Source organism: Schistocerca nitens, chromosome 5 (assembly GCF_023898315.1).
Source record: "Schistocerca nitens isolate TAMUIC-IGC-003100 chromosome 5, iqSchNite1.1, whole genome shotgun sequence".
NCBI classification, from domain to species: Eukaryota; Metazoa; Arthropoda; class Insecta; order Orthoptera; family Acrididae; genus Schistocerca; species Schistocerca nitens.
Window position 1 is genome coordinate 450,051,462 of NC_064618.1, and position 144,179 is coordinate 450,195,640.

The 144,179-nt window shown below is 39.2% G+C and overlaps 1 protein-coding gene across 1 annotated transcript; it reads left to right on the top strand.

The window, feature by feature from the left end:
• Positions 1–4,154: 4,154 nt before the first annotated feature.
• Positions 4,155–115,449, top strand: LOC126260171 (alpha-L-fucosidase-like). Its single transcript, XM_049957435.1, has 9 exons — positions 4,155–4,405; positions 42,208–42,349; positions 54,925–55,031; positions 62,816–62,976; positions 88,960–89,161; positions 93,591–93,731; positions 103,922–104,084; positions 114,900–115,047; positions 115,134–115,449. Exons 1-9 carry the CDS (start codon positions 4,186–4,188, stop codon positions 115,233–115,235), a joined length of 1,386 nt encoding a protein of 461 aa, XP_049813392.1. The 5' UTR covers positions 4,155–4,185; the 3' UTR covers positions 115,236–115,449.
• Positions 115,450–144,179: the final 28,730 nt, after the last annotated feature.

Genomic DNA, 144,179 nt, shown 5'->3' on the forward strand with positions numbered 1-144,179 from the left:
CAGGCTGGCCGGCATACCGGCCCTCGTACGGTCCGAAGCCGGCACGCCTAGCCGAGTCTAGGAAGCAGCGCATTAGCGCTCTCGGCTACCCTAGCGGGTCCTCAAGGGCGCACTACTGCCAAGATTATGTGCCCATTATTGCTGATCAGGTCGAAACCATGGTACAATGTTTGTTCCGCAGTGGTAATGCTGTGTTCCAAGACGATAGTGTCCATGTTCACACAGCTTGCATCGTCCAGGAGTGACTTTGTGGGCACAGAGAATAATTGTCGCATTTCCTCTGTCCACAACAGCCTCCAGATTGCAATGTTGTTCAGCCTTTGTGGGCTGCTTTGGAAAGAAGGCTGCGTGATTTCTATCCACCTCTAACATCGTTACCTGAACTTGCTACTGTTTTGCAAGAAGAATTACATCAGACTCTCTTGAAAACCGTACAGGACCTGTGCTTATCCATTCCGAGACGTCTGAAAGCTGTTTTGAATGCTTACACCGTGTGAGGTAAGGTGATGTATTGTGTTTGGTGGTGTCACATTTTTGTCCAACCCCTGTATTTTCTGTAACTGTGGACTTGGGTGAAATTTTAACCCAGTTATATGTCTCTTGAGTGAAAAATTTACGTCTCCAATACATTTATACCAACTAGGGCACTACTTCATACACTACTGGCCATTAAAATTGCTACACCACGAAGATGACGTGCTACAGACGCGAAATTTAATCGACAGGAAGAAGATGTTGTGATATGCAAATGATTGGCTTTTCAGAGCATTCACACAAGGTTGGCGCCGGTGGCGATACCTACAATTTGCTTACATGAGGAAAGTTTCCAACCGATTTCTCATACACAAACAGCAGTTGACCGGCGTTGCCTGGTGAAACGTTGTTGTGATGCCTCGTGTAAGGAGGGGAAATGCGTACCATCACGTTTCCGACTTTTATAAAGGTCGGATTGTAGTCTATCGCGATTGCGGTTGATCGTATCGAGACATTGCTGCTCGCGTTGGTCGATATCCAATGACTGTTAGCAGAATATGGAATCGGTGGGTTCAGGAGGGTAATACGGAACGCCGTGCTGGATCCCAACGGCCTCGTATCACTAGCAGTCGAGATGACAGGCATCTTATCCGCATGGCTGTAACGGTTACTCTTGACGCTGTATCACAGACAAGAGCGCCTGCGATGGTGTACTCAACGACAAACCTGGGTGCACGAATGGCAAAACGTCATTTTTTCGGATGAATCCGGTTTTTGTCTACAGTATCATGATTGTCGCATCCGTGTTTGGCGACATCGCGGTGAATGCACATTGGAAGCGTGTATTCGTCATCGCCATACTGGCGTATCACCCGGCGTGATCGTATGGGGTGCCATTGGTTACACGTCTTGGTCACTTCTTGTTCGCATTGACGGCATTTTGAACATTGGACGTTACATTTTAGATGTGTTACGACACGTGGCTCTACCCTTCATTCGATCCCTGCGAAATCTTACATTTCAGCAGGATAATGCACGACCGCATGTTGCAGGTCCTGTCGGGCCTTTCTGGATACAGAAAATGTTCGACTGCTGCACTGGCCAGCACATTTTCCAGATCTCCCACCAATTGAAAACGGCTAGTCAATGGTGGCCGAGCAACTGGCTCGTCACAATATGCCAGTCACCACTCTTGATGAACTGTGGTATCGTGTTGAAGCTGCATGGGCAGCTGTACCTGTACACGCCATCCAAGCTCTGTTTGACTCAATGCCCAGGTGTATCAAGGCCGTTATTACGGCCAGAGGTGGTTGTTCTGGGTATTGATTTCTCATGATCTATGCACCCAAATTGCGTGAAAATGTAATCACATATCAGTTCTAGTATAATATATTTGTCCAATGAATACCCGTTTATCATCTGCATTTCTTCTTGGTGTAGCAATTTTAGTGGCCAGTAGTGTACTTCTGTCAGTGGCGGATCGAAACTATACAATGGCCAACCCATATTTAATGGAATAGTTTTGCTGCAATTATCGTATCAGTTTTCGATACTTATTATGATACACTCTGTATACAAAATGCTGCACTTCGGCGCCTGGCGCCTCTCTCAGCTTGGCGCCCCAAGCGGCCGCTTCGGCCTTAAACCGGCCCTGTGTATTATAAACGATGTATTATCTTTGTAATCAACATAATATTGCTGTTTATAGAAATTTGGGGAAGGGGCTGTTTGTTGGATAGAAAAGCGAACATGTCGCTATTCTTAATTACTGAATAATGATTTTAGTACGCTGCCAAAATGGTATTTCATTGCACCTTTTGCTCTCAATTTCTATTAGTATTCGTAACAACTCTAATGCTACTGCTTGTTAAACACGTAACCCGCACTGACATATGCTGTGCAGTCACACATTTCCGTCTAGGACCAACTGGCGTTGGACGTTATCTCTGAAAACTCGGCTCGACCGATGCATTTACTTTGTTCCCCGACATATCTGTTCAGTGAAATAATCGCCTCTAATCACTCAGTGGTTTGATTATCTTTTACTGTTTGCCACTGACGAGCTGTGAAAGTGATTTTTAAACTTTCAGCCATCTCACCTTCAACGCTTTTGTGTACAAACGCAGACTAATCACCAGGGTTGGATTTACGCATAGATTTAGACGCCAAGAGCGAAGGAGGCACCGAGAGACCTGGAGTAGCGTTCGTTATTTTCGGAAGAAGTGGCCACAAGAAAAAAAAAACAAAAAAGAATTGCATGTCTTTTTAAAACGTGTAAGACAAGCTAGAAAAATTGTCGCTAGCGTAACGTTTGGTCATTGTTGAGTACAGTTTGTAGCTATGTTTCTCACATTTAATGTTTATATTCATGATTTCTCGTTAAATAATACATTGACTTATAATCTTTTCTTTCTGTGAACCACATCGGTCTGATTTACTTCGTTCTTGCTCTATGGTAAAAATTACTATTGCGTTGACCTCCCTCCCATCCAAAACGCCATACCACGCAAGATGAGTTTTCTCCTTCCCTTTCTCCGATGTAGCTTTCCTTTTCACAGCAGAAAGATATATGTCAACTGTGGAGACCACGATATATTTCTTTTAACTAATTCGATGATTGATTACTTTTTTTTTGTAATGTGGAACCTTAATTTTGCAAGGCAACAGAAAAAGTGCGAAAACTAAAAACTTCGAAAAAACAAACGAGTGCACGAGTTGGAGAGGGTCGAAAAGTCAAAAACCTGTAGAGAGGGGGATGGGTGCTCTCTGCAAATCAAACTCTGAACATCACTGACTGTTTGTTGTTAGAGTAGCATACAGACGCATCGTGTAATACCTACCTCTGTCTTCTAAAGTGCTACGTGAGTCATTTTTCTACGTGTTTCTACTAGCTGTTAGAAACACGATGTGGGAATGAATGGAATAGGTTGCTTTGGACCCGGCAGACTTCAATGCATTGTAAAATTAGAGTTCTGCTGTTAATTTATTTTGAACATTCTGCTCAAACAGTCCATTTCGTAATCGGCAAACACTACAATATCGATTCATTCTCGATGAAGATATTATGACTTTGACGTTAATAACACAGGAAACAAACGATGGAGTATTTTCTGCTTCCATCAGTCTTTTTTTTTTCGAACATCTGGTTTAAATTAAGTGTGGTTTGATATATATTGTTCGCAGTGAGGCCGCTACTTGGATGTGCACCATTTCTTGGAAATGACCTCAAGTTAAACCAGGTTATCACACTGCGACGGCCGTAGTATGTTCAGCGAAGTGATCCCACAGCGAAATAGTATTTTTATCTACAAAACTTCTGCCGCCTGCAAAAATACTGCTATATTCTTTAGAACTGCTTCGTGAGATGGGAATGGAAAAAAATACCTAATTGACAACAGACAAAATGAATATCATGTATGCAAGAAAATCTTTCCTCGTAATTCGTACTAAATTCCTACAAGATGCAGCATGTTAACATTGTCAAAGACGTCGTATCTAAAATGAATTTTTAATCTCAGAACTTATGACTGCAAAGTGGTTATTACAGATGAAAATCTGGCGTTCTTCACGCCGACGACTGTGATTCGATATCTTGTACAGTATTGTGTTTCAGCGATAGTGAACAGCAGATTTTATCAGCGAGGAGATGGAAAGCCGTATAGAGGTATATAAGGAGCTTCGGTAACACGCTGGATAAGAGAGGATACCAAGATGCAGTGGACACTTTATATCATCCTCGCAGCTTCGGCCTGTGGGTTTGTGAGTGGAGCACCGTATCAAGACAATGTAACATACGAACCAACGTGGGACAGCCTCGACTCTCGACCCTTGCCACAGTGGTACGACGATGCGAAACTCGGTATATTCATTCACTGGGGAGTATACGCCGTTCCTAGTTTCGGATCTGAATGGTTCTGGAGCAACTGGAAAGGTATGTCCGTTTTCAGTACCCAGTTACTAAGCATTTGCATACGAGAAATCATTAATGAAATGAAACGAGAGAGTTGTTGCTAATATTAGAAATTATGACAGACGCTTTACCAAAAAATAAAAAATAAATGATGTTCCGTTTTAACAAGACTTGTTGCTAACATTGAATGACAAATCTGCACCTCAATAGCTGCGCGTTTCATTACTACCTTTTTGTAAATGCAATAAGAGATTCTCTTTATCGGTAACTAAAGGTACCAGCATAGTTCAAGCTGAGTGATACGTCATTAAAGTGTGATTACGTCAGTATTCTGTAGATCATTACGAAGTGTATGAGAAAGGGAAATTTATATTTCTTCACATTTGTTCTAGAATTGTCAGCGAAATGAAAATGGGAAGAACAGCTGATCATAGGCGCTTGTGCGAAATATCGTCAAATATTTATATTTTGGTATCGCACTTCCGGGCACTGTAGCACAACAAACCGAGAAGGAAAGGGCTTCTCTTATATAGATCCTTAATGCGCTCTAGCGCTGAAACTGGATATTTGCGTTACGCAGTCAGAGCACAGGACACGAGATCTAGTTAGCCAACTGCAGTGAGCATAACAAACGTGATCTATTTAGTCAACGATAACGTCAATATCTCGTCTCACGCACACACCAATTAAATTACATACAATTCAGAAAGAAGCAGAGCTATGACTTCATATATAATTTTAGTTCTGCTTTTTTTGTCGGAGATGTAGGACGACTTTTTAAATTGATGCGAATGAAATTGTGACACCGCTACTCTTGTTGAGAGAAATACATGGCCCATTTATTCCGAATATGTCGTGGTTTCCATATCGCGATTTCCGAGGGTATGGTATGGTACAGCTTAGACCTAATAACAGAACTGACAGGAAGTACCAGTCCTAGAACGTTAAAGGGGGAGGGGTACATTTGACATTGTTACTAAACCATCGTAAATTTTACTATATTTTATTCAAAGAAAGTTATAACTTATAGTTTATGCACTAGTTAATTACAGTTATAAGGTTTCTAGTGGTGTGTCACATACAAAATGGGTACAAAATGCCATGTTTTCCAACAACTGACAACTGTACCGTTCAAAATGTTGGCAGGAACCATGAATTGGTACCAAATGCAGTCGTAAACTGTAGGAGGTTCAGTTATCTAGGGTTAAATTGCTTGGAGTGAAGCAGTAACTTATATTTTTTGTTGTTACAAATACTTGGCTTTTATTCTGCGAATGGGTCGCGATTTTCAGGGGTGTGGTTAAGCTGTTTTTGGCTGTATTTTCTGAATATCTCGCGATTTCCTATGGCGTTGTTAGGCTGGGACACAGGATCACCGCTTAAATTGGCAGAAAAAATCTGGTTGTGGTGACAGACTGATCGGTAGCATAGCCAGAGTGTCTTGTTAGTTCGGAATGCAACAGTTTGGTCATAAGCCGGCCAAGACGACGGATGTGAAAACAAAAAACCTATACGTGGTGACAAATTGGAAGTCAATGAATGTGAGAGCAAAAAACCTGATTGCGGTGGCAGACTGCTCTGTAGCGTAGCCAGAGGTCTACATTAGGTTGGAAGGCAACAGTTTGGTTGTGAGTTGGCAAAACCAACGAATGTGAGAACAGAAAACCTGGTTGTGGTGACAGACTGATCTGTAGCGTAGCCAGAGGTCTAGGTTAGGTCGAAATATGCCAGTTTAGTCGTGAGTTGCCGAAGCGAAATTTGGGAAAAGGAAACACAACAAAGGCCGTGAAATCGTAGTAAATTGGGCGTTCGTTGGAATTCAGCGAAGGTTGAAAAAATGCTTCCTCGAACCCATTGAATTTTGGTCCAAGGAAGTGTAGTTCAGAATAAAAGAAAAGATCCTCCCTGGGGAGGGGGGTGATCGTTAGTGACTGCTTCCGTTCATACAACACTCATAGTACTGAAGGTTTTCAGCTCCTTAAAGTGAACCATAGGCTGAACTTAGCAGATACGAAATATCATTCCGTTCACACACTGACCGTGGACATAATGTTGCGAGACTTCAGAGGTTCCATTCCACGATATGACAGAAAGACCAAACATTTCACGGGACACCAGCTGAGCATATGTTCCTTCGAGTACAACACTTTATTGAATCGGGTAAACTTCACGCGCCTAGCGAAATTGTAATGCAATAATTATTTCGAAGAGTGTTGCAATCACGACTATTGACTGCAATTCCATGCCTTTCGGGGTGTTAATGACCTTGCAGACAATATTAATAGTAATGAGGCTTTTTGCAGATGATGCATTCATCTATAACGAAGTTCTACCTGAAAGAAGCGACGTAAATATTCAGTCAGGTATTGATAACATTTCAGAGTGGTTCAAAGATAGGCAACTAGCTCTCAATGTTCATAAGTGAAAAACTGTGCACTTCACAAGACGAAAAAATGTATTGAAAAGAAAAAATATAATCGTATTCACTGTTGGAATCAGCATAATCATACTAATAACTGGGTGTAACAAATGGTTCAAATGGCTCTGAGCACTATGGGACTCAAATGCTGAGGTCATTAGTCCCCTAGAACTTAGAACTAGTTAAACCTAACTAACCTAAGGACATCACAAACATCCATGCCCGAGGCAGGATTCGAACCTGCGACCGTAGCGGTCTTGCGGTTCCAGACTGCAGCGCCTTTAACCGCACGGCCACTTCGGCCGGCTTGGGTGTAACACTTTGTAGGGATACGAAAAGGAATTATTACATACGCTCAGTCGTGGGTAAGGCAGGTGGTAGACTTCCGTTTATTGGTAGAATACTGGGGAAGTGTAGTCAGTCTACGAAGGAGACTGCTTACAAATTACTTGGGCGAACCATCCTAGAATACTGCTCAAATGTGTGGGATCCGTACCAAATAGGACTAATAGGGGATATTGAACGTATACAGAGAAGGGCTGCACGAATGGTCACAGGTTTGTTTAATCCGTTGGAGAATGTCACATGGATACTGAACTGGCAGACTCTTGAAGACGGTCAGTCCGGAGCCGCTCGACTGCTACGGTCGCAGGTTCGAATCCTGCCTCGGGCATGGATGTGTGTGATGTCCTTAGGTTAGTTACGTTTAAGTAGTTCTAAGTTCTAGGGGACTGATGACCATAGATGTTAAGTCCCATAGTGCTCAGAGCCATTGGAACCTCTTGAAGACGGACATAAACTATCCCGAGAAAGTCTATTAACAAAGTTTCAAGAACCGGCTTTAAATGCTGACTCTAGGAATATACTACAAACCCCTATGTATCATGATCGCGAGGATATGACATTCTTCCCGCACTCCATACGCGAACGGAATGGGAAGAAACCTTAATAACCTGTACAATGGGACGTACTCTCTGCCAAGCACCCCGCGGTGGTTTGCAGAGTATAGATGCAGACGTAGACGTAGAAACCCGCGCCTTCAATTTTCTCAGCATTACAGGTATCGCTTTGCTTGGTACTGTACATTTTGTACATTACATTAAAATATCTACTTTATAGTGTTTCTTTCTTAAAATTTTTGTTGCGCGTTGGAAATGTGTTAATACGATTGTCTGATTTAGGGTGTCCATTTCATTTTCATTGAAAAAGGGGACGTTCAAAATAAATTAGAGAAAAACCTGGGACAATGAAGAAAAAAAAGGGACATAAATATTTTATTGACTAAATTTGATACACATACTAGTTGACCTTTACAACGTGCACTCAGATGATCCCTTTTTACCATTATTCTGCCACACTATCACCGTACTTTTCACTTTTATGTACTTTATCAAGAAGTGTATTTTCGTTTGACATTGTATCATAAAAGTCAGTACACGATATACCATTAAAGTGTGTTTTGACCATGAGCAAGGCCCTCACTGTTTCAACTTTCATTCTGTATTTTTTTTTTTCATTTGACCGCAAAGAGTTCACTAACGAAAACACACATTCCACAGCAGCATTTGACCCAGGAATTGCCAGACGAAACTCCACCAAATGAATCATGTTTTTCATGTTAATGTTTTTACTTTTGAAATATGCAAATATTTTACACCACGTTGCCCTAACACTTTCTTTGTCTCCTTCTTCACTTTTTATGAAGTTCTGTGCACATGAAAATTCATCGCAACAGGAAAATTTGATACAATACTTTTAACAAAAACACAACAGTCCTGAATATCCTTCCACTGTAGCTGCTCCTTTTCAGTATTAACCCAGTCAAATGCTTTAAAAGGTGTGAGAAATGGTAAACACCATTCTTTAATATACTCAATGCAAGAGTCATAGAAGATGTCAGCATAAATATGAAATTGTTCTACAGTAATTTCACCCTCTTCTTCCAACTTTCTTAGAGTCTCATGTACAAAGTACGTGAGAAATCTTTCAGATTTCCTACATTGTAAATTGCTCAATAATTTGTTTACTTCTTGATAAACTTCCACTATTGTGATTTCTTGTTTCTCAATACATTTAATTGTTGTGGAGAAAGGTTTCAGATGGCTAACAAGAAAATGTAGAAGAACAATAGACACAGGGTTATCAAAGAATTGTTTAAGGACAACAGGACACTTATCAAGGGAAATGAAATATGAAGCAGGAAATATCTCTACAATTCCTTCCAATGCTATTAGCAGAGATAGCCACCTTGTCTTGCTGTGCCCAACTACAGTTTTGTATTCAGTTTCAGTAAACTTACAGAATGACTTCAGAGATTGAACCCTTCCTGTATATATGTGGAAATGCTGGTAGATTTTGTTTGGGTAGGCAATCTGAGACAGTTTGTAAGGAATTGTGCACCACATGTGCTGGACAGACAATACCTACTATATTATTCACTGTGTTCTGTTGCAGTTTATAGAACAAATTGTTTTTTTCCTTTCCTCTGATTACCACCAAAATTGGTCTTAGTGTTGCTGCAGAAACTGCAATCACCTTTCCCTCAAGATCATATTTCTTTAAAACCTCCAGCACATAATTCTGAAGTAAATCTGAAGTTTCTCCAGCTAAATTAACCAATTCGAGCACTTTCACCATGATGCAATTTTCAGGGTGAAAATACCTGATAAGGAGAGAAACCAACTTCAAATCCAGTTGATTCGATGTATCAATCATTACAGAAATGGATCGAGCACTTTTCAGTTCATATAAAACCTGCTGAGCTGCATACGGTGCAATAACATTTGAAATGATTGCATTACATTTTGTGTGTCCACATGTGAATTTAGAATTGAAAAGTTTTTGAACAACTGCTGTAATACAGTCCAGTGACTTAAAGCTATGGTTATGCATTGCACTGTGGTATGAAAACTTAGCTTCTTGTGCTGCCAACAGCCTATCCATTTCCGTTACTGATTTTAAGTTTACTTAGTAGTCACTCACGCATTTATTTGCTCTTTTCGTTTGATCACTCATGCGATGTTTCTTCGTCTTAATGTGATTCACAATGTCAGACCTTCCACCATGACCAATAGCTAATTTTGATCTGCACAACGTGCATTCTACAGTTTCTCCACTACCAGTGACAAAAGGAACCTCGCTTTTTATATTGCTGTTAAAATTACACTTCCGTATTGGCATAATGAAACACCGAGTGCTCAGTGCAAAACATTAACAGTGTGGTGACGAAAGCCAGAGAGCAAGTATCAGTGGTGTAGAGTATCTCTGGACCGAAAGGACGGATTCAGTGGATCGATTTAGAAGAGAAGATTCTTCGTTGTTATTCGTAACCTGTAGTGCGTTTAATATTACTTGCGATTTTTGACAGTTCGGTACATGTTTGGGGTATGCTGAAAGTCATCACACGCTTCCTAGCGTAAATAATTGCGCAGTTAATAGTAAGTCTGAGCCGTGTCACGGCTCAGAATTTTTTATTTACCCGCGAGATTATTTCACTTGTTTTCGCCACAGCGATAGGGGGCGCGATCGCTGAGCGCTGTTGGCGCTGGTGCGCGAAGCAGTTTTGGGGAGGACGGCTCGGTCGGTATATGGCGACAGGACGGAAGCGGCGGAGAGTCAACTGGTGCCTGCCGATTAAGGACTGCGATGAGTGTGGCTGTTTGCGAGCATGTGGGGAGGACGGAATGCTCGCTTGCTTAGCGTGGTTCTCCATGACCAGCTGTTGTTTGTTGGGCCTAGCACTCGATCGTAACAGGAAACTGCGTTGGTGTGGTTCTCGTCACCTGGCTAAGGCCGAAATTTTCAGATACTTTTATTATATTTCATGATCATTACTTTATTATGGGGTTGGTACTTGTAGCCAACATTTTGTGATTTGAAATACTTCAGAGAATATCATCATGTGCCAGGTGTCTACTGTGAATAATTCTTAATTTGTTTCATAGTGTATGGCACGGTATCCACTATCATCGATCATTTTATGAAAGTTCTGTCCAAATTATTATTACATTAGACTTTGTTAAAACTGGTGCGTTTAAATTGCAAATTTCCTAATTCTAGTACTATTGCTTGGGATAAACCCATCTATTTCTTGATATTGCCCTATTTTTGTATTAAGTTGTGTTTCTTCTCGAGACTGACTGAATTGATTTTGGAACACGTGGGGGGGGGGGGGGGGGGAGTATTTAAATGAAAATTTGCTAGATAACACAACTGTCGTGAAATTGAAAACTTGAGAGTGTTTATTCATGTCACCAGTCGTGAATGTTATTTCTGTCTTGTAGCTTACTTGTAGTTGTTGTTGTGGTCTTCAGTCCTGAGACTGGTTTCATGCAGCTCTCCATGTTACCCTATCCTGAGCAAGTTTCTTCATCTCCCAGTACCTACTGCAACCTACATCCTTCTGAATCTGCTTAGTGTATTCATCTCTTGGTCTCCCTCTACGATTTTTACCTTCCACACTGCCCCCCAATGCTAAATTTGTGATCCCTTAATGCCTCAGAACATGTCCTACCAACCGGTCCCTTCTTATAGTCAAGTTGTGCCACAAACTCCTCTTCTACCCAATCCTATTCAATACCTCCTCATTAGTTATGTGATCTACCCATCTAATCTTCAGCATTCTTCTGTAGCACCACATTTCGAAAGATTCTATTCTCTTCCTGTCCAAACTATTTATCGTCCATGTTTCACTTCCATACATGGCTACACTCCATACAAATACTTTCAGAAATGACTTCCTGACACTTAAATCTATCCTCGATGTTAACAAATTTCTCTTCTTCAGAAACGCTTTCCTTGCCATTGGCAGTCTACATTTTATATCTTCTCTACTTCGACCATCATCAGTTATTTTGCTCCCCAAATAAGCAAAACTCCTTTACTACTTTAAGTGTCTTATTTCCTAATCTAATTCCCTCACCATCACCCGACTTAATTCGATTACATTCCATTATCCTCGTATTGCTTTTGTTGATGTTCATCTTATATCCTCCTTTCAAGACACTGTCCATTCCGTTCAACTGCTCTTCCAAGTCCTTTGCTGTCTTTGACAGAATTACGATGTCATCGGCAAACCTCAAAGTTTTTATTTCTTCTCCATGGATTTTAATACGTACTCCGATTTTTTCTTTTGTTTCCTTTACTGCTTGCTCAATGTACAGTTTGAATAACATCGGGGACAGGCTACAACCCTGTCTCACTCCCTTCCCAACCACTGCGTCCCTTTCATGCCCCTCGACTCTTATAACTGCCATCTGGTTTCTGTACAAATTGTAAACAGCCTTTCTAACCTACCTGCTCGATTAAGGGATCTGACATTCCACGCTCCGATCCGTAGAACGCCAGTTTTCTTTCTCCTGATAACAACGTCCTCTTGAGCAGTCCCCGCCCGGAGATCCAAATGGGGGACTATTTTATGTCCGGAATATTATACCCAAGAGGACGCCATCATTTAACCATACAGTAAAGCTGCATGCCCTCGGGAAAAATTACGGCTGTAGTTTCCCCTTGCTTTCAGCCGTTCGCAGTACCAGAACAGCAAGGCCGTTTTGGTTATTGTTACAAGGCCAGATCAGTCAATCATCCAGACTGTTGCCCCTGCAACTACTGAAAAGGCTGCTGCCCCTCTTCAGGAAACACACGTTTGCCTGGCCTCTCAACAGATACCCCTCCGTTGTGGTTGCACCTACGGTACGGCCATCTGTATCGCTGAGGCACGCAAGCCTCCCCACCAACGGCAAGGTTTATGGTTCACGAGGGGTGGGGTGGGGGGGGGGGGGGTAGCTTACTTAACTGATATAAAATAATTTAGAAATTTTGTGTATTTGTCACGAAAGGTGAACTGATGTCACATGACATTGACATTTGTGTAGGGTTTACGTAAGCTTAAGTGAAATCAGGAGGTAAAAAAATTTGTTGCACTCTTGCCAAATTGTATTTTTTTAAGGTTTGATTTACATGTAGTACAAATCACAAGTTCAATATTTTTCTGGTGTAATTGTTAATATTTAACCATGTTGCACTATTGTACGATATAATATACCTTTTATTAACGGTACCTGTATGTAATGTTTCAGTGTGGGGCTGCATGTTCTTCTAGAGAATGTTTAAAAAAAAATTTTTATTGCTAAAATTTCCTTTTAAACTGTTAGTTGTATTAACTTGGATGTATAACCAATTATTGTTAAATAATAAATTTGTGTCAACAAGGCTTGGACCAACTAAATGTGCCTACACCTTCCCCATCCTAGCTCTGCTAGCGTCTGTACATCACAAAGTCAAACAACCAGTAGCGTAAAATACTCTAGCTAAGCGGGATCATAAAAAACGGGACATTTGAGCGTCCCCAAAAAAACTTTCGGGACAGCGGGACATTTTGGTAAAAAACGGGGTCCCGGGAAAAACGGGACGAATGGACACCCTAGTCTGATTACATGACGTGAATGTGCTCTCATTCTGTGTGCTGACTGGTTGAGGAGATCACGTGTTCTGTGCCCAGGTCGTGTAACAAAAGCACATCGTACAGCGCATTCTCGAATTCACAGTTTCTGAAGTTAATCGTGCCGGATTTCGTATTTATGCTTTCTTATCCCGCAAATATGCAGTTTCAGTGCCACAGCGCATTTAAGATCTATTCAAGAGTCAATTTTTTCTCTGTTTGTTGTGCTATTAATTATGTCTCGAAGTGTGTCAGTGTTACAAAGATCACAAAGCCAAGTATTGTAGTCGGCCCTACTATATTATTGTTGTAAATGATAAAGTAGTAAATGTTGCTGAATCCCTATTTAGAAACATCAATCGATGCGTTCATCAATTTAGAGGGTGGTGGTTTATTTAAGTGTGTTGCTCAGTTTGTACCCGTGTAATAAACACAACTGAACCTTATCTCGAATGGAAGAACAAAGGTTTGCTCCCGGATACCTGAGATGGATGAGTTGCCATGCTTTTGTTTACCACGCAGTTCTGGAGCCACACATTTGCTTACTGGTTTGGCAGAGCTCGACAGTCATTTTATAAAGGCTACGATACATCGGTAGTGTATCGCTGGATCGTCGATATTGACATCCGCCGGACACTAACAAAACATAACGGGTCCGAGTCGGCGGACTTCTACAGACTTCTGCCAGCCCAGACTATAGCAAACTCTGGTTAATAGCCTAGTTAACGAAGATCAAAGAAATTAGATTAGGAAAAAAAATCGCGTAGTCTCCCATTTTTGCGCAGTGGTAGGGAGGAGTGCCAGGAATAATACGTTAAAAATCCTGACCGATGGGGTGGGAATGGAGCGCATTTAAAGATCACTTTTGTCGTCTCATTGTCACTGTAAGCTTTTACGATGGGGACCAAGGAGAGGATGTTGTTTGGTGGCCGATATCCTCTTTCTATAACACAACTGCACGCGTGTATTAACAGGGTTCTTCATTAACATATACAGGAAACTACTTTACTTAAGATAGTCCAGGCATTGCGGTACAATCTCTCCGTAATAGGTCACGTCAGCCTCACTGCTGGTGAAGTACAAGTTCACTATGTACTCTACTTAGGTCACTATGTGGTGCCTGAGACTGCGACTCTGCCTGCGACTACAAGTGACTGGGCTGTCTCGACTTGGTGACTCACTTGATGACTGTGTGAGCCATCCTGTCTGTGGGGCGATCTAAATACTAGAGTCGAGAGGGCTTTGGCGGCACTTTGCTTGCAAGTCTCTATTTGGCCTCTCTCCCGATAGGCGTATTGCTTGTGCCTACTATCGATCTTCTCACAACCTCTTTGCCGGCCTGATGTGCTGGCGACAGCTTACACCAGCACGGACGGACGGCGTATCATGTCGGGCCTGTTGGTCTTGCCCGTTAGCGTCTGAAGGGCCAGTGTACTTCGCCATTTTGCCTTCTGTCATGAGCTAGGGGGTTTTGACATGATGGTTTATTTGCATGAGATATTTATGTTTGTGCATGTATTGTGTTGTGAGTGTGTTATACTCCGAAGTGTCGAGTTATCGTGTTTTTCGAATGTTTGTAATTGATGTGAAGTGGATCTGATCCGAGTGAGGAGATGAGGTGATGTGGAGAGTGTTCAGAAGATGTGTCGAATGATTGAGTTTTCTGTTGGATGAGTGTGGTGATGGTTGGCATGTTGGTATCAATGTGGATCGTGTCGTTTGAGACGAACCAGGGCGCGTCTGTAATAATTCACAGTGCCTTGTTTTGGAGAACCTGAAGTTTTTTATGGTGACAGTCTGCTGCCATTCCCCAGACCTTACAGCCATATAGTAGAGATGGAAGGACTACCATCTTCCATATTTTAAGCTTAGGTCTAGTGGACAGTCCATTGCCTTTAAGCAGTGGATATAGGTTATAGATGCTGCCTGAACCTCTATTACACGCATTTGTAATGTGGGAGTTCGACAGCAGTTTGGCGTCTATCGTTAGTCCTAGGTATTTCACTTCGTTACAGCAGCGGAGGTCCCTACCGTCAATGGATACTTGGCGGTTTGGAGGCCTTCTCCTGGTGGTGAACATGGTTGAATTACATTTCTCTGTGTTTACTTTTATTTTCCAAATATTACATCATTGTGTGATTAAATCTAGGTGTCTCTGAAGGTGATGTGTCGCGTAATTTAGGTTCGGGTGGCTTGTATAGACGACCGTATCGCCCGCAAACAGTGCAATATGGGTGTTGGGACTTTTCGGTATATCATTTGTGTACAGGCTGTATAGGAACGGCCATAACACAGATCCTTGGGGGACGCCTGCTTCTATGTCCTTAAGGCTACTTTTATTACTTTCTAACATGACAAAAAATTTCCTACTTTCTAAGAACGAAGCCAGGATTCTTACTAAGTGTACAGGAGAGTCACATGGGTGGAGCTTGTAAATTAAGCCGTCGTACCAGACTCGGTCAAAAGTCTTTTCCACATATAAGAAGACCGCGCCTGTGCTGTGCCCTTCGGCCCTTGCCTTACATATCTGTTCGATTACTCGGGTGGCTTGGGAAATGGTGCCATGACCGGCTCGAAAACCAAACTGTTCTGGGATGGTAATATTATGTTCTGTGATGAAGGATTTAAGGGCTGCTAGGATCAGACGTTCTAGGATTTTTCCGAGGGAGCTGAGGAGTGATATAGGGCGGTAATTCTGGAGGAATAAGGGATTTTTGTTGGGTTTTGGAAGGGTAATTACTTTAGCTATTTTCCATGAGGATGGGAAGTACATCTTCTGGAGGCAGGAATTATAGATTGATGTAAGGTAGAGGAGTGCTGTGGGTGGTAGATTTTTGAGCTGTAGATTGCGTATGCCATCTGGACCAAGGGACTTGGAGTTGCCGAGCCCTTTAATAATCGAACAGACAGTTTGGCATGTGACGGGCTCGAAGGAAGTTGGTGACGCACGTCGCAGAATTCTGGGAACCTCCCTCTCCACACGTTCCTCTTGGGCATCTGATTCTTCATCGTCGATGTTGTGGATCTTGAACTGAAGTTCAAGAGAGTTGGCCATGGCCTCCGCTTTCTCAGGGGGGTCATAGACGAGGCCATTCTCTCCATGTAGTGGCTGGATACTTCGGGGCTCCTCTTTTCGGGTTTTGACTATTCTCCAGGAACGGAGAATAGTTGTAGGGTGTCTTCCCATCGAGCACCATTGACCAGACGTTTTCAGTTGGTGAGAGATCTGGAGAATGTGCTGGCCAGGGTAGCAGTCGAACATTTCCTGTATCCAGAAAGGTCCATACAGGACTTGCAACATGCGGTCGTGCATTATGCTGCTGAAATGTAGGGTTTCGCAGGGATTGAATGAAGGGTAGAGCCACGGGTCGTAACACATCTGAAATGTAACATCAACTGTTCAAAGTGCCGTCATTGTGAACAAGAAGTGACAAAGACGTGTAACCAATGGCATCCCATACAATCATGCTGGGTGATACGCCAGTATGGCGACGACAAATACCCACTTCCAATGTGCGTTCACCGCGATGTCGCCATACACGGATGTGACCTTCGTGATGCTGTAAAGAGAACCTGGATTCATCCTAAAAAATGACGTTTTGCCATTCGTGCACCCAGGGTTGGGTTGTTTGGGGAAGGAGACCAGACAGCGAGGCCATCGGTCTCATCAGATTAGGGAAGGACGGCGAAGGAATCGGCCGTGCCCTTTGAAAGGAACCATCCCGGCATTTGCCTGGAGCGATTTAGGGAAATCACGGAAAACCTAAATCAGGATGGCCGGACGCGGGATTGAACCGTCGTCCTCCCGAATGCGAGTCCAGTGTCTAACCACTGCGCCACCTCGCTCGGTCGTGCACCCAGGTTCGTTGTTGAGTACACCATCGCAGGCACTCATGTCTGTGATGCAGCGTCAAGGGTAACCGCAGCCATGGTCTCCGAGCTGATAGTCCATGCTGCTGCAAACGTCGTCGAACTGTTTGTGCAGATGGTTGTTGTCTTGCAAACGTCCCCATCTGTTGACTCAGGGATCGAGACGTGGCTGCACGATCCGTTACCCTCCTGAACCCACCGATTCCATATTGGATCTCGACCAACACGAGCAGCAATGTCACGATACGATATACCGCAATCGCGATAGGCTACAATCCGACCTACAAGGTCGGAAACGTGATGGTATGCATTTCTCCTCCTTACGCGAGGCATCACAACTACGTTTCACCAGGCAACGCCTGTCAACTGCTGTGTGTGTATGAGAAATCGCTTGGAAACTTTTCCCACGTCAGCACGTTGTAGATGTTGCCACCGGCGCCAACCTTGTGTGAATGCTCTGAAAAGCTAATCATTTGCATATCACAGCATCTTCTTCCTGTCGGTTAAATTTCGCGTCTGTAGCACGTCCTCTTCGTGGTGCAGCAATTTTAATGGCCAGTAGTGTAAAATACGTCCCTGTTAACATTGGGTGAGAAGTGTTTAATTTGTGTGATGTTGTCACTGACATACGTGGCATTGGCGGGAAAGGGATTTGGTTGGTAAATGTGACATGTTGTGATGTCTGTCATTGGCAGCGTATTGTAAGCCCATGTAACCATGTTGCAGTTACTTGGTGGTGAACTAAAGCAAGACGAGAAAATTACTGCACTTCTCTCACCATTAAACGTGTTAATGTCAGACTGCTTCCATTCAGGGATTGCTGGCACTTATAGATTGGGCTACAGTGAGGAAGCCACTTACCACCATACATCCATAGCTAATCTTCCAAGGTGATTGTGAATATGTCTGATGGAACTGGACTGATCATGTTCGAGACTAGAATAGCAATCTGCTGTAATGCTTCGCTTGACTTACCGTTGAAATATCTGAAGCTCCATAACACTTAGGCGACCTGCCTCTGGATCTACGCAGATGTTGGGAGACCTGAAGTTTGGGTGATGCGTTTGATACTCCTCAGGCTGCGAAAAGTATTAAAGCCATTGACAGTGGAGACAATGAAATCGACGCTATCGAATAATACACTGACGGAAAAGAAAATCGCTACACTAAGAAGGAGTTGTGCTACATAAACGAAAGTTGGTAAGCGTGTGACTATATCTGAAAGACAGTGTCCATTCAAATTTCGCGCCAGTTGCCTGAAAGTGGCGCTAGTGGCCCCACTATGAGGATGCAAATCACGTTTGTCTTTATATACACGTTGTAATTGTCATGAACGTTTGTTACCATTGAGATTGGACGTGGTGTACTGACGTTGGTTAAGAATGCTTTAAGGAGACAAAGACGCTATTGTCAGTTCTAACATTCTGCATGGTGTCTGTTCTCAGTCGTGTCTCCCTACCACTTTCACGCAACGACGCTCTGAGTGTGTTTTTTAGGGAATTGACTATTTTGAACCTGGGACCTGTTGCTGGTAAGGAGACGCCAGACGACACATGACATGTAGAGTTCAGAAGAGTTCAGTGAGACTAGCGATGATATAATCAAATACTTAATGGTTTCAGCGTCAGCTCCACTGCACTCCCTGTAAAAGAATCTTAATACTAACTAAATTTAGTGGAAGGGGTTCAAGGCTTTCCTATTTTTAGTTAGCTGGTAAAATGACGTCGAAAAAGCAATTAAGTTTACCATTAGAATTTTTATTCTACTCACAAAACAGTGTTTATAAATTGCGCTATTGATGATGGAAATATTTTAATACAGGATGATAAAAACCAACTGCGTTCAACAAAAATGTGAACGAATATTCCCTGAATGGGATTCCAAGTTCTATAATGGATCGAAGGGTGACCTATGCCATATCACATCTATAATCTAGGTTTAAATTAAATTTCATAAAAGAGAAAACTGTCAAAAATGGTCTACAGTGACCCTCAATTATCTTTAATTACTTATTTAACTTGTCGTAAATTACAGTGGCTGATATGGTTTCTCAATAATTATATAACAGAAAAATCATCACGTTTCAGATTTTAACTTCAAGTAGCAAATGTGAATGCCACGAAGTTTAATTGACGATCGACACTAGTATTACGTAAAAAGGGGATGTAACACATGAGACTTCTGCAGTTCTGAGTGAAGCCTTATGCGCTTTTATGCGGCATCGCGTGCGTTCATTACCATGTCGGTGGTTAGGCAGTGTCAGGGGGTGGCGGGCGGCGCAGCTCCACACACCTCGCTGTCTCGGAAGCAACTTTCTCTAACTTCTCTTTACTACAATTTACTGAAGTGGGTTTAAGAAAAAGATATTTGTCTGTGTTTTCAACTGACCAATCAGGGTCTCAATGTTAACCTTAAGTTCCACCTACAAAAATTCTGTCTATCCAATGAGAAACGTTATACTTTTCGTGGTGGGGCAATGTTTTTAATGTTTACAATGTAGCAGAGATGCGTATAGTCTCACACTAAAACTTGCAGTTGGTGTGGCCCTTTTAGCGTTATCGTAAGATCTGTACTGTTCTTCTGGAGGGCTCTATCTTTTAACATGGGCTGGGGCCTGCTCTTGGCGATGTGGGTGTCTGTCCCTTGTCGTAGGGCCTTCTAGCCCACACAGCTCTGCTCTCGGCTTCCGTTCTCGTTTCTCCCCTCAGAACTGCGTCTGTTTCACGGTGGGAAGGTATGACATGCATTTAGACATTCTTGTGTTAGTCTGTGGTATTCCATGTGCACACCCGTTGATCGTATTACTTTGGTTAATTTAATGTCAGGATTTATTCGGAGCTATGTGACATTCTGCCGGATTTGCTATCATGTCAGGGTTTTCATGGAAGGTGTTGGATTTGCCTGACACCTTACACAGTACCTCACTGAATAAGAATGAGGTCGTGTAATAGGGCTACGAGAAGCTGGATGTTCCTTCTGCGATTTTGCGGAAAGACTTGGCAGGAACGTAGCCACTGTACGTGGCTGCACGAGAATCTCCAGTCACAAAAAGACCGGACTCCGGACAGCTGTGTGGCACTACTGAGAGGGAAGACCATTGTATTAGGCGTTTGGCTCTGGCGCATCGTGTTGCACCTACAGCAGCAATTTGAGCAGCAGTTGGCGTCACAGTGACACAACAAACTGTCACAAATCGGTTACTTCAAGGACAGCTTCGAGCCAGACGCCCTACAGCGTGCATTCCACTGACCTAAACGGTCGCCATTGTGTGGTGTCAGGTGAGAGCTTATTGGAGGACAGGGCTTTCTGACAAAAGCTGGTTCTGTCTTGATGCCAGCGATGGGCAGTTGAGGACCTGCAACCAACCTGCCTGCATGCTAGACACGCTGGACCTACACCTGGAGTTATGGTTTGGTGTGCAATTTCGTATGATACCAGCAGTAGCCTTGTGGTTATCTCACACACTCTGACTCCAAATTTGTACGTCAGTCTGGTGATACATGTTGTGCTGCCATTCGTGAGCAGTGTTCCAGGGAGGGGGGATTCCAATAGGATATCGATCACCCACATACCACTGTTGTAGCCCAACTCGCTCTATAGAGTGTCGCCATGTTGCTTTGGCCTGCTCGATCATCCGATCTGTGTCCAATCGAACATACACGGGACATTATCAAACAACTCCACGTCATCCACGAACAGCATTAACTGTCCCTGAATTGACCAACCAAGTGCAACAGGCATGGAACGCCATTCCACAAACTGGCGCCGAGCCCCAGTACAACACAATGCAAGCTCGTTTGCATGCTTGCATTCAACATTCTGGCAGTTACACCAATTATCAATGTACCAGCATTTCACATTTGTAATGGCCTGCCTCGTGCTTACGTTAACCAATGTACTTGCAATGTTAATCACTTACGTATGTTACCTAAACAAATGTATTCCCGCAATTTCATTACTCTACATTAATTATTTATTGCTGTTGCGATTTTTGGGCATAACAGCGTGTTACACTTGGACAGGTTTTGCAGTGTGGTAGACAGCTGATAACTCCAGCTGTTGAGCTTTCTACAAAATAGATCATTTAACAACTGTAACTAAGTACTCACATAAAAAACTGAAAATAACTCCTTTTTATAAACATGAGCTCAGTGAAGTTATTTTGTCTACCCACATAAGACAACTAGGTAGGAAACGCTGGCGAGGTATGGTCTTTGTAAACAGAATAGCGAGCAGCGCTAGCGGTGGGGGAACGTTACAAATTGTCGTACAGAATGACAAGGCATCAATTTTCCCTACAGCAGTGTACAACAGCCTGCAGAGATTTGCGTAAAATCTGTCCATGTGCCTTTCCTGTATTAGTATGATTAGTAACACGCAGTGTTAACGCACTTTGTGGAAAGTAAACACTCCCTAGGCGTGTCTGCACTCTACGCAGCCAGTAATCAGACGAGGTGCGGAAGGGATGGTACGACTTTGTGAAGCAGCCTATAATTGTCCAGAGAGACTGAACACTCGCCAGATCGCTCTTCAATTTGCAGACCCACGAAGGAGGGAAGTGGTTGACCACAATCCGGTGAATTACTGTCCCTCACGTGTCTCATCCCTTCCTCACCCATCCCTCTCAAGTTTGTCACACTTGCAGTACACATTTTATCCTTTAATGCGGTTCTCCTCCACTTAAATGTAGTACACCCATTTAATATTTGTTATTAACCTACTTCATTTAACAATAAACATTAATTTTATGCAATTGCAACACAACTTTTAATATTCTACTATTTTTCTATCCTCTGCAACGCGAAAACTATTAGTCCTAGAGAAAAAAAAAATGATTAGGACCTCCTTTTGTAGCGAACTGAACGTAGTTCAATTTTTAACTGGGAACCTTTTTCGCTATAAGCCGCGGTTTTGGAGTTGTTTAAGAAAGACATTAAAAATGACCCCTTAAACGACCTGCAACCACACCCCGTGCTCACAAACCACTGGTCAGTAATTCTACCTCCTGCCTACCACTTACAAAAATCTGCGGCTACTCGAATTTTTCCCCAATTTTCCTTCGTTGAGTGGACGATAAGGATGTGAGCAAATAGTGTGTCATCGCATAGGAAACACAATCTTTCATTGAAAACTATTTTTGCGTTTATGCAATGCTTAATTTATAAACTTTTAGGTGCCTAAGCGCACCTCATCAACCTCCTCACAACCTCCTTCCTGCCCCCCCCCCCCAAAAAAAACTCAAATAAAAATTACACAAGTTACGATTCTTGAAAATTTATGATAAAACTTACAATGAGAAATCATTTTTTTTACAGAATACTGTTCTGAAATTGAGTTGTGTGAAAAATAATTTCATATGCCAGTAATCAAGATAACAAAACCACAAGATTTAATATACCGGGTTATCAAAAAGTCAGTATAAATTTGAAAACTGAATAAATCACGGAGTAATGTATATAGAGAGGTACAAATTGACACACATTCTTGGAATGACATGGGGTTTTATTAGAACCAAAAAATACAAAAGTTCAAAAAATGTCCGACAGATGGCGCTTCATCTGATCAGAATAGCAATAATTAGCATAACAAAGTAAGACAAAGCAAAGATGATATTCTTTACAGGAAATGCTCAATATGTCCGCCATCATTCCTCAACAATAGCTGTAGTCGAGGAACAATGTTGTGAACAACACTGTAAAGCATGTCCGGAGTTATGGTGAGGCATTGGCGTCGGATGTTGTCTTTCAGCATACCTAGAGATGTTGGTCGATCACAGTACACTTGCGACTTCAGGTAACCCCAAAGCCAATAATCGCACGGACTGAGGTCTGGGGACATGGGAGGCCAAGCATGACGAAAGTGGCCGCTGAGCACACGATCATCACCAAACGAAGCGCGCAAGAGATCTTTCACGCGTCTAGCAATATGGGGTGGAGTGCCATCCTGCATTTTGGTTCTAATAAAACCCCATGTCATTACAAGCATGTGTGTCAATTTTTACCTCTCTATCTACATTATTCCGTGGTTTATTAAGTTTTCAAATTTATACTGACTTTTTGATCACCCAGTAAACAACAGATTTCACCGTTGTCCCCATACCTGTGTCACTTTGCTCCCTGGTTCTCCTCAGTACATATCGGCGCAAGCCGGTGGTCTTCATGAGTATGACGTAGTCACAACATTCAAGCAATTGTACTGTAGCTGAACATGTGCCTACTACACTGGCGCTCACAAGGGGCAGGAGGGGGAGGGGGAGGAGACGGGGCACTTACCCCTTCCAGGAAACTGGGAACACGTATTTTATTCATCACAGAATTCTCACACTTTATAGCAACAGTTATCAGCGATTCTACTTGTACTGTAGGTTTAGCACTTCTAGCCCGATGGAAAACACTGTGAATTTAGGAGTCAATATAGGTGCAAGTTTCGGTGATTAGAAAATTCGAGAAATTAGAGGTTTACCTACAATCACTCTCCCCACGTGCCATTTGTGAGTGAAACAGGGAAGGGGAGATCAATTAGCGGTGACAGAGGTACGCTTTGCTACACACCGTCAGGTCGCTTGCGGTCTATTGATGTAGACGTGTCAAGAAAATTATGACGGTTATAGGCTCCTGCAGAGGGATAAGGGAAGGGAGCACTTAACCCCCCCCCCCCCTGCCGAATATGGAATACAGAATTCTTATTAAACACAGAATTCTCATACACTTCTAGTAGAAATCCCCGTGATTCCGCAGAACCTCTCATTTAGCCAATTGTAACATTATGTGGCAGATTGCAATGAGATAATGCTACGACAATTACCTCTTTTTTTTCGAAAACTTAACACCAGATATTGGATTATAGAACTCTGGTTTCCTTCGTTTGGAAATTGTTCGTTTCCGATAACAATGAGCACGCTGCTGATCCGCTATTAAAATAGACTGCTCTTCGTTTATTGCCATTTTCGAAGTATTGTGACAAGTTGGCTACGGGACGTTTCCTAACAGTTTTGGAATCAAATTCCCCTCCACAGGCGTCTTAAAAGTGATCATCAAAAACCTAAATTCAGCACTTCTTGGAGCATTGTTTGATTTCACAGAACGCCACGTGTGGTACCGTGTGCATTAAAATTTGTTCTCCGCATTATCACTTTACGGGAAGATTAATGACTGGTTATTTTTGTTTATAACCAACAGTACTCTCACTTCATATTATTTCGCCCTTCAGGTTTCATTCTTTGTACTTTTCTTTTCTTCCAAAATGTTTTCAATTGTTCACTATGTTCCTTCTTTCGCTTTTCAGACGATTTTGAACCAGTCTTTTAGCCTAGGAATCCTTCTATTTTCAATACTTTTCCCCGAAAGGCTTCTCTGTTGTTTGTATCTTCTGTTTTTATATTGTTTCTTTCTAAACACTTATTTACTTCGTTGACGCCGCTTGTGAACTTCTTACTCCACAAGTATATGAAAGTCTTATTAGTTAATCTACTGTCTTGCGTTCGAAATAACTGTCCAAAAAACATGAGTCTTCTTTTTCTCATTACGTTTGAAATATTTTCTATATTTTTGTATATTTCAGCATTACATTTGGTGCCTTATTAACTAGTTTATTGATCATTTTGTTGGATACATGTCATGTGTATTCGTAAAAGGATATAGTTTTACATGTCAGCTTCAGAAATGTGTCACATTCGCAATCATTTTAAGAGTACAAAAAAGTGTACTTTGAAGGAATCAGCTCACACTTAACATTTTTAGTATCAGAGTAATCTAACTATAACAAATGTAAATATTGACTGGATACCATCAATTCTCTGGAACAGCCTATAATAATTTTTTTGGAACACCAGCATAATTTAGTTATTGTGTCATGACATGGGTTGTCAGGTGTTTGGATTCGTGCCATTCTGTTCGGTATGGTATTTCAGTCCTGTGTTTGTTCAGCACTGTGATTGTTTGTCATTTTTAAAATTCCACTCATATCACTAAATTATCAAAAGGATAATGACGATTCCACGTAGCATTGCATGTAAGAGAGGCGTCTTCAGTCACATATATGGTCTCACACTAGAAACAAGAATATGGTAAAAGCAGAATTATAATTATGCATTCGTTGTAATTTGAAATTGGCAACATGCAACGACTTTTGCCAAAAAATTAAATGTAATAAAATTTGTTGAAAGCTGTAACTAGCAACAATAAACATGATTTTTAAAGTTTACTAAGTCTTTCACAGTGTTCGCCATCAGTTCAGCAGACCATTTCTTCAAGCAATGTTTGGTAGTTTTGTCAATTTAATCTGTAAATAAAGGCATGATACGTCTCGAAACTGATCAAGTAATTTGTGTCAAAAATGGTCATTTTAGAGCCTGCCCACTCTCCGGAAAAATTTCTGCGGACGCCTGTGGTCCAATATTAATTATTAAAGCATTTAGCAGTGAAGACATTTCCAGGTCATCGGGGTCACGTACAAATCCGAAATCCCGAAGGTTAGGAAAGATACATGATGTGACATAGGACACGGAGTCAGATGTTTAGTAAATGCTTTAAATGCCATTTGCCTTCTACTCCTTGAGTTGCATTACAACTAAATTTATTTAAGTTCATGTTCATTACTACAAATAAGTAACACATTTGAACATGAACACAATTGAACAAAACGCCAAAATTGTAGTTACTTTGTGATCTAGTTCACGAGCTCTGTTTTAAATCTCCGGTGCCGACTTTGTTCCTGTGAATTAAAAAAAAAGAAAGAAAAAAAAAAAAAAGAAAAATCCATAGGAGGCGCCAGAACGATAGTCCGGCCTCAACCCCTGCGTTTATGTATCGCTACAATATTGCTGCCATTAATTATGTGCCACCAAACATTATAAGTCAACTGACTTTGCTAATATAAAACCTCTTCAATACCCATAGTCAAGTGTGGAAACTGCCGCTGCTTGACTGCTTCAGCCTTTTTTTTTTTAAAAAGAAAAATGAGGAGGTGTGTTAATATCACACGAGAAACTGATAGAAACTAAGAATAATTCAACGCCGGGCACATCGTTTTCAGAAAAGTGTAACATACAAAGGATTTCCAGTGTAACCATGAAAAGACTGAACCAAGAAACTAAAACTTGCTCAGATCCACAGTTTGTAGAATATGTAAAAACATGCAGAAAAATATACCGAAATGCAGTAGCAAAGGCAAAGTTGCTATATAATGACAATTTAATCAGTAACTCAGACAACAAACCACAAACTATATGGGACATTGTGAGGAATGAAACTACTACCTTGGGAGAAGAGGAAGAAATAATACTCAAAAGCAGTGAAAATTGCAATATAGAAAAGAAGGAAATGGCAAACTATATTAATAACTATTTTTAAATGTACCACATTCACTGAACTTAAACTTCACAAAACAAAAAATAATACATGCTCCAAGGGTTGCCTGCAGCATGAATATTCCTTCAACAAATGAACAGGAAGTAATTAGAGTGATTCGAAGCTTAAAACCAAAAATGACAGCTGGTGTTGATGAAGTACTAGTTTCAATCATAATGAGGACTGCAGTGCATATTGCACATATCGCAAATTTATCCTTTAGTGAAGGTCTGTTTCCTCAGTGACTAAACATCTCAAAAGTGAGGCCACTGTTTAAAAATGGAGACAGACATAAAATAGAAAACTACCATCCCATATCACTTCTTCCTACTTCCTCCAAAATATTAGAGAAACTGATGAAATTGAGAGTCACTAGTTACCTAGACAATAATAAACTTTGGAATAGTAATCAACATGGTTTTCATGCAAAACAAAGCACAGAAACTGCAGTCATAGGCTACACCCAAGAAATAATTAAAATTTTGGAGAAAACAAAAGTGTAGTAGGAATCAATTTAGATCTATCTAAAGCTTTCGATATTGTCTGTCATGAAATCCTCCTTGATAAGCTTGAAGCAGTAGGTATTAGAGGAAGAGTTAAAATGTGGTTTGAGTCATATCTCAAAAACAGATCTCAGATTGTAGAGCTCACCACTGTAAATTCAAATCACAAAATAAGGTTAGTTTCAGAAGCAAAAGAAGTTCCTTTAGAAGTACCCCAGGGCAGCATTTTAGGGGCCACTACTTTTTCTGATATATATCAATGATTTACAATTACAATATGATACAGCCAAAATTGTTCTATATGTAGATGACACAAGTCTGATAGTGAGCGACTTTAAAAACTCGTTACAGTCAACTACGACAAAATCTTAAAAAGTATTGAGACTTTGTTCAGTGCAAATAAACTTACACTTAATGCAAAGAAAACAAATTACATACAGTTTGGTAAAATGATTCAGGATGAAGACATTAATCTAGAACTGGATGACAGACTAATAGAGAGAGTGCATTCTGCAAAAGTGTTAGGAATGCATATAGATGAAGCTATGAATTGGAAACACCATGTAAAATTTCTTACACACAGACTTAACTCAGCCTGCTCTGCACTGAGAGTTATTGCAAATGTTTGCACTCTAGAAGGCATCAGAATGGCATACTTTAGATACTTTCATTCCGTTGCCTCATTTGGAATAGTGTTCTGGGTCAGCTCAATATCTAATTTGAAAGACTTTTTTGTTTTACAAAAATGGGCTGTTCGAAAAATTACCCACAGTCCAACACAAGCTCACTGCAGATCTCTTTTCAAAAAGTTAGGAATACTTACTCTGCCATCAGTCTATATACTTAAATGTGTACTCTAAACCAAAGCTAATCTAAGCAATCTCCACACAAATGCAGACTGTCACAACTATAACACAAGGAACAAGAATGATCTCCACATAGAACAAATAAGAAGAATATGAACTCAGAAGCATGTAAGCCACATGGGCATTAAGCTCTATAATGCACCGCCTCAGTACATTAATGATTTAAAGGACAATACAAATTTTAAATTGGAACTTAGAAAATTTTTAATTGATAAATGTTGCTACTCAATAAATGAATATCTTGAAGACCAAGAAAATGACTTTACAAACTAACCTCCAAAATTTTTTGTCTTCGTTTGTTTCAGCTTTTGTTATACCTTACCATCTATAGTACTAGTTAATATATTATTACTGAGAAACAAATTACTATAAACCATTATGTGGAAAGAAACTGTAAGTTTGCTGTCATTTATAATAGACAATTTCATTTTGTACATTCTATATTTTAATTTCTGTGTATGACAAATCCAATTGTAGACAATTTCATTTTGTATATTCTATATTGTTAATTCCTATGTATGACAAGTCCAATATCGTTTGTACAAAGACACAGATGCTAAATAAATAAATAAATCCAAACCATATTAACCAAACAAGGGCACCCATATCCAGGACCAAGGGGAGGCTGCTCTCAGAGGAAGGAAAAAATATACTGTAGTCAGGTGTTTTTCTTTCAGGAAATGATTTAAAAATTGGTATTATGCAGGTTTGAACATGGTCGGAACTGTAACTTTTTTTATGGCTTTTTACAAATCGCCATTCGTCTTCCAAAACATTAAAAATACACCATGCCCCAAGGTAATGCCCTTCCTCCCCACAAAGGATCGTATGGGCACCCTTGCAATCAAATAAAGAACACAGTCAGATAAATATTTGAGAAAAATCCACCTTATTCCAGAAATAAAAAATGTAAATGTCACGTTTCTAGGGCCTCCCATCGGATAGACCATTTGCCGGGTGCAAGTCTTTCAATTTGATGCCATTTCGGAGACTTGCGCGTCGATGGGGATGAAATGATGATGATTAGGACAACACAACACCCAGTTCCTGAGCGGAGAAAATTTTCGACCCAGCCTTTTTTAATTATTTTTTTAAGGGAAAAATGAAGGGCTCATCCGGGAGCACTCAGCTACTGGGGGCTGACATTCCAGAAATAAGTTTGCTGATTACTAGAAGGTATATTCACATGTACCATACACACAATATAACTTGGCCCTTCTCTGGAAATGGGGGAATCACAAGGCAGATGACTTCAGGCCTATAAATAATGTTTTCATATGTTTTCAACCTTAGTTACTCGACAGAACAACATGGTCTAGTATTGTAGTAGGCACCGTAAACACACTTTGATTCCAGAATGCTATCTGCAGATGTGTCTTTAAGACTGAGGTAAATTTTTCAAGAACTTTGTTCCCTCTGTAAATCTCTTTCTACTGCTCTTTACATAGGCTACTTTTCTTCAGTGTGGTTGAATCCCTCTCATATAATACTACATGATGTGAATCTAACTGTTCATGTTATTTTATTGTCAGCACTAAACTATACTATTTGAAATGATCCAAAGCTGGACAACTATAGTGTTCACCAGGTTTCTATACGAGAGCTAACAGAAAATCAGTGTTACTCCTATGGATGTAGGCCTAAGACATTTTGAGTCTCCATTTATTTTGAGTAACTTCAGTAATATTCATCCCAACCGTTCGATGAAAATTAAGATATTGCCAACCGGTGCCTTGTAAACTGTCAATCTGCTAGCTTATGCATTTCCAGATCTATATCTATGTTTGGCACAATGTTCAAAGATCTATTCAGTGCAATATTCATAACCTTTAGTGCTTCAAAGTTGTATGTTCCTTATTCTCTAGAATTGTAAATTGAAGTGGAAACTATGTTTCCCTAAACTTTATATTGTTTGATACAGGCGGAAAAAAAGAAAAAAATAAAGAAAGAAAGAAAACTTGAGAATGAGAAGCACAATTGAAATTATTGGTACTTGCCTTGATTTGGGTTTGTTTCATTTAAACATGGAGAGAAAACAACCCTCTGTTGACACACCAAACCTAAGTTCATTGTGCAGTAGTACCTCTCCCTGTCATTTTATGAAAACCGGCCAATACCCTTGAAGAGTACTATATTTTATGGACCTTAAGACTCCACAGACTATAAGATGCACCTTCATCTTTAGGCAATTTAAAAAAATAACATTTTGCCATTTTTTTATTATATTGCAAAACAAGACTAAAAAAATCTTAGTTTATAAAACAAAACTGACCTTTAAAATCCCTGAAAATCATTCTATTAACTTCCTTCTTCATCTTCCTCTTCATCGCCATTGTTGTCCTCTCCATATACAAGATGGTCTTCACTGCCATTGAGAGCATTATTTAAGCTGCATTTCTTGAAAGATTTAAAATAATGTTTTCTCTCACTCTAGACCACAACTGTTTTATCCACTGACACATTTGTTCGATTGTAGGTTGTCTTAGAGCTCTATTCAGTGTGAATTCATGTGGGTTTCTTTCATCATTCATTTGTTCAAATTCTTGTATGCACTTTAAATGGTATATTTATTGAGACATCAAGCGGTTGCAATTTTGAAGTAAGTCCCCCCAAGATAACAGCAAGCTCTGTAGTTTTCTGTCTTGGTTTCTCTTTCAAAGGATTTTTCAAATAAGTTCTAAACTGATCTAGCACAAGAAGAGAACTCTTCAATAAAGCACCTTTCCTTCTGTGCCACACTCTGTTTATCCATAATTTCATACCAGTCTTGTCCATCCAACTTAGGTTATGTATGTGTGAACAACACCTGGCGGTATTTCAGAAGATTTTGGCATTGTCTTGCACTTGAAAATGATCATTGGATTAAGTTTAGTACTGTCAGTACAACATGAAATGACAACAGTGTAATGCATTTGTTGTGTCCACTTGTGTTTAAAGCTAAAGTTTTAGCACCTTTCATGGCAACAGCTCCATTACTCGGCATATGAAATGTCAGAGGAGTTTCATCCATATTAACTGTATGGCTTAGTCCCACACTGGTTTTTCTTCAATGTCGAATAATAAAGTGATGGAAAGACAATATTTTCTCTTCGTACTCTTGAGGCATTTTCTGAGATATTTTAGTTCTGGCTCGCATGCTAAGTCCATGATGCTTCATAAACCTGTAGCACATCTGTTAATTTCCACTGTGATGCTAACTTACGAGTGTTTTTGAATCGTCTTTTTATTAATTCCTGTGCCATTTTGACAGTGTCCTTAAATCCATTTCAGTAGGCCATCTTCTAGTTTTTACCATTTTGTATTCACTCCTCTATTTGCACTTTTAGTCTTCCTCATGTTTTTCATTTCTTATTTACCAGCCTGCCAATCACAAATGGTTTTTTCTGTTGGTGGATGGCTGAAATGCCGCTCAGCTGCCCTGTTTCCATGTTCTTTTGCATAGGTCTATGCTGTTACTTTCTATTTATAACCATCATATGAATATCTCTCATTTTTTTCCATTATGAAAGTAGCTACTAACAAAAATATTGTTCTGTTACTGACAACAAAAGTCACTTTTACTTCACTTTTGCTACCAGTTGAATCCAGTGTTGCCCGGTACAGTTAGATTTCTCACGGCGTTGAATAAATGGCCGTTTTTAAGACTGTCGGGAATTTTAAATCAAACACTGAACATTTTTCTATTAATTTCAAGTATAAGATGCGCTGAATTTTGGAAGCAATTTTTCAAACTGAAAAGTGCACCTTATAGTCCATAAAATATGGTACTAGGTCTCTGTTAGACACAAACTCTTCATAAATTAGTGATCCAAATATTTTATGTCTTTTGGCCTCCAGTGCTTGCACCTGGAAGATTAAATGTGGTGCAGTTTCATCCCTCTTACAGTTTGCACTTTGGAGCTTCTTTCTCTATACCCACTGTGTGCAGGTCTTCCCTGAAGTTCCCACGGTCACTCATTAAACCTACCATGAATTTAATCTGCCTGCTGTTCAATATTGCAGAACGTCTCTTAAAACTTGATTTTGACATCATTAGCTTGTGATATTTTGGTTTTCTGGTTTTTAGTCAAATATTCTGCATGCTACCTTCTGATCCAGCCATGTAATTTAGATTTTAATGTCACCATAGTGATAGTTAAGATAGGTTCCTGTCCAACAAATGGAGTCATCATGCCTTTTCTCGCCAAGAATTTTTAGCGTATTGCAGCCCTGTCAGCAACTGTGATAGACTAATATATTGAAAAATCCGCCTCAGTTGCGAATATTTTCTGGTGTTGACCTAGGTTTTGGCTAGAATAATATAGCCTTCTTCAGAAGCATAAAATTACTATAACATGCCAGAGTAAGACACAGTCAACATTAAAAATTAGAACCTATAGTACTGTGGTACCATGTCAAATTAAAACTAATTTGACATCGTACCACAGTTTTCCTAGGATTGACCCTTAACTCCTGTTTTCTACACCAGTTTTGCACATTGTTCAGAGTGCTTGTACCATTGTTCTAGTAGCACTAGCAAATGTGCCAAGTATTACAATGACTTAAGTCATCTATGCATCATTGGCAAAAGTAACCTCTAGCATTTAACTCCTTGATCATCTCATTCATCAACAGGTGCCACATAGTGGGGACCGTTTCTAATGGTGTTGATCACGACTTTCACATCCATATGGTAGCTTCTACCTTTCATCTATGAGCCATGGTCTTAATCCACCTACCCAAAATGGTCTTAATGGCATGCTCTCCTGCAGTTCTACCTATGAATTTGAAGGTTGTATTGCTAGAAGTCCCTTCAGTATCCAGCAAAATACTCTGCTGGAATTGACAACATTTCTAACAAATTATTAAAATACTGCTCCAGCCATGTAAGTAAAGTCCTTTGCCACATTTTTGATGCGCCACTTAAGCAAGGAATAGTTCCTGAGAGGCTTAAGTATGCAGTTGTAAAACCACTGTATAAGAAGGGGGATAAGACAGATACTGCTAACTATAGGCCAATATCACTACTGACAAGCTTTTCAAAAGTTTTAGAGAAACTAATGCATGCCAGGATAGTTAAGCATCTCAGTGAACACAATAGCTTCAGCAAAAGTCAGTTTGGATTTCAGAAAGGTTTGTCAACAGAAGATGCAATATTTGCATTTACTTGCAAACTCTTGGAATCTATCAACAAAAAACTGAAAGTGATTGGCATATTTTGTGACCTAACAAAAGCATTTGACTGTGTAAATCACCAAATTCTTTTACAAAAAGCTGCACATCTCGATATAAGTGGTGCAGCAGGGAAATGGCTCGACTCATATCTGTCAAACAGAAAACAAAAAGTTGTAGTAGATAGTCAAGATGGTGTCCCAATATCTTCAGAATGGGGTACCATTACATGTGGAGTGCCGCAGGGCTCAGTTCTGGGCCCCCTACTTTTTATTATATTTATAAATGATCTTCCTCTCTCTACGGAATATTGTAGATTCACCATTTTCGCGGATGACACTACACTACTTATTGATAATTCGGAAGATAAGCTTGAGGTAACGGCAAATAAGGTTTTAAATGAAACGGTGAACTGGTGCAGCATTAATGGTCTTATTTTAAATTACTGTAAAACAAACTACATTCAGTTCCACAAAACATCCAAAGATGAGGAAATACTTGTAAAGGTAGGTGAGCAGACAATAACCAGGGTAGATTCCTCAAAATACCTAGGCTTGTATATTGATAGCAAACTGAATTGGTCCAACCACATCCTGGATCTGTGCAAAAGACTAAGTTCAGTAACATATGCATCGCACATTGTTTCTTCTTATAGAAATATGGAAACCATGAAGTCAGCGTATTATGGTTACTTTCATGCGATTATGGCATTTGGAATTATATTTTGGGGAAATCAGCCACTGGCTAAAAAAGTACTGTGTGTACAAAAAAGAGCCATAAGGATCATGTGTGGAGTCCATCCTAGAGCCACATGCAGGAATCTTTTTAAGAAGCTTGAAATACTTACATCCACTGCGCAATATATATTCTCATTGATGTGCTTCATAAGGAAAGAAAATTCCATCTTTAAGCTGAATAGTGCATATCACAGTCACAATACTAGAAGGAAACATGATATCCACTATGAACAGCCAAATCTAAGTATGGTGCAGAAAGGAGTCCATTTCAGTGGCTGTAAGATTTTTAATGCCCTCCCTTCAAGAATTAAGTGTTTGGTAGATGATGATCTCCTGTTTAAAAGAACCTTAAGGCAGTTCCTATTGCAAGGATCATTTTATACATTAGAAGAGTTCCTGAACTACAGTGTTTAACATCTCTTGTATTGTAAATTGCAAATGTATGCCCAAATTTGTATTTGTAATACCGAATATTTTTATTGTAAACATATATTTCGCAATATTTATTTCACTGTAACACTTATTATTTTGTAATCTTTATCTCTCTCTAAAATGTATTTTTGTAGTGGAACCTAAGTTACTGTTTACTGTTTTTTGTTTTGTAATCTCTATCTATTTCTAAAATGTATTTTTTTTTTGTATTGGGACCTAAGTTACTGTTTTTGTTTTGTTTTATGTATTACCATAAATTCTGGCCAAAAGCTTGTAAAATTGACACGTTCCATATCCTGTGATACTGTCACAACATGGATCACCGGAACAAGAGATAAATAAATAAATAAAATAAATAAATAAATAAAAGAGAGCCCTTCCCTCAGAGTGTCGTGATGATTTGCCTGGTTCATATGTATGTTTGTTTTCACATACAGGAGCCTCAGTTAACCTCCTTTCCCTAACAAGCACATTAACTAGTTTTTCTGATGTCTTTAAAAGTCTTCATAGTTCTTCAAGCATTAGAAAGACCCCTGCTGATATACTAACTCTAAACAGTCTGCATAGGAGTCTGATTAATCCCTCTTCTGCTGGTTGGAGTAGAGACTGACAAATTTCATTTGAGTCTGTTAACATGAATGGTAGAAATGTTTCCACCACCTACTGGATTTTCTTGAAATCAACACATTCTCTGGCATATTCCTAGTTCCATCATTGGTTACCTGTGAATCAGTACCTCACAGGGACTGAATCTTTGTCTGTATCATCTGCCAAGGGCCTTGAGGGAAGTGAATCTTAAAGAGCATACCTAGAATTTCATGTACTGTAGTTATACAGCTACAATCCTCCTTTCTAATTATGCATTATGAATTTTTTGCTATTCTTGTGAAGATTTTATGAAGTCTCTCCCTGACAGCTGTGCCATCCACTTTCTCACAAAATACCTTCTAAGTTGATTGTTTTGCTTGCTTAATCAAAATTGTATTTGGAAAGAGCCTTCCAATATTGTACCCATTGTCCTTTCTGTGTTGCACAATTGAACAGTCTTCTTACCTGCCTCCTTCGCAATTCAATATCATTTTTATGCCAGGTACATTCCTGTGTGTACAATTCATGGTGACTGGACAGTTTTATAAGTACAAAGCTATATGCTGAGGTGATAAAAGTCAAGGGATAGCAATTTACACTTATACAGATGCCATATACAAGGTGTAAACAGGCAGTGCATTGGCAGAGTTGTCATTTGTACTCAGGTGATTTATATGAAAAGATTTCCAATGTGATTATGGCTGCATATGGGGAATTAACAGACTTGAATGCGAAATGGTAGTTGGAGCTTGATGCATGGGACATTCCATTTCAGAAATCATTAGGGAATTCAATGTACCAAGATCCACAGAGCCAAGAGTGTGCCAAGAATACCAAATTTCAGGCATTATCTCTCACCATAAACAATGCAGTGGGTGATGGTGTTCACTTAATGACTAAGAACAGGAGCATTGATACAATTGTCAGTGCTAACAGACAAGCAGCACTGCAAGAAATAGCCACCAAAATCAATGTGGGATATACAACAAATGTATCCATTAGGACAGTGTATCAAAATTTGGCATTAATGGGCTATGACAGCAAATGACTGACACGAGTGCCTTTGCCAACGCCATAACATTGCCTGCAGTGCCTCTCCTGGGCTGTGACCATATCAGTTGGACTATAGATGACTGGAAGACAATGACCTGGTCAGATAAATCCCATTTTCAGTTGGTACGAGTTATGGTAAGATTCAACTGTGGTGCAGAACCTGTGAAGCCATAGACCTAAGTTGTCAAGAAGGCTCTGTGCAACCTGGTGGTGACTCCATAATGATGTGGGTTATGTTTATATGGAATGGACTGATTCCTCTGGTCCAAGTGAACTGATAATTAACTGGAAATGTGTATGCTAAGCTGTTTGGAGGCCATTTATAGCCATTCATAGACATTATGTTCCCAAACAACAATGGAATTTTTATGGATGAAAATGTGCCATGTCATCAGACCACAACAGTTCATGATTCTGGACAATATGAACGAATGATTTGGCCACCCAGATCATCTGATATGGATATAATTGAGAGGTCAGTTCATGCACAAAATCCTGCACCAGAAATATTTTTGAAATTATGGATGGCTCAATATTTCATTGACTTGTTGAGTCATTACCACATTGAATTTTTGCACTGTAATGGGCAAAAGGAGATCAGTCATGATACTGCCAGGTATCCCACCACTTTTGTCACCTCAGTGTAATGGCAGATGTTACATCGTCTGCCATTTCCTCTAAGTCTATTGGATTGGTGACTGAAGTTTTTATTTTATGAGTCTAGGTCTGCACTATGTGAGTCCCAGTCTATTTTCCTGGGATTCCTATAGGTCATGGTTTTTTCAACCCTTATTTCAAACCCATGTACCATTGTCTGACATAACTGCTTATTAAGACGGATTGGAAAGGTATGTCAGTTACATACTTCTTCCCCTCTATTTATGAAGGTAGGCTTCTTCCCCGTATCCAAGATCTCTAGATTGCTCTCCAAAAGTTATTCAAGTAGGTACTTGCTCCTGCTGTTGGTGTCACTGCTTCCTTACACCAGGATAGAGTACTAGCATCACAGTCAAATAGTTGTTTATAGAGCTGCAAGCAGCTGTCTACTAATGTCCTCACTTCCTGGAAAGGAGGAACATTGTCCTCATAAGGAAAGTAAGCTGAGGCCAGTACAAATTTCCTCATGCTTCATCCCTCATGTTGTTTCATCCTGGTAGTCACTAAATCCCTGGAGCAGTAGTTCACCATCAGCATGAATGAAATCCCATTCTTAACATGAATACACGTTCTAGTGTAAAACTTACCTCCAGTTCCTCTGTGGCCTGATGTGGCCCCTGTAGAGGAGCAGTCAAGTGGAAATGTTAGAAATAGAAAAAAGTAAGTAAAATTTTCATTGTTTCAAAAATAACCACCATAACTGTTAATATATTTAGTCCACTGTTAGACAAGATGGTCAGTTCCTTCATGGAAAAATGTTTGCAGTTGCCTGTAGGACCATGATTGTACCCAGGAGTGTACCTCTTCGTCCGAAGCAAATCAACAACCACAGAAGTCTTTCTTCAGGGCTCCAAAAATATGGGAATTGCATGGGGAGGGATTGAGACTGTATAGAGGATGTGGGAGCATTTCCCAAGGGAAGTTCTGCAGTGTAGAGCCCTCTAAACAAGCTCCTCCTGCTCTGAGGTGGTGTTATAAGTGGATGTTCCTATTAGTATTACCAGCATCCTAAATACTGAGACAGCTTTACTATAGGTCCATTGCCCTGTTTCCTGCCTTAGCTTTTTTGGATCCAATTATCCTAGGAAGTGGGAGTAATGGACTCATCCCTTGGTTTGTTCATCCCTGTCTTGGAAGTAAAAGGGGTCTGTTCATCCTCTTTAATCTGAGACAGTCTTTTCTAGGAAATATTAGGTTCAAGACTTTTAATTGTGTCCACTTGTTCTTAGGAAGATTTCTTTGCCTTCCTTTTCTCTTTGTTCTCTTAAAAGTGTCCCATGAACCCAAGACAAGTTTTTGATCTTGATGTAGTCCAATTTCTCCATGATATTTTCCACTCCTCGGATGGGTCTACCCCCAGTCCATTGGCGGAAACAGCTTCTGTCTGTTCAACATCTGATGATCGGGTTTTTGAGGCTTCATCAAGTCCCTCAGTTCTTAAATCTATTTCTGTGTTCTCCATTTTGGTCGCATGAGAATTGGGGATCTATCTTGTTGACACCATCAGAGTCCAATACCAGTGAAAGCCTCACTACTCGGGGAGGTCAGCAGGTACAACTGTGGCTCCATTAACATCGCATTTTCTATGCGCCATATACCTTCAGTATGGATCACATCATAAATTGGGGAAAGGGCTATGAAAAAGGAACATGAAAAGAGTGTGGGTAGAGATGGTTCATTATGGGGCATGCTTCATTGGATTCATCTGCTGAGACCTGTCCAGCTACGCTACTGCTAGCATAACAAACGATTCCCCCCACAAAGGCATTGGTACAATAAGGTGATGTCCATGGAGAGGACTTGTCTTGACAGTATGTTGAGATCAGTCTTCATTGTTCATGTTTCTTCCCCATGTTTCCCAGGTCTTTAATTTAGGTATTACAAAGTTTGATTTTGGATATAATTGTTTCAATGAACAAATTATTTCTTGCAATTTCCAATAAAAGTTTTCTTATTATCATTATTGAAATTTTCATCATCATTATAATACATAGGTGATTATCTGTCACATCTTGCAGTGCTTGTGTCTGATCTTCAACTCCAACCACTCACTTATTACACTTATCCTCCACAGTCCTGATGATCTGACCAAAGTATGACACACCCCCAAAATCTTCCATATAAAGGTTGGCAACAATGGGTGATAAAGGGCTCCTCATCACAACTCCATTTGTCTGTTCACAGATCAAGTGACTGAACAAAAAGTAAGTGGAAGTCAACAGATGTTGAAGTATGTTCATTAATTTTACATAAAAGCTAACCTCAGTTAACCATAAGGAGTTGGTCACAGAAATTTGAGTGAAGAGAGAGATACCACATCAAAACTTACTATAATATCAGAGTCATTCAAATGTAGCTCAACTTATTGACATAAGATATTCATTGAGTGTTAATGCGATGCATGCACCAACTTACTGCTGGGTGTTGAACAGATTTAAGGTGTTTTGCTGTATCATATGTTGGAGCACCAATGCTGGAATACCCACACAGGAAAGCTGTGTGTAAGTTGGCAAGAGTTTTATATCTCCTAAAGAAACTGGAGGATTGTGTGAGTAGAGTTCTGTTTATAGCATAATGTGCCTTTTTCCATACACACTTACAATATGGAATACTACTTTGGAGAAACTCTAATGGGGCAAAAGAAGTCTTTCTGTGGTAGAAGAAAGCCACAACATGTAGTTTTGGTTCAGTACTGTAACTTAACTCTTTGCACACAACACTTTGTTGAGCACAAAATACTTACAGTCCCCAGTCTACACATACTCAACGTACTTATACAGATACTCAAAGTACTTATGCACACCAAACATAATGTCCAACATGTGAAATTAGATCAGATATGCACGCATATGGAACTAGAAACAAAAACTTACTAGAAATACCTTGGACTCAATTAAGAAAAGACAAAAGTAATTTTTTACATGTTGGCAAAATATTTTTCAACAGCATACCATAAAACACAAGGGAACAGCATGGAAATGAATTTAAAATGGTGATACAGTGGTAATTGAAAGAAAAGGCATTTTATAACACAAATGACTTTGTAGAAAATGAAAAAAGGATATTCTTTTATTACAACTTAATTTGTAGTCTACACAATTTGTGTAACAAAATCAAATATGAGGTGAGTATATGATAAGTAATATATATTTAATAATATTTATATACATAAATTATTTGAATATGGTAATTATTTATGTACTTATAATGTCTTATACAAAATTACAGTTGTTTACAGCCAAATAATTCAGTTTGAATCTGAGGTTGAGTTGTCTCTTTGGTGATGGAGAGGCATGATAACACATCTTCTATATGATTGTTACACACTGATTGCTTACCCTGTTACTATACTAAGAAATAAACTTAATTTGCATCATTGTAAATTCCCTCATTTTACAAGACATTTGGAAATGTACAACTAAAACTCAGTATCTACAGTCTAGATGCAGAGCATTTACTGTCTTTAAAATCAACTTCCATCTTTACCACATGTTAGTCTTCATCAGCCTTTTTTCTGAGGGAATGTAGTTATAAGTCATTACAGTGGAGTTTTGTGTGATGCCTATTGTTTATAATTAAATTTATCTTTCATTTCCATAGATCCCAATAAAAACCTAACCATGTTCTTTAAATCGCAAAGCCCTTTGCACACATAGCCAATTTATCATTCAGTGAAGGAGCTTTTCCAGAAAGGCTTAAAATTTCAAAAGTGAAGCCATTATTTAAAACCGGCGACAAGTATAAGGTAGAAAACTATCGCCCAATATCTCTCCTCCCAGCATTTTCAAAAATATTAGAAAAACTGATGAAGCACCGAATTAACAAATATCTAAATGACCATAATTTACTTAACAGAAATCAGCATGGCTTCCAAGCACGTAAAAATACCAAAACAGCAGTAATGTGCTACACTGAACAAATAATCAAAAATCTAGAAAAAGATTATAGTGTAGTAGGAGTAAATTTAGACCTCTCCAAAGCTTTTGACACTGTGAACCAGGACATTCTGTTAGAAAAATTGGAAGTGTTGGGTATACATGGGATAGGAAAAAAATGGTTTGAATCATACCTAAAAAACAGAACACAGGTTGTAGGACTCACATCAACTTACTCGTTGTAGGACTGACATCAACTTACTCCAACCACAAAATAAATTCAGTATCAGAGGCAAAAATTGTAGAAATAGGAGTACCACAAGGCAGCATCCTAGGGCCCATATTGTTTCTTGTCTATATAAATGATTTTCACACCTCAGATGATGCAGCCAAAGCAATAATATTTGCAGATGATACTAGTGTGATAATAAGTGCACCAAAGCAATTGCTACCAACAACTGCTGATAAAGTACTAAATTACATCCACTCTTGGCTCAATGCAAACAGGTTGACATTGAATGTAAATAAAACAAATTATATGCAGTTTGGGAAAAGATGTCAAAATGTAAATCTCGATCTGGTGTGGGGTGACAAAGCCTTAGACAGAGTGACATCCACAAAATAGCTGGGGATTCATGTGGATGACAACTTAAATTTTAATGACCACATAATAAAACTTGCACAGAAACTTAATTCAGCCTGTTTTGCCCTCAGAATTATTGCAAATTTTTGTACCTCAGAGGGTGCCAGAATGGCATATTTCGGCTATTTTCAATCTCTTGCCACATACGGAATAATATTTTGGGGTTCCACAACAGAGTGCCTAAAACAAATTTTTCTGTTGCAGAAGTTGGCCATCCAAATAATGACTCACAGTCATCCACAGACACACTGCAAACACATGTTAAAAAGCTTAGAATATTTACTATACCATCATTATACATATACAAATGTGTATTATATGTCAGGACCCACATTGCAGATTTTCAGACAAATGCCGACTTCCATAACTTCAATACCCATAATAGTGCAGCACTCCATACTCAGCGAACAAAAAGAAGGAATATACAAAGGCATGTGAGCCATATCGGTGCAAAACTGTACAATGCACTGCCAGTCAACATCAGGCAGTTAGAAGATGATAACAAATTTAAAACAGAATTTAAAAAATTTCTAGTAGGACAATGTTTTTATTCTGTAAATGACTATGTAGGTCAATAAATTTTTTATGATGATATTTATAAAGGCAAAATGGGAAATACTCTATCTGTACCTAATCATTCATTACATTTACATACTTAAAGGACAGCTGTTGTGTTGTGTATATAAGGACTTGCCGTTTAGGGAGGACAAAACTAAAGCTTTATGAAAAACAGACTATGCATTTAAAATAACAAGCAGGGATGTATATAGGTTATATTAATTTCATTGTATTATTATTAACTTCATTGTATTATTTTGTTTTGTACTTTTGTACTTATATATTGTTTGTGTCCCATTTCTTTGAAATTGCTTACATGTACCCTTGACAACATCCATACAATATTTATTGTCAACGGATGGATAAATAAAATAAAATAAACAAATAAAATAATATTTTAACCTTTTGTTTTGCTTGTCATCTGATGAGCAAACTTTCAGTATATCACTGACTTCAATTATGTGCAAAGCAAAATCCAAATTTTAACATTGATAATTCTGAGTAATCTGATTAAAAAAGCTTACTTTTTATTCTTTTTTCGTATTTTAGAATATTCTACTTAACACATAATGTCTTGCTTAACATGTATGTTTATAGAATAGACTTATATTATGAGAACACTTTTCAGATATGTCTATAATTAGTAGAGAAATTTTGTAATTTTGTAACATTTCAACTTTCTAAGGTTCAAACAATCAAGAGTACATTGATTTTATGGAAAAGAATTATAAGCCTGGCTTCACCTACCAAGACTTTGCCAGCGATTTCACTGCAGAATTTTATGATCCAGAACAATGGGCAGAACTGTTCCAGAGCTCTGGTGCAAAGTAAGTAGGCTGCTCTAAATCTTTAAGCATGAACCAGTGACAGACAATGATTATGTAAAATAATGAAATCTTTATTCATAATGAATGCAGCAAATATAAAATGATATGATTATGTCAGAATTGAGGCTAAAAATAGCAAATTAATGAAAATGAGTACTTGTTTAAATTTTCATAGTGAGGGACCTTCACTTCCTCCTCTTGTTGATTTGGATTCCTGGATGACATATGTTCTACTTTATGATCTTTGTATGTTATAATGAACAAAATGCTAGCATAAAATGTAATCTATCCCATGATAAATTCATATAATTACTTGAAAATAGCTTTCCGCGTAAGCTAACCAGAAAGGACACTAAACAGCCACGTAAAAAACCATGGATCACTAGAAGAATTAAAGTATCTTGTGAAAGGAAAAGGGAAATGTATCTTTTGGCAAGAACAGGTAGGGACCCTGCAGTGGTTGCACACTACAAGAACTACTCAAAATTACTAAGAAAGGTTGTTAAAAATTAGGGAAGATGCACATAATGTCAGAAATTAGTAATTCTGGCAACAGATTTACCCTTATATGGAATGTAGTGAAACAAGAGACAGGACAACCAGCCACAGAACAAGACATCACTGTTGAACTGAATGGTAGGGCTGTATATGATGAGTCACAACTAGCAATTATATTTAATAATCATTTCTTAAATATAGTGGAAATCAAGGGGACAAACAGTTCAAGAGAAAAATCACAGCAGTATGTTCAAAAAGTGACTCTCATAAATTCAGTCATATGTATTTGTTGCCAACTTCTCTTTTTAAAATTAAGAATATAACATTTTCTCTCAAAAATAAAAGCTCATCTCGTTTTTATAGTTCCAATAAAGTACTAAGGATTTGTTCCCATATAATAATCCCAGTCTTACCTGAAATACATAATGCATCACTAACTCAAGACATTTTTCCAGAGTCACTGAAGTATACTGTTGTTAAATCCCTCATTAACAAAGCCGATAAGAGACATACGAATAACTACTGACCTGTTTTGCTGCTGACATCATTTTGCAAAATTTTTGAGGTGATATATTCTAGAATAGTATCTCATCTTATCAACAATAATATCCTCAGCAAATCACAGTTTGGGTTGAGAAGCGTTGCTCTGTTAAGAATGTCATTTACATGTTTATTCATCATATCTTACAAGCATTCAATAATAAAATAGCACTGGTTGGTATTTTCTGCAAACAATCTAATGCATTTGACTGTGTGAATGGTAATATTTCCAAGACAGATTGAAGTTTTATGGGAATGATGGTATAGCTAACCAATGGATCGATCATATTTAACCAAAAGAACTGAACCAATATAGTCTGATGATATAATTCTGACTGAGGAGATATCACATATGTGGTTTCTCAAGGCTCAGTCCTAGGCCCGCTACTGTTCCTCATATTTATAAATCATCTTTTGTCTAATGTACAACAAGCACAATTAATTTTTTTGCAGATAACACTAGTATTGTAATCTACTGAAGCATACATACAGAAACAGAAAAAATAGGTAAAAAAGTTATTAAAAGTGTCATTGAATGGTTTTCTGCACATGCCGTCACACTCTGTTTTAAAAAGAATTAATATAGTGGAGACGCTGTGTCGCAGATAGACATAACAAAAAGACTGTCGCAAATGAAGCTTTCGGCCATTAAGGTCTTTGTCAACAGTAGACAACAGACACACACACACACACACACACACACACACACACACACACACACACACACACACACACACACATATGCAAATGCAGCTCACACACATGACTGCAGTCTCAGGCAACTGAAACCACAATGCGAGCAGCACCACCAGTGCATGATTTCGACAGCTGCCACGTGTTCCATATCAGCACACCAAGAAGTCCCTTCTGTACAGCTACCCATGTTCATCACATCTACAGTGACGTGCAGTCCATCTTGAAATATACCAAGGGTCTCCCTGAAGCCTTCATAGACCATAATTATCCTCTCAAACTTGTACAAAAACAAGTCTCCTATGCCTTATCTTTCCAGTCTCCCACCACCTCGCAAAGTCCCAACATCCAGTCACAAAAGAGCATTCCTCTCATAATTCAGTACCACACAGGTCTGGAGCAACTGAATTACATACTCCACCAGGGTTTTGACTACCTCTCATTGTACCCTGAAATGACAAAAGTCCTGCCCACTATCCTTCCCACCCCTCCCACAGTGTTATTCCGCTGTCCACCAAACCTACAAATATACTCATCCATCCTTACACTACCCCTGCTTCCAACCCCTTACATTGTGACTCATACCCCTGTAATAGACCTAGATGCAAGAACTGTCCCATACATCCTCCCACCACCACCTACTCCTGTGAAACCAGTCATGTGATCTACAAGCCAAGCTGCAACCACTGTGCTGCATTCTATGTGGACATGACAACCAAAAACCTGTCTGTCTGCATGAATGGCCACTGACAAACTGTGGCCAAGAAACAAGTGGACCACCCTGTTGCTGAACATGCTGCCAAACATGACATCCTTCACTTCAGTGACTGCTTCACAGCCTGCGCCATATGGATCGTCTACGCTGCAGCACTTCACTGTCCACCACCCCCACCATACGATCCCTCCCCCTCCCTGCCCCAGCCTTCTCCTTACTCCACCCAGTCACCACTCCCATCAAGCACTGGTGCTGCAGTGTGGTTTCAGATGCCTGAGACTGCTGTCTTGTGTGTGAGTTGCATTTGTGTGTGTGTGCGTGTGTGTGTGTGTGTGTGTGTGTATGTGTGTGTTGTCTATTGTTGATGAAGGCCTTAATTGCAGAAAGCTTCATTTGTGACAGTCTTTTTGTTGTGCCTATCTGCGACTCAGCATCTCCGCCACATGGTGAGTATCAACTTTCCTTTTCATAATATTGTTACAGTCCATCCTGGATTTCCATTGTTTAAAAAGAAACAACATATTCATATGCTGGAAGTGGTGGAAACTGCAAAATTCTTTAGTATCCATATTGATGAGAATTTAAATTAGAAAAAGGAGATTTTGCAATTCCTAAAACAACTTAGTTAAGCCACAATTGCACTTATAATCATTCTAAAACTCGGGGAGGGACAAATGAGTAAGTTGACATATTTTGCATATTTTCATCAATAATGTCTTATGGAATAATGTTCTGGCATAACTCATCTTTTAGAAAGAAAGTCTTTGTTGCAGAAAAACATGCTATAAGAATAATAGCTGGTCCTCGCCCATGATCGTCTTGTAGACTTGTTACAGGAGTTGGGCATTCTGACTGCTGCTTCACAGTATATTTATTCCCTTGTGAAGTTTATTGTAAACAATCCTCTACATTTCAAAAGGAACAATGATGTAAATAATTACAGTACCAGAAGGAAAAATCATATTCGTTGCTCCACATTAAAGTTGCCTTAAGCACAGAAAGGAGTGCACAATGCTGCAACAAAAATTTTTGATCACTTGCCCAGTGATATAAAATGTATGACAGACAGCAAAGTAAAATTTGAAAACAAATTGAAGAAGGTTGTCTTTGTTCCATAGAAGAATTTCTGTTACCATAATGTGTACAAGTTGGTGGTTAGGAATTACTAACTCACATTTGTACATCTTTTTTCTCCTTGTAAAATAAATAAATAAAAGAAAAAACAACAACAATAACTTAGAAATGTTTATAATATAACCATATGTACAAATTAATTTGTGATTTAAATGTAAAATGACTCGTTCCATATCATCATGAGCTATCGTGCAAAGTTATCCTTGGAACATGTAACTAACTTTCCACATATTTTCCAGTTTAATTTACACACAGAAGAGGTGATTATTGGTACTATATGTATGAGGTTCATTAATTCATTCATTATGTCTCATAGGTCCCATGATGAAGACGAATCCTCAGTGATGTGTACAAAAAATAAACTTTGCTAAACTGCTATTTACATTTTATGCTTTACAAACTAAGAATTAGGAGGAAATATGCTACTTTGAAGTGAAAAAAGATTTAGCTGCTGCTTCTTTGTCTACATTATTTGTCACTATCTTGTATACTAATGCTTGCTTATTATTTATGTAGCTACATTCATATTTATCAAAGAATGGAAGTCATCTAAATGCTGTGAAAAAGAGAATTATAATAGTGAACATAGTTTGTTGTCACACCACCAACAAGAGTTTTCAATCCTTGATTTTAGGTTATCAGGAAACTGGTCTGAGAAATGCATAATAAGAGTTTTTTTTCTTTTAAATAGACAGAGGTCCTCAATTTCTTGCTCTGTGCTGGCAACACTTGTTAGAACTTTTTAAAAGAGTAAATTGCCATTTGACTGTGTATTATTGTACAGATCTTTCATACTATCCAGATTTCAACTTTTATGCCTTTAAGCTGTTAAGGCATTTAGTAGCAGGTAAAAATGGCTAACTCATGTTCTTAAGATAGATGTTAAAGATATGTGTTAGCCTTGTTTATCTGCTTTGGACTGTCTTAACAGATGTGACTGAATAATGGCCTAAGAGCTTTTAGCATTGTATTTGATAATGGCATAAAAGCCAAAGTCTTCATAATACAAAAGATAAATATAATAATACACAGTCAAATGATGGTTCACTCTTTTTTTAAAAAAATACAGCATGACTGTGCCTCAACATCATCAAAAACTTGTCAAAACCTTTGTTCCAGAATTTGCAATCCCATCCCATGGACACAAATTTCACATAGAAATAATTTCTTAGACTTTGAAAATAGCCTTCATAACATGTGAGAGTTGTACACTTTAAACAACATTTATGCTGTTCACTCTTGATGGGTAAATACTTTATTAACTTTTTGCTGCATCACCTCAGAATTTCACTAGTCAACAAGAAGTATAAACATGCAAAATATACTCTTCTTTCCAAGTAAACACAGTGAAAGGTAGTTTTAAGTGCAAAAATATGTGGGATGTGCTTCTTGATTGGTTTATACACATGTTTACCACATTGTAACTTGTTATCAAGGTAAACCCCAAAGAAGTTGAGATACCAGTGGGTACTCATAAATTTTTAATTATCACCTTAAGAATTCAAGTCCTTGGTTCTATAAATCTGCAGTTTTAGGAAACATTCCACTTTGCAAATCACTGTATCATCATTCTGGAAATGCCTGCCATACAATGGTTTCTTCATCTGAGAAAAGAGGAAGAAATTACTGTGTGCCATATCAGAAGAATAATGATGTGTGACTGTGTCCTACATAAAATAGGTAAAAACACTCTTCCTGTGACATAGTCAAGAAATTTGATAGTGTGCTCCTGTGACGGTTTGCCCTGTTATCAACATAATCTGTTAGCACCACACCATGACAGTCCCAGAAAACTCTCAGCATCATTTTTTCCAGTAATGATTGGCTTGTTGCCTTTTTCAGTGATGGTGATTCCACATGTTTCTGAAGTTTGCTTTGCTCCTTTGTTTAGATGTCATAGTGATACACCAAACATTTGTCTGTAAGTAACAGGGGTCTAACTAAGTCATCTGGATTCGCCTAACATAATTGCAATATTTCTCCTACTGCCTTCATTTGACAGGGTTTTTGAATGGATATGAACAGTCAAAGGACCCAGAAAGCAACAACTTTTTTAATTTTCAAAATATCATGTTGAAAATTTACCCATGACAGATTTTCACTTTGTCCACTTTTACCTTGATTGCAATACACCAGTATTTGAGCACCAGAGCCTCCTCTTCTCCTTTGATTCCTTGTTCTTCATGGGAAACTGGTTTGCTACTTCATTCTTTGTCATTCATACTTACTTCATCAAACTAGAAACATCTGTACTATCTGCCCAGTGTACCATATAATGGTGCATTGTTGTCATACACATCCAACAATTCAGCATTTGCCTTCAAATGAAGAAAATGAATTGCTGCACAACACTCAACTTTGTCAGTGGATTGTGCCATTTTGTTTTGGCTCTTGTATTGGCAAAACTGTAACACAGGCACTTCAGTGTATATTGGAACTACAGACATGTACCTGCAAACAAACACAAAATTAACTTTATAACTTTTAAAGTGATTATTTCAATAAAGTACAGTTTGTGTTGTTAGTGTATTCTTACATGCCATTACCTTTGATTCTCTAATATGTAGCCAAGTTCTGAAATAACTGAAATGTTCGTAAGTGTAAGCTCAGTTATCTGTTTACTTTTGTTCTGTCATGTAAACAATGCAGATTTAATCATTTCTATTTCTCCGGAAGTTTTGAGTTAGTATCTGAACTTTAGGAATAAACTTTCTAAGAAATAGAAGATATTAATTGAGTAGTAGGGAAGTTATTCTTGTTTAATTTAGACTAAAGCTGAAATTGGTTTGCCATGAGTGAGAAATGTCTGACTTTCCATAGGATTGTTAGTTCCGGGGTGTGGTTTGAGGGTTGTTGCAGTTTCTTTCTTGTGGGTGACTTTAGCGATGTGGGAACTGGGGAAATAAACAAGGCTTAATGGTTATGTAGGATTTGCTGCACAGATAGGAAGAGATTGCTGCCCTTTAGGTGGAACTACAGAAGGCAAATCAAGATCTGGAAAGATAAAGGAGGGAGAAGGGGGAAGAGAAGTGGGAAATGACAGGACACAACTAATTTCAAAAACTGTTTGAGAAGTGAGAAGTCAGAAAAAGTTGTCATCAAAAAGAAAGCTTTGTGTTAGGTAGTTTTGGGGGGGGGGGGGGGAGGAGGGTAAAGTACCAGTGTTACAGGCGACAGAATGGCAGTTTTTTGAGGGTAGGGTGGGTGGAAACGAAAGATGTTCAGAGACAGGCTGAAAATGACATTCACATTGATAAAACAGACAACCAGAAAACAAATTTTAATGCATACAATTTATGCAAACAGCCCCTGATTGAAACTGGAGACATTCAAAAATTTACAGAAAAATTAGGTTCATCCAGCTGTAATTCACCCAGTGCACAAAATCTATTTTCCTTATTGCATCAGGATATCCAAGGACTAAGGTGTAAACTTAATGAGTTGCTTATTTGTGTTGGACAACTAGAGTTCAACAAACCAGTTGATATAATTTGCCTCTCTGAACATCATGTGACCACTGGTATAGATATATTAAATGTTACAGGGTTCAAGTTAGCTTCTTCCTTCTGTAGAAAAATATGGAGGAAGGAGGACTCGCCACATTTGTCATAAACTGTTTTAATTTCAAGAATATTGATATTAATTACTTTTGCTTAGAGAAGCACTTAGAAGCTATTGCAACAGAAGTAGTATTTCGTAATAAGTCTTTTATAATAGGAAGTATATACAAAGCACCTTTAGGAAACTTTAACCTCTTCATAAGAAATCTGGAAGCTCTGTTGTCTCATCTCACAGTAAGAAACAAGGAAACAGTGGTTGCTGTGGTTGCTGGTGATTTTAATATGGATTTATTGCAAAGGTCTGTCAGTGAACAATTATTGCAATCTGTAACACTGTCATTCAGTTTAATTCATACTGTGAACTTTTCAGCTACGGTATGTAAAGGCTCTGAGACTGCTATTGATAATATCTTTGTTGACAAATCTAGGGAAAAAAGTCATTTCACAAAACCGATAGTAAATGGGCTATCTGATCATGATATGCAGCATCTTATGCTAAATGTTGAAACTTGCGAGGATAAAAAATCTGTTAAATCACTCAAAAATTGAGAATTTTAGGAGCTTGCTCAAAGAAATGAACTGAAAACATATTTACAATACTTGTGATTTAAGTGGAAAATACAAATGATTCATAAATCAAGTTACTTTCACTTTTTAAAGTTACTTTCCTCTACAGCTAACCCAAATCAAACAGAAATCTAAAAATAAACCATGGATTAAACAAGGAATACAGATACCATGGGGAAGAAAAAGGAGACTGCATCTACTATCAACTCTGACATTAGCATTGCAATGCATTACAAAGAATACTGTAATCCAGAAATCTAAGCAGCTTTATTATGAGAAAAATATAGTTACATCTGGCTGCAAACATCTTAAACTAGTACTTTGTTTCTGTTACTGACAACTTGGGTTTATCAGTTTCAGTAAACAGTGCAGTGGAGTGTCTGAGACAAGTTTTTACAAATAACTTCAGTAAAATGGAAATGACACGTCTACCAAAGAAGTAGCACCCATCATAAAATCCGTAAAATCAAAATATTCTCTCACTGAACAATGCTTCAGTTCATATGAAAATGTACGAAAATGTCTCACTGACTCATTCACTTCAAAAGAAGAACTGGTTTTTTGCTGTGGCATTCACAGCCTGCCAGAGAGTTGGGAGAAATCTATAAATAACAATGGAGATTATTTTGATTAAAATATTGTTTATCAGTTTCAAACAACAGATGTGTAATTATTGCAACCAAATTCCAGTTTCATTCTTCTGCACCTAGTAAAGTAGTCCCACGTGTGGAACTGTAGGTGGGGACTACTCAGGAGGACGTCATCTTCAGGAAAAACAAAACAGATTTTTTTACAATTTGAAGGATGGACTGTTAGATCCCTTAATCAGGTAGGTAGGTTAGAGAATTTAAAAAGGGAAATGGACGTGTTGAAGTTAGATACAGTGGAAATTAGTGATCTGCAGTAGTAGGAAGAACAGGGCATCTGGCCAGGTGAGTGCTAGGCTATCAATTCAAAATCAAATAATGGTAATGCAAGATTATGTCTAATAATAAGAAAATAGGAATGCAGGTATGACTAGCATAGTGAAGCACTATTGTAGCTGATATAGACATAAAGTCAACACCCACCTTAGCAGTACAAATTAATATGCCAATGAGCTCTGCTGATTACAAAAAGATTGAAATAATGTATTATGAAATAAAAGAAATTACTCATATAGCTAAGGAAGACAGAAGTGTAATTGTGCTGGGACACTGGAATTTGATAGTAGGAAAAGGAAGATAAGGAAAAATAGCAGGATAACATGGACTGAAGGAGAGGAGTGGAAGAGGAAGGCCCTGGCAGAGTTTTGTACAGAGCATAAGTTAACTGCTGCTATCACTTGACTTGAGAATTGTATGAGGGGTATTCAGTAAGTAACACAACTCATTTTTGTTTCTAAAAGCAGGATGGGTTTACTCAGGATTCCAATATACCATATTATTCCCCATTCTTTTGGCTAAAAGACCCTATTTTTCAACATAATCTCCATTCATTCTGATGGCCTTACACCACCTTACTGGGAGGGCATGTAGGCCAAAAGCTACTGCTCTACTGATCAGTGACAGAGCCAATGACTGCTGCATCAGTAACCTCCACATCATCAATGTACTCTTTCCTGTAGAGTGCATCTTTTATTTGGTCAAACAGGTGGAAGTCATAAGGTTATGAGATCCAGGCTTTTGTCAATGAGGAACAACAGTCCAATTAAGTTTTACAAGCTTCTCTCAGGCATGGAGGCTTATGTGAGACCTTGCTTTGTCATGTAGCAGGAGAAATTCCCTTGAATTTTTGCGGCAATGAACATGCTGAAGTCATTTCTTCTATTTCCTGAGGTGTATTACAAAACACTTCAGAGTTCACCTTTGTACCATCAGGGAGGACACCAAACAGAATAACCCTTTCAGAGTTCCAGCAGCTGAGGGTGTGGCTTTGAACTTTTCTTCAGAGGAAGGATGGTGTGGCATCAATCCATACATTGCCATTTTGTTTCTGGTTTGAAGTGATGAATATGTATTTCATCTCCTGTGATGATGTTCAACAAAAAATTGTCACAGTCAGCTTTGTAATATGCAAGAAATTCTGCACAGATGGTCCTTTGTTGCTTTTTATGATCTTCTATTAGACATCGAGGAAACCAGTGGTCTACATTTTTTAGTAGTACCCCAACTGGTGGATGAGCATATATATGTCCAGTTGTGCAGCAAAGTTTCTGATTGTGATCCATCAGTCATCGAGAATGAGAGTGTCTAGATGTTCCAACACTGGAGGAGTCACAGCTCTATGTGGCTAGCTGGCATGCAGGAGATCAGACAGTTTTGCGCAATCTTGTTGTTGATGATGACAGATGCCTCACCCAATGGCTCGCCATGCTTTGTTTACTGTCAAGTCTCCATAGACATTCTGCAAGTGCCTGTGAATATCTGAGATGCTCTGGTTTTTTGCCAAAAGAAGCTCAATGACAGCTATCTGCTTGGAACACATCTCTGTTACAGATGGCATTTTGAAGGCTGTGTATAGTCCACTACCTATCAGTACTTTGTGAAACTATAGGGGCTGAAGTGGAAGTATTCCATGATGTCCTACAACAAATTCCACTTTTTTTTCAACTGAAACTGGCTGAGAAAAACAATGTGTTGCATTACTTACTGAAAGCTCCTTGTATAAGGAGGCTGTATGTATGGAAGAGACCTGGAGATACTGGTAGATTTCAGACTGAATACATAATGGTAAGACTGAGATTTCAAAACTATATTTTAAACTGTACAAAATTTTCAAGAGCAGATGTGGACTCTGACCATAATTTATTGGCTATGAACTGCAGAGTAAAACTGATAAAAAGCAATGAAGGTAGGAAATTAAGTAAATGGCACATGTATAAATTGAAAGAACTAGAAGTAGTTGAGAGTTTCATATGGAGCATTAGGCAATGATTGATTGAAACAGGGGAAAGGGATACTACGTAAGATGTATGGATAACTTTGTGAGATGAAATAGTAATGTCTGAGGATGACTGAACAGGTAAAAAGGACAATGTCAAGCCAAAATCCTTGCATAACACAGGAAATGTTGGTTTTAACTGAAAAAATCAGAAAATCTAAAAATGCAGCACATGAAGGAGGTGAAAGAGAATACAGACATGTAAAAAAATGAGACTGATAGAAAGTGCAACATGGCTAAGCAAAAATGGCTACAGGACAATGCAAGCCTGTAAAAAGAAGCATAACTAGATAGCTGCTCACTCCAGAACTAAGCAAAGAAGGGAATACAGAAACGTGGCAGAAACATATGGAAGGACTATACTGGCACAATAAAAAGTTAAAAGGAAATAGATGAAAATGAGGTGTATGATATGTTACTGAAAGACTTGTCAGAAAAAGCCCCTGTAGTAGAGGAGATTTCCTCAGAATTATTGAGATCTCTGGGAGAGCCAGCATTAATGGAACTATTCCACCATATGTGCAAGATACATGAGACAGATGAAATACCCTCAGAATTCAAGAAGATTGTAATTGAAAACTGCACATGTTACTGAACTATCAGTTTAGTAAGTCATGATTGCAAAATAGTGACATAAATTATGTGCAGAAGAGTGGAAAGACTGGTAGAAGCTGACTTTGCAGAAGATCAGGTCGAATTCCCAAGAAATGTAGGAACATTATGACTACTGCTCACCACAATATTGGATGCCACCTGGTGGCAGTGCAGGCACGTGTTGTGGTAACAAAAGTATGTAAGTGGAGCAGACATGGACAGGGGTTGACCCTAACAAAGACTGGGCTGCAGATGGGACAACTGACTGAGGTAAGTGACTTTGACAAAGGGCAGTTTATTTTTATAGAGACTGTGAGTGAGTATCTTGAAAATGGCAGAGCTGGTCAAATATTTACTTGCTACTACCATGAGAATTTGCAGAGAGAGGTAGAAGGATAATGAAACTACCACTAGGCACTAACTGGTTGGATGTCCATGACTCTTCACAGATTGTGGGGTTCAGAGGTTGTCTGCTCTGTAAAACAGGATAGATAGTGATCTGTGGCAGCTCTTCAAAAAGGGCACAATGCTGATGCACACACAAGTGTTTCAGAGCATACCATTCTTCATACATTGTTGAACATGGAGCTCTGCAGCAGACTACTGCTACATGTCTACAGCAGACTACTGCTACATGTAAGATGAGTAATATGGTAGCCAAATGTTTTCTGCTTCATATTTATGAAACTAGACTGTCTTTGAGATATTAGAAGAAGTTATACTTTTCTGAGTATTCCACTGGAATTCTGCTTCTCTTCTCATTTCACTAAAAGTTTTTAATATTTTTTTTCAAGTTCTTGTAATTCTTCCTACCAATATATATTTTAGTCATCTGATAATTTCGGTAAATTTCTCGTATATTTTATATGGTAGTTCTGATTTCTGTGGTAACTGAGTCCTTGGTTTTTTTATTTTCTATAGCACTTCTGGACAAATTTTATTTATGTGATAGATACCGATGTATTGATGAAAAAGTTTTCCAGTTATGTTTTAAATTTCTAGAAAGAGAAAGAGGAAGTTTCACAAATGAAGATCCATCTTCTCTTTCATTCACTGATTCATATCCAATGTTCCTTTAAGAAGAAGAGGCTTCCAGTAGGTGAAATGAGTCATATAATGTATGACAGAGATATAATTGTAAAGATCAACTGTTTGTCTTTATAACTGTATTAATTTGACTTATATTATTTCCATCTGCCAAACTGGTCACTATCATCTGTATATATTACAAGTAATGTTTGAAGCTCATTGATAATGAAAGTTAAAATTTCATAACACATAATTTGAAATGCATTGAAACTACTTCTCCTATTATCAGTAACCACAACTATAGCAAACATGTCTTGTTTCAGGTATGTTGTGCTTACTAGCAAGCACCATGAAGGTTATACAATGTGGCCATCAAAATACTCATTCAGCTGGAATTCTATGGATGTAGGCCCGCAGAGAGATCTACTAGGTAAATATTCATCAAACATTGGTTTACTAGTAGTAACAATAAACTTATGTTCATATTACAAGTTCTAGCATACACTTGTTTGGCAAGGGTAATCAGTAATTTTCAGTCATTATGTAGATGAATTTTTGAGTTTACAGAATAATATGCATTTAATTAAATATTGCTGATTCCAGTGATAATAAATTACTACAGAACCCCGAATCTGAAATGGTGGCTACTACAATATAATGAATTATTAACATTATCTAACAGATGATTGGTCCATTAACAAATGCTTTGGTTGCTGAAAGCAATGTAATGGATGAAGAAGCACTAGGCCTATGCCTACACCTTGTGTTCGGGCTAAGAGTCTTTTATCTGTAAAATGGTGATATTGGATTAATTTACACATAGTAACAGTGCACTGACAGACATTCCATCATCTGCCTCAAAATTTATTTATTTGTTTATTTTTTTCATCCTTGGATGACTTTTGGTAGTGATACTGGATACATAAGGATATACACAGGTGTGTTACAAAGTATTTAGTATTTACACAAAAGCTTAGATATATAAAAATTATCAGACATTTGTGAAAGAGATTAAGAGTTCATACCATAAAAATAAAATTATACGTTTCAGACATAGTTAAACTGAATGCACACAACAATTGCATATATTCTAAGAAACTCGGTTACAATGCTGCACTTGCATCTAAAAATTCCTTTACACTGTAACAAGCTTAGACCAGATGACATTGTAGTTTTTGTTTGAAAGCAGACAGTGTTTTTAAGTTCTTGATATTGTTTGGAAGTTTGTTATATAATATACATCCAGCTATGTTAGGTTCTCTGTCACTTAACTTTAGCATTTTTTAATACATGTGGTAATTATCTTTACACCTAGTACTGTACTTATGTATATTTTTGTTCATCATAGCTATACATTTTACTTTTAGATATGTAATTCTTTCATACATGTACAGATCAGGCACTGTAAGCATTTGCAATGCTTTGAATTTACTTCTACAGGACTGTCTTGGTGATAGGTTTCCAATGCATGTAATCACTTTCTTTGAAATTTAAGTAATCTGCTTACATGTATATTAGCAGCACTACCCCACACAAATCTACCATAAGAGATACGTGGCTAAATTACAGCATAAAACATTTTTAGCAAAGTGTCATCATCAACAGTTTGTGACATTTTTCTCGTGAGAAATATATTCATGCTAACTTTTTAGCACATTTTATCTGTATAAGTCTCCCATGTCATGAGACTACCTATCATCAAACCCAGAAATTTACTGAAATGAACTTTTGAAATGCTGAAGTCCCAAAGACTGATATCAAAATCATCTGATTTGACTGCCCTATTTGCTTGTGTTCTCATGTAAGTTGTTTTACTTCCATTTATGAAAAGGTTGCACACCTCAAAATATTTGTATACCCTATCTATCTCTGAACATGTCCTGGTTTCAAGGTCCTTTGCAAAAGTACTCATGATTATTAGAAATGTGTTGTGAACATGCATGATCACTGTTTCATTTACAGCTTCTGTTATGACATTTAATGATAGAGTAAAAAAAAAAAACATTTTATGTCTTTTAATGCTGAGAACACATTTCCCAATCTGTTGCCCTTTCTATGCTTTGTCTCTAAGCTTGTTGCCTATTTTTGATAAATGTTTTGATAACATTGTTTGCTCTGCCTCTTATGACATACTGGTTTAGTTTTCATAACAGGACTCTGTGACACATGATCAGAAGCTTTTGATAGGTTGAGGAATAAACTACAAACTTATTCCTGTTTTTCCAATGCCCTGACTAAGCCTACATAATCTGTGAAATCTGCTGCTGCTGTCTTTGTAGATTGATCTTTTCTGAGACCACACTGTGCGCTATTTATTATGTTACATTTTGCTGTGAAATTTACTGTCCTATCCTTTGTGGCTGTTTTCATAATTGTAGACAGTAGAGATGTGACTGTAATAGTTGCTGAGATTCCCTTGGTCTCCCCCTTTGTGAATGGGAATTACTTGGCTTTTCTTTAGGCAATTTGGAATTATTCCTTTCTGTAATATTTGATTTATAAGGAATGTGAGAGGCTTACTTATGTATTTAGAAATATGCTTAATTATTTTCGGAGACATGTCATCCAATCCCTCTGAATTTTTCTTTTTTAAAGATCTAATTATATTTATGAATTCTGATTCTTCTGTAGGTGATAGAAATATACAATCTGTTACCATCTTGGAGGTTTTTATGTTATTTGCTATTTAGATGTTTTGGTTTCTGATCAACCCATCCACTACATCTATGTAGTACTGATTGAAAATATCAGATACTTCATATGGATCATTGGTCATGTTCCTTCCTTTGCAAGTGTGATGTTTACATGAGCTGCTGCTTCTGTCTCTCTTCTGCTTGTGTTTATGTGTTCCAAGACAGTTATGGAGACATTTGAGGAAGTTTCAATTTTGTGTTTATAGTAACTTGCTTTTGTCTCATTAATCACAGTGCTGTAGACTTTCTTCATGTCTCTGTAGACCTTACCTTTGCTAAACATTTCTCCTCCTGATAATTTTTATACACCTCTTTTAATTCTTCTCTACTCTAAATAGTTTTTGCTGTGATCCAGTTTTTACTGAGCTTTTTGTGTGTTTTCCTAGATACTTTACATTACTATCAACTTATATAGCTATACCCCCACTTTTGTGTTCACTTCTACAGTAATGTGCCATTTTTTGTACATCCTTTTAGGTTATACACAATTATTTCATTTTGCTTTAGCCCATGCTCTGTCATAATAAAAACATTTGGCATCCCAGTTACTAATATTTTTTCTGATTTATTGGAAGCATATTGCACATTCTGGTGAAGTAATTTAATTTTAGAACCATTATCTGCTATTTTTCAGTCAGCTATATTGAATGCCTCTTTATCTGAGGTTTGCTTCTGTAGTCTTTTGTAACACAGAGATGGCACCTTTACACCAGCATCTACTTTATTAATTTTGTTACTTAAAATATTATTTTCACACATACCATTTATCTTGTGTGCTTCCACTTCTGTCCATCTCCAACACAGTAACTACTCTTTGCTTCACTCTATTTAAGTTTTCTACATCTTTCATTTCCTTACCCATCTATTTTATTTTTCACCACCCCCTCCCATCTCTGTTATGTACAATGCACTTAGCTTTTCACTTTTATTAAGTCATGAATGATTTTAAGCAGTAATCTCTGTCTGCAATTTACCCTGTCTTTGACATTTAAGCTCTCAGGTTTTCAAATCTTGTCTGATGCTGTCCCCAACAATCAGTCTTTCCTTCTCATCCCATGCGGCAAGTCTCCCCTGACCCGTGGTTCTGTTGACTTTCCTGAAATCTTTCTCTTTTCCTAGATCTCTCCAGCCCTTTTCCTTCACCCCTCTTCCTTCCCCTTCTATGCCTCTGCCTGAGAAGGAGCCACTGGCTCCAAAAGCTTGCTAATTATGACCGTCTTTTACGTGTGTGTTCTGCTGCTGCTTGGTGAGCAGATGTTTTATCTATACAATTTAATTATTTTGTCAATAATTGATTGTTTTCATTGTTATACATTCTGGTTTGCACAATATATTGGGAACAGTTAGTATGCATTTTTTTCCTTCCTCTGTATTGACTCATATAGGAAGGAGTCTTAAGTGAAATCCTGATTGACTGATAGTATAGCCTCGTTTACATAGTTTGACTTGTAAGTCATCCACTGTTTTGCAGCACCTGATAATTCCAATGCAATATTGATCATCAATGTGTCACCAAAAATTGCATTCTCCTTTATATCTTCAGGTAAACTGGATTGATTTTCTTCTACTGTAGGCTGACCAACATTTGTATCAAATGCTAAGAGCAGCTTTTAAGCTGGAATTACTTTCACACATTTCTAGAATAGTTTGTGTTTTAGACTCATTATTTTTTTTGTCATTCCACTGCATTGATATTTCTCTTCAGTGTGCTTTTTTCTGTTGAAAGTCTTTCCTTAACGCTGTTTTTATTGTTCTCTGTCATACTGCTAGCATTGCATGCTAACAGCAAGCTGGCGAGCTCAAATTCCAGTACTACAGTTTTATTCCAAGAAGTGTTCTGATTAAGTGCTGATTAAGATACTGTTTGAAGTAACTGCCTCCCACTTGATTTCATATTAATACCTTTAGTGTCTTATGGTATGTCCTGTTTGATTTTTTCCTGCAATTAAAAATAAACTTATAAAATGTGGAATATAGGCATGTTACACAATGTGTATACTAAACTACCCTGAAGAATACGGTTACATGAAAGAGAAAACTCCATTGAAATTGAACCTGAATCTTTCAAGATAACCTCGAACAGGCAGACAGAAAGATGCGGTTGATGACTTTATTTTATAATAAGTACTGAATAACAAACAAACTTAATTGACTGGGTAGTTCCATTTTTTAATTAGTTGTGGAACACTAGCTATATTTTTAATGGAGGGATGATGAAATATTAAAATAATGTAAAACTCAAACTTGTTTTTATGGCCATGAGCTCTAGTTGCTTTGTTTGTCTTGATAATGAAGGGATTTTTGGAAAAAATCTATTGCTGTCACTTTCTTTTTCATCAGTTTTACTTGCAATTCTTTGATTTTTGAATCCATTTTACTTCAACCTTACACTACTTTTCAGTCATCAACATAAGGTATTAACTTGGTCTTGTATGTTTTGTTTATTTTTAGCAGCATAAGCTGCACTGTATACTCCATATAGTTTGCAGTAAAGAACACCTAAATCAATTTTTTTATTGATTTTAAACATTTTAGATAAATTGAAAATCACAAAATAGTAGAACTAAGAAAAACACTTCCATCACTCAGAAAAAGTCAAGTGTTGACTGAATGATATAAACAATTAAACATAAATGAAATCAGGATGGCAGGAATTTTTGTCAAAGGCTCAAAGGCAGTATTGGCCATTTGGTTTATGTCAAAGATGGCTGATGCATGACACCATAAGTACAGTGAGTGTGAATTTGTACAGTCGCCATATGTCAAAAAGTGATACAAACAAATTTAAACCTTATTTGATAATATTGATAGAGTTGGTAATATTTTAAAGTTTTTCATTAGAGTTGAAGTTTAGAGTTGTAATACCTTAGATGTATACATGTAGCATCATAAAGGTTGTGACTCGTCCCGCTCCTTGTCACATGATGTCATACTTTGTTGACCCCCTTGCTCCCCTTTAATGTGTGACATAATTTATGGATGGGCATGTACAGTGTCAGACTTTGAATGAGCACTGTGAAGAACATGGAGATGCTGCATACACATGTGAGACAGCTTATCAGCACCTTACATATTTTAAAAGCAGCTTCATTGTGGGTCTGCATGTGGGTGGCTTGTTGAATTATGAAATAACCAGATTTTTGGGGTATTCAGATGTGAGAGTGGCCTCCTAATGCTGGACTGCGTAAGAACATGAGGGCAGGCATACTCATCGTCAAGATTCTAGTCAACCATGTCTGATGACCAGAAGGAATGCTTGTCATATTTTGCAGCAAGCACATTGTTACCCCATGACATCAGCAGCCACCATCCAAGAATAAACAATGGACTCCCTGTATCAGTCTGTGTCATCTCACACCATTGGTAAGAGACTAGCTGCAGCTGGAATAGGGAATTACCGTCCCATGTATAGACAGCCATTAGTGCCACAACGCAGAATATTGTGTTTGAAGGGGTTGTGTGACTGGGAAGCATGGACTGCTAATGAATGGCATTGCATCGTATTTAGTGATGAATCATAGTTCTGCACTAACCCGCAGGTATGGCAGCTAGTTGGGGAAAGGTCCAATTCTTCCAATGTTCTGGAGAGGCACTGTGGTGTTACTTGAGGCATCATGGTGTGAGGAACGACTGGCCATGAATTCTGGTGACAGATGGTAGCCAAGTCATGGACATTCTGTGTCCTCATGTGTTCAGTCACATATTATTCTATCATGGTGCCACTTTTCATCAGGACAGTTCTCATCCACACATTGCACGTGTCTGTGAAGAGTCCGTGTGGTGTTGACGTATTCCCGTGGCCAGCTAAATCCCCAGATAGGACATGTGAGGGACCAGCTCATATGTCAGCCCCATTACAGTGCCAGTATCCAGGATATCAAGGACCAGCTACAACAGTTATCGATCCAGCTTGCCTCACAGGAGGATACAATTACTTCATGACGGCCTTCCCAACAGATTCAGTGAATGCATCCATGCCAGAGGGGGTGCAATATCATGCTGCTAAGTGGGCTCATACTGCCAAGTTCTCTGAAATCAAAATGATGAAGTTCGGCCACCGGGTGCAAGTCTTATTTAGCATGACACTACATTGGGTGACTTTCAGGTCGGTAATGAAGAGATTATGATGACAACACAACACCCAGTCCACAGGCAGAGAAGAATTGAACCCGGGCCCATTCCATGGTAGGCAAGCACATTACCACTGAGCTAAGCAGGCAGACTGTAATCACTGAAATAACATCACATAGCTTCTAAACTCATGAAGTTTCTATTTGTCTTTCCTCCCCTTCTGATGCTTCACTTTTTTGTCAGACAACATATAAGTTCCAAAAGCTATGATATGTATCTGTTGGCAGTACTACATATTTCACCCCTTGAAGGTAGGTATTGGCCATCATTACACCTCACAGTTTATTACAATAACATCTTACATTGCCCTGAAGTCACCACTAGGAGTGAACACATTGTAAATAAAGAGGTAACAAAATTACTTCAGATTTTGGTACAAAGTGACTCAATGTGGGACAAACATAATGGTTATATCAATTACAACTTAAAAGGAGCAGTCACTAATGAAACACTTCTTGCACATATTGTAATGTGCATCTAAAATATGGGCTCATATTCTTGGAAAATACTCCAGCAGCTTTAGGGACCTTCACAATCCAAAAGAGAGCCATTATAGTTACTACAAGAGGCAGTGCTAGAAAGTTATGTGAACTATTGTTTAAAATATCAAAAGTATAACCATTACCATGTATGAATGTGATGGACACACTGATGTTTATTTAAAAACTGTAGCTGCCATTAACAGCAGTATAAGAAAAAATTCTGCTAGACACCATCAAAATACCAGATTAAAAGGAGACTTACATACAATCATAGCTGGTACAGTCTGCTATTAGGCAGGTACTGGGTATATGAGAATAAAACTGTTGAACAAGCTGCCAAATGACTGAAATGGCATGTTAAATAGAGCTGCATTTGAAAGATCTGTTAGAGATTGTCTACTGTACTCCTGCCTCTATTCAGTAATTGACTACTTGAACTTTACTGTACATAATTTGTAATGTGTACATACAAATGTGATTAGTTTTCTTTGTAAAACCCTAGATTTAAGACAAACCCAAGGTAATCTAGTACACTACACTACATATGATCAACAAGCAAAGTAAACAAATATGTACTTGTTTCTGAACAATAGAACAATGATCCCATCTGTTACGTACAGTGTCAAAACTATAGAGGTACAGAAAATGTAGCAGTACAAGAGATTTGTTACCTTTACTCCTTAAAATATTTATATTCCATCAAGGAATCACCATTACCACAGTTACATTAAATGTATTAATTACAACCCCTATTTCTATGCCTGAGTTCATTATCTACACATCAAAATTGATAATAGCATTAACAAAATTTCAAAATAAATATTTTTGAAATTACAGTGTATTGGAATGAAATGAAGATCAATAACATCAATACAAAAATGTGATGAATAATAATTTTTACATTTCAGGAGATCTGGCTGCTGCACTTCGTGAGAAAACTGATTTAAGATTTGGCGTTTATCATTCACTCTATGAATGGTTCAACCCAATCTACATATCAGACAAGGCAAATAATTACACTACTCAGGAATTTGTCAATATAAAGACAATGCCAGAACTCTATGAACTGGTAAGAAACAGTGATGCATATTATTTTACAAATTTTAATAATGTGACCCCTACAAATATAAAGTACAAGTAACAAAAACAGGAAAGTAATCAGCAAACAGGTAATAACATGTTGCAGTCATCTCTAAATAATAGAGGAGCACCTTGTAAAGGTGTAAAGAAAAAAGTGTACAGAATTTTAGAGTGTAACAAAAACATCACAGGTGTACCGTAGACACAAATAGAGCTGGTTCTCATTTGGATGAAGCTGCAGGCATTATTCATGAAACACCATGTGTGATAGACAGTCATTACCGTGCAGTTGCCAGTTGTATATTAATAATGTAGAATGTGAAATCTCTTATAGCTTTTTAAATTAAACAAGCATTAATAACATTCTACATCTTTACACAGGGCTATTACAAATGATTGAAGCGATTTCATAAATTCACTGTAGCTCCATTCATTGACATATGGTCACGACACACTACAGATATGTAGAAAAACTCATAAAGTTTTGTTCGGCTGAAGCCGCACTTCAGGTTTCTGCCGCCAGAGCGCTCAAGAGCGCAGTGAGACAAAATGGCGACAGGAGCCGAGAAAGCGTATGTCATGCTTGAAATGCACTCACATCAGTCAGTCATAACAGTGCAACGACAATTAAGGACGAAGTTCAACAAAGATACACCAACTGCTAACTCCATTCGGCGATGGTATGTGCAGTTTAAAGCTTCTGCATGCCTCTGTAAGGGGAAATCAATGGGTCGGTCTGCAGTGAGCGAAGAAACGGTTGAAAGCGTGCGGGCAAGTTTCACGCGTAGCCCGCGGAAGTCGACAAATAAAGCAAGCAGGGAGCTAAACGTACCACAGCCAACAGTTTGGAAAATCTTACGGAAAAGGCTAAAGCAGAAGCCTTACCGTTTACAATTGCTACAAGCCCTGACACCCGATGACAAAGTCAAACGCTTTGAATTTTCAGCGCGGTTGCAACAGCTCATGGAAGAGGATGCGTTCAGTGCAAAACTTGTTTTCAGTGATGAAGCAACATTTTTTCTTAATGGTGAAGTGAACAGACACAATGTGCGAATCTGGGCACTAGAGAATCCTCACGCATTCGTGCAGCAAATTCGCAATTCACCAAAAGTTAACGTGTTTTGTGCAATCTCACGGTTTAAAGTTTATGACCCCTTTTTCTTCTGCAAAAAAACGTTACAGGACACGTGTATCTGGACATGCTGGAAAATTGGCTCATGCCACAACTGGAGACCGACAGCGCCGACTTCATCTTTCAACAGGATGGTGCTCCACCGCACTTCCATCATGATGTTCGGCATTTCTTAAACAGGAGATTGGAAAACCAATGGATCGGTCGTGGTGGAGATCATGATCAGCAATTCATGTCATGGCCTCCATGTTCTCCCGACTTAACCCCATGCGATTTTTTTCTGTGGGGTTATGTGAAAGATTCAGTGTTTAAATCTCCTCTACCAAGAAACGTGCCAGAACTGCGAGCTCGCATCAACGATGCTTTCGAACTCATTGATGGGGACATGTTGCGCCGAGTGTGGGAGGAACTTGATTATCGGCTTGATGTCTGCCGAATCACTAAAGGGGCACATATCGAACATTTGTGAATGCCTAAAAAAACTTTTTGAGTTTTTGTATGTGTGTGCAAAGCATTGTGAAAATATCTCAAATAATAAAGTTATTGCAGAGCTGTGAAATCGCTTCAATCATTTGTAATAACCCTGTAATTCATGTCTACATCTTTATTTCTCAACAGTCACACAGGTGACAAGCACATTTCTCCAAACAAGATACCATTTTGTTGATATAGTCACTGTCGAATGTTTGACTTTATTGATGGAGCCACAGCCTCACCTCTGTTTTAACCACTGCCTCACTATAAAAGTGAAGTGCTCAAAGGCATTCAAATTTAGGAAACAGATGAAAATCAAATGGGACCAAGTCAAGACAGCATGGAGGATGACTGATGACAGTGAACCCAAGGTGTTGGAATGTTGCAGTGCTTATGTGTGCTCTGGCATTGTTATACTGAAGGAGAAGGCACTCCATGCGGGTATGAACTCTTCAGATTCAAAACTCAATTACAGCATGCTGTTTTTCTTGCATCTACATAGTTATATTACAAACCACCATGTTAAACACTACAATTCAACGTCCTCTAACTACAGAGGGCTTCAAACATATAGACATGAAGAATAAAGATGTAGACTATTAACAACACTGGTTTTATTTAAAAAGCTTTAAGAGTCTTAACACAAAAAAATTTGGAGACATTACTTTTCAGCATGCCCTCATAGATGAGTTTTGGCTAATACTTATGATACCAATGAGATCGGTAAAGACTGCACTTTCTGAATAGTGTCCTTTGCAGTTAGAACACTGATGCTGAAAAAATTCCTAAAACTTGCAAGGACTTCTAAAATTTTATGTTTTAGTGATTAAAAAGCACTGCAGAAATAAAAGAAAATGAGAAATTTAGTTTTGTAGAATTGCTAGCATACATCTGTTTACATTAGATCTAATTAAGGGTCGAATAGTGATAAAAATCAGAGTTACGAAGACAACAAAGCCAAGTACTGTAATACTGTACTCAATATTTTCTAAAGCACTATTCAGATAGAACAGTTAGGAGCTTTTCATCAATTAGAGAACAAAATTTTAAATTGTATTACTGTATTTTACCAAAATGTTTGTCCAACTTAGACTTATGCTGCAAATGCAACTTGACTAGATCTCAGTCTCTGCTTTAGCAGCAGTTAAACATCATCTTTACTAAATAATATTTACTAGCCTAACATTTCTATATCACATATACATATTTCTTCCATAAGTTAGATATCAGTATTATAAGTCAGCCATTTTTGGTTAAATAAAACTGCAAAATAAATGTAATTGCAGTTTATGTTGAAGAGCTATTGCCTATCACTAAATACTGTAGGAGTAATTTGAGGATAGCAGAAGTGGCTACACACAAAAAGCAGAATATAAACTGTCAGGCCATAAGACCATAGACCTCAGTGAGTAATTCATTGAATAGCTCTTTATATACTGTACCAGAATAAGTGAACTCGAAATGAACATGGTAGCAATTCTGACTGTCTATAGCTCCATAGTAGTAAATCTTTTAAACTTTATTAGGCAATAAAAGGAAAAATGAAAAAATGGATTATTTTCATTTGAGTTAGAAAAAACATATAGCACTGTTCAACATATAGCACTGTTCCAAGATAACTACTCTGGAGAATGTTACACTTGTCAAACATACAGGACTCCTTAGTTAAGATAATAAAATAGATATCGAAAGTTAAGACATGCCAAATGAAAATTGACAGTATAGTTTTGTAGAAATTTACAACAAATAAGAATCAATTAAAGGCTACACAATGTCACCAACACTATTTAAAGTTTACATAGGTAATAATCATATGGCATACTCCAAAATATAAATAATTTTAGCTACTTAGGATCTAATTCAGAAAAAAGGAAAGATCAGATACTAAAATTAATAAAAGAATTAGCAACAGTTGGGAGGTCACTGGGACACTCAACTCTGTTTTATGGATCATAAATTTGACAAATATAGCTAAAAGGATGATATTCAAGTCTGCATCAGAGAGAATAGTCTTATATGCAGCAGGGGCCTGAGCAACTAATCAGAAAACTATTACTGAGCTGAAAGTATTACATATGGGCATTTGTAGAAGTTCAGAATGAATATAAAAAAAGTAAGAAACAATAAACTGTTAAAGAGAATGGAAGTGAAAGAAGAAATATGTAGTGTGTTGGATGGAAAGAAAGTCAAGTGGTGTGGACATATAAGAAGAATGGAGGAAAAGGAAACCAAAACTAATATTGGGGTGGGAAACTGAAGAAAGAAGGAGATGAGGATGACCCATGACTACCTGACTACAAAATGTACAGTTGATAATGAGTAGGCTTGATTTAGAAAAAGAGGATATAGAGGATGTGCTCATATATTTTTTCCTTAAAAATAAAACTAGTAGAAATAGCTGGGATGTGATTGTATACTACTAGTCAAAAGTTTTGTATCCCTGTGATAAAAGCTATGTACTTTATTTCAGTGTACACACACACTGTACAACCTAAATAGGTCAATGAAATAATATTTTCTCTCTTTGTAATAAAGCACAATACAATATGGTTTAGATTTTGGCCTCTTCAAAGTAAGGCATTCGAATTCATGGCATTCTGGAGATAAGATTTTGTAGTGTTCTAGCAGATATTGCAGTCCATCACATCAGTAAATTATTCCATAGATCTTTAAGATTAGATGATCTGAGTTTTCTGTTTCCCCATCAAGTTAATCCCATAAAAGTTCAATGGGATTTAAGTTGGGTGACTGACTTGGCCAAATCATATTCAGTTTCCCACATTTGTCTGTTCTATTGACATACCCTCTGCACAAGTTACAAGCATGTTTGGGATCTTTATCCTTCTGCAGAACAAACGCATAACCAATAAGTATCTTGCCAGTTTGAACTGCATTGTTGCTCAGTATCCTTCCTTCCTCGTTTAATTCTCACTAGAAGTCTCCACCATGCTTCACTGCTCACTCATCATACATTCTCCATGAAGTCAACAAAAACAAACATTTGATAATTACTTAAAAGTACTTCAAACTTAGATTCATCCATGAATAAGCCTTGGGTCATTGCTGCATGCTCCAGTTTTTATGTTACTGTCCCCACTGTGATCTTTTCGTCTTATTTTGTTTGTGTAGTAACCCTTTCAACCTTGTTCATGCAGATGGCATTGCACTATTGAGACAATGATTGGAACTGCTCACATACTGTTTATTTCCTCACAACTTTGATGTGTGGTACAAGTTCTTTGATGTTTACTCTGTAGACATATGAATTGCTTTGTCCTGTATGATGTTACTCAGGATCTTCCAGATTGTGAATCTCTTGAATTGGCACCAGTTTGCTTGAACAACTGCAATGTATATGCCATTCTAGATTAAGCTATGCCAAATTTTGTTGCTATTGTCCCCCTGCAAGATCATCAATCCTTAAGGCAAACCACCTGGTGGGCATTTCCTTGTCACACTGGCAGCGGTGCTAGTGGAGAGTATATTTCCCTTCCTCTGCGAGGCCTTTGTTCACATAGAATTGTTGTGCAGGAAGCACGTGTTTCTTAGGCTATGGGATACAGTGTACTGAGTGCAAGTGTTTTCAACTGAAATGGCAAAATAGAAGTATTCTATTCACCAAAGTGTATTCATGTATGATACAGACACTGAGGGGACAAAAGTCAGGGATGCCTCCTAATATTGCAACAGACCTTCTTCTGCTGAGCGTTATGCAGCAACTTAGCATTGTATGGACTCATCAAGTCATTGGAAATTCCCTGCAGATATATTGAGCCATACTGCCTCTATAGCTGTACATAAATGTGAAAGTGTTGCTGGTGCAGGATTTTGTGTACAAGATGACGTGTCAGTTGTTGTTGTTGTTGTTGTTGTGGTTTTCAGTCCTGAGACTGGCTTGATGCAGCTCTCCATGCTACTCTATCCTCTGCAAGCTTCTTCATCTCCCAGTACCTACTGCAACCTACATCCTTCTGAATCTGCTTCGTGTATTCATCTCTTGGTCTCCCTCTACGATTTTTACCCTCCACACTGCCCTCCAATGCTAAATTTCTGATCCCTTGATGCCTCAAAACATGTCCTACCAACCGATCCCTTCTTCTAGTCAAGTTGTGCCACAAACTTCTCTTCTCCCCAATCCTATTCAATACCTCCTCATTAGTTACCTGATCTACCCACCTTATCTTCAGCATTCTTCTGTAGCACCACATTTCGAAAGCTTCTATTCTCTTCTTGTCCAAACTAGTTATCGTCCATGTTTCACTTCCATACATGGCTACACTCCATACAAATACTTTAAGAAATGACTTCCTGACACTTAAATCTATACTCGATGTTAACAAATTTCTCTTCTTCAGAAACCTTTTCCTTGCCATTGCCAGTCTACATTTTATATCCTCTCTACTTCGACTATCATCAGTTATTTTACTCCCTAAATAGCAAAACTCATTTACTACTTTAAGTGTCTCATTTCCTAATCTAATTCCCTCAACATCACCCGATTTAATTTGACTACATTCCACTATCCTCGTTTTGCTTTTGTTGATGTTCATCTTATATCCTCCTTTCAAGACACTGTCCATTCCGTTCAACTGCTCTTCCAAGTCCTTTGCTGTCTCTGACAGAATTACAATGTCATTGGCGAACCTCAAAGTTTTTACTTCTTCTCCATGAATTTTAATACCTACTCCGAATTTTTCTTTTGTTTCCTTTACTGCTTGCTCAATATACAGATTGAATAACATTGGGGAGAGGCCGCAACCCTGTCTCACTCCTTTCCCAACCACTGCTTCCCTTTCATGCCCCTCAACTCTTATAACTGCCATCTGGTTTCTGTACAAATTGTAAATAGCCTTACGCTCCCTGTATTTTACCCCTACCACCTTCAGAATTTGAAAGAGCGTATTCCAGTTAACACTGTCAAAAGCTTTCTCTAAGTCTACAAATGCTAGAAACGTAGGTTTGCCTTTTCTTAATCTTTCTTCTAAGATAAGTCGTAATGTTAGTATTGCCTCACGTGTTCCAACATTTATACGGAATCCAAACTGATCTTCCCCGAGGTCGGCTTCTACCAGTTTTTCCATTCGTCTGTAAAGAATTCGCGTTAGTATTTTGCAGCTGTGACTTATTAAACTGATAGTTCGGTAATTTTCACATCTGTCAACACCTGCTTTCTTTGGGATTGGAATTATTTTATTCTTCTTGAAGTCTGAGGGTATTTCGCCTGTCTCATACATCTTGCTCACCAGATGGTAGAGTTTTGTCATGACTGGCTCTCCCAAGGCCATCAGTGGTTCTAATGGAATGTTGTCTACTCCCGGGGTCTTGTTTCGACTCAGGTCTTTCAGTGCTCTGTCAAACTCTTCACGCAGTATCTTATCTCCCATTTTGTCTTCATCTACATCCTCTTCCATTTCCATAATATTGTCCTCAAGCACATCGCCCTTGTATAAACCCTCTATATACTCCTTCCACCTTTCTGGTTTCCCTTCTTTGCTTAGAACTGGGTTTCCATCTCAGCTCTTGATATTCATACATGTGGTTCTCTTCTGTCCAAAGGTCTCTTTAATTTTCCTGTAGGCAGTATCTATCTTACCCCTAGTGAGACAAGCCTCTACATCCTTACATTTGTCCTCTAGCCATCCCTGCTTAGCCATTTTGCACTTCCTGTCGATCTCATTTTTGAGACGTTTGTATTCCTTTTTGCCTACTTCATTTACTGCATTTTTATATTTTCTCCTTTCATCAATTAAATTCAATATTTCTTCTGTTACCCAAGGATTTCTATTAGCCCTCGTCTTTTTACCTACTTGATCGTCTGCTGCCGTCACTACTTCATCCCTCAGAGCTACCCATTCTTCTTCTACTGTATTTCTTTCCCCCATTCCTGTCAATTGTTCCCTTATGCTCTCCCTGAAACTCTCTACAACCTCTGGTTCTTTCAGTTTATCCAGGTCCCATCTCCCATCTTCCATCTCCCATCTCAGTTATGTTACATAAATACACTCCTGGAAAATGAAAAACAAACACATTGATGCAAGTGAAGAAGACTCACCATACTTACTGGACACTACGAGAGGGTGGTGCATGCAATGATCAAATGCGCAGCACTGCGGACACACGAGGAACTTCGTTATTGGGTGTGGAACATTGCTAGCTGCACAGCAGTTGGTCACCACCAGAGCAAATGGCAGCCAGTTTGCCATGGCATACGGAGCTCCATCTGTGTCTGCAACATTGTTAGCATACCACAACAGTGTGTACATGAACCATTTGTGCAACTGATGGAGTTTGAGTGAGGGAGTATAGTGGGCTCGTGAGAGGCCAGCTGGATGTACCACAGAATTGCACAACACGTGGGGCATTAGCTCTCAACAATGCATCGATGTTATCACCAGCACACCTAGGGACACCATTGCTCCAAGGGTATAAGTGAGAACCATCACAACCATGAAGCAGGGCTGCAGTCCCATGTACCATTAGGGCATCTTCTGCCGCAACATCATTCAGACTGCCTCCAGTGATATTGTGGTAGGCGTTTATGGAAGGACTAATGAAGATGTATCATCTTCAGTGATGAGAGTCACTTCTGCTTTGGTGCTAATGATGGTCATATGTGTGTGTGGCATCTGCAAGTGAGCACCAAAATCAGGAGTGTATATGACAGAAGCACAAAGGGCCCACACCTGGCATCATGGTGTGGGGAGCAATATCCTACACTTGGCGTACTCCTCTGGTGATTGTCAAGGGAACATTGAACATTGCACGGTACATTCAAACCATCATCCATCCCATCATGTTACTGTTCACAGACTGGCAAGGTGATGTGCTGTTCCAACAAGACAATGTACACCCACATGTATCCCATGCCACCCAATGTGCCCTTGAAGATGTATGTCAACCACCCTGGCCAGGACGATCCCTGGATCTGGCCCCCATTGAGCATGTTTGGGACCAGATGAAGAAGCATCATCTTGCATGGTCTGCTTGTCTGGCACAAACTCTGGCCCATCTGAGGCACCAGATTGAAATTGCATGGCAGGGCATTCCATAAGACTACATTCAGCATCTCTAGATTGCCTCCATGGGAGAATTGCAGCCTGCACATTGCTGCAAAAGGAGTGTATATACGGTACTAGCAATGACATTGTGCACTGTCTGTTGACTGTAATCATGTCCATAAGGCCCTGTCTATATGATCGTGTGTTGTATAGGTCCTCAAGAACATGTCAATAAAATTTCCCCCTGCCGGGATGACAAATTCATGGTGTTCGTTTTTCATTTGCCAGGAGTGTATTTGATGGGATTCATTTCGAGCAGTCTGGGTGGCCAAAGCATTCACTTGAATCATCCAGAATGTTTTTTAAACCAATCATGAATAATTGTAGCCAGGTGAAATGGTACATTGTCATCCATAAAAATTCCATTGTTGTTTGGGTACATGAAGTTCATGAATGGTTGCAAAAGGTCTCCAGCAAGCCAGAAATAACCGTTTTCAGTCAAAGATTGGTTGCGTTGGGCCAGAGTCAATGTAAACACAGCCCACACCATTATAGAGCCACCACCAGAACCTTGTTGAGAACTTAGGTCTATGGCTTTGTGGGGTCTGCGCCACACTTGAACTCTACCATCAGCTCTTATTAACTGAAATCAGGACTCATCTGATCAGGCCATGGTTTTTCCATCATCTAGGATCCAATCAATATGGTCAAAAGCCCAGGAGAGGCACTGCAGGTGATGACATGCTGTTATCAAAGACACTCACGTCATTTGTCTGCTGCCATAGCCCATTAACACCAGGCAAATGCAGTCCCCAACTATCAGTTTTTCCTTCTCAGCCTTTCTGGTAAGTCTCCCCTGACCCAGGGTCCTGGGTGACTTTCCTGAGCTCTAACCCTTTTCCTAAACCTTTTCAGTTCTTTACCTTCACCCCTCTTCGTTCCTCTTCAACCCTTCTGCCAGAAAAAGGAGCCACTGTCTTCGAAAGCTTGCATAGGTAAAACATTTTTTTTAAAATATGTGTGTTCTCCTGTCACTGCTTGGCGAGTAGACCTTTTATCCATCCAATTATGTTATATTGTCAAAAATTGATTATTTTTGTTGTTATAAACTTATATTATGCAATCCAAATGAATCAAACTGACTTAAAGATACTAGATACATATAACCTCCAGACAGTTCATTGGTGTACTTTGAATAATTTCTGTATCATCGTATGGCATAACATAGCTAAGAACTGAAAAGTATGTATTCTAAAAAAGTATGCAAAAAGTATTGTGTAAAGCTGGTAACTGAACATCTTGCAGAAACCTCTTTATGGTTCTAGGGATTCTTACAGTAACTTCCCAATACATATACTCCCTAATGATATTTTTGGTTAGTAACAAGAGTTCTGAAATTTGCAATCACATATACTAGGCATAAAAATAATTTTTGTGCATACTATGCATTTTTTCTGGAGTTCAGAATGGAATTAGGATGAACTCTGCCATTTGCAGCTGTAATATTTTAATTAAAAATAATTTTCATGTAGGCTATGCTTCCTTTTTGAAGATTTGTATTGGAATTTTATACTTTGGTGCAAAAATCTGTAATATGAGGGGTATTTGAAAAGTCCATGCAAAGTCCGAGAGATGGCACCATCGGCGCATATCAAGGTCATGTTTAGTTAGTAGCATCTTTGGAAAAATCGCACGCCAAGTTTCAGCCATATTGGTCCATTTCTTTGCGTTTGGCATTCTTGTGAATCAAGGAAGTCAAGCGATTGTCAAAAAATGGACGAAAAAGAATTTCGTGTGGTGATTAAACATTACTTTATGAAAGACAAAACGCCTCAGGAGACTACAGATAAACATTATGGTGACTCTGAACCTTTGATTAGAACAGTTTATAAGTGGTTTCAAAATTTTTGGAGTGACCATATGGGTGCAAGTGATGCTGAACGTTCTGGACACCCTGTGGAGGTTACGACTCCAGAAATTATTGATAAAATTCATGGTCTGGTGATGGATGACAGAAGAGTTAAGGTGCATGAGATTGTTAGTGCTGTAGGCATCTTGAATGAATGGGTATATAATATTTTGCATAAACATTTGGACATGAGAAAGCTATCCACAAGATGGGTTCCGTGATTGCACATGCTTGACCAAAAACGGAATCGTGTGAAGTGATGCTAGGATGGTTTGCAGCTGTTCAGGAAGAATCCGCAGGACTTTATATGTCCTTTCATCACTGTGGATGAAACATGGATACATTACTATACTCCTGAGACCAAACAACAATCCAAACAATGTGCTACCAAGGGAGAATCTGCAGCAAAAATGGCGAAGACCATTCCTTTGGCCGGAAAGTTTATGGCGACTGTCTTTTGGGATTTGCAAGGGATAATCCTCATCAACTATCTGAAAAAAGGGTAAAACTATTACAGGTGCATGGATACATTACTATACTCCTGAGACCAAACAACAATCCAAACAATGTGCTACCAAGGGAGAATCTGCAGCAAAAATGGCGAAGACCATTCCTTTGGCCGGAAAGCTTATGGCGACTGTCTTTTGGGATTTGCAAGGGATAATCCTCATCAACTATCTGAAAAAAGGGTAAAACTATTACAGGTGCATATTCCGAAAACTGAGCTGCAAGAAAAATGCTGGCGACTGGACTGCAAAAAAGTCCCTTTCCATCACGACAACGCACCAGCACACACCTCAGCAGTTGTGGCCACAAAATTAATGGAAATAGGATTCCAACTCTTTTTGCATGCCCCCTATTCCCCAGACTTGGCTGCCTCAGACTACTATTTGCTCCCCAATTTGAAGAAATGGCTGGCGGGACAAAGATTTTATTCAAACGAGGAGGTGATTGCAGCAACTAATACCTATTTTGCAGACTTGGACAATCCCTATTATTCGGAAGGGATCAAAAAATTGGAACAGCATTGGATGAAGTGTATAAGTCTAAAAGGAGACTATCTTGAAAAATAAAAAACATTTATCCCAAACAAATAAGTAGTTTTTATTTTTGCATGGACTTTTCAAACGTCCCTCGTAGATTGGCTGTAAACATCAAGCAAGAAACTGAAAATCTGCAAATATTCAAAAACAGTGTAAAATAATATCTCATTAATAGACTCATCATAGGTTTTTGGGTCCAGCCCAGGATATGCTCATATTATGATATTTTTGGGTCCCATCCAAGGAGCAATAGATCGGGGGTTGTAGTATATTCATAGAGTTGTCATTTAAAGCCTGTTCTTGAAACTTCATTAATAGACTTCCTCGGGATAGTTTACATCTATCTTCAAGAGTCTTGCAGTTTAGTTCTGTCAGTACATCTGTAACAGTCTGCCATTTGATTAAACAAACCTGTGACCATTTGTGCTGCCCTACATTCAAACCCCTGTTAGTCCTATCTGGTATGGGTCCCACACACTTGAGCAATATTCTAGAACCAGTTGCACAAGTGGTTTGTAAGCTATCTTCTTTGTAGACTAGCTGCACCCCTCCCAGTGTCTTACCAATAAAGTGAAGTCTACCTCCTCCTTCACCCATGACTGAACCTATATGATCATTTCATTTCACATCCCTACAAAGTGTTACACTTAGGTATTTGTATGAGTTGGTCAATTCCAACAGTGACTGATTGATATTATAGTCATAGGATACTATGTTTTTTCATTTTGTGAAGTGCAAAATTTTACATTTCAGAACATTAAGAGCAAGTTGCCAATCTCTGCACCACTTGAAATATTATCAAAATCTGACTGAATATTTAAGCAGCTTCTTTCAGATAGTACTTCATTATAGGTAACTACATCATCTGCAATAAGCCTGATTTTACTATTAATATTGCCTACAAGGTCATTAACATACAGCAAGGGTCCCAACCAACACAGTTCCCTGGAGCACTTCTACATCCGACGATGACTCTCCATACAAAAGAACATGCTGTGTCCTCCCTACCAAAAAGGTCCTCTATCCAGCTAAAATTTCACTTGATACCACATATGATACAAATTCCTTACAGACGAATGGGAAAACTGGTAGAAGCTGACCTTGTGGAAGATCAGTTTGGATTCCGTAGAAATGTTGGAACACATGAGGCAATACTGACCCTACAACTTAGCTTAGAAAATAGATTAAGGAAAGGCAAACCTACGTTTCTAGCATTTGTAGACTTATAGAAAGCTTTTAGCTGTGTTGAATGGAATACTCTCTTTCAAATTCTGAAGGTGGCAGGGGTAAAATACAGGGAGCAAAAGGCTATTTACAATTTGTACACAAACCAGATGGCAGTTATAAGAGTCAAGGGGCATGAAAGGGAAGCAGTGGTTGGGAAAGGAGTGAGACAGGGTTGCGGCCTCTCCCCAATGTTATTCAATCTGTATATTGAGCAAGCAGTAAAGGAAACAAAAGAAATTTTGGAGTAGGAATTAAAATCCATGGAGAAGATATAAAAACTTTGAGGTTCGCCAATGCCAGTGTAATTCTGTCAGAGACAGCAAAGGACTTGGAAGAGCAATTGAACGGAATGGACAGTGTTTTAAAAGGAGGATATAAGATGAACATCAGCAAAAGCAAAACGAGGATAATGGAATGTAGTCGAATTAAATCGGGTGATGCTGTGGGAATTAGATTAGGAAATGAGATGCTTAAAGTAGTAAATGAGCTTTGCTATTTGGGGAGAACATAACTGATGATGGTCGAAGTAGAGAGGAAATAAATGTAGACTGGCAATGACAAGGAAAGCGTTTCTGAAGAAGAGAAATTTGTTAACATCGAGTATAGGTTTAAGTGTCAGGAAGTCATTTCTTAAAGTATTTGTATGGAGTGTAGCCATGTATGGAAGTGAAACATAGACAATAAATAGTTTAGACAAGAAGAGAATAGAAGCTTTCAAAATGTGGTGCTACAGAAGAATGCTGAAGATTAGATGGGTAGATCACATAACTAATGAGGAGGTATTGAATAGAATTGAAGAGAAGAGAAATTTGTCGCACAACTTGACTAGAAGAAGGGACTGGTTGGTAGGGCATATACTGCAGCATTAAGGGATCACCAATTTAGTATTGGAGGGCAGTGTGGAGGGTAAAAATCATAGAGGGAGACCAAGTGATGAATACACTAAACAGATTCAGAAGGATGTAGGTTGCAGTAGGTACTGTGAGCTGAAGAAGCTTGCACAGGATGGAGTAGCATGGAGAGCTGCATCAAACTAGTCTCTGGACTGAAGACAACAACAACAACAACAACAACAACAACAACAACCCCATATGATAGTACTTCTGACAATAGGTGTGGAACTGAGTCAAATGCTTTTCAGAAATAAAGAAATTCTGCTTCTACCTGGTTGCCTTGATCCAAAGCTTTCAGTATGTCATGTGAGAAAATTGCAGGTTGGGTTTCATGTGGTCGATGTTTTTGAAATCCATGCTTGGTTGCCATAAAGGAGGTCATTTTGTTCAAGATATCTCATTATGTTTGAGCTCAAAATATGTTCTAAGATGTTCAGCTGCAGACAGGCACAACAAATAGATTACTAAGCAAGTAAGCTTTTAGCCAGAATGCCTTCTTCTGAATTAGGCATTCATGCAAATGCAACTCATGCACACACTAACTGCCTCTGGCTGTCATTATTCCATCATGGTTTTCAATTGTTTAATCAAATGAATAATACATTTAAATGTAACTTTGCCTATGTAATATTTTGACATAGTCATACACAGTTTTCATATGCAACAGTATTAAAAATAGAATGAAAAATCAGGAAAAAATTTGGTTATTGGTGGGACTGGAAGGCATAACAGATGGAGAGTTTCCAACATTCTACATTTGAAGCTGAATAATGTAGAAGAAAGAACAGAGACTTTTTTCAAAGCAGATCTTTTTCTTCTATTATACACATAGAGGGTGTTCAAAAATTTAGTGCCCAAACTAACAGGGATGATACATGACACAAAAACAAATTTCTTAAAGCAATCATGTGTTGGAACTTTTGCGTACTTAGTGTGCAGCACATTATTGCATGTAATTGAGAATAAAAAAGTGTTAAATATTTTTCATTCTTTTATTGTTCTGATCACTATTACATTACAATAAATGTTCAAAATCAGCACCATTAATCTCAGCACAGAGTTGGTATCGATGTAGCACGGAATCCCACATTTGCTGGAAACTGCATGGTGTGTTCTGCATTTGTGTGACTGCTGCAATGTAATTGGATAGTTAAAAAATCTACTCATCAAGCGGTGGCAGGAGAATACACATATAAAAGGTATTACAATTTGCAATATTTCAGGGTCATTGGCTCCTTTTTCTGGCAGAAGGGTTGAAGAAGAAGGAAGAGGAGTGAAGGAAAATGACTCATGAGATTTAGAAAAAGAGGTAGGGTTTGATAAGTCTCCCCTGACCCAGCGTTCTGGGTGACTTATCCGAACTCTATTCCTTTTCCTAAACCTCACCAATCCTTTTCCTTAACCCCTCCTCTTTCTCCTTCAATCCTCATGTCAGGTTGCAATATATATATGTTCTGCTGCTGCCTCTTGGTGAGTAGATATTTTATCTATGCAGTTACATTATATTTTTAAAAATTGATTATTTTAGATGACCTTGATTGTTGATTGACCTAGTAAATAATTCTTGATCACTGCAGATGTTCTGGGATGGCCTTTGTTGGATTGCACCGTATTCTTACAAAAATCTCATAGTTTTATTCTTGAAATAAAAATACAATACACGAGACCTTCCAATTTTCCTCATTTATTCACAAATAACTTTTTGTATGACACTTGAGCCAACACTATGCCAAACAAATATTGTGAGCAATTCACAACAAGATTCAGGTTTAAAGATTCTTGACAGTTTAACATAATTACAATGATAATTTTTATCAGTATTTCCTGTTTTGATGGAATTACAAAACTTTTCCCATTTGTCTTTTACTTCTCTTAATTTAACATTTTTTACTTACTTTGGACTGTTACATTCACACACAAGAATTAGAATATTAATTAATATAATAATTTGTCCAGGAAATACAACTCTTCAAAATGATGCCATTATATGAAAATTACATGAATTTTTTGACATTCACAATACAATGTTTTATGTATTCCAATTGACTTAAGTAACTACTTCATTTATAGAGTCATGAGTATAAATAAAAAGAAAAATTACAGTGAAATGTTCATAACTGAAAATACCAATGCAGTACCATGAAGCAGTATATGGATTGAAAAATGAAACGTATATGTGCAATGTGTTCGATTTTAGTTCTGTGTATTGTGTTCTACAACACGTGTATCTAAGTCTGTACATTACAAGGTAAAAGATTCAAAGTAGAGACCACTGAATGCACACTAAAAGAACTCTGCATCTCAAATTCCAAAGCACCCATATGAATTATGAACAACATGACACTGCCATGTGTATAAATTAACAAAAAAGATCGGTTCTGTCTGCTTTACACTTAGAAATCCCTACTTGGGTTGACCAGGACACTGGATTGCTAGCATATTTCACATTCTTTCAGTCAATACTGTTCTATGGCATAATCTTCTGGAGTAATGCAGGCATGAGACTAAAATTTGTAGTAAGAATGTTAGTAACAAAACATCTAACAGAAATCTGCACAAGGACCTTGTGGCTCTCACATTCAAGTGCCAATACATTTACTCCATAATGTAATTTATAGTTTATCATAAACATGAATTTAGAGTGCATGGTGAAATTCAAACCATGATACTGTTCCTGTCTTGAGTCCAAAAAGAAATTTTATTTTCTGTAACAGATTGCCAAAAGGCATCTGGAAGAAATTAAAAAAATAAAAAATTATACACAACTTCTATAATTTGTTAGGTCCACTTATCAGTTCGGGTTAAAACCAATTTCCATATTAAACAAGTTTGATCTGTTTCAGTATTTAGACAGCCAATAGCATTCTCTGAAATCAGTTAAACAAATGCTTAGTATAGAGATGTAAGGGCAGCTGAGCAATGTTTGACAAAGCGTAGTAGCTTTTCTTCAAAATAGCTGCTGTCCCACTTATACATAAAATATCTCAATTCACAATGTACTGAAACAATTAGAAGTAATTCCTATAATTAACAAATTAAGTTATTTAGCACCAGCTATTAGTATACTTTACAAATATATCCTTTAATGCCAGCATCTACCTGCTGGCATGTAATGTGTCTAGTTCCATGCCTTACAATAACATGAAGTGTGAATGAATGAATAAGTGAATGACTGGAGGATGTAATGTTACTAACCTGATCAATGACTAATACTGCTTCACAGCACCTTAACCTTGAAGTCTCTTGCTGAAACCTGGGTTTCTAACTAAGCTGAACAATAATAGGTGCAACACCATCAAATTAAGTTTTAATTAGTTATATATTTATAATTGGCAACACTTATTTTTGGTAATAATCAGCTTTTCCTATCAGTTCTGTTTCTATTTCACAAATACAAGACTAGCACATAACACTTTATGATGGCAACAACATATTTTGTAACCAATTCCATAACAATCTCAGCGCTCAAGCTATATACACATTAATCTTCCATAAGAAAATTGTCAATTATGTGCAATTGTCAGAGTGAGGAAAAAAAAAACGATATCAAATACAGACTGGCAGACATAGTTCATACGCATTAGTGGTAATCAAAGAAGTTCATAAAGACATTTGCTAGGATCAACTTTGATACACACTTTGGCAAAGAGATGTGGACCTTGACACAAGATGTTGCCTGGACAAATTCCAGTGCAGATTTCTACTCTGAGATGTTACACAGCTGCTAGGTGGATGGAAAGTTTGAAACTGAGATGTTAATGCAGATTCCATCATACAGATCAGAGGCAGTCAACCTGGTTCCTACAGCCTACTAGCAGGCATTCCTGATTTCAGAGCAGCCAGTAGGTGGTACAGGTCTTACAAACATTTCCCTTAAGTATTCATAAACATTTGACGTAAAGTATTTGGTAGATAATACTTATTATACGCTTTGTTTCACTGTTACTCCTCTTTATAAATTTTATAAAGTAAAGTTACTTCCCTACTTTATAAATCACCAATATATTGTGGAACCATTGGGCAGTTATAAAATTTTGCTACTAACAGAGATACAAAAGTGAGTGTTAGGTAAAAAGGGTAGACTACCCCAGCTGTAGAAGTTTCTCAGGGTGACAGCTTAAGTGTGGCCAGACTATATGGTGACTAATTAGGTTATATAAAGACAGGCATATTGATAATATGTGAAATTGGTACTTCTATTTTATTATTATATAAGGATCAACTTTATTAGTGGTGACTCGATTCAAATAAGTTCTTCTTTTGTTTAACTGTATGCTACAGATTCTTAAAATTATTAAAGTTCAAGATGCTGTTTGATTGATACACTGTATACTTATGTGGTGGTTCATGTCAAGTTCTCAGGTTCTTAATTTCCCTAATTTTTTCAGAGAAAGTGAATTCGTTACTGGGAAGAGTGACATTAAGACTATCCAGTGAGCTAGATCTGTTTAAGAATGAACAGTTACTAGCTCACCACATCTTCATTATCACTTGACATGGTAACAACTTCAGTTACAGGTTTATCTTAAAATAAAACTAAGTATATCATTGGAATTAGTAGCACTCAAATAATCAAGTAAAATAAAAATTTTAATAAAGTACACATTTGATAAGAATTCTGACACTTTAATTAAACTAGGTATGTATTCTGTCAGTCTGATCATTAAAAGAACAAAACTGGTTATCTAAAGAAGTAGAATTGTGGCAAATGGATTAATTCCATCTTGCTACGTTTCAAGTGGAAGTTGTAATTATGGCAAAATAGAAAGGATGGATTGCTGCTCATCACATAAATAGGCGATGACTAGCAGACAAGCAGAATGAAAAAGACTGCTAAAAAATTTGAACTCTTGGACAAAGTCCTTCTTTCAGTGTAGAAAACACACATATATTCACACAAGCACAACTCACACACAAATGGCCACTGTTTCATGCACTGGGGCCTGACAGCAGGTGCATCATCTGACATGAGCCGGGAGTGTAGTGAGGGTAAGGAGAAGTCATGACATTGGGAGGAAGAAGGATATCGGGGTAAGGGTGCGGGAAGCTGCTGGTGCTACCAGTGGGAGTGTGCCGGGATGTGGTGGGGACAGATATGGCTGATAGGTGCAGTGTTGGGAGGCTGTGCTGTGAGGGAGGAGGGACGGAAGCAGAGGAAGAGGACTATGTAGGTGTGTTGGCTGGACAGAAGGCATTTGTAGTTTTGGAATGAGAGCAGGAAAACGTATAGGTGGATGACAGGGACTAGTGAAGGTTGAGGCGCTAGGGGGGTTGTGACAATAAAGGACATATTGAGGGAGAATTCCCACCTGTGCAATTCACAAGAACTGGTGGTGATAGGAAGAATCCAGATGATGCAGGCTGTGAAGCAGTGAGTAAACTGAAGTGCATCATGTTGGACAGTATGTTCAGCAACTAGATGGTCCGGCTGTCTCTTGACCACAGTATGGAAATGGCTGTTTCAGGTGGACAGACAGCTTGCTAGTTGTCATTCTCACGTAGAAAGTGGCACACAGTAATTGCATCTTAGTTAATTGAACACAATAATGCTTTCATAGTTGTCCCTGTCTTTGATGAGGTACGAGATTCCTGTGACAGGATTTGAGTAGGTGGTAGTTGGAGGATGCATGGGACAGGTCTTGCATCTATGCCTATTGCAGGGATATGAGCCATGAGGTGAGGGGTTTGGAGCAGAATGGGAAAGGATATTGCATAGGTTTTTTGGATGGTGGAATACCACTGTGGGGCAGGGGATATTCCTCATTTCAGGGCATAATGAAAGGAAGTCAAAACCCTGGTGGAGACTGTGAATCAGTTACTCCAGTTCGAGGTGGTAGTGACATGAGACACAGTCAAAGTAGGGCCCCAGTGCCTGGCAACAGTGGCCATGTCTATGTGAGTGTAATTAGTGCTTGTGTGAATGTGAGGGTATTTTATATTTTCGAAGAAGGACTTTGTCTGAAAGCTTAAATGTTTTAGCAGTCTTTTTCATCATGCCTGTTTGAAACTCAGTGTCTCCTCTGTGTGGTGAGCAGTAATCTATCCTTTCCTATCATTGTTATTGCATCCTGGACTTCCAAATGTTTGATTTTGCCTAACGGCTTTCATTCCATCTCACAACCAACTGCTGCTTCCCTCTGCCACTGCTCTAAACAGTACTTTACTAAATGTCTGTGTCTTTTTTCCTCTTGTTTCATATGTTTTACTGCTGTCTTTTGAACCACACAGGTTCTGACTTCCAAGCCACCATATTTCAATAGTCTTGTCCATTGCTACTTGACCGCACAGATTGTAGATGAACAACTTCTCATGTCCCACATTCTTCCCAACACTATAATTGTTCCTAGACCTTCAAATGGACCACACTACCTCTGTTGACTCTCGCATTTTTTTTTTTCATGTTTTTCTGTACCTACCTATGCCACATGTACTTCGCTGAACAACCCCGTACCTAAGCACCCCCCCCCCCCCCGTCTCTATCTCTCTCTCTCTCTCTCTCTCTTTCTATCTATCTATCTCTCTCTCTCTCTCTCTCTCTCTCTCTCTCACTCTCTTCTGTTATTCTAGCATGCACGTACTGTACTTACTCACTAATCCAGTTACACCTGCTGCCCCATCTCTTCACAGATATCCACCCACTGACCTGTACACCCACTATTGTCATCTTTTTATTTATTTCTGTCTTTGGTCCCATAGTGTTTTCACATCAATTTTGGCTCATTTTTGTGTTTCACTATAGGTCCTACTCCCCCAGGTTTCACCCTCTTTCACTATACTTCATTGGTTTCATCCATTTTGTGATTTTTCCTTGCATATTGTTATGCATCTTTTATCCTCCACCATCGATGCTCACTCCCTCCATCTGCGCCAACAAATGGAAGTTTCCCTATCCCTAACCAGAACTCAGTCACATGTACTGTTCCTGCAATGTTGCCAAGCTCCTGGAATCTCCCCATGCAGCCTGTTCATAAAATTACCCTTCTCTGGTTGCAACCCTTCCTTCCCCAGTAACCTTTATCCATAAAATTCTGTCATTCTATAGCTTTCGTCAACCTAGTCCTGCTTTACCATATAGATCGGGCCCAAACCTCCATGCAGTACCTCGCCTCCATCTGTAAAATTCTCCTGCTCTGCAATCCCAAATTCCTCCCCCATCCCCTACCCCCCATTTCCCAGATTTTTAGCAGCCCCCCCCCCCCCAACATCCACCCACACCCACACCACACACAGTAATTTGAGCAGCATGCCTAACACCACCTCAAAAAGCCCTCAAACCTTTTTGCCTAATATTTCTACCCTGGATTGCCACTAAACACCACCTCTAGATGTGCCTCTATTAAATCTCACTTACATACCATTATAGCTGCCAAACCTTACCTTGCTATATTTGCCATACCCTCACAATCTCCCTCCCACCACCAAACAGAATTCTGACCTTTAACACACCTGCAACATAGTCAAGAACCAGTCATCCAAAGGCCTCAGTTCCACAGAAGTATCATTCCTTCCCAAAGGCCTTACTTCTTGCCCCACTCCCAGATTTTATCATACTGGGCTTCTTTCATTCCTGGTAGCTACAGTTGGAACACTTTTTGACCACCAACCCTACCAATCACACACAATTCAAAACCAATATTGTACTCATCCTGATTCAGTTTACTCCTCCAGCCAACCATGATCCACCCTCACTGCCCTAAAATCACCCTCTGCTAACTTTCCAGAATTTCATAACCTCGAACTTGGCCACACCATCATTCCCCAAATCCCTCCATGTGGAAATCAACCTTACATCCACAGAAAGAACCGCAATCCACCACCTAAAAATTGATCCATGACTTATAATCTTATCTGCCAACAAAGGCTCCAGCACTGTGGTTATGATCTGCAGAGAAATTCCACTAGCTGTCAGATATGACCATCTACAAACCTTGCCATGGTGACCTCCTTTCATAAATCCAGCAGAATCTCCAGTCCCTCTTCAGATCCTCCGAGCCATCCCAGAACCTCTCCTCTGAGTCTATCTCACTCCTCATCCTCACCAGACCATGCACTCCTACCTTCTACACACTTCCTGAAGTCCATATATTGAACCACCTAAGATGCCCCATTGTGCCTGGTTGCTGTGCCACCACAGAGAAAATCTCTCAGACACCTTCAGTCTCTTCCCCATAACCTACCCTGCCATATAAAAGACACCAACTATTTCCTCCAATGACTCTCCACAATACCTGTTCCTTTACAATCCACCTTGATGAACGCTAAAATCTATGGCATTTAACTATAGAACACTGCATATGAGTGGTTTAAGTCATATCTACTGAACAGGAAGCAAAAACTTTCTTTATATGGTTTAAGTAATTTGAGGAAGCTTACCACTTCGCCTAACTGGGATGAAATTACACTAGGTATTCCACAGGGTTGGATCATGGGTCCCTTTCTATTGATATAAGTGAATGACCTCTCTTCTTATCTGAAACAAGAAGCTAAACTGGCACTGTTAGCTCATGAAACAAGCGTCATTATTAATCCAGTAAAAGAAACTCCAATAGAAAATGATACAAATAATGTCTTTGGAAAAGTTATTAATTGGTTTTCTGCAAATAGACTTGCTCTGAACTTTGACAAAACACAGTACATCCCATTTTCTGCTGCAGACAGTACAGTTTCTTCAATAAATGTAACACATCAACAGAAGTCAGCAGCCTTTGGATCTCCTAAAGCGTCTAGGTTCAGTAACTTTTGCAATCAAAATAATTGCCAATTCTGAGGACATAGAAATTAGTAAGCTAACATACTTTGCATACTTTCATTCTCTGGTGTCATACGGAATATTATTTTGGGGTAACTCAACACTTAGGCAAAAAGTATTCACTGCTTGAAAGAAAGTAGTTAGCATAATGTGTGGGGCTCATAGTCACACATCTTGTAGGCATCTGTTTAAAAGGCAAGGAATTCTTACAACAGCCTCACAGTACATTTAAAAAATGGTTCAAATGGCTCTGAGCACTATGGGACTTAACATCTTAGGTCATCAGTCCCCTAGAACTTAGAACTAGTTAAACCTAACTAACCTAAGGACATCACACACATCCATGCCCGAGGCAGGACTCGAACCTTCGACCGTAGCAGTCGCGCGGTTCCGGACTGCGCGCCTAGAACCGCGAGACCACCGCGGCCGGCACAGTACATTTACTCAGTAATGAAATTTGTTCTCAACAACATGGACCAGTTCAAAAACAACAGTGGCATTCATGATTATAATACTAGAAGGAAGAAAGGGATAAAACATGCTATTATAAAACTTTTCAATAAATGGCCAGATGAAATAAAATGTCTGACAGACAGCAGCATTAGTTTCAAAATAAACTGAAATCATATTTCCTTGACAACTCCTTCTATAACATAGATGAATTCTTGGATTGGTATAAATAAATCTATAGGTATAATATATGCATTTTGTGCCATTTAAAGGAAGGGGGTAGGTATTAAAAATTTTAAGCTAAAAAAACAGAACCTTGATTCACATGTGCATTTCTTATGCAATTGACATGTTCCACATCATAACAACTACCATGAGGTTCATCAATTGAGCACGTAACTAACTGACTTAACTACCTTTCCCAATGTCCGAGTGCCTCATAACCTACAAGCCAAGCTAAAGTTTTCTGGGTACAAGAACATCCTGCAGAAGCTTGTTTAGGGAACTAGGGATACTAACTACTGCTTCCCAATATATTAATTCCTTAATGAAAGCCGGCCAGAGTAGTCAAGCAGTTCTAGGCGCTACAGCCTGGAACCGCGTGACCGCCACGGTCGCAGGTTCGAATCCTGCCTCAGGCATGGATGTGTGTGATGTCCTTAGGTTAGTTAGGTTTAAGTAGTTCTAAGTTCTAGGGGACTGATGACCTCAGAAGTTAATTTGCATAGTGTTCAGAGCCATTTGAACCTCAATGAAAATTGTCATTAAAAATATATCACTTTTTCAAACCAACAGCTCAATTCATGGAATAAGAATAAGAATAATCTTCACTTACCCTTGTACAAAAAGGTGTGCATTATTCAGGAGCACACATTTTCAATAACTTGCCAGCAGCCATAAAAAGCTTAACAACCGATGAAATTCAGTGTAAGAGAAGCCTAAAGGATTTATTGGTGGTCAACTCCTTCTACTCCATTGATGAATTTCTCAGTACAATCTAACTTCTGCACCATTTCAGTGCAGGAGTGTGTTGTGTTCATTAAATAAGTATTGTAGTAGGTCTATTGTATGTTTATTACCTTATAAATAAAAAAACTTTTTTTAAATTTTAAATTCAGTGCATTAATGTGATCTTAGTAAATTAGTGTTTGTAAAATCATTCTTTCATATAGTGTGCATGAAAAAAATGATGATCATTCCATTTGGGACCTGTAGAAGCTACATTAGCTTATTTGTTTCAGTCGTAAATATTTGTCATGCATTATTGTTTTTCTGACATGTTCTACATCCTGGAGGACCTCCTCACTACGGATCAATTGGAATGAAAGTAAATCTAATCTAATCTAACCTGCTTCCTAGTACCATATCCTAGTAACAATATCCTCAACCACAATTATTTTGCCTAAATTATTTCACTTGCAAACAAAACAGTGGTACAGCAATGTGCATCCACATAGCATCATCCTAAACCAACCTATTTGTGGGCCTTCTAGAGGAACCCTTCCTAACCACCCTGAATATCAAACCCCTCACCTGATTCAAATTCATTGATGACATCTTTGGGATATGGAGAAAGCATATGTGATATGGACCTGTCCTCATTCATCCAGATCCTCACAACCTTCTCCTCCATTCACTTCTCCTGGTCCTCTTCATGCCCACAAGCCACTTTCCTCAATGTTGACCTCCACTTCAAGGATGGCTACATCAGTACCTCTGCCCACATCAGATCTAACAACCACCAACAACATCTTCATTTTAACAGTGGTCACCCATTCCATACCAAGAAGTCATTTCCATACAGCCTAACCACCCATGGTCATTGCATCTATTGTGAAAAGGAGCCCTTCTCCAAATGTTTCAAGTGTCTCATCGAGACCTTCACAGATCCAAATTTACACCCCCATCCTTGTCCAGAAACAGATCTCCTCTGCCTTGTCTCTCCAGTCACGTACTACCTCTCACAGTCCAGTCACAAACGAGCACTCTTCTCATGACTCAGTACCACAGAGGACTGGAGCAACTGAATCACATTCACTGACAGGGTTATGACTACCAAATATTGTGCCCTGATAGGAGGGCTCACACAATGGTATTCTGCTGTCCATCTCTACTCCACCTATGCTGCCAATCTCTTGCCCCATGGCTCATATCCCTGCATTTCATCTAGGTACATACCTGTCCTAGACATCCTCCCACTACAATCTACTGCAGTCCTGTCACAGGTGTCTCCTATCACATTAAAGGCAGGGCCACCTGAGGAAGCAAACATGTGATCTACCAACTGAGCTGCAACCATTGTGCAACTCTCTACAGGAGCAAGATAACTAACAACCTGTCTGTCAGCATGAATGGACACCATGAAACTATGGCTGAGAGACAGCTGGACCACCCACTCACTGAACATGTCCCCCAAAATGATGTGCTTCACATTAATGACTGCTTCACAGCTTGTGCCATCTGGATTCTTCCTAAAAATACTAGCTTTCCTGAATTGCACAGATCGCAACTCTTTCCTATAACATATCCTTCATTTCCATAACACCATAGCCTCAACTTTTAAAAGTTCCAGTTCTCCACCTAACTATCCTCTTCCCTGCTCACATTCAAACACTACACATGTCTTCTGTTCTGCCAATGCACCTACTAGTATTTCCCCCTTCTCTACTCCTGTCCCCTACTCTCTCCCTTTTCCAACCTCCCCCCCCCCCCCCCAGTTAATCCTCCCAGCACTGCACCTAGATGCCTATCCGGTCCCCACCACATCCCTGTATGCTCTGACAGGCAGCACTAGCATCTTCCTCCATTCAGTGCCTTGTCCATGCCCCCACCAACACAACAGACTGCTTCTCATGTCAGATATACTCAGAGTCAGGCCCACAGCATGAAAACAGTGGTCATGTGTATGTGTGTGTGTGTGTGTGTGTGTGTGTGTGTGTGTGTGTGTGTGTGTGTGAGAGAGAGAGAGAGAGAGAGAGAGAGAGAGAGAGAGAGAGAGAGAGAGAATTGTTATTCCAATCTGGATTTTCCATTGTCTGATAACAAAATAAGTTTGATAATTACATCTAGGTTTCATATAAGCAACACATTTTTGCAGGTGAACACATATCAGCCTGAAATTGTATGGTCTGATGGAGAGTGGGAAGCATCAGATGAATATTGGACATCAAAGGAATTTATTGCCTGGTTGTTCAATGAAAGTCCCGTAAGAGAAACTGTGGTCACAAATGATCGTTGGGGTACAGGCACTTTATGTACTCATGGATCTTTCTATACGTGTACAGATCGCTACAATCCAGGTACATAGTTGATATATATATATATGTAGATTTGTGTGATAAACATATTTTATAATATACTTGTTTTTATAGTTCATCATGAGATCATGTTAAGTGCTCATTTCAGGATGTCATGGTGATTGCCATCTTGGCCTGTCTGTATAGGTTTCCTGGTACATCATATTATTTACACACCATACAGCTTACAATACACACCATACAGCTTACAATATGATTTCAAGTAAAGTTTCATAAATAAAGAGTTATCTCTAAGGATGACAGGGGTCATTCCATGTCTGTTACCAGTAGCAAAAGACAAAGTCAGCATTCAGAGGAATGTGTACATGCAACCAAGGTTTACACTCTGCAACTGAAAAAACTATATTCTTTTTTAAATGGGAGAACCCAAATATTAACATTAGTGATTCTAGATTTTGTGCACCAAGACCAAAGCACTTTATTTTAGCTGATGCTGCAGGCACCCATTTGGTGTGTGTCTGCGGTATCCATCAAAATGTAACAGTTTCGGATCTAGAAAACAATGAATAAACTTATAAAGAAGTCATAAAATTTTTTGTATGTGCCATGGGAAACTGTGGCTGCATGCATCACTGTTATAATTGTTTCAGTGATGTCAAATTGTCAGAATTTTTGAAAGAAAAATTAGCTGACAAAGGTGGTGATGGTGAAATTGAGTACAGACCATTGGACAGGACTGGTAAAGCAGTCTTCAATTGTTGATGATGACACTCAGTTGTTGATACCAAAATTATACACACTTTTACTGTAAGATATCACTTTGGTGAAGTGATGTGTTGCACAAGCATTTTTCAAAGCTAATAACAATGATCACCATTACAAACAGGTTATGATGCATTAAATAATCTACTTTTAGATGTATGTCTTATTTATGCGCATGTATCATGAAACTGGTCTACAAGCCATGATGACGATACAATCTTATCATATTCACGGTACTTGTGGGTCATGTGATTCATTCCAAGTCATTGGGTCCTGCCTTGGTGATATGGTATGAACCATAGAGGAAGAGTGGTCATGATAATGCATATGACATAATGGGAACAAAAAAACTTGTTATACATTCTCTCAATTGGAATCTGTTAAATAAGACAGATCATTTTTGGACTTGTTCATATGAATATAATTGTTATGTTCCAAATGATGAAGTACTTTTATATTGAATGGTTATTGTAAACAAGACTACAATGGATGATATGTTGTTTAACAGAAGCACCGTATTTATTTTGAGAACTAGATGTTGGATATGTACTCATAACTTCCAGCAGTAACTGCAGCACTTCGAGAAACAAATTTCAATTAGAAGAGATTGGGGAGTGTGCTGAAATAGTAAGATGAGCAAGATTAATTCTTAGGAAGTCTTAGCTCCCAATTGGACTTTATTTTGCCACCCAGTATCACAGAGGTTGTACAGAGTTTCAGGGAGAGCATAAGGGAACAATTGACAGGAATGGGGGAAAGAAATACAGTAGAAGAAGAATGGGTAGCTTTGAGGGATGAAGTAGTGAAGGCAGCAGAGGATCAAGTAGGTAAAAAGACGAGGGCTAGTAGAAATCCTTGGGTAACAGAAGAAATATTGAATTTAATTGATGAAAGGAGAAAATATAAAAATGCAGTAAATGAAGCAGGCAAAAAGGAATACAAATGTCTCAAAAATGAGATCGACAGGAAGTGCAAAATAGCTAAGCAGGGATGGCTAGGGGACAAATGTAAGGATGTAGAGGCTTATCTCACTAGGGGTAAGATAGATACTGCCTACAGGAAAATTAAAGAGACCTTTGGAGATAAGAGAACCACTTGTAGGAACATCAAGAGCTCAGATGGAAACCCAGTTCTAAGCAAAGAAGGGAAAGCAGAAAGGTGGAAGGAATATATACAGGGTCTATACAATGGCGATGTAGTTGAGGACAATATAATGGAAATGGAAGAGGATGTAGATGAAGATGAAATGGTAGATACGATACTGCGTGAAGAGTTTGACAGAGCACTGAAAGACCTGAGTCGAAACAAGGCCCCGGGAGTAGACAACATTCCATTGGAACTACTGACGGCCTTGGGAGAGCCAGTCCTGACAAAACTCTACCATCTTGTAAGCAAGATGTATGAAACAGGCGAAATACCCTCAGACTTCAAGAAGAATATAATAATTCCAATCCCAAAGAAAGGAGGTGTTGACAGATATGAAAATTACCGAACAATCAGTTTAATAAGCCACAGCTGCAAAATACTAACACGAATTCTTTACAGACGAATGGAAAAAGTGGTAGAAGCCGACCTCGGGGAAGATCAGTTTGGATTCCGTAGAAATACTGGAACACGTGAGGCAATACTGACCTTACGACTTATCTTAGAAGAAAGATTAAGGAAAGGCAAACCTATGTTTCTAGCATTTGTAGACTTAGAGAAAGCTTTTGACAATGTTGACTGGAATACTCTCTTTCAAATTCTAAAGGTGGCAGGGGTAAAATACAGGGAGCGAAAGGCTATTTACAACTTGTACAGAAACCAGATGGCAGTTATAAGAGTCATGGGACATGAAAGGGAAGCAGTTGTTGGGAAGGGAGTCAGACAGGGTTGTAGCCTCTCCCCAATGTTATTCAATCTGTATATTGAGCAAGCAGTAAAGGAAACAAAAGAAAAATTCGGAGTAGGTATTAAAATCCATGGAGAAGAAATAAAAACTTTGAGGTTCGCTGATGGCATTGTACTTCTGTCAGAGACAGCAAAGGACTTGGAAGAGCAGTTGAATGGAATGGACAGTATCTTGAAAGGAGGATATAAGATGAACATCAATAAAAGCAAAACGAGGATAATGGAATGTAGTCGAATTAAGTCGGTTGATGCTGAGGGAATTAGATTAGGAAATGAGACACTTACAGTAGTAAATGAGTTTTGCTATTTGGGGAGCAAAATAACTGATGATGGTTGAAGTAGAGAGGATATAAAACGTAGACTGGCAATGGCAAGGAAAGCGTATCTGAAGAAGAGAAATTTGTTAACATCGAGTATAGATTTAAGTGTCAGGAAGTCGTTTCTGAAAGTATTTGTATGGAGTGTAGCCATGTATGGAAGTGAAACATGGATGATAACTAGTTTGGACGAGAAGAGAATAGAAGCTTTCGAAATGTGGTGCTACAGAAGAATGCTGAAGATTAGATGGGTAGATCACATAACTAATGAGGAAGTATTGAACAGGATTGGGGAGAAGAGAAGTTTGTGGCATAGCTTGACCAGAAGAAGGGATCGGTTGGTAGGACATGTTCTGAGGCATCAAGGGATCACAAATTTAGTATTGGAGGGCATCGTGGAGGGTAAAAATCGTAGAGGGAGACCAAGAGATGAATACACTAAGCAGATTCAGAAGGATGTAGGTTGCAGTAGGTACTGGGAGATGAAGAAGCTTGCAGAGGATAGAGTAGCATGGAGAGCTGCATCAAGCCAGTCTCAGGACTGAAAACCACAACAACAACAACATATCACAATAAAGAATCAGTGGAATATCATACAATTAAACCATCCTCATTTTTACCTAAGTCTCAGGTAAGATCCTTGAATAATCTGAAAGAAAATATAACCCCCAAAAAAGCAACTCTGTTAAAGGACTTTGCTAAAAACTACAGTTATGTAACTCAGAATTAAATCCAGAGTTACTACTGGACAAGAAGCAGTTGTACAATCCCTATTATTTGCGTTTATGTGATAAATGGGGAAAATAAATTGATAGTAGCAAAACACTGCTATATAAGTGATGATATGGAGCACACTGTAGGATTTGTAAATGCTGCTTAGAAAGGAATGGTTAAGAGTTTGGCTGTAAACTATCCACGAGTCAAGAAACTGCATCATTTCACTGACAGATGCACTGCTTAATTTAAAAATAGAAAAAGCACATAAAATGATTTTTCTATTGATACTGAATATTACTTTTTGGTTACTAGCCATGGTAAATCTGTGTGTAATGGGCTGGAAGCAACTGAAAACAGTTTTGAGGAAAGCTAGTCTTCAACTAGAGGATGATCTACAAATAACAACTGCATCTGAGCTCCACTCAGACTCTTTGTAGATCACTGAAGGAGATGCCTTATGGTCTGAAGATTATCTGTATAGATTGAAACTGATCAGCATTAATAAAACATATTCTATCTTGTGATCAAGATTGATTATTTTATTACAATTAAATTTAGACCACTGTGGTTGCAAATATGTTAACCAAACTTCCCAACTTTTGGGTTATTTCCATGTGGTTTACTATTGTCTTCTGTTGTATGCTTCTGCAGGTGCACAGCAATAAAATGCAATATTTCACCTGTAGCAGCTACGTTCTGTTTTTATTGTGAATGGTGTTCCCACACTATCTTTAAAGACATATGTACGTAACTAACTTTTTCTTATTTTTCTTTGTTATAATAAGGTGTTCTTCAGCCGCATAAATGGGAGAACTGTTTAACTATTGATAAAGTATCATGGGGATACAGAAGAAATGCTAAGTTAGAAGATTACATGACAACTCATGAACTGATTGAGCAGTTGGTTTCAACAGTCAGTTGTAATGGTGAGATATTTCTGTTTACTTATTTTGAATTATTTTAAAAGAATTTGCTAATGTTTGGATACATTTTAAAACCATTTGGGAAACAACTCACAATGTACAATACTGATGGCACATGTAATCAGTGTATCATGTAAAATAGAGGACAAATAGCACAAACAGTTACCTGTTACATTTTCTAAAAAAAATTATGAAGTAAAAATTCATAATTTATTTACCTCTGCACATTATTTCACCAATAGTTGATACCATATATGCCATGCTTGTGAAGAGGATCGTCCACAGGGTCCACCACAACATTGCCTGCTTTGTGTACTAATAGTTTATTTGCTATGGCTGAGTAATCCAAACAAATTTGATGTTTTTCAGGCAATGAATAAACCTGATTGACACCCAGTGATTAATACTTTGCTTCAATTGATTTAAAGTTTGCAGAATTTTTTAAAAAAGTGAAAGTCCAGGTAGGAATATCAATAATATTATGAAAAGGGTAGATTACTGCTCACCATAAAGATGACATGCTGAATTGCACACAGGCACAATAAAGAGAATGTTATACATTTAGCGTCAGCCAGAGTCTTCTTCGGAAAGCAAACACACACAAATTCCCACAAGCAAGCACACCTCATGTACAAATGATGTCTACCTATGGCCCCTCTGTCCAGAATGCAACAGCAGTGTTGAAGGAAAGCAGCAATATAGAGTGAGGCAGGGTAGAGGGAGGGATAGCAGGGTATGGGTGGGGGGAGAGAAGAGTTCTGTCCGACAGAATGTGCAGGGACTAGATTGGGGCAGGACAAGGCTGCCAGTTGCACCTCAGTAGACAGTGGGGGACAGAATGTTGGGTGGTAGAAAAGGAGAGTGGCAGAGAAAAGAAAAACAAAGACATGTGGTCAGTTTGGCAGAGAGCAGTGTAAAATGGGAGTGAGGGGGCATGAATTGGGAGGAGATGTACAACAGAGGGAGTGGAAACTGTTAGTTGGAGGGTGTGGAAATAGTAGATTACCCTAGGTTGAAGCCGAGGTAATTTCGGGAGCGGAGAATGTGTTGTAAGGCTGACTCCTGTATGTGCAGTTCAGGAAAGCTCGTGGTTGAGGGGAGGATCCAGATGGTCCAGCTTGTGAAGTAGCCATTGAAATCAAACAAGCTATGTTCAGCTACATGTTGTGCGATAGGGTGATCACTTTGCTCTTGGCCACAATTTGACAGTGGACAGTCATCCTGGGGACAGCTGGTTAGTAGCAATACCAATATAAAAAGCTGTGCAATGATTGCAGCATGGATGATATATGACATGGCTGTTTTCACAGGTGGCGCAGCCTCTCATGGCATAGGGTAAGGACTGAAATAGAAAGTGTTAGGTGGGTGGATTGGTTAGGTCTTGCACCTGTGTCTTCCATAGGGATATGGCATAGGATTGCACTAGGATATTGTGAAGGGTCAGTGGGTAATGGAACACCACTTTAGGTGGGGTGGAAATGATCTAGGGTAAGGTGGATCTCATTTCAGAGTGTGATGACAGATAATCAAAGTCCTTATGAAGAATGTGGTTCACTTCTTTCAGTCCAGGTTGGTATTGGGTAATGAAGGGGACACTCCTTTGTAGCTGGTTCTTGAGGGTGATGGTAGGATTGAGGGTGTATGGGGAAGTTCACGCCAAATCTGTTTTCAGACTAGGTCTGGGGATAGTGTGTGTCTATAAAGGTTTTTTTGAGACCTTCAGCATACTGGGCAAGGGAGGTTTTCATCACTGCAGATACACCATCTTTGGGTGGCCTGCTGTTGGGTAGGGATTTCCTTATGTGAAGAGATGGCAGATGTTGAAATGTTTGTATTGTTGGTAGTTGGTGTGTATACGGACAAAGGTGTGGATGGAACCATTAGAGAGGAGAAGGCCAAAGTCCAGGAAGGTGATGTGCTCGATTTGGGAGGACTAGGTGAAGCAGATGAGACAGAAGGTGTTGTGAAGGCATGAGAAACAGAGTGTCTTGACCCTGAGTCCAAATCACAAAGACATCAATGAATCTGAACCAGACCGCAGGTTTGGGGCCTCGGGAGGCTAGGAAAGTTTCCTCCAGATAGCCTATTATCAGGTTGGTGTAGGAGAAAGCCATACTGGTGCCCATGGCTGTATACATTCCCTTCCAAGAAGAAGTAATTGTGAGTAAGGATAAAGTTAGTAAGATGTATGAAGAATCAGGTAGTGAGTTTAGAGTCTGTCAAATTTGGGAGTGGATGTGTTCAATAGTGGCAAGATTCATAGGCATGAGGATTGTTGGAGTACAGTGTACTGGCATTAACAGTGGTATTCCAGTTCATGACCCCTCACCCACAAGTGCACCTCTCTCTGTCAATGCACTCACCGGGCTTTTTGCCTCTCCTTTGCCCCTCTCTCTTTCTGCTCACCATTGCCTCACCCCCTCCCTCCTCCACAGCCTCCAATGCTGCAACTGATAGCCTTGTCTTGCCACAGCCTAGTCCGTGTATGCTCTGCCAGAGAGTGCTCTTCCCTCCACCCCACCATACACTCCTATTCCTCCCCCCTCCACTCCTCACTCACGATTGTTGCTTTCATTCAATGTCACTGTTGCATTCTAGACACAGTGGGTGGAGGTAGCAGTCATGTATGTGATGCATAATTGCTTGTGTGAATGTATGCACATTATCTTTTCTGAAGAAGGATTTCACCAAAAGTTCAATGTGTAACTGTCTTTTCATTGTGCCTATGTGCAATTCAACATTTCATATTTACGGTGAGTAGCAATCTATCATTTTTGTAATGTTGTTGGTACTTATACCTGAACTTTCCACATGGCTTTTCTTCCATCTCACAACCTTTAACAGACCTCTTCCTAAGATTTCCATAGTCTATAAGTTGTCCTACTCCTTTGTCCACATGGTGACTTCAGGCACTACAGGAGATTCAAATTTATAGTCCGAGGTTGTTAACAAGTACGAACAGTTTGGTACTTAACTCATATCGATGGCTGCATTGTTGTCTTCGTGAAATCTAGAGGTGATTCCACTGCAATGTTCCCGCGGTTTTCTTTGTGTTTGGATGAGACTTACTGGTTTGTAGGGCGACGTGGTATTTTGATTTTTAGAGGGCAAACGTTAAATTAGTTTTGCACATCACTATTTAATTCATTTATTCACATTTAACACTTCTATAGTAATATGAAATAAGACATTGTTTTACACCACATCTGTATCACCACCTCCTCCAACCCATGCTCCCGATCCAAAGACCATCAACCACCTCTTCCAAAGATTGACCTCCTTCCCGCATGACCAAAGATAACCGTCTCTTAGTTGTTAAACTCGCAGTCAAAGGCTATATTTACATAAAACATTACACGTAAAGAAATTACTGATATACATGATTTTACGTTCTGTTATAAACCCTATGATGTTTTCCTTTGTTACTATTCTCTAAGCAGTGAGACCCAAGCCACACTATATCAATGATCTTATTTGCACATAATGCATAGCTACATGATCAAGTAGATTGTTGGTGCAGCATCTTATGCTCCAAATTCTTCCTGTCAACAATTACAATTATTCACTATTTATAACATTTCCTCCCCATCCTCACATGTTTTCATACATTATTTCCCACACATACCAGTGCCACATGAACTTGTGAACCTAACCATTCCCCCTTCCTCCTCTCTCCCCTCCCTTATTCCAACACGCACGTTCTCCCATTCTTCACCCATTCCATTTTTTCCCCACATTTTTGAACATTTTTTTTATATATTTGTGTGTACTTTTATGTATTTTCATGTATTTTTATGTATTTGTTTTTATTTTTAAGCATTTGTGCCTGTTTTTACGTGTCTGTACACCTACTCCCAACACTGAATCCTTCCTCTTCAGTTCATACCACCATCTGACTGTTATCCTCTTACCCTCCCATATAACACCCCCTGGTCACATCCCAGGAATTCTTACCTACAACTTGGCCTCAACATCCCTTCCCACGTCCCTTCCTCAGAACACCAACCTCTCAGCAGAAGAGAGGACAGCATACACATCACAACAAATCCTGACCTAATCACCCTATCTGCAGACAAAGGTTCCACAACTGTCGTTACGAATTGCAGTGACTATGTGTCTCCTCCACCTAGAAACTTTGCCATCCTATCCCATTCATCCAACATCTCCTAGAACATCTCCCATGAATCCATTTTTATTGTCACCCGTGTGACCCCCATACACCCATCTCCTACATCCTACCCAAAATCCATAAGCCCAACAATCCTGGACACAACAATGTAGCTGCTTATTGTGTCCCCATTGAAAGAATTTCAGCACTTATTGACCAACCTCTCCAATCTGAAATGTAGCCCTCCATGGGAAAGATAACAACCACTTCCTTCACCGACTCTCCACTATCCTCCACCCCTTTACTTCCTGGATCCCTAATCATCACTGTTGATGCCGTTTTCATATGCACCAACATCCCTCATGCCCATCATCTTGCTGCAGTTGAACACTGCCTCTACCAAAGTCCCTCACACACAGTACTAACTTTATCCTAACTCACAAATACTTCTGCTCTGAAGGGAAGGTATACAAACAACACAGCCATGGGCACCCACATGGCACCCTCTTATGCCAACCTGTTTTAGAAGAAACCTTCCTAGTGTCCCCAAACCCCAAACCCCTTTTCTGGTACAGGTTCATTTATGATATCTTCATTATCTGGACTCAGGGTCAGGACACTGTTCTCATGCCTTCACCATTTTAACACCTTCTATCCCATCTGCTTCAATCATTCGTCCTCAAACCAGCATGCCACCCTCCTGGACTTTGACTTCCTTTTCTCTGATGGCTCCAACCACATCTCTGTCCACATTAAACCCACCAGCCGTCAACAGTACCTGCATTTCAATAGCTTCCATCCCTTTCACACCAAAAAATCCCTCCCACACAGCAAGGGCTCTGAAGGATGGTGTAGCAGCAATGATTGGAACCCCATTGCTCAATATGCCGAAAATCTCACTGAGACCTTGACAAACAAGTACTATACTGCAAACCACAAACATATTTCCCATGCCATATCTCCACTTGCTCAATCCTCCCACCAACATCACATACCAGCTACAAAGGAGTGCCCCCTTTGTCACCCAGTACTGCTCAAGACTGGAACAACACCACATCCTTTGTAATAACTTGATTATCTATCATCATGCTCTGAAATGAGAGACATCCCACCGAAGACCCTTCCCACCCCTCCCAAAGTATTCTGTCACCCCCCAAACCTCCAAAACATCGTAGTTACCCCCACATCACATTCCTATGGAAGACCCAGGTGCGAGACCTGCCCAATCCACCTACCCAGCACTTACTGTTCCAGTCCTGTCATAGGCTTTTCGTACCCTGTAAGAGGCTGGGCCACCTGTGAAAGCAGCCACGTCACATGTCAGCACTGCTGCAATCATTGTACAGCTTTTTGTATTGTTATGACTACCAACCATCTGTCCACCACCTAACTGAGGCAAACAGTAAAGTGGATTGCCATATGGCACAACGTGCAGCTGAACATTACACACCTGATTTCCATGGCTGCTTCACAAGTTGGGCCATCTGTATGCTCCTCTCCATCACCAGCTTTCGTGAACCGCACCGATGGGAGTTAGCCTTACAACACATTCTCCACTCTTGAAATTATCCCAGCTTCTTCCTTCAGTAATCTACTGTTCCTGGACCCTCCACCCAATAGTTTCCACCTCCTCTGTCCTACACCTCCTCCCAGTTCACATCCCCTCAATGGCATTTGTGCACCAATCTTTTCCATTGCACCCACAGGGCTTTTTCTCTCTTGTCTGCCCCTCTCTTTCTCTTCTCCCCATTCCCCCCCCTTTCCTTCCCCATAGCTTCTTGACACAGCACCTGGTAGCCTTGTCCTGCCACAATCTAGTCCCAGCATGCTTCACCAGACAGTGCTCTTCTCTCCTCGCTATATTCTGCCATACCACCCTCTTCCCTGCCCAGTCCAGACTGCTGCTTTCATTCAACACAAATGTTGTGCTCTGGATGAAACTGCCGGAGATAGCACTCATTTGTGTGTTAGGTGTACTTGCTTGTATGAATCAGTGTGTTTTTTTCTTTTCTGATGATGGCTTTGGCTGAAATCTAAATGTGAACACTCTTTTGTTGTGCCTATCTGCAACTCATTGTTTTGTCTTTGTGGTGATTAATAATCCATCCTTTTCATAATACTGCAGAATTTAAAAAAGGTTGAATTGCACTTTGGAGTAGTTAAGACTGAAGTAATGTTCAGCTTGTAATATTAGAGGACAATATTTGGAGCTCACAATAAATACATAAAGATAATATTATGAAACAATATAAAAGAGGACAAGCTCATGAATAGTAGGATAAGGAAACAGAAAATTTAGATTTGTTGGAAGGATTTTGCAAAAAGTACAGTGCAGCTGTTAAAAAGATAATGTAAGACACTAAAGTAATCTGTTCTAGTTTACTGATGCAGTATTTACAATCATTACATAATTATTAAGCCAATCTGGGTACAGACATTGAAGGACTCAGAGATGTTGTTATTATTAGTGGTTTCTATAGGTAATATGATAGTGTAACAGATATTATCAGGGAACTCAAATAGGAATTGATAGAATAAAAGCAATATTGTTCCTGCAAAATCTTGTTGGTATAGGCATCCACAAGAAACGGGTAGGAAGGAGTTTCCATAAAGAGACACTTACCCACACACCCTGGAGTATGGAATACAAACTTAAACTTCTTACTCTTTGCTGAATTCTCGTGCATTTCTAGAAATGATTCAGACATTACATTTTCCACTTGATGAGGCATCAAGGGATCACCAATTTAGTATTGGAGGGCAGCATGGTGGGTAAAAATCATAGAGGGAGACCAAGAGATGAATACACTAAACAGATTCAGGAGGATGTAGGTTGCAGTAGGTACTGGAAGATGAAGAAACTTGCACAGGATAGAGTAGCATGGAGGGCTGCATCAAACCAATCTCTGGACTGAAGACCACAACAACTACAACGGTAAATACTGTGGCTTTAGTAACCCCTACACGACCTAGCATTGTATATTTGTCTCACAGTTCATGGGAAACCATGCCATTTCTTTTTTGTGTTGGTAGTGTTGTGTTGTCACACAGTCAAAGCAGATGTAATACTTTGCAGAACAGACCTGGAATAGTGTGTATATTTGATTCCCACTGTTTCCTCGCTCATATCTTTATTAAGCTAAAGATTAGTCCAGCACTTAAAGAGTCCAGTTCCTGTTCCCATGACAACCCTCTCTACCCTCATCAGCCAAAATATGCATGGCTGTAATGTAACCTACCTGACAGACATCCACCATATCTATTTCTGGAAGAACATCTCTCCCCATAGTAGGAGCTCTCATCTAAGATCTCAATTCATGAATTAAAAAAAGAACACATAATTTTCTGCACTAGCCATGGCACTCTGAGGTAAAAACAAAATTCAGTATGTACGCACAGAGTAACAAATTCCTGAATCCACTGGCATGTTTGCGCAATAATGTGTCAAACTAGGGAGACAAATAATGTTTAAGTTCAGTCCATGGTTGATAACAGAAGGTTTTATCAGGTATTTTAAGCAGGGTTTTGGGAGGTATCCCACATTCGTCTATTCAGATTCTGTTGCTTGGTTAAGCTATACAAAACAATTACAAAATTGTAGTTTTCAACACAGTCAATACTATGCTGCTGAAAGTAGATTTCACCATTATTTAAAGCAGGCTCCTTGGAGATATCCCACATTTATGTTGTAGACTGAGACTGATTTTATTCCTGACATATAAGCAATGTCAGTGCAGTAACTACGATGCCAGCTTTAACTAACAACTGTAAGTGGCAGATGTGAATTTCAACAGTCTTTTGTGGGCAGGCAGTGGTAAATAGGGGATTTACATTATGTGATCAAAAGTATCCGGACACCCCTAAAAACATACGTTTTTTCATATTAGGTGCATTGTGCTGCCACCTACTGCAAGATACTCCATATCAGTGACCTCAGTAGTCATAAGACAGTGTGAGAGAGCAGAGTGGGGTGCTCTGCGGAACTCACAGACTTCGAACGTGGTCAGGTGATTGGGTGTCACTTGCATCATACATCTGTGCTCGTGATTTCTGCACTCCTAAACATTCCTAGGTCCACTGTTTCTGATGTGATAGTGAAGTGGAAACGTTAAGGGACACATATAGCACAAAAGTATACAGGAAAACCTTGTCTGATGACTGACAGAGACTGCCAACAGTTGAAGAGGGACGTAATGTGTAATAGGCAGACATCTGTCCAGACCATCATACAGGAATTCCAAACTGCATCAGGATCCACTGCAAGTACTATGACAGTTTGATGAGATGTGAGAAAACTTGGATTTCATGGTTGAGTGGCTGCTCATAAGCTGTACATCAAGCCGGTAGATGCCAAGTGACGCCTCACTTGGTGTAAGGAGCATAAACATTGGATGACTGAACAGTGGAAAAACATTGTGTGGAATGATGAATCACAGTACACAATGTGGTGATCCTATGGCAGGGTGTGGATATGATGAATGCCCAGTGAATGTCATCTGCCAGCTTGCGTAGTGCCAACAGTAAAATCCGGAGGCGGTGGTGTTATGGTGTTGTCATGTTTTTCATGGAGGGGGCTTGCACCCCTTGTTGTTGTGCATGGCACTATCACAGCACAGGCCTTCATTGATGTTTTAAGCACTTTCTTGCTTCCCACTGTCGAAAAGCAATTTGGGGATGGCAATTGTATCTTTCAACATGATCGAGCACCTGTTCATAATGCACAGCCTGCGGTGGAGTGGTTAAATGACAATAACATCCCTGTAATGGACTGGCCTGCACAGAGTCTCGACCTGAATCCTATAGAACACATTTGGGAAGTTTTAGAATGCCAACTTCAGGTTTACAAAGACCAAGGAAGGTGTGACTGACAAAACTGAAAGTGATGATAGTGCTCATCACTCTTTTTGATCCTCATGCCATTATCCACAAGGAATTTGTTCCCAATGAGACCATTGTAAATTGGAAGTATTATTCCGGTTCGTCCACAGCAAGGGAGTGGGAACGATTTCTACTTGCTACATGACAATGCGCGCACACATGATGGCTGCTGTTGTAGCGCAGTTTCTAATGAAAAAACAATTGGCAGTTTTCAGCAACCTTCATATTCACTCAGTTTGGCACTGAGTGGCTTTTTTTATTCCAAAAAATAAATATTCACATGAAGGCTCAATGCTTTAATGATGTAATCAAGATTTAAGCCACTGTGATATACAAATGAAACAACATCCCAAGAAAGGGCTTTCTTGACAGTTTCATATGATTGTATGAACATTCTGTGGATTGTACCCATCTGGATGTGGGGGTAACTAAGTAAAGCACCAGAAGCATTAAAATCACAATCTTAAGTTTTCATTGGCTTTTATTACTCCAGACTCAAAATGTATGGATTTATGGGGTATAACATAAAATGATTGAAGACATGAAAATGATTCATTAACATGACTGGAAAAATGGATAGAATACAAATGAAATGCACTGCACAAAATTCTTTTGTGTCCTTGCAGATAACAGGATGCAGTAAAACCTACATACTGCAAAATTTTCATGATGATAGTTAGTTGTTTATTTGTTCCTAAAGCAGTTTACATTATTTATAATTATTAAATAAAAGAATCAATTAGTTTGCATATTTCCTAAACTGAGTAGAATATTCTTATTTATTATAACTTACTGAAATGGATATTTATGGAATTAAGTGTGAATTCATCTTCCTTTTGCCCCCTATATTTGTTATATCTTCTTTTTGTTTCATGAACATCAATATTATTTTCTACTCTTCTATTCAAACAAGACTGCATTTTTCTATTTACTCTACCTGATTCAGCTGTCAAGCACCATAGGAGCATACAGCAAGTATACATGTGTATAATATCCTTTCCTGTCATATTTGCTTGAATTAGGCAGGGTCAATTGATATAATTAACTATGAAATCATCTGCTCTTCGTTGCTTCATTCAACATTTCATGTAACAATAAATATACAGCATTTATCACTATTTGTGAAAAAGTCCATTAAAATTATGTTCATTTTTATTATAAATCAGTCAAATAATTCTTTTCTTCTTTTTTACTCTCATCTGACAAGGCAACTTGCTAATGAATGTTGGACCAACAAAGGATGGTTTAATAATGCCAATTTATGCTGAGCGCTTAAGGGATATGGGAACATGGCTTCAAATAAATGGTGAAGCTATCTATGCTTCCCAGCCATGGACAGCACAAGAAGACCCTACAACAACAGGAGTATGGTACAGCAAAAATGTCAACTTTACTTCTAATAAACCAGATATATTTATGTAATACTGATGTCTCATGAATTTGCTGATGGAAATAGAATTTATTCATTCTGCTTAATTGCTATGTTACATTGGAAGTGAAAACCAAAGTTTTTAAAATCTGTGTCACAAAAAATCAATCAAAATTAGTCATAGGACTTGGAGTTAGACATTTTGTGCAAAAAACTTGCCTTATCCATAGCATTTGATAAGCTATGAATTCTCTTGGGTCATACCAAACAGTAAGAAATTGTAAGAAACTAAAACAACCTTGATGGAGCACAGGTTTGGTGGACTTGGAGTTCTCGTGCTGGAACTGGTGAGTACCATGAATTCCTTATAGCTGCAAGCTCTGGGATAGCTTCAGCAGCAATTTTTAAAGTGTACTAGATGGATTTACCACAGTTACATTAGGCTTATTCATGTAACGGATCTCTGTTTCAGTTGACATGTTCTAGATTCTTGTGGGAAGAAGATAGAACTTACAATCATATCTCCTTCAGTTGGATGTTCTGTTAGTAGGTATCAAATTGCGAGTTCCACTTGTAGGAATCAACACCAGACCTACAATGAGAGCTTAAGTGAGCAGTCCTCCTCATGAATATGCTGTAAAGCAATGAATAATAAATAATGAATAATTGCCACACAGCTTCGCAGGGATCTCTTTAATGCCAGAAAGAAAATTAATGTAACCCTACTGCATTCATTCATTGATATCATGGCAGAAATTACCTAAGGCAATACAATAAATCAGCCCTTAAAGGTGGAAAGTGTTTTCTCCTTTTTCTGCTATAATCAAGCATTGAATATTTTATTAAATATTAACACCTTTGCTGTAAATCATAGCTAGGCAACAAAATGACTTTGATTGTGGTGAAATTTATATAATGACACAGTCACTTCAAGAACAACTTTATTGATGGATATCTATGTATATGATTACTGTCATTGTGGATATCTATGTATATGATTACTGTCATTGTGTGCCTGTTGGTGTGGCAAGACATTAGTTGTAATATAATGAAGTACTTAAAACATTTGAGTGTGGTCTCAAAGGTTGTTTCTAAAACTTAATATTGAAATGAGTCAAAATGTTGCTCATGAATATTATATAATTACAGGTACTGAGGTTTTACTGTAAATCTGACTCTGTGGAAAGTAGTAAATCGGAAGACATCAAATTACATCAGAGCATTGAAACTGTCATGAATTCTGAATGATAACTTTATGCTGATGCAACAATGAAGATCAGGACATGATTTTAAGGGATAAATATATGACACTTATTCCTTGTCTTGAAGTAGTTACACACTACCAGCAATGAACTTTGTTTTTACACTCCAAGACAAAAAATGGTACACCACAAAGGTATTATCTGAATGGGGATGGAAATTGGTAGATGTGATGTACATGTGCTGACAAGCAAATGATCATAATTTCAGAAAAAAATAGATAATTCATAGTACAGAAAGACCTTCACAAACTGAGCAAATGAATAATGTTTTGGTCCACCTCTGGCTCATACCCAAGCAGTTATTCATCATGACATTGATTGACAGAGTTGTCAGATGTTCTCCTGAGGGATATCATGCAAAATTCTGTCCAACTGTCACATTAGATCATCAAAATCCCAAACTGGTTAGAGGGCCCTGCCCATAATGCTCCAAATGTTCTCATTTGGGGAGAGGTCTGGTGACATTGTGGCCAAGACAGGGTTTGGCAAGCACAAAGACAAGCAGTAGAAATTCTCACCTTGCACAGGCAGACATTATCTTGCTGAAATGTTGAAATGTAAGCCCCGCATGGCTTGCCATGAAGGGCAACAAAATGAGGCATATAATATCATTGACATACTGCTACTCTGTAAGGGTACTGCAAACAACAACCAAAGGGGTCCTGCTGTGAAATGAATTGGCACCCCAGGCCATCACTCCTGCTTATTGGACTGTATGGTGGGTGACAGCCAGACTGTCTGGGCCATCTCCAGACAGGTCTTTGCTGGTCATCAGGGGTCATTTTGAAACAGTATTCATCACTGAAGACAGCTCCAATCCAGTGAATGAGATCCCAGGCTGAATGTGCCTGACACAACTGCAAACGGGCTTGTTGGTGTACAGAGGTCAATGGCAGTCAGCGCAAAGGGTGCCGTGAGCTCAGAAACCTTTCTGTGAGCCACCTATTAATGGTCCTTGTGGTCACTGAAGCATCAGTTGCATGTTGGATCGATGATAATGAAGAATCTGGGCTCTAAATGCCTCTCTGATGATTGTTCAGTCCTCATGTTCTGTTGTTTCTGTAGACCGACTACTTCATTCTTGACACTGTATTTGGCCATGATTCACCCATTCCTGCCAATATTATCAAATAGTGTCATTTCTCCTATTCAAATGTTGAGTGATTTGCCGACTACCTGAAATGGCTTCTTTGAGCCCAGCTATATGTCCTCTCTCAAATGCAGACATCTACATAGATTGTTCACATTCCTGTCTTTGAGGCATAATTACTGTCCAACTAAATACATGGAATGAAATTTGCAAAGACTTTATTCTCTAGTATTGACATGTCCTCTGTTTACTATCATTGCTTGTCTTAGATTGTAATTTAGGTCATAACATCTAAGCTTTGTGGATAGTAAATTTCAAAGGTTTTGTGGACAGTAAATTTTATGAAATTACTGCAACAACTTGTTCCAAAAATGACACTGGCCCTACAGAGCTATCATATGCTGTGTTGTGTTTTCTATTAACATAAATACTGGGAAATTAGAGGAGCATATGAATATAAAGAGAATAAAGCAGCTTCAGTTATATAAAATTATCAATCACAGGCATGGTCTGCCTGGGACACAGCAGATATGGTAAATAATATGTAGATAAGACAGCCACAAGTTGCACGTAATGTGATTTTATAACAAGCAATTTCACCCATCAGATGTGAGCATCAGTTGGTTCCATCTAAAAAGCAAAAGTTGTTATAAAATTACATTCTGTGCAGCTTAAGGTTGTTTTATCCGCACAGTATAAATGTATTATCAACCATAAATGGAAACAGGACAAAAAAAAAAAAAAAAACAGAAATCTGCACTCAAAGTAACGTAGTGTCCTTGCATCACTGAGGCATAGGCACATTTCTCAAATATCATTGCATATTCTGTGGTAGTTTAGGACACCCTCCATAATACTGTTTAGTAGTTCTGTAGGTACATTGTCCCACACTTCCATCAGTGGCATTTATAGATTCTTAGATGTTGGCATTGTCTTGTAACACACTTTCTAAGAGCTTACCAATTTTTCTATGCCCCTTTCAATGTGATCTGCAGGTCCTGAAGAGTCTGATGTAGTGGCATCTTCTATACAACATATTTTCCAAAAGTATCCAAACAATCTCTGTGAGATTCAGGTTAACTGAATGTGCTATTCAGTCCATTCAAATAATGTCTTTACTCTCACAATGTCTTGACAATGCAAACATTTGTGTGAAAAGACATATTATTGTTAAAAATAGGTAGCAGGAGTTATTGTAGTGCAGGAAATCCGAATACACCAGTCTCCACACTACATGGTAAAATATTGCTCTGATGTGATTAACTCTACTCTGAAGATACACATTGGACAACTTAGTAATTTATGTTTATGATGAAAGAGAAGTATTAAAGCATGTCTCCATGATACTGACTGCAACAAGCACAACACTATAGAAGGCCACTTCTAAAGAAGACAACTCATTTATAGTTCATTTTAATGGAATGCACGAATGGATTGGTATTTTACAAAGCAAAGCAAATGAAGCAGTGAATGTTGCATTTACAAGGTTTCATAGATCTTTTTACTTTTGTGTAAGTAATTCATTTCTTATCTTGGGCTTCTGTATATTCTATTCTTCTAGGTGCACAGAACACTCCTTACTCCAGACAGGGTAATCTCCAGCACAATTATGGCACTTCAGAAGAAATAAACAAGTAACTCCACCAAGAGCAGTTTTACTGCATTTTCTATGAATTGTTTCTTCCTTTGATGTCAGTGTTGTGTGAGCAGTATGCTGGCATTTAAGGCAGCTCATCATGTTTCAAATGAACAGCCCCATCTTAAGACAAATATATCCTGTGGTGAGCTTTGGGAGAACTCTTCCACTGAAAACAAGAATAAATGTTGCTGTTTTCCCAAATTCAACAGTCCTTTAGCCTAGGTTTTTTCTTTTTTCTTTTTTTTTAAAAAAAGTCGACCATCCCCTGTAGATTCCACCAGTTTTTTAATTCTTCTTTAGATATATCTATAATGTCTCTGCTTTATGCCACAATGTACCCATTGTAGATCGAGGTGTTGGGCGATTCGATTTCAATAGTACACTTTTTCCAGTAGTTTTACACCTTGGAGACTTGTAGCCTGTTAGGAAGTTGATGTGTCTACCAAGAGAGTCCCATTTCTTAAGTGGCCTTGATCTAACAAATACTTTTTAGTAATAGGAAGGTGATACTCAAAAAATTGCCTTCATTGTTATGTCACAATCAAAAATCATAAGGTAACAAACAGTTCATGTTCTTTTATTATTTATTAAACATTGCTTTACAGCATATACTTGAGGAGGACTGCTTACTCCAGCTCTCTTTGTAGGTTTGTGTTATTTCCCACTAGTGGCACACACAACCTGATACCTACTAACAGAACATCCAACTTCATGGGAGCCGGAGAAGATATTCTTGTAAGCTCCATCTTCTCCCCAATACAATCTAGAAAAACATGTCAACTTGGGCAGGGATTCAATATGTGACCAAGACTAATAAAACTGTGCCACAGAAGATGCATTGGAAGTTGCCACTAATGGATTTTGCCTCACAAGTTATCCACCCTATCAACATCTACTATGCTTTGAAAATTGCTGCTGAAGTGAGCCAAGAGTATATGGTTATAAGGAAATGATGGAACTCGCCAGTTCCAATGTGGGAACTCCAAGTTCACCCTACCTGTGCTCTGACAAGATTGGTTGAGTTCCTCAGATGCTTGCCATTTGGTATGACCCAAGAGAATCTGTAGCTTATCAGGTGCTAAGGATAAGGTGGGCATTACCCCTCTATTGCACAAAATGTCAAACTCCAAGTCCTATGAGTAATTTTGATTGATTATTTGTGGCATAGCTTTTAGAAACTTTGATTTTCACTTCCAGTGTAACAAAGCAAATTGTATGTAAATCAAAGTCTGTTGCACAATAGGAAGTAATCAATTCAATTCAATTCAATTCAATTTTTATTATCACATAACATGCCTTATACAATCAAAGATTGTGACATAGGTGACTTGTCAGTTTTACACTATATATAACAATACTAAAAATAGACAATAAACTAATAATATACATGGTGTAACATCTTCAAAGAGGTATTTTAATTACAATTATAATGCATTATTACCATTCATGAAATCTTCTACACTATAGTAACATTTATCTTTCAGATATTTTTCCAGGTCTCTTTTGGTACCTTTTACATTTGGGTCATCCATATCTTTCCATATTTTATTTACAAATTTCATGCCCATATAGTATGGGGTTTTTTCATATGATTTTAAATGGTGGGTAGGTAACATGTAGTTCGTTCTATGTCTAGTATCATATTGATGCAAGAAGAAGTTGCCCTCAAAAAGTTGTGGGTTTCTTTTCGTGAAAGCGAGAGTTTCACAGATGTATATGCTTGGAATGCTCATTAGATCCAGTTTTACAAATAAAGGTTTGCAGTGTTGCTTTGGTTTTGCTCCCACCATTGCTCGGATGATTCTTTTTTGTAGTCTAAAAGCTCTAAGTAAATTTGTTTTTTCAGACCCCCAGAAAATTATACTATACCTAATGACTGAAACAAAATATGCATTATATACAGTTTTTCTTACAGCTAAATCAGTAATACTATACAAGATATTCATAATATATACAAGGCTATTCAGTCGACCCAGTACGTTGTCCACATGGCGACTCCATAACAGGTTTTTGTTGACTAACACGCCAAGGAATTTGACACAGTCTGCTGTCTCTAATTTTTTGTCCATATACCTTATTTCACTTATGACTGTGCAGATTGTTTTGTGGCAAAATGAACAATTTCTGTTTTTGTAAAATTTAATGTCAAGTAATTGTTTTTGACCCATGCCTCCACTTCCCCAAGTGTTTGTTCAATATGACGAATTAGGTCTACCTCATTTTTACAACAGACTACAGCTGTTGAGTCATCTGCATAGAGGATAGTATCAGACTGGACCTGACATTGCATATCATTAATATAATATAGAAAAAGCAGTGGCCCTAATATTGAGCCTTGTGGAACACCTAATTGAGTGTTTTTCCAGCCAGAGAGAAATTTCTTACCATTGATGTTAATAAGTACTCTTTGTTTTCTGTTTGCCAAGTATGATGACATCCAGCTAAGAGATTTGCCTTGAAAACCATAGCGTGCCAATTTTTGGAGAAGCAGGTCATGATTTACTGTGTCGAAGGCTTTGGACAGGTCACAAAAGATGCCTGACACACACATTCTATCATCAAGACATCTGCTGACTTTTGTGACTAATTCATTTATTTCATGGACTGTGCTGCGGCCTTTTCTGAAACCATATTGATTGCCTAAGATAATGCTGTTAGATGAATTGTGATTTTCAATCTGATCACATGCAGCTCTTTCAAATATTTTTGAGAAAATTGGTAACAGTGAGATTGGCCTATAGTTGCCCAATTCATCTTGTTTGCCTTTTTTATGCATGGGCCGAACTTCTGCATATTTTAATCGATCTGGGAAACATCCCTCATCAAATGATTGGTTGATTATGAAAGAGAGTGGATATGCAATACTGTGACGGACTATTTTTATTATTTCAGTGGGAACATCATCCCACCCTGCAGATTTTGAATTTTTTAGGGACATTATGATTTTGATGACATCTGAGATGGAAACATGAGAAAACTTAAAACATGTGCAATTGCTATCTGTCATATTGGGCTTTGTATTTGGTGGTGAACAGTCACCAAATTTGTTACAGTTTATGAAAAAGTCATTGAATGATTCACAAATGGCACTGGGGTCTGTAACAGCTCTACCATTTATCACTATTTTAGAAGGCCATTTTCTCTCTGCCTCACTGCCAACTTCACTTCTTATAACAGACCAAACAGCTTTTGATTTGTTTTTTGCATTTGAAATGAAGTCGTTATTTGCAGTATGTTTTGCTAGTTTAACTATTTTGTCAAATGTTTTTTTGTATGTGCTTACATACTTAAGAAATTGAGGGCTTCGATTTACTTTTGCCTCCATATGCAGTTTCCTCTTAGTAGCACTAGACACTCTAATTCCTTTTGTTACCCAGGATCTACTTTTTTGAGACCTGGTCCTCACTGTTACAAAAGGAAAGCATTCATTGACTATACCCAAGAATTCAGTTAAAAAGTTATTGTAATTGTCACTTGTGGAAGTGTGTTTGCTGACTGTCCACTTGGTTTGGCTTAGTTTTTTTGCAAAATACTTCCACATTTTCGTGACTGAAATTCCTACATCTTTTTGTTGTGCAGACTGAATTTTGCTTCGGTAGTGATACAAATAGTGCTTTATGGTCTGATACTCCTAAATCTAGAAGAAACTTTTCTTTTACATAATAACTATAACTACTTACAATATTGTCAATACATGTTGCAGAGCTTGCTGTAATTCTTGTATACTGATCGAAATTGAGATTTAGCCCATTTGTGGCTACCAGGTTCTTTTAAGTGTGAAAAAAATTTGTCATCAGTCCTTATATCTATGTTGAAGTCAGCACATATAACCACTTTCTTGTACAGTTTCTCACATTTTAATTTATGTAGCAATGTATCAAACTTTTCTAAAAATACATAGCTTATATGGTACCCAGGGGTGCGATATATGCTGATAATTTGTGTGTTATACTCTTTAAGTTCTATACAACAACTTTCAAATGTGCCTTCTTCATTCAGATGGCTAAAATTCTGTCTGATATCATAGTCTACCGTGGAATGAACTAATATGCAAGAGCCTCCATACCCATTGGTCCTACAAAAGCTGGTAGCCACTTTATAACCTGTAAGTTTATTTAGGAGACTGATATTTTCAGATTTTAGCCAATGTTCATTAAGGCATATTACTTTCACAGATTGTTTCACACTTTCTAGCAAAATTTCTATATCATAAAGCTTCCTGATCATTCCTTCAGACAGACCTCTTATGTTTAAGTGCATAACGAAATTACTACTGCATATATTATTAGGTAGAGGGTCTTTAAAACTAATTTGACTATAAAGTAACAGAACGTCCACCTGAGTGTTGACTGCTTGTTCTGGATTCGTTGTATTGGGCCAAATTCGGATAGAACTGGCCTCCTTCATCAGTTTCCCTGTGTGTGAGCATCTGGATGATGAGTAGGTACAGTTTTCTTGACGATAATTTCAGTCTTTGCTGTATGTTCTGAGGCTGGTTCTGGCACCTTCTCATCTTCTGGACGTGATGTTCCTGTTTCAGCTGGTGCTGTGGCTGCGATTTTGAAATTGTTTTCTCGTTTATCCATTTCCTTGGTCGAAACTGGTTGCACAGCAATTGGTTTTCTTGCAACGTCGTCGTCTTTTTGTATTAATTTCGCTAGCATTTTGCCAACGTATGACTTGCCAGCGTTATTATAATGTAGTCCATGTTCCGTAAACAAATCTCTTGCATCTGGAAGATCAAGAAATGTTACATTTTGTTGGGACTTGCATATTTTGTAGAACTGTCTGTTTACTTTTGCAAGCTCCAGATTTACGATGGAATTGTCTTGCAGGTCGTATCTGTGAGGCAAACCAGTAACTATGATGTTCGGAACTTTCGGATCAAGTAATGTAGTTTTTAAACACTGGGTCGCATGTTTACTCTCATTTCTGTATACATCATTACTTCCACCCATGATTATGACGGCATCATTCTTAGATAGCTCATTAAGTGAGTTGCTGCTCTTAATTATCTCAGTCAAAGGTGCACTGGGTTTCGTCATACCTGTTGCCGTGAATAACGTACTGTACTCATTTATTTTTTCGGCAATTTTCTTGGCGTGGCTATCACCAAGTACAGCAACTCGTCGTTTGATATTCACTGGTTTATTTTTCGTATTAGATGTTTTCTTGGCTGCGCACTCGATTGGAAGTTTCGTCACTGATTTTTGTTCGTCATTGTTCTTTGTCTTATCACAGTCTTCGTCTAGTGTTGTGAATTTATTTGCTAGCGGTATCGCCGGAACTGTACACACTGTCTGTTTGTTTGTTTTTTTCGGCAAACGCCACGTTTTTTGCGCAGAACGACTGTTAACAACGCTGTCTTGTGCTAGACGATGATCTCGCTCTATCTCTTTGTATTTCGTTTCCAGTTCTTGATATTTCTGCCGAAGTTCTTCATATTTCGTATTTATAGTCATTAAATCCTCTGTAAGCACACTTATTATTTTTTCTTTTGATTTTATCGTGTCCATTACCTCGATTTTCGTGACACTCACAACGCACTGACGGCATGTCCAGTCATGTTCGTCTTTTATATATTTTAGATTCACTTTAACACATTTGTCGTGATACCACGACCTGCACTGGATGCATAGGATACCTCTCTTTACCTTTTTTACGCAGATTTTACACACGTCACTATCACTTTTTAAGGAAACTGAGACATCGTTACAGAACAAAGTTTCATTCGGCGCCATCTTTAAAAGTTTCGCAGTGCAGTTGTTCACGGACCTCTTATTCAGAAAAATGGAGTTTGCTCTGACTGGCCATCTTGATTTAGGTTTTCCCTGATTTCCCTAAATCATTTCAGACAAATATTAGGGTGATTCCTTTATAAAGGCCACAGTTGACCTATGCTATCCTATCCTCATGAAGGCATATTACATATGTTATGTCAATATATATTTTGAGCTATTTATTTTCATTGTATTCTGATGACAAATCCTCTATAATCTGGGAATGAGTAATGAATAATAAGTGAATCAAATCAAAATGTAATCAGTTTGCTCAGATACAAATAATTACGCTACCATAACTCTTCTGTGTTCTTATAAGTACTGAGCAAGGTAGAACTGTTGTTTTCACAAAATAATTACATTGGAGAGGATGACATTTCAAATCTTTCATCTGGCCTTCCAGATTAATATTTTCTGTGATTCCCCCTGAGTTGCTCCAGAAAAATGCTGGGAAGGTTCCTTTGAAAGGGGCAGACCTGATTTACTTCTCTATCCTATGTAGTCAGATCTTGTTCTTCATCTCTAATGACCACACTGTCAGTGGGGTATTAAACTCTAATCTTTCTACGTTTTTTCTACAATAAGTGATAGGGTTTTAATATTTCATACACGACTGCTTCATGGAGCTGGGTAAAGGTGGGTAAAAGATTTAAATAAAGGTATTTTTGAGGAATGTGAACTACTAGATATGGTAACATGTCCAAGTACTGAAACAAGTATTTTTATCTCTTTATACTGGTTTATTGCCTCTTATATTCAGGTTTTCAAGATGGCATAAGTTGAAAATTTTAAAAGGTATAAAATAAAAGGGCCTGACACTATAGAAGAAAGAATTTTTACTTCTCTATTGAAGAAACTTACAGTTTTTATACTATAAATTCTGTAATTATGATTTATTCCATTATAGTGAGTTTTCTGCAGTTAGAAGAACGTATTTTAATTACATTGTCAGTAAATATTAAGTACACTAGTTTACTCTAGTTAATAATATATTTTGTAAGTCATTTACTATATGACACTAAATTCAGTCTTCTGTTCATGTAAGGTACACAAAAAGTGGAAATAACTCTTCAGAAGTATTTGTCTATGCAACATTGCTGAACTGGCCTACAGACAATGTCATTACTCTTGGTGCACCATCGCTATCAGAGGACTCAGTTATTACTATGCTTGGAGTCAATGGCACTCTTGAGGTACAAAAATTATTGCAGTTAATAATTATTACATATTCACATAAATAGAAAATACATATTACACTCCAGTTCCACTTCTGTTTCAGTGGCAGACTCTGGAAAATGGAATTGCAATAACTCTTCCAGACAAGCAGCGTGTGGCAAATGACTGGGCCTGGGTACTGAGATTTACAAATGTTCAAAATTGACAGATGGAACAAGTCATTGCATATTAATTTGGAGCTTGAAAAGAAACAGTGTAACTGCAGATATATGAAATATCTATACTTAAATATCAGTAATTGTATTATTGGCTAATAATCAGAGAAGTGTATTGTTCTACTTGAGAGTGAGCCATCAAAACTGTGTGAAAGTTATGTAAACACCACATTTTTATAGTAATAAAAACACTGTGCATTTTTTCTCCTCTGAACTGAAAGTTGTTGTTGATAACAGTTTTCAATTAATGCCTTGCCAATTTGTTACCTGTCCTGCCTGTGCCTTTGTGCTCCCTGGATATACATTATTCTGCCACTGGTTTCTGAATATTTATGTATTGAACAAAAGCAATGGATCACACAAATTCTTACTATACCTCAATCTTAAGGAGAAAAATAGAGTAAACTAAAAGAAATGAGTTCATAATAGTTGTTTGATTTGGTCTGAGTACTCCGTTCTTTTTTTAAGTGATAATTGGCAGTTATCTCTTTTTTTTGTAATTTGACAGTAGCACTTTATCTCACAAAACATTAATGTTAATGAACAAGTTAAATCTTAATCTTAACAAAAAAGCCTTATACTGCACATCCTAAAGAGTATGAAACATATTATTAATTAAATATGAGCAACTCCCATAAAACACCTGCTTCGAAGCATATCCATGATTTCTAATTCATATGGTAAAAAATCTTTGTTTGCCTCAGTTCTTTAGATCTCAGACAATTTATCAAATTTATTTACTTTCAAGGAGCAAGATTTGATTGCATTATATGCTCATTAAATGAAATGGACATCAAGATACACACTGCATACCAGTATATTCAACCACTAAGCCGATATTCAAAAAATTAAATAAAATGCATTGCCAGTACCCAGTAACCAAATTCAAGGAATGGTCTGTATTGTGGGGAGGACCTTGATCTGTTTGCAACAAGCAATGCTTCTTGGACACGTTGTTGCATTCACAGATAGGTCCTTGTTTCTTAACACATGCCTGATGGATGAAATCTGTGCTGGATGATGCAATGAAAATAATTAATTTTATTAAGGTTTGGCCTACAACTTTCCACATATTTCCAGTACTTTGTGAGGAAATGGAAAGCATTTACAAGTGTTTATTGTCTCACACTGAAGTTAGGTGGCTATCTTGAGACAGAATTATTTCGAGCCCATATGAGCTTAAACATGAAGTTTAAATTTTTCTCAACAGCCATGCTTTTCACAAAGCAGTGTGCATGGAAGATGAAATCTGACTTCAGACTTTAGATTATTTGACAGATATTTTCTTAAAAATTAACAGCGTAAACTTGTCTCTACAGGTGTGAAATGTCAATATTAATATTGTGCAAGATGGTATCAAAACATTCATTATAAAACTAAAGTTTTGGGAAGCATGTTTCAATAGGAATCAAACCAAGTGCTTTGATACACTTCGCTCCTTCCTGGTGGAAAACCATCTATCGTTGGACAAAAAGGTCAAGAGCACAATTAAAGAACATTCAACTGGTCTTGGAAAAATCTTCACAGAATATTTCCCTGCTATGTCCAGTAATAACAACTGGATTTGTAATCCCTTCAAACAACCAACAATTTTAGAATCCACATTACAAGTAAATGATAAAGACAAGCTTCTTAATATTTCCATTGATTATCAGTTACAGAAAAGTTATAAATCATTGTCATTAACTGGTTTTTGGTTATGTTTAAAGCAGTTCCCAGTGTTAGTGAATAAAGCCATAATGGCTTTCATCCACATATTTGTGCCAAAAGTTGTGCCTATTTAAAAAATAAATACAGAAACAGATTTTGTGCTGAAATTGGTTTGAGACTTTATTTAACTGCTGTGGTTACTGGCTTCAAATCTCTGTGCCATGGAAATCAGGTGCAACCTTCTCACTGAATGCTAAGGAAGAGGTGAGTAATTACAATGAAAATTTGTGTTTATTTTTACAACTTGTCCTACACATTGTGTAACTTTTAAGCAGTAACTACAATAACTTTAGATTTTTAACCATTAAGGGTCAAGTTAATTTAAGGTTATTAAACCTTTTATTTGGAATTAAATTGTATGCATGTCTGCTGTATGTATATTTAAAAGTCAGTGGTTCATCCAACTCATATCATTGTAGAAGGGGTTCACAAGTTGAAAAAAGTTGAGAACTGCTGATCTGTTGGAACATTTACTTGATATGAAGCGTCATCATGTTGAATGATTACATTATGTGGATGACAGTCACAGTCACCATAAACACACATAAAAATTATCAGTTAAAATATTTGCATTACTTTCATATCACAGCTCTAGATCACATTCTGAACTGTGTGGATTTACAACTTATACCTTAGCAAATTCACTTTGCTCAGTGTTAAGTCCCTTGCTACTATTGCCTTCCATAGTCATTTTTGTGTTCTTTCCTATTTTTACAATAACAAGAAATTTATACAAAAAGCATTTAAAGGAATTTTGAATGAATTATGATCTGAAAAGTACCTTCCTAGTAACCAGCGTTATCAATGCTTATCAATTAAATTACCCACATAGGATCATTCAAATTATCCTATTTTACCTCAAAATACCCTCCATTTCAAAAATAATTGCAGATGTGCGTACATTCAAGAAAAAGACCATAAATTAGACAAAAAATTAAAAACTAAACATTTATTAACCTAACCCAAGGTACCTGACACTGAGCGATGCTATACACTGCTTCTCATCATTTCAAGAGAAACACATCCTCCTTCGCCTTCTAGGCCCTCTTTTTCAGCAATCAATGCTACTATTGATTCAGTTTTCAGTCTGTTCCTATGAGCTGTTTTTAATCATAGTAAACACTCATTCCAGTGAGGCAGTGGAAAAGGGAAAACAGAGAAGAAGGAAGATTACTTTTTGTAAATTTGGCAAATTTGGAGTTGTGGCTGCAGGTTCATATGAAAACATTTCTTCCCATATACAGTGGCAGGTTTAGATACAACTTATACAAGTTTCTCATTCTCCAGCTTAGCTCCATTCAGAATTTAGCTGCTGCAAGTTGATGAGTTTTTGAAGAATAGGAAACCTCTTTACAATAGGGAGCAAGGATTTAATACATCTACATCTACATTTATACTCCGCAAGCCACCCAACGGTGTGTGGCGGAGGGCACTTTACATGCCACTGTCATTACCTCCCTTTCCTGTTCCAGTCGCGTATGGTTCGCGGGAAGAACGACTGTCTGAAAGCCTCGGTGCGCGCTCTAATCTCTCTAATTTTACATTCGTGATCTCCTCAGGAGGTATAAGTAGGGGGAAGCAATATATTCGATACCTCATCCAGAAACGCACCCTCTCGAAACCTGGCGAGCAAGCTACACCACGATGCAGAGCGCCTCTCTTGCAGAGTCTGCCACTTGAGTTTATTAAACATCTCCGTAACGCTATCACGATTACCAAATAACCCTGTGACAAAACGCGCCGCTCTTCTTTGGATCTTCTCTACCTCCTCCGTCAACCCGATCTGGTACAGATCCCACACTGATGAGCAATACTCAAGTATAGGTCGAACGAGTGTTTTGTAAGCCACCTCCTTTGTTGATGGACTACATTTTCTAAGCACTCTCCCAATGAATCTCAACCTGATACCCGCCTTACCAACAATTAATTTTATATGATCATTCCACTTCAAATCGTTCCGCACGCATACTCCCAGATATTTTACAGAAGTAACTGCTACCAGTGTTTGTTCCGCTATCATATAATCATACAATAAAGGATCCTTCTTTCTATGTATTCGCAATACATTACATTTGTCTATGTTAAGGGACAGTTGCCACTCCCTGCACCAAGTGCCTATCCACTGCAGATCTTCCTGCATTTTGCTACAATTTTCTAATGCTGCAACTTCTCTGTATACTACAGCATCATCCGCAAAAAGCCGCATGGAACTTCCGACACTATCTACTAGGTCATTTATATATATATTGTGAAAAGCAATGGTCCCATAACACTCCCCTGTGGCACGCCAGAGGTTACTTTAACGTCTGTAGACGTCTCTCCATTGATAACAACATGCTGTGTTCTGTTTGCTAAAAACTCTTCAATCCAGCCACACAGCTGGTCTGATATTCCGTAGACTCTTACTTTGTTTATCAGGCGACAGTGCGGAACTGTATCGAACGCCTTCTGGAAGTCAAGAAAAATAGCATCTACCTGGGAGCCTGTATCTAATATTTTCTGGGTCTCATGAACAAATAAAGCGAGTTGGGTCTCACACGATCGCTGTTTCCAGAATCCATGTTGATTCCTACATAGTACATTCTGGGTTTCCAAAAACGACATGATACTCGAGCAAAAAACGTGTTCTAAAATTCTACAACAGATCGACGTCAGAGATATAGGTCTATAGTTTTGCACATCTGCTCGACGACCCTTCTTGAAGACTGGGACTACCTGTGCTCTTTTCCAATCATTTGGAACCCTCCGTTCCTCTAGAGACTTGCGGTACACGGCTGTTAGAAGGGGGGCAAGTTCTTTCGCGAACTCTGTGTAGAATCGAATTGGTATCCCGTCAGGTCCAGTGGACTTTCCTCTGTTGAGTGATTCCAGTTGCTTTTCTATTCCTTGGACACTTATTTCGATGTCAGCCATTTTTTCGTTTGTGTGAGGATTTAGAGAAGGAACTGCAGTGCGGTCTTCCTCTGTGAAACAGCTTTGGAAAAAGGTGTTTAGTATTTCAGCTTTACGCATGTCATCCTCTGTTTCAATGCCATCATCATCCCGGAGTGTCTGGATATGCTGTTTCGAGCCACTTACTGATTTAACGTAAGACCAGAACTTCCTAGGATTTTCTGTCAAGTCGGTACATAGAATTTTACTGAACGATTCACGCATAGCCCTCCTTACGCTAACTTTGACATCGTTTAGCTTCTGTTTGTCTGAGAGGTTTTGGCTGCGTTTAAACTTGGAGTGAAGCTCTCTTTGCTTTCGCAGTAGTTTCCTAACTTTGTTGTTGTACCACGGTGGGTTTTTCCCGTCCCTCACAGTTTTACTCAGCACATACCTGTCTAAAACGCATTTTACGATTGCCTTGAACTTTTTCCATAAACACTCAACATTGTCAGTGTCGGAACAGAAATTTTCGTTTTGATCTGTTAGGTAGCCTGAAATCTGCCTTCTATTACTCTTGCTAAACAGATAAACCTTCCTTCCTTTTTTTATATTCCTATTAACTTCCATATTCAGGGATGCTGCAACGGCCTTATGATCACTGATTCCCTGTTCTGCACATACAGAGTCGAAAAGTTCAGGTCTGTTTGTTATCAGTAGGTCCAAGATGTTATCTCCACGAGTCGGTTCTCTGTTTAATTGCTCGAGGTAATTTTCGGATAGTGCACTCAGTATAATGTCACTCGATGCTCTGTCCCTACTACCCATCCTAAACATCTGAGTGTCCCAGTCTATATCTGGTAAATTGAAATCTCCACCTAAGAAAACCTTCATGGCATGCTGAGAAAATTTATGTGAAATGTATTCCAAATTTTCTCTCAGTTGTTCTGCCACTAATGCTGCTGAGTCGGGAGGTCGGTAAAAGGAGCCAATTATTAACCTAGCTCGGTTGTTGAGTGTAACCTCCACCCATAATAATTCACAGGAACTATCCACTTCTACTTCACTACAGGATAAACTACTACTAACAGCGACGAACACTCCACCACCGGTTGCATGCAATCTATCCTTTCTAAACACCGTCTGTACCTCTGTAAAAATTTCAGCAGAATTTATCTCTGGCTTCAGCCAGCTTTCTGTACCTATAACGATTTCAGCTTCGGTACTTTCTATCAGCACTTGAAGTTCCGGTACTTTACCAATGCAGCTTCGACAGTTTACAATTACAATACCGATTGCTGCTTGGTCCCCGCATGTCCTGACTTTGCCCCGCACCCTTTGAGGCTGTTGCCCTTTCTGTACTTGCCCAAGGCCATCTAACCTAAAAAACCGCCCAGCCCACGCCACACAACCCCTGCTACCCGTGTAGTCGCTTGTTGCGTGTAGTGGACTCCTGACCTATCCAGCGGAACCCGAAACCCCACCACCCTATGGCGCAAGTCGAGGAATCTGCAGCCCACATGGTCGCAGAACCGTCTCAGCCTCTGATTCTGACCCTCCACTCGGTTCTGTACCAAAGGTCCACAGTCAGTCCTGTCGACGATGCTGCAGATGGCGAGCTCTGCTTTCATCCCACTAGCGAGACTGGCAGTCTTCACCAAATCAGATAGCCGCCGGAAGCCAGAGAGGATTTCCTCCGATCCATAGCGACACACATCATTGGTGCCGACATGAGCAACCACCTGCAGATGGGTGCACCCTGTACCCTTCATGGCATCCGGAAGGACCCTTTCCACATCTGGAATGACTCTCCCCAGTATGCACACGGAGTGCACATTGGTTTTCTTCCCCTCTCTTGCTGCCATTACCCTAAGGGGCCCCATTATGCGCCTGACGTTGGAGTTCCCAAATACCAGTAAGCCCACCCTCTGCGACCGCCCGGATCTTGCAGACTGAGGGGTAACCTCTGGAACAGGACAAGCAGCCATGTCAGGCCGAAGGTCAGTATCAGCCTGAGACAGAGCCTGAAACCGGTTCGTCAGACAAACTGGAGAGGCCTTCCGTTCAGCCCTCCGGAATGTCTTTCGCCCCCTGCCACACCTTGAGACGACCTCCCACTCTACCACAGGTGAGGGATCAGCCTCAATGCGGGCAGTATCCTGGGCAACCACAGTCGTAGTCCGATCGGGGGATGTGTGGGACGAGCTGGCTGTCCCCGACAAACACCCATCCGGACCCCCACAGTGATGCCCATTGGCAACAGCCTCAAGCTGTGTGACCGAAGCCAACACTGCCTGAAGCTGGGAGCGAAGGGATGCCAACTCAGCCTGCATCCGAACACAGCAGTTGCAGTCCCTATCCATGCTAAAAACTGTTGTGCAAAGAGCGTCTGAACTAATCTACAGAGAGCACAAACAAATCGACAAAATTTAAACGGTTATTAAAATACAAGATTGCCTAGTAAATGCAGTAATGCTGCTACTTGCGCACTGCTGACACACTGCTCAGCGGCGGAAGGAGACTGCGCGATTTTGCACTATTCAGGTACTAAAACGCGATGCTACAACTCTCAAATACTATAATACGCCCGAAATTTATTAATTAAACAATGCAAGTACCAAAAACACGCAAAGAAATTAAGAATTAAACTATGTAACAAATGAGTGAGCTAGGAGTATACGACTTGCTGCTGCAGCTGCTTATCCAACGGCGGCAGGGAGCACACTAATAGCGTAGGATTGGGCTACTTTAGGTTCCACTATGGAAATTATTTCAAAAATTGGATCTGAGAAGTCATCATCTTTTGATCTGTGATACAAGATCTACATAGAAATGCAAGCAACTCTTGTAAAAGCAATATATGTCCTGTTGATGTACTTCATTGCTGGCTTTGAGTCCATCAAATGTTTCCTGTGTAGCAATATCCAAGTATATCTTATCTAATTCAATGAAGTGCCTTGGATTTGTATAGTCTTAACAGCAAAGTTGGAGTTGTCTTAATAACGTCAAAATTGTAACTAAACACAGGCTGGCCTCCAAATTTCATTTGAGAAAATGAAGTTTATAATAAACATAAATTCATAACCAAGGGAGCTTGTAGTGGGTCAAGGCAAAATTAGCAAGTTGAAAAGTTTAAATATCTCGGAAAATGGATAACAGCCACCTTATCAGAGAAAGAAACCTTCATATCATGCATGAATAAAATGGAAATGGCATTCCATTTAATCAAAAACATCTACAACAAAAGATCAGTATTGTTCAATGCAAAGTTAAAGCATTACTGCAGTTTTAATTATATGCTTGTATGCTTCTGAATGCCTAGTAATGAACAAAAAAGGCCTAATCAAAAAGCAGGAGGCCAAGGAAAAGAAGATTTTGAGAAAGATCTTAGGTCCCATCAAAGAGAATGGGAAATATAGAAGACATCATAATCATGAACTGTATTCCACAGAGAGATGATAACCAATACCACCCAGAAGAGAAGGATTATGTTTTGTGGACATATGACCTGAATGAGCCCTTGAAGACTCACCTACTTTCAGGAGAAGAAAACAAAATGGGCCTGGTTCACAGAGGTGGAGAAAGATCTTAAAGAAATGGGGATCACACATGATGACATCTTGGAGCATGTCCCACACAAGGAGAAAGTTATGGCATGGCAGGGTTTCCAAGAAAAGCCAAAACTAAAAACAGGAAAGGCCTGGACCCAGGAGAGGAAGGAGCAACACAGAGAATGAATGCAGGAGCACTGGGTAAACATCAGAACATGTAAAGTAAAATAGTTGAAAGAATGTGGTCCAAAGATGGCCTATACAAAATGAATGAACGACTGAATAAACACAAATAATTAAACACAGGGCTTTTAACATTTTTTCTACTTCTCACATCTGTCTGTGAAGGAGAGGGACTTCACTTGCAGAAAAGGATGTTAAAATCTGTAAGTGTATCTCAAACATATGACATGAAATCCAAATATGCCAAAGTAAATGTGTTATCCATAGTTGAAAGCATATGTTCTGTAGCTGAAGATGGGTTTCCATGACAACATTTCTCAAGTAAGCATTAAGTGTATTATACTGTTCCAGTACCCTATTCTTTTAATTGTCTCGCTCCTCCCAAAACTTCTACTGAAATGAGACCCTAATCTAAGTTTCTCAGCAAATCCTCGATGATTCTTGGAAGTTTTACGCGTGCTTTAGAAACAAAAGATGAATCATATGAGACGAGCATTTAAGACATGCTATATGTGGTAAGTCTCTTTTAAGGCTGGAAAAAACTGTACAATGCTCTCCAACCATAACAATTACTGTGTCCAAGATAAAACCAACAAGATTATCAAGATTAATGCTCTTTGATTTTAAAAAATCTATCATTGCCATGTATAATGTTCCGGCAGTACCTGATTAAACTTCAAACATTTCAAAGAAACTAGTTTTAATCTGGCCTAAATCCATATCAAAATACATGACTGTTAATGTGCATTGTTCAGTAATAGTTAGATCAGTAGTTACAGTCAAGATCACTGAAAGAAACACACCTGACACACTCTGAAAATGACTTCCCTAACACATCCTTAATAACATTTGGAGATTTCATACAATTTAAAGCAATCTTCTGAGCGACTTTTGAATCAGAAAAGATATTCTTATGAAGGGGAATCAGTGTACCCGATGTGCTGAATGGTAAATTACTGACAGTGAGAAGTGCTGTAAATTTAATTTTTGCTTTTTTTATGTCATTGGCATTGGTATTTAGCACTGAAATATTAGAAGTAGATGCAACAGTTGTCATTTGATTAATATAGTTGGTAGACTTTGTGTGCCTGAAAATCTTAGATCAATGCACTGTTAAAACACTTTCTTGCAGTATACAAAATCACATCCATCCCCCCATTTGTTGCTTTTCTGTAACCAACCACGGCACTTATGCAAGCTTAACCAGGAATCACAAAATCTATTTATTTTGGATTGCTTTGGTTTTCCATTCTTTTTCAATAAGCTCACTTTTTAGATTAAGAGTTTCAGGTAAATTAGGTGAGACAGGAAATTCAGGAAGAGCATGCAGATCTTCTGCAGATGTTGCATTTAAGTTTGCATTAAGCAATCACTTATTCATTTTAGTAAAATAAAAGCACTATAGTCTAATAACTATACAATACTGACCACAAGTATAATTTGCATCAATATAGGAGTCCAGCAAAACTGTGTGATACTGTTATCACAAGAGCAACAAACTGGCTAGTAGGCTTATGAGTTATGATATATACCAGTTCAATCAAGCAGAAGAATCAAGAACAGAGAAATCAGGGAATTCCCAGGCTCATTACACAATATAATTTGTATCACAATTCTGATATTCTCATGCCGTGCCTGTACTTACCTTATGTGATAGTACAATGTATCCTTAATCGTGGTTTCTGTTAGTTTTTGTTAGTCCTTTTATTTACCTTTCATGGAGTGATTCCTGTCATTTCCATCATAGTAGTTTTCACAACTCTATTTATATATATTTGTCATGAAACATAAAAGAATGACATTTGCAAGTCATGTCACAATGTCGTCATTATGATTCCTCCTCTCTTTCATAAATGATTAAATGTTGTTTGTTTCATATGATTAGCAGAAAGAGAGGCCAAATTATTTTAAGGATTGGAATGAGTTTACAGATCAGCATAATCAGTGATTGTTGGTTCACTACTAACAGAGTGATGCATGACCATGGAAAGTAAAGTAAGTGCTTCAATGCTAGTGTTTGCACTGAAGAGAAATGTTACTTTCAACATATATGACTTTGAAATCCAAATTTTGAAAAAAATGCAGGTTCTTTCATTGCTCATGCCATATGCATTTAAAGTTGCCACAATGGCACTGATCAACAGCATCACTGTATTAGGAACACCAATGTCGTTTCATTCCCTGATTACAATTTTGTAATATGTATTCGAAAGCAAGGCTAGGACAGGAAATATTAGTAATATTAAACAAAATTAATTCAGCTTTAGATAACATGTAATTAACCTAAACTGTACAACAGCATTGCTTTCTGCTATCTGCAGACACAAAATGTACCACGAGGTGAGTGATACAAGAATAAGTGAGCTGGTGTATCAAATTGGACAAAAACATAACAAAAATATCATGGAGGTTATAAGTTTTATAGCGTCTCTGAACTTGGGAAGCTGTGGATTCCATTTCTGTTTCAATTATCCTATTACGCAGTCACAGCAGTATTTCATAAACTTCGTAAGTAATTGCTGTAATTTTGAAAGAAAATGGTTAATTCTTAACAATTAGTAAGGTATATTACTCCATCATCATTATCATCTTAACCATTATATTTGTAAAGTGCATATTAAGTATGATTCACATTTGTTTTCCATTTTTGTTTATTTAGAAAGACATTTTCCATTATAGTCTGTAGTCAGTTTAAATCTCTTCCTTCTAGGTCTTGCATAATGCATTGAATGCATCTCTTGCTTGTGCAGCTTCATTACCTATCACCCTCCTGTTTCATTTCACTTCACTTTCTACCTGTAATTCTTCAAGCTTTCCCAGTGAGGTGTTGTCATGTTGATTAATCGGTTTTCTGCCCGTTATTCGCGTCTTTCCTGCACCATATTTCAACTGTGTGACTCGCAGTCTTCCTCAGATGCTGTATGATGCTTATTTCAGTGTGGAACAAGCCCAGTATTTATGCCTACATTGTGCTAGGCGCCGCATCTGACGCTCTGTCCGTGGTGTGCGCCGACCAATAGCAACAGCTGTAGCATTTTCTTCTATCTGCGGCTGCTCCGAACACTGTGCACGTACTTTGTGGTTATTATCCATTGTCAATATAGCTGAATAAGGTTTTGAGTGGCGCCCAAGTTGTGCTAGATGTTTTGTCTTCCGATTGTCATCATTTGAGTCCTTCTGTGAATTAGAACGTTGTTACCGTGCTGTGTCATGTTAGGTGCTCTGTCCAATGTTCTTGCCCCACAGGAGCGGCTGCAGCATCATTTTCAGGGCGATTGTGTTCAAATCGTCACTCGAGACTTGGATGAGCATCCTCAGATACTTTGTCTGTTGTCTGAGGTGCCATTTCACATACGTCCTTAGTTAAATGTAGTGGGCTTTCATCTCTAATTCCATCCTTATACTTGTGTGGGGCCTGGATGTTGTCTATGTTGTGTCTTCAGAAGATCGAGTGCTGGGTTCCAGGCCAAGCTCAGCTGGAAACCGGTGTCCCAGTTAATGAGATTCTCCGCAACTTTAATCTCAATAGATTTTTTGATGACACTGTCCCAGTATCTTGATGTTTGTGTTAAAATCTTGGCATCATTATACTTCATAGAATGATTGAGTTCTAAACAATGTTTGGCAATTGCTGACTTGGTTGTCTGTCTCAGTCTTGTGTGCCTTTGGTGCTCTTTGCACCCGATGTCAACGGGCCTGGTCGTCTGACCGATGTATACCATACCACATGGTATGTGGTAAACGCCCGGTTTCTGTAGACGCAGGTCATCCTTCACACTCCCTAGCAGAGCCATAATCTTGGTGGGTGGATGGAACATGCTAATTTTTAAAAATGAGTTAAAAAAATGGTTTATATTGAAGTGCCCATACAGTATGGTGCTGACATGATTTGACCTCAGGAATGCTATGTTAAATATACTTAAATGATCTTTTACTTAATAGCATGTAATCTATTTATATTGTGTATCAATAATCTAAATGTAATTATTATAACATTGCCCATGCATGTTAAATACATGTTTCAAGCTGTAAGATAAATAAATAAACAAAAGATATGAGCCCAACATATGGCAAATGTGTAATCTTTTGCGTTTATTCTTGTATCTCTTCAGGAACCTCTCATGGGGAAACAGGGCACAGCACTTTTTGAAGATCTCAAGAAGACTACCCATTTTTGTAGAACATGGAAAGTAGATGTTCTGTCTCCATCGCCAAATTATCCGGATCTGACAGAGTTCATGCCCAGTGAACCAGTGTTCTGAGTTCACCGTTTTTCTGTGCCGGATGTAGGTAACTACTGGCCTGCAGGTACAAGTTAGTGTGAGAGGGTTTACGGTACACACCACGACTGAAGGTACCATCTACCTTCCTCCTAAATAGTACATCTAGGAAAGGGAGTAGTCCTTCCTTCTCCAGTTCCATGAAGATTTTAACACAAACATTGAGATACTGGGACAGTGTCATCAAAGAATCTATTGAGATTAAGGTTGTGGAGTATCTGATTAACCAGGACACCAGTTTCCAGCTGAGCACAGCCTGGCACCCAGCACTTGATCTTCTGAAGACGCAATGTAGACAACATCCAGACCCCAAGGGACAGAAGTATAAGGATGGAATTAGAGATGACAGCCCACTACATGTAACTAAGGACGTGACGTGCATGAAATGGCTTCTCAGACAACAGACAAAGTATCTGAGGATGCTCATCCAAGTCTTGAGCGACAATTTGAACGCAATCAGCCTGAAAATGATGCTGCGGCCGCTCCTGGGGGGCAAGAACTTCGGACAGAAGGACTCAAATGATGACAATTGGAAGATAGAACGTCTAGCACAGCTTGGATGCAATTCAGAACTTAATTTAGCTATACTGACAACGGATAATAACCACAATGTATGCGCACAGCGTTCGGAGCAGTCGCGGCTATAACAAAATGCTACAGCCATTGCTATTGATTGCACACACCACAGACAGCGTGCCAGATGCGGCGAGGACCACAGAGGGAACGCCTAGCTCAATGTAGGCATAAATATTGGGCTTTTTCCACGCTGGAATCAGCATCATACAGCATCTGAGGAAGATTGTGAGTCACACAGTTGAAATATCGTGCAAGAAAGACGCGAATAACCGGCAGAAACGCAATTAATCAACAAGACACTTTCTACCTGTTCTTTTAAGGTACAGTCTTTTAAGATGATCAAACTATCTCAATCCGGCTTTAGTGTGAGCTCATTATATCACCATTCTGTTTAGACTTCGTAGACTTAATAATCTAGACCCTCTTCATGTTCTGGACCATAATTTTGAATATAATTTCTCAACTTATAGTTTATGTGTATCTCTTCTAGTTGGCCAAACTTGTACAAAAAAATGTTGAAACTGCTTATGTAGAATTAGATTTTAAAGGATGCAAATTGGTGAAACTCTTTTCCCTTCTTTGGTCTTCCAATAATTTCTAGTGACATTTTTTTACTACATTATCAATATACTGGAAGTGGTGGGCCAAATGAAATGACTGAAGCTACACAATGGAGATTACTGTCTTTAATTATTACTTTGCACCATGAATAGTTCCAACAGTTACATAAAAAATAAAACATTTTATCAAATCGCATGTAATGTATAGAACAAAATACTTGTTAATGCAGGGAATGGGTTCAAGAAAACTTGTCAACAGCACTCTGTGTCCTTTAGGGGCTAATATTTAATGCATAGATCATTCTAAATTGAATGTGAGCTGGTTTTATATGGAACCAAAATCACTGATTTGATGAAGTATGATATGCTGTTACGATGTTCATGGCACTGCTTAAAGCTTATCTGATTCTTGTACTTCTGCCAGGCGATAGGTAATGGAACAATGTCATGAAAATAGGATACTTCTCAATGTATAATAAACTTAGTTATGAAACAAACACACGTTCTGTATTAGTGTTTTTGTTGTTTTTAGTATTGTGAAATATCTCCTGAATCTCTTAAGACTTTGGAGACCAACCCCGATCATAGTTCAGGCCACAATGCTGTGTTCAAAAGACCACATCTAAGTGTAGCTCAGGCAGAATTTTCTTGATGTGTGAGCTGCCTACCACTCAAAAATTTGATGCATTTCACATGAGAATAATGTAAAGACATCTCACTATCTATTCCTTGACAGGTACTGCCTTCTGTTATCAATTTCTAGAATAATTTTGGAAGAAACATTAGTGAACACAACAGCTGCAGCCCATGAATGGCTGAGCCTGCATATGATCATGTACATGGAGAGAGCAAGAAATTTTGAATGCTCAAGAGGAATAAATTGCTCAATAACTCACCTTGCAGGTTTTTTGGAAGGATGATTATATTTTCTATAATCATTATTTTAAAATTTGTAGTCTATCAAAAAACTAAAGTAAATATGAAAAATAAATTTTAAGACTTGATCTGTTTTTACTATCTATTCCTCTTTAAGATATATCAGTTACATATGAGCCAGTAACGCTTTCAATAATGGCATAAATGGCTTGTTCTCTAGGCCAATCTTCAAAGTGTTACGATTTTAGGAAGTCTAGGTTATACTAAAATTATAGTGTCCATAACCTGGCAAAACTGGGAATGAATTGAGACCCAATAGAACAGGTCACCCAGCTGAGGGCATCACAGCAAGTTGCCCGAGAGTGGACAGGTGGATAATAACAACTAGAGATGGCATGGAAGAATAACAAGTTCAAAATAAGATTGGAAACCTAAGAATGGCAAGTTCAGAAACAAGATAACAATATCTATCGAGGCCTATACAGTAGCACAGAGAAATCACAACTGACTGCAGAGCTGCTGTGCCACTGCCTTTAAAGGGCCACTTCGGTTGGGGGGGGGGGGGGGGGATAGTACGATAAGGGTGATGGACAGTGAAGTGCTGCTGGTTAGATAGAGCGGGAAATAGTGGAGAAGGAGAGAAATAAATAGACTGGATGTGATGGTGGAATGACGGCTGTGTAGTGCTGTAATGGGAACAGGGAAAGGGCTGAATGGGTGAGGACAGTGACTAATGAAAGTTGTGGACCAGGAGGGTTACAGGAATGTAGGATGTATTTCAGGGAAAGTACCCACTTGCTCAATTCAGAAAAGCTGGTGTTGGTGAGAAGGGTCCATATGGCACAGGCTGTGAAACAGTCATTGAAATGAAGGATGTCATGTTAGGCAGCATGCTCAGCAACAGAGTGGTCCACTTGTTTCTTGGCCACAGTTTGTTGGTAGTAATTCATGCAGACAGACAGCTTGTTGGTTGTCATGCCCACATAGAATGTGGCACAGTGGTTGCAGCTTCGCTTGTAGATCACATGACTGGTTTCACAGGTAGCCCTGCCTTTGATGGGACAGGTGATGTTTGTGACCAGACTGGAGTAGGTGGTGGTGGGAGGATGTATGGGACAGCACTTGCATTTAGATCTGTTACAGGGGTATGAGCCATGAGGTAAGGGGTTGGAAGCAGGGGTTGTGTAAGAATGGACGAGTATATTGTGTAGGTTCCATGGACAGTGGAATACCACTGTGGGAGGGGTGGGAGGGATAGTGGGCAAGACATTTCCAATTCAGGGCATGACAGGAGGTAATCAAAATCCTGGCAGAGAATGTAATTCTGTTTCTCCAGTCCTGTGTGGTACTGAGTTATGAGGGAATGTGGCCAGATGGTGGGACTCTGGGAGGTGGTGGGAGACTGGAAAGATAAAGCACTGGATATATGTTTTTGTATAAGGTGGGGTGGATATTTCGATAGGAACCACTTGTCACCACAGATGCAACAACCACAGATGGCTAGGCTCTACGGAAGGGGCTTCTTGGTATGGGACAGGTGGCAGCTGTCGAAGTGGAGGTATTGCTGGTGGTTAGTAGGTTTGTTAAGGATGGAGGTACTGATGTAGCCATCTTTGAGGTGGAGGTCAACATCTAGAAGGTGGCTTGTTGGGTTGAGTAGGACCAGGTGAAGCAAATGGCAGAGAAGCTGTTGAGGTTCTGAAGGAATGTGGATAGGTTGTCCTCACCATCGATCCAGATCGCAAAGATGGTGTCAGTGAATCTGAAACAGGTGAGGGGCATAGGCTTCTGGGTTCTTAGGATGATTTCATCTAGATGGTCCATGAATGGGTTGGCATAGGATGGTACCATGTGGGTGCCCATAGCCATACCCAGGATTTGTTTGTAGGCATTGCCTTCAAAGGAGAAGTAATTGTGGGTTCCATAGAGCCTAGCCACCTGTGGTCAGTGCATCTGAAGTGACAGGCAGTCCCTCTCGAAATATACCGAGGGTCTCACTGATGCCTTCACAGACCACAATTATCCTCCCAACCTTATACAAAAACAAATCTACAGTGCTTTATCTTTCTAATCCCCCACCACCTCCCATAGTCCCACCATCCAGCCACAGAGGAGCATTCCCCTCATAACTCAGTATCACACAGGACTGGAGCAACTGAATTACATTCTCTGCCAGGGTTTCGACTATCTCTCATCGTGCTCTGAAATGAGAATCATCCTGCCCACTATCCTTCCTCCCCCTCAAATGATTCAAATGGCTCTGAGCACTATGGGACTCAACTGCTGAGGTCATTAGTCCCCTAGAACTTAGAACTAGTTAAACCTAACTAACCTAAGGACATCACAAACATCCATGCCCGAGGCAGGATTCGAACCTGCGACCGTAGCGGTCTTGCGGTTCCAGACTGCAGCGCCTTTAACCGCACGGCCACTTCGGCCGGCTCTTCCTCCCCCTCCCACAGTGGTATTCCACTATCCACCGAACCTACACAATATACTCATCCATTCTTACACAACCCCTGCTTCCAACCCCTTACCACATGGCTCATACCCTTATAATAGACCTAGATGCAATACCTGTCCCATAAATCCTCCCACCTTCACATACTCCAGTCTGGTCACAATTATCACCTGTCCCATCAAAGGCAGGGCTACCTGTGAAACCAGTCATGTGATCTACAAGTTAAGCTGCAACAACAGTGTGGGCATGACAACCAACAAGCTGTCTGTCCGCATGAATGACCACCGACAAACTGTGGCCAAGAAACAAGTGGACCACCCTGTTGCTGAACAAGCTGCCAAACATCATATCCTTCATTTCAATGACTGCTTCACAGCCTCTAACATATGGATCCTTCCCACCAACACCAGCTTTTGTGAACTGCACAGGTGGGAAGTTTTGCTGCAATACATCCTACGTTCCTGTAACCCTCCTGGCCTCAACATTTGTTAGTCACTGTCCTCAACCAACCAGCCCCTTCCCTGTACCATTTCTATCACTATGCAGCCGTCATTCCACCATCACACCCAGTCTGTTTACTTCTCTCCTTTCCCACTATTCCCCCCACCCCCACCCTGCCCCCACTCCCCAGCTCTCCCCTGCCCTCCGTCTAACTAGCAGCTCTTCACTGTCAGCCACCCCTAGCATACTATCCGTCCCCCTCCGTACCCCAGCCTCCTCTTATTACCACCCAGTCACCACTCCCATCATGCACTGTTGCTGCTACCTGCAGTGTACCTACAGTTGCCTGAGACTGCAGTCACATTTGTTTGAGCTGCGTTTGTGTGTGTGTGTGTGTGTGTGTGTGTGTGTGTGTGTGTGTGTTGTCTATCTTTGAAGAAGACCTTACTGGCTGAAAGCTGTAATTGTGACAGTTTTTTTGTTGTGCCTATCTGTGACTCAGCATCTCTGCTATATGGCGAGTAGCAACTTTTATTTTCATAAGAGTGTGACATTCCATCCTGGACTTTCCATTACTAAATAAGTAAAGTGCATGAAGGATAGAATGTTAAGAATGAAATGCCCATTGATTCCAAGTTTGTCAGACTGCAACATCAGATTAGACACAGAAAGTCACGAAGGAATTTGTCTTGGATTGTTACAGGTATCTGGGAATCCACAGAAAATTTAAATTTGGGTTGCTTGGCAGTATGTAATCAGATACTGGAAATATTTTCTTGATTCATGTACAGAGGTAACCTTTCTTTTAGATGTGTGAATCTAGTGAGTTAAGAATTGTTGTTTGGTGTCCATAACTCCTACAAGTATTCTACAATATTAGTTACTTTGTGGAGCTGCTTTTAGCTTACATATTTTTCACTAAATAAATGTCTTTAAACACCTATCAAGCTATGACAGAAGGACTAATCAGTGTGGTATAAAAGTGATGTAGTGTGTTGTAATGAAATGTGTTATAGACCTGGTGGAATAAAGGATAGGCTGAATTTTACTTTCAAGTAGCACCAAGAAAATAGGTAACACTGTTTACTGTACTACAACTTCTTAGTTACTTTGTGCATGAGTTCAGAAGTTACCATCCCACTGTTAATAACCTGAATATTATTGAAGGCAGTTGCCAAGAGATTTTTCTATGGAAACAATATCTGTTAGATGCCTTTTTTTAACTCCTTCAACAGTGGCATAACTGGGGCTTCCTGGGACATGTCATCTTTGTAACTCCTTCCTCTCACAGCTCTATTTCAGGTATAAAATCAGTGAATTCCAATACAACAGAGTTAAACAAGAAAATTCACCCCTGATGTTACAAGCTGATCTTCATTCTTTACCTAAAATGTTATTTGTGTCAATTTTAATCAGCCAAATTGCATTTTTAATCGAACTGTCATGGAAAAGAGAGGAACCATTCAGTGTGTTTAAGTCTTAAGATCTATGGAGGAAAGCACATAGGAAGTTTAGGGAAACAAAATGCAAGCAGCAACACCTGCATGATTGTACTGTACCATAATATTTATTTATTTATTTTTCTTTATTTACACACATCAAAAAAAAAAATTTCCATCACCATGGTTCCAAGAGTTCCGGAACCTGACAGAAAATTGGAGCAGAGATCAACATAGACATCATTTACACCCTTCATGAAAACCACACACTGCATGTTGTACCACCATACAGTGAGGCCTTCAGAGGTTGTGGTCCAGATTGCTGTACACGCTGGTACCTCTAATGCCCAGTAGCATGTCCTCTTGCACTGATGCATACATGTATTTGTCGTGGTATACTATCCACAAGTCCATCAAGACACTGTTGCCCTCCAGATTGTCCCACTCCTCAACAGCGATTCGATGTAGATCCCTCAGAGTGGTTGGTGGGTCACATCATACATAAACAGCCCTTTTCAATCTATCCCAGGCATGTTCGATGGGGTTCATGTCTGGAGAACATGCTGGCCACTCTAGTCGAGCGATGTTGTTATCCTGAAGGAAATCAGTCACAAGATGTGCATGATGGAGGAGTGAACTGTCATCCATGAAGACAAATGCCTCGCCAATATGCTGCCAATATAGTTGCCCTATTGGTCAGAGAATGGCATTCACGTATCATACCACCGGCAGTGTATGTTGGCCCCACATAATGCTACCCCATAACAGCAGGGAACCTCCACCTTGCTGTACCAGTGTGTCTAAGGCATTCAGCCTGACCGGATTGCCTCCAAACATGTCTCCGACAATTGTCTGGTTGACGGCATATGCGATACTCATTGGTGAAGAGAATGTGATGCCAATCTTGAGCGGTCCATTCATCATGTTGTTGGGCCCATCTGTACCACACTGCATGGCATCGTGGTTGCAAAGATGGACCTCGCCATGGACGTCGGGAGTGAAGTTGTGCATCATGCAGACTATTGCACACAGTTTGAGTCAAAACACAGCGTCTTGTGGCTGCAGAAAAGCATTATTCAACATGGTGGTGTTGCTGTCAGGGTTCCTCCAAGCCATAATCCGTAGATAACAGCCATCTACTGCAGAAGCAGTCCTTGGGTGGCCTGAGCAAGGCATGTCATCGACAGTTCCTGTCTCTCTGTACCTCCTCCATGTCTGAACAACATCGCTTTGGTTGACTCCAAGATGCCTGGACACTTCCCTCGTTGAAAGCCCTACCTGGCACAAAGTAACAATGCAGACGTGATCAAATAGCAGTATTAACTGTTTAGGCATGGTTGAACTGTGGACAATACGAGCTGTGTACCTTCTTCCTGGCGGAATGACTGGAACTGATTGGCTGTCGGACCCCTCTCTCTAATAGTCACTGCTAATGCATGGTTGTTTACATCTTTGGTCGGGTTTAGCGACATCTCTGAACAGTCAAAGGGTCTGTGCTGTGATACATTATCCACCGTCAATGTCTATCTTCAGGAGTTCTGGGAACCAGGGTGATGCAAAACTTTTTTTGATATGTGTATTTAGCCATCCATAGACATTTTAAAATGTACGCAGTTACATCATTTTCTCAACACAGGTTCTTACACAGCAGGAAGATTACCGGCCCATAATGAGAGATTGCAAGCTGCTGATGGCAGTCCAACATTAAGTCTTGGTATGGCTCCTTTCAGCCACTCAGATCAGATAAGTATTGTTCACACACTTCTGAGTATTGCATTATCCTTTGATGAATTGATTCATTAACAATAAAATGCAACACCTTGTTTGAACTTGCTTTATGTGTGTACATTAGTGTACATCATACTATAATTAGTATATTCTCCATTTTAAAATTTACACTAGTAATCTATTTTCTTATTTCTGATTTTCTGATGTTATTTTTGTGGACTTGATTTGTTTCTGTGTGCTTGTTATTTACTGGTTTATTGGCAGTAGTGTTTTAAGTTGTCATGAGATGTGACATTATTATTGTTTTAAAATTTGTCATTTATTTTTCTTAAACCAGTGGCAGCTCAGAAACTGTTGAAGTGCTTTGTTTACATTGAGCATTAAAAAAAGGAGTGTTGAGGGAAATTGGATGACAATGACACAAGCGGCTTCATTCAACTTTTTGCAATCAATTACATTAACAAAAGATGGTTACAATTGGTTTGCAGAATTTCAAGGTGGCAGTGTGTCCATCAGCTATGATTATTTGAAGGTGGACCAAAATCTGAAAAAATTCCAAAAATCATTAATGCTGGGCCAACCTGCTTTTTGTAGAGGATTCTTCAATACTGCCTGTTCAATGATCAGTCACAAACAAGACATGGACCATTATTTTGCAGTTAGTTTTCATTAAATCCCAAATCACATCTGTAGTTCTAAATTAGTACTTAATGTTGTTTGTTCGTTGTTGTGTTTGTAGTCTTTCATCGAATATGTTTCTGGTCCCAAGTCATTGTCCTTGAATCAAGAAGCATTAAATTGTCAAGGAATTAATATTAAATGGTCAAAAAGATTATTTCTCAGATAACTTCCAATGCTTATTCTGACAAATGCAGTTTCAAAACCTTAAAATAACTATATGCTTCAATATTTCCACTCTCAGCACTATTAATACACAATACTTCTGCCTTCACCAATACTATAAAACAAAATCAAGTCCCTTAGCAACCACTCTCCTCCAACGAGAATCCAACCCACAACACATTCCTACCAAGTCTCTATACCTCTCTCTTGCTGAACAAGAACAGCGATCTCACGTAGAGGGCAAATAGTTTATAACATTTTCGATAACAACTGCTGGCACAACCTCAAAACAATTAATATAACAGATTCACATGAATTTAAGTGAAATGTTTCAACATTAAGATAAATGTGCTGGATACAAATATTTAAGTATGGAATAACTCACATTTATGAATGCGTCTACATCAAAATTATGCTTATCAAACAGGAAAAATCAATACCCATTGGTATTGTACATTTATTATTATATTACTCACTTGTTGCATTATACAATTCCCCACCCCCCCACCCCCCGAATTCCAAACATAAGCATTTATGAGTGGGAATCTGCTATTCCCATAATTCAACAAGTCAAATAAATAAACATGTTTTGTGGAAACCAAATCATCAGAAATTGCCAAAACTGAGTATTAGAAAAGTTTTACAAGAAATAATGTCTTATCTTCTGGTTTTTTTCCATTGTCCATCCTTCACTCCAGCATAATGTCCATCCGCTGTAGTGCAGTATCAGTAGTCTCTTACTTTATTGGGTCATCATTTGTTTGCCCTACAACATGTTTTTGGCGTCAATACTGTTATAACATCAAGTTGAACAAATATATTTCAAGGACGACACAATACATGTAAGTCACAGATTAAGTAAACAAAGTAAGACGTGTGTACATGGTAACAGTCAAATCAGCACTGAGTCCAAGTCTAGCGGCTGCTGGCTCGCTGGCCGCTTAGGTGGCGCGGCTGCTGCATGGCTGGCAGACAGCGCCGCATGTAGAGAACGCACGTGACTGCGCGGCGGCACTTTGAAAGATCGGCGAGTCACAACACTTTTCGCCCCTTTGAATTTTTTGCACTGGTCTTGATGTAGGTGACCTGCAGATTGCTAACGTCCATAGGTGCTGTTTGACTGGCAGTAAAGTCTCGAGGAGGAGGCTTCCCGTACGGACGGAAGTGTCCCCGATGATAACGGTCGAGATGACAGGAGACATGAGGGTCAAGTCTGCTGGGGCCCCGTGCCCCAATCTGCCCGTTGTGGCAAGTCCGGTTGTTATAAAAGGAGACATGGGCGATGTGTTGCCGTCCGTAGGAGAAGGAGGCGAGTCGAGTTGCTCCAACAGATGATGGTCATCTGGTTCCTGCATGGGCACGTCCCCTGGTGGCGTCAGCTCTTGTGCTGGTACCGAGATGATGGTGAAAGGACTGCGTTATGAGTAATGAGAGATTCCAAGATCCCGAGCGTCAGGTAGAGCCGAAGGTGGTGTAGCGATATTCAGAACGGGCGTTGCTGGCATACGAGGCCGAAGCTGGTACAAATGACGCACTGCAACACCCGTGTCCGTCTGGATTTGGCCGACTGCCATATCCCCATACCCATACAAGGTTGCCGGCGGTGAACTGGCCAAGCGAAGGCACCCGCGGCCGAGAGGTGGAAGGCCACAGAAGATGAAGTAGCGTCGGCCATGTAAGAACTCAGCTGGGCTGTGGTCACCAATGGGGGTGAAACGGTAAGAAGCCAGAAATTGGAGAAGCGCATCATCAGCAGCAGAAGAAGTTAGGAGTTTCCTCATCTGAGCCTTAAATGTGTGAACCAGTCATTCAGCCTCACCATTTGACTGTGGATGGAACGGAGGGGTCATGACATGCATGACGCCGTGACAGGTGCAAAAATCCGCAAAATCGGAAGAGGCAAATTGCAGACCATTATCAGTAACAAGAGTAGAGGGAAAGCCTTCCAAAGAGAAAATGCAAGCTAGAGCATTGGTGGTTGCCGCGGTGGTAGGCGACATGCAACGGACAGTGAAAGGAAATTTAGAGTAGGCGTCAATAACGAGAAGCCAACAAGTACCTAAAAAACGTCTCATGAAGTAAGCATGAATACGCTCCCAGGGCTTCTCAAGAGAAGGCCACAGTGACAAAGATGACTTCGGGGCGGTGGCCTGTGACGCACAAGGGCTGCAGGCAGCGACCGTGTGTGCGATTTCAGAGTCGACGCCGGGCCAGTACACATGACGGGGCGCCAGAGATTTTGTGCAAAAGACACCCCAGTGCCCTTGGTGAAGGAGGCGCAAGACCGAAGCACGCAAAGATGCAGGTACCACAACATGCGAGGAAGCATTGTCGGTGGAAAGGAGGATAACACCATCCCTAGCCGTGAGGCAGTAACGCAAAACGTAGTAGTTCCGCAACGGATCAGAAGTCTTAGCGAATGGACGATCTGGCCAACCCTTCTGAATACAGTGTAAAACCCGGGAGAGGGTAGGATCAGAACCTGTAGCAGCCATCAGCCGGTCCCCGGTGATGGAGAACCCATCCACAACCCACTGCTCGGCAACATCCAGGTGGAAGCACAAAAGTTCATCCCTATCAAATGCCAGATCAGGACCCATGGGAAGGCGAGACAGTGCATCAGCATTCGCATATTGAGCCATTGGCCAGAAATGAATCTCATAATTGAAACGAGATAAGTAAAGAGCCCAACGCTGGAGGCAGTATGCAGCCTTGTCGGGAAGTGACATTGATGAAACAAGGTAAGAAGTGGTTTGTGGTCTGTAACAAGACGAAATTTGGCTCCATAGAGAAAAACAACAAACTTATGAAGAGCATAAATAATGGCCAAAGCTTCTTTTTCAATTTGAGAATACTTTCGTTGGGCATCCATGAGCATTTTGGAGGCAAAAGCAATTGGTTATTCAGAACCGTCAGAAAAACGGTGTGCAAGAACTGCACCAACCCCGTATTGAGAGGCGTCCGTGGCAAGAACAAGATGTTGGCCAAGTCGATAAGTAACCAGGCACGGGGCCTGTGTCAGCATAGTCTTCAATTTCTGGAAAGCCGCATCGCATGACGCAGACCAGTGAAAAGGCACGTTTTTATGCAACAGGCGATGCAACGGCTGAGCCACCGAAGCAGCAGATGGTAAAAACCCATGGTAGTATGCTATTTTCCCAAAGAAGGCCTGCAGTTCCTTAACAGATGTAGGGCAAGGAAGGACATTGATCACAGCGACAGTTTGCTGAAGCAGACGAATACCATCCTGAGAGAGTTGAAACCCCAAGTACGTGATAGATGCCTGAAAAATTTTGATTTCTGAAGGTTACACTTAAGACCGGCAGTCTGTGAGGCATGAAAAAGTGTGCGGAGATTCTGAAGATGTTCTTCAGTGGTGGAGCCAGTGACAACAATGTCGTCCATGTAATTTATACACCCATGGACAGGGAGCAATAATTGTTCCAAGAATCGCTGAAAGAGAGCAGGGGCGCTGGCAACCCCGAATGGCAATCGTTGGTATTGATAGAGGCCAAAATGCATGTTAAGGATCAGGAAGCAGCGTCGAGAGGAAGTTGATGATAAGATTCTGACAGGTCAAGTTTAGAAAAATACTGACCTCCAGCAAGTTAAGTGAACAATTCTTCAGGTTGGGGCATAGGGTAAGTGTCGATGAGGCATTGAGCATTTACAGTGGCTTTGAAATCACCACAGAGACGAATATCACCATTGGGCTTAGTAATGACAACGACAGGAGAGGACCACTCACTGGAACTGACAGGAAGCAAGACCCCTGAAGCCGTGAGACGACCCAGCTCCCATTTGACCCGATCACGAAGGGCCACAGGAATGGGCCGAGTCCGAAAAAACTTAGGCCGAGCAGTGGGTTTGAGCGTGATATGAGCTTCAAAGTCATTTGCACGGCCTAACCCAGGAGAAAAAGGGACGAAAATGTCGTCGACAAGGAATCCAAATGAGTATAAGGAATAGCATCAGAGACAATATTGACAGAGTCACCTATGGAGAACCCAAAAACGCGAAAGTCGTCGAAACCAAAAAGATTCTCCGCGTTACTATGGTCGAACACAAATATGGGAACTGTGCGAACGATGGATTTGTAAGGTACCTCAGCATCAAATTGTCTCAAGAGAGAAATCCTCTGTTTATTGTACTTCCGTTATTGCCTAGTGACAGGTGATACGGTTGGAGAACCCAACTGAAGATACGTCTGAGAATTGTATCCACATGCATGCGAACATCCCGACCAAGTATTTGGACAATGAGGAATAACTTCCCTGAAAGGGAAGAAGTACCATTGACAGACAACACAGAAGCAGAATCAACATCACGTTCATGAACATCAGGTATGCGATCGGATTTGCAAACGGATGACACATGACCCTTCTTTTTGCAATTGTGACACACGACCCAACGTTGGGAACAATCCTCCCGTGAATGTTTCATAAAACACCGTGGACATGAAGGAAGTTGCCGGGGGTTGTGCTGCAGTTTCTTAGAGGTTTGTTTACGGTTAGGCCGAGGCTGTGCTTGGGACCGTACTGCGGCCATGTCGGCCGGTGGTGACATGCCGCACACGTTGTCAACAGCGCACAGAGGTTGTATTTCCCTGACGTCACCCCATGCCTCTATTTGCGCTCCAGCGGCACGAGAAATTTCAAAAGACTGAGCAATGGATAGGACTTCAACGAGAGTCAGATTTGCCAACTGAAGGGCACGTTGCCTAACGTCTTTGTCGGGCGCCGACCGGATAATAGCATCTCGTACCATGGAATCGGCGTAGGATTCTTTGTGAACGTCAGTAACAAATTGACACTTTCGACTGAAGCTGTGAAGTTCCACAGCCCAAGTGTGATAGGATTGATTCAGCTGTTTTTGACAATGATAAAAGGCAACACGAGAGGCTACCACATACATATGCTTTTGAAAATATACGGACAGAAGTGAGCACATTTCAGCAAAGGAAAAAGACACAGGATCTTTCAAAGGAGCCAATTGCGACAACAACCGATACATTTGAGGTGAAATCCATGAAAGGAACAGAGACTTACGTGTTTGTTCATCCGTAACATGAAATGCCAAGAAGTGCTGTGAAAGACGTTTCTCGTAATCAGACCAGTCTTCCGCCATCTCGTCGTAAGGAGGAAAAGAAGGTACAGACAACGACGGGAGACGCCCCACATTGGATGCCGCGACGAAATCACGAATCGCCGATGTGAGAAGCGTTTGCTGTTCAATGAGATCTTGCAATAGTTGCTCTAAAGTAGCCATGGAAACCTGTGGGTCAACGATGAAAAAGAAAAATTCACTACCTCGTCACCAATTGTTATAGGTTAGGTTAGGTTAGTGTTGTTTAACGTCCCGTCGACAACGAGGTCATTAGAGACGGAGCGCAAGCTCGGGTTAGGGAAGGAAATCGGCCGTGCCCTTTCAAAGGAACCATCCCGGGATTTGCCTGAAACGATTTAGGGAAATCACGGAAAACCTAAATCAGGATGGCTGGAGACGGGATTGAACCGTCGTCCTCCCGAATGCGAGTCCAGTGTGCTAACCACTGCGCCACCTCGCTCGGTACCAATTGTTATAATGTGAAGTTGAACAAATATATTTCAAGGACAACACAATACATGTAAGTCACAGATTAAGTAAACAAAGTAAGACATGTGTACACAGTAACAGTCAAATCAGCACTGAGTCCAAGTCTAGCGGCCACTGGTTGGGTGGCCGCTTAGGTGGCGCGGCGGCTGCATGGCTGGCAGACAGTGCCGCATGTAGAGAACACGCGGCACTTTGAAAGATCGCCGAGTCACAAGAAATACACAGAACCATCTTCCCTAACACAGACACAACCATTTATATTCTAATCTAATAACTGAACGGGATATACTTGAATTACTAGACAAATATGTATGTCAGAAAATTCTGTGAGGTGAAATTAGACAACAGTTATAATCCTAAGTTTATAATAAAATAGGCATCAACAACATTGTATATTTTTTCCATAGTATTTTAATAGGAATTAATACTTTTCAAAATTGTGTCTGTATGTACTGTTATGACAGAAATAACATGAATGAAACAGCAAAATTATGTATCCCAAAAACACACAGTATTAATAATGACACACAAAACAACTTTAAACTTTTTATAGGCTTGCAAAGATAATATTAAATGCAAATATTGTAATTAACTACAATGGTAGATCATATAAACACATATTAAATACTGAAACTTTAATTAAATATTGACTGAAAATATTATAATTCTTATTCTCCACTTAAGTGGTAAATGTTCAGTCACTGTTTGCCAATGAGTATAGGTTCCCTGAACCATCTACAGAATTTATAATAGTGTGTGTTTGTGTCCTTACACAGCAACATCAAATCAGTACAGTTATGTAGCACTACTAATACATTACATAACATGTTCTATTCAACTGTCTCAATTATCAAACAGTATAAACATATATCCAACTGTTCAACATATTAAATGCTTTCAGGTATGGTTAATAGTGACAAGCTTCATCACTACTTTCATGAACCAAAACACTAACTGTCACTCAGAAATATGAGGGACTGTCAATGGCTCAATGTAATTATTAATTCAGCATTAAATCGTTGTATTTTTTGAGAGAAGTAAAAACACTGAGTGTGATGGTGCAATGATGGCTGTGTAGTGCTGGAATGGAAACAGGGAAAGGGCTGGATGGGTGAAATGATGGCTGTCTAGTGTTGGAATGGGAACAGGGAAGGGGCTGTATGGGTGAGGACAGTGACTAACAGAGGTTGAGGCCAGGAGGATTATGGTAAGCAGGGTGTATACATGGACAAAGAAAAAAAATTCCCGGATTTTTCCGGATTTCCCGGTTGAAAATACACTTTCTCCCGGATGAAAATACACTTTTTCCGTGTTAAGTGACAGTATACTTTTCCTCGGCACTGTAAAACTTATTAATCCTTGGAATGTTTATGGTTTTCTACACAGACGTAGAATTTGCCGGCCATTTAGAAAATGAAGCCCAGGGGGAAAAAAACACGTTTTGGAAAGATCTTTGATGTGCAGCAACATGTACGCTGATTTTTCCTTTTACGGGGTATAAATTCGAATTCCATCAAACACAGCATGTTACTTTACAAAGCAATGAAATCGAGATTACAACGCGCTTTTGTAAGCCAGTCATAGCTCATGTCACGTGATCTCGCCAGCTGATAACAGCATAGGACACGTGAAATAGTCAACCAATAGCAAAGATCAATCTTCAGTAGCGCGAAGATTAAATTAATATACATAGTGTTGCTATAAGAAAAACAAAGCTTTCACAAATAATATTGGTCTCGAAGATTAACAAGCTGCAAGAGAAGCTAAGCTTCCACATATAATGATGATATTTTTGCGCGTGTTACACTTTAAGATACATC

Bases quoted from the DNA above. Each gene is read 5' to 3' on its own strand.
- LOC126260171 (XM_049957435.1), top strand. From the start codon at position 4,186: ATGCAGTGGACACTTTATATCATCCTCGCAGCTTCGGCCTGTGGGTTT. The intron at 4,406-42,207 runs GTATGTCCGTTT...CAACTTTCTAAG, and splicing joins GTTCTGGAGCAACTGGAAAG to GTTCAAACAATCAAGAGTAC. The intron at 89,162-93,590 runs GTACATAGTTGA...TGTTATAATAAG, and splicing joins TACAGATCGCTACAATCCAG to GTGTTCTTCAGCCGCATAAA.